We start from the raw sequence: 144179 nt of genomic DNA on the forward strand, positions 1-144179 counted from the left end.
TCTCTCTATCGATATATATAATATATATATTTATTATTAGTTTAGTTTTATATTAGATTAGTTTGGGTAATGTAACAGTTATTTTACGGGTTTTAAAGTCGAAATTCTGTCCGTGTAAAGCTACGCGATAAATAATCATTGTAAGTTAAATTATCCTTTTTAAATTTATGTATCGTAACTAAGTTGTTATTATGCTTATTTAACCCAAGTAGTTATTATGTTTGACTAAAAATAGAAAATGGGTCGATTTAATTTGTACAACGATTAATATTTAGATTAAGAACGAACTTAAGGGAGATTGAGGTTTTAACTATTAATGGGTATGGTAAAATAATTAAGTGGCAACTTGTTAAATTACCACTATTTATAATTTAATATATGTATAAATAATCACATACGTTGACCGGACACGGAAGACGGGTTATTTATATATATGGTAAATTATTCATTGAAACGGACACGTGAATGGATTAATGGTTAAAAGATTAGTTAAAATTAAGGTGGGTTACATTCAGTGACAACTGGTGCAATTATTGACATACGTGACAACCGCGTCAAACCATCTAAATAGTAATTAGTTAGAATATTTAACTGTGGTTACAAGATAGAATGACGAGGACACTCGCATTTAATGCTTGTAATTATAGGACTGCGCTGGACAACTCCAGGTAGACATCTTAAATATTCTACGGGTGCAAGGAAAATTAACCCAGGGTAAAAAAGTAAAAGTCAAACATCGTAACTACGGAAGTTAAATAAGTATAATACTCTTTTATTGTATCTTCATCTCGTTTAGTTAAAGTAATATTTATTTACCGCAGTAATTTTTATTTACTTCATTGCTATAATCTGGTTTAAATTTATTATCTTGTTGTTTAAATTAAAAAGAAAAAGCTAAAAAGACAAACCGGTCATTAAATAGTAAAACCCCCTTTTTATAATAATAATAATACTACGATATTGTAAAAATATATATAATAAATAAATATTTTAAAATAAATAACCGCTTAGCAGTCTCCGTGGAACGAACCGAACTTACTAAAAACTACACTACTCTACGATTAGGTACACTGCCTATAGTGTTGTAGCAAGGTTTAGGTATATCCCACTCTATAAATAAATAAATAACTTGTGTAAAATTGTATCGTATTTAATAGTATTTCGCAATAAAAATATAACTATTTCATATAGACCGCTGCACACATCAACTGGAAATCAAAGAATCCCACCAAATCATAGCTCTACCTTTCAACATTCGACTAACATATGTTACTTTCAGTTCAGGTTCACACTGACACGCTTCAAATACCCTTTCAATTTCTCGCAATCAATTAAGAGTTACAGTCGGATCAGTACTTTCAGAAAACTCGGAGGGTTTGCAATTACGGAAGTTCTTATACGTATATCTTTTGGGTGGTTGCGTGTAAAGTTGTTGGAACATTTGCATTTGGTATGGGTTCAACATCATGGGATTTTGGTAAGTAAAAGTGTTTTGCGGTGGCATATAGTATTGGTTAGGTATTTGATTCTGAAACTGGTTCTGGTGCACATTAGGTATCGTTTGAGATTGCGCGGTTGGGAATCCAGGTGGTGTATCATCATTTCCAGAATGCCTCGCCAATTCAAGCTCATTAATTTTGTCTTCAGCCTCTTTTAGCTTACTTTCTAACTGAAGGATGTAACTATTCTGATCATCATCAGACTCAACACCCTCTTCTGGTGCTCTGAATGTTCCGGGGTTGGATGTGCCAGTTGCGTTTCTATCAGCCATACCTGTGCTACAAAACCGCTCACACAAAAGCTTAGTGGATAACAGTTAGTTCAATCACAACTAACACATGTATATCCTATTTGCACTTAGCCCCCACTCCCACAGACATGTTTGACTTGCCTCAAGGTTTGGGAACAAAGTACGCGCACACACTTGCTGCCAAACCTTGCTCTGATACCAACTTGTAACACCGGCCATTTTTTTATATATACACAGCGGAAGACTTTATTAACAAACACAATATAAGTCACGTCATTACATTACATTAATCCGTGTAATTATGTTTAAGTTTACACAATGGTGTTACGTTATTACAAAACATTATTTATACAAAAGTCCACATCAGAGTTGGGTTGTCAAACATGTCTTCTGCAACAGCACCCATTGATAATGCTAAAAACGAACATATAATTCATAGCATTATTCCTCAAGAAAGACAAGCTTTTAGTTGCAATTGTTCTATTTACAAGTGATATTCGTTTAAATAATAAAAGGTGAAGACAAAAGACAGATTCGACGAATTGAAGACGCAAACGACCAAAAAGCTCAAAAGTACAAAAGACAATCAAAAAGGTTCCAATTATTGATAAGAAACGTCTCGAAATTACAAGAGTACAAGATTCAAAACGCAAAGTACAAGATATTAAATTGTACGGAAGGACGTTCGAAAATCCGGAACCGGGACATGAGTCAACTCTCAACGCTCGACGCAACGGACTAAAAATTACAAATCAACTATGCACATAAATATAATATAATATTTAAATAATTCTTATAATTATTTAATATATTATATATATTTATAAATCCGTCGGCAAGAAAGACTCCAAAGTATCTGAGCTGTAATTTCAAACTCCGCGACTCGCTGAGTTTGAAGGCAAAATTGGCCGCGAGTCGCGGAGCCCCAAGTTTTGAAACTCCCTATAAAGCCAACTGAATTCTGAGCATTTATCATCCATCTATCTATCTTTCTCTTCTCTCATATATACGTAAAATATATATATATATAATTTATATTTTAATTTTAATTTTAATTTTAATCCTAATAATAAGGGTATGTTAGCGAATGTTGTAAGGGTGTAAGTCGAAATTCTATCCGTGTAACGCTACGCTATTTTTAATCATTGTAAGTTATGTTCAACCTTTTTATATTAATGTCTCGTAGCTAAGTTATTATTATGCTTATTTAATCCGAAGTAATCATGATGTTGGGCTAATTACTAAAATTGGGTAATTGGGCTTTGTACCATAATTGGGGTTTGGACAAAAGAACGACACTTGTGGAAATTAGACTATGGGCTATTAATGGGTTTTATATTAACTAAACAATACCTTGTTAATTTAATATACAAACTTATAATTTGACGTATTTATATATAACCACATACGCTTGACTGGGTACGGTGGGCGGGATATCTATAAATACCAATAATTATTCATTTTACCGGATATGGAACTGGATTAATAGTTAATAAACTTGTTGAAACAGGGGTGAATTACATTCAAGGGTAATTGGTGTAATTGTTAACAAAGTAGTAAAACCTTGGTTTACACGCAGTCGATAACCTGGTGTATTCATTAAACAAAGTATTAAAACCTTGTTACAATTCGAATCCCCAATTAGTTGGAATATCTGACTTCGGGAATAAGAATAATTTGACGAAGGCTTTCGCTCTTTATATTTATGACTGATGGACTATTATGGACAAATCCGTATGGACATATTAAATAATCCAGGACAAAGGACAATTAACCCATGGGCATAAAACTAAAATCAACACGTCAAACATCATGATTACGGAAGTTTAAATAAGCATAATTCTTTTAATTCATATTTAATTTCCTTTATTTTATATTTAATTGCACTTCTAATTATCGTATTTTTATTGTTATTGTATTTAATTGCACTTTTAATTATCGTACTTTTTAATTATCGCAAGTTTATTTTATCGCATTTTTATTATTCGCAATTTCATTATCGCTATTTACTTGCCGCTTTAATTTAAGTCTTGTATTTATTTTTAATATTTTACATTTGGTTTTAACTGCGACTAAAGTTTTAAAATCGACAAACCGGTCATTAAACGGTAAAAAACCCCCCTTTATAATAATAATATTACTTATATATATATTTGTATTTTTATAAAAGTAAACTAATATAGCGTTAAGCTTTGTTTAAAAAGATTCCCTGTAGAACGAACCGGACTTACTAAAAACTACACTACTGTACGATTAGGTACACTGCCTATAAGTGTTGTAGCAAGGTTTAAGTATATCCATTCTCTAAATAAATAAATATCTTGTGTAAAATTGTATCGTATTTAATAGTATTTCCTGCTAAAATTTAATAATATTTTATACCCCTTAGCTTTGACATCAAGTATTTTTGGCGCCGCTGCCGGGGAGTCTCTTAAAAGCCGGAAGCGCAACGCTAATATAAAAAAAAAAGATTTTTATTTTACTTTTATTAAACTTCTTTTTTATAAAAATACGTTTTAAATATTCGAAAATATAAAAAGAAAAACAAAAATTTATATATTTTTAAGAGTTTGTTAAAAGTTTTATAAGTCTCTTTATTTTTATTTTAGTTTATAAAAATATAAGTTTTATTTAAATATCTTTTAAAAATATAAAACAGAAAATAAACTAAAAAAAAAAAAACGCGTCAAATTCAAACTGTACCAGAGTTGAATTTTTGAACCCCGCGACTCGCGGGGTTTTCTGCCTGATATACCGTAACTCGCGGAGCTTTGTCTGACACGCCTGCCAGAAACCCTAACTGCAATTAATACGGAGTAATAATTATTATTATTAATTAATTAAGATTTAGGTTTTAATTAAATTAATATTTAATTTTAATTATTTAGTTATATTAAGTTTTAATTAGTTTTGTTTATATATTTAAATTAATACTTTTATAAAATAATATAAAAATAATATTTTTATAAAAATTGTACTTTTTACAACTTTTTGTATATTTTTATATTTTGTCCCTTTTTAATCGTTTTAACGTAATATTTGTATTTTTCGCTCATATTTAGTTTTAAACTTAGTTTTTGCCATAGTTATTTTTTTACTTCTAGATTTTTAGGCTTTGCCGTAGAATTCCTTAAGTGCTTTTTCTTTAGACTAAGATTTAGGTGCTTTAGAATTTTGCGACGCCTTTTTAAGTTTTAGTTTCTTTTTAAGTTATTTCCATTTGGGATTTAGTTTTTCCTGTAAGCTTTAATATTTTTAGACACCTTTTACTATGTACCAATTATCATTCCAATTAGTAATCTCAATTTGCGATTATAATTTTAAGTTAGTTGTAGTAATAAGGTTAGGTTAGTCAAGTATTTTTAATTTTTATAAGTTTCTTTTATTTTTCCGTCACCTTTTATTTTTCAACCATTTTTTTCTTTTTCGACCTTTTTTGACGAACTCTTTTTCTTTCTTATTTCTCGCTATTCTAGTTTTAGGACATAGATTTTTATTCTACTTCTTATCTAAATTTCTTAAAATTACGAAAATTTATTTTAAGTGGTTAAATTGATAGACATAAAAATTTTCTGGTTCGTAATAATAGTTGGATTCGTACGTGGACCGGGTTATTGGAGCCAAACAGTCCTCAATTATATTGAGACCAAACGAATCTTGCCCCTCTGCTGCATCTTTTGGCTATTCGAAACGTGGGCAAAATCAGAAAAGTCTATTGATTGGATAACTTATTATAATTTTTTTTCCTTTTAAAAACTAATAGGATATTCAGTGAATGCACCGAGCAAGACGTTTACCACCTTTTGTACGTTCACCACCTGTAACTAGATCAAGACATTTAGCAAATATAACCACCGTTGATTTTTCTTTAGAATCGTCATCCAGTCGACCAAGTACTCCAGTTCAAATTTCCGATAATCCATTTTTTGAACCCGACCTCACAATTGAGAATCCGGAGAATATTCAGGAACGATTCGTAGATCCTGAACCACTAAACTTTCCTCCGGAACCACCAATCATTCAAACAGAGATTGTTGAGGAACGAACCATTAAATCAGAATCCTCTAGTGATTCGGATTCAACAAATTCAATCATGGAAAATCTGGAACCTTTAAGTATGGAAGACCGAATGAGAGCTAAACGCACTGGCCAAGGTCACGCAATTACTCATCCAGACATTAATGCGCCAGATTATGAAATCAAAGGACAAATTCTACATATGGTGACTAATCAATGCCAATTTAGTGGTGCGCCGAAGGAAGATCCAAATGAACATCTTCGTACCTTTAATAGGATCTACACACTATTTAAAATAAGAGAAGTTGAGGATGAACATATATATCTCATGTTATTTCCCTGGACTTTAAAGGGAGAAGCCAAAGATTGGTTGGAATTGTTACCTGAAGGGGCGATCGATACATGGGACGTTTTAGTTGAAAAATTTCTTAAACAATTCTTTCCGGCATCTAAAGCCGTAAGACTTCAAGGAGAAATTGTTACGTTCACACAGAAGCCAAATGAAACTCTATATGAGGCGTGGACAAGATTTGGAAAATTATTAAGAGGATGTCCGCAACATGGTTTAGATACCTGTCAAATAGTACAAATATTCTACCAAGGATGCGACATCACTACAAGGAAAGACATAGATATTGCAGCTGGTGGTTCCATTATGAAGAAAACCAAAACTGATGCTTACAAAATTATTGATAACACTGCTTCCCACTCAAATGAGTGGTACCAAGAAAAAGATATCGTTAGATCATCTAAAGCAGCTAGAGCCGATTCTAGCCATGACTTAGATTCCATTTCTGCAAAGATAGATGCTGTCGAGAGACGAATGGAAAAGATGACTAAAGATATCCACTCAATACGAATTAGTTGTGAGCAGTGTGGAGGACCACATTTGACAAAAGATTGTCTTAGTATTGAATTAACAATGGAACAAAGAGAGAATATTTCATACATAAACCAAAGGACTGGAAATAATTATCAGAATAATTTTCAACCGCCAAGACCGATTTACAATCAAAATCAGAATTATAACCGAAATATTCCATACAACAACCAACAAGGTCCTAGCAATCAACAAGTATTCAATAATACTTACAACCAGCAAAGACCTAATTTTCAAAACAAACCACCATAAACCGATGATAAAAAGCCGAATTTAGAAGATATGATGACGAAGCTAGTTGAAAATCAAACGCAGTTTTTCACATCTCAGAAACAAACTAATGAACAAAATGCTCAAGCATTTAGAAATCAACAAGCTTCTATTCAAAATTTGGAACAAGAAGTAAGTAACCTAGCAAGGTTAATAGGTGAAAGAAAATCGGGAAGTTTACCTAGTGATACAAATGCTAACCCCCGGAATGAAACAGCTAAAGCCATTACCACAAGAAGTGGTACAACACTTAAACCACCGGAAATACCTGTAACTTCTGATGAAACTATTCCTACTCCACAAGAACCACAACCTGATCAAGATAAGGAAAAAGAACCGGTAGTTGAAAAGGTTAATGAAGATAACACAGTTAAGGATAAACCTTATGTTAAACCATACCAACCACCACTTCCTTACCCGAGTAAAATGAAGAAAGAGAAACTTGAAGTCGAGCAATCCAAATTCTTGGATATGTTTAAACAGATAAATGTAAATCTTCCTTTCATTGATGTGATTTCAGGAATGCCTAGATATGCTAAATTCTTGAAAGATCTAATCTCAAATAGAAAGAAAATGGAAGAACTCTCGGCTGTTACTATGAATGCTAATTGTTCAGCAGTGCTGTTGAATAAGATACCAGAAAAACTATCAGATCCAGGAAGTTTCACAATTCCATGTTTTCTGGGTAGTCTTAGTTCAATAGAAGCATTGGCAGACTTAGGTGCTAGTATAAATCTAATGCCGTATTCACTATACGCTAAACTAGACCTTGGAGAATTGAAACCAACCAGAATAAGCATACAACTAGCCGATCGATCAATAAAATATCCTAGAGGGATAATGGAGAACATGCTAGTTAAAGTTGGTACTTTAGTATTTCCAGTAGATTTTGTTGTTCTGGACATGGAAGAAGATTCTCAAGTTCCTCTCATATTAAGAAGACCATTCTTAAACACGGCTAAAGCAATGATAGACGTGTTCGGTAAGAAATTGACCCTAAGTATAGAGGACGAGAGTGTTACCTTTTCAGTTGATAGAGCAATGCAACAACCGCAATCTGCAGATGATACATGTTATTATATTCAAACTATAGATTCACATGCAGAATTGTTAGAAGAATTTCCAGAATTACAAGGAACAGGAGAATGTTCTTTAGGAGAAGGAACTGAACAAATTGATGAAGCTGAAATGTTAGCTACACTTATAGCTAATGGATATGAACCAACAACAGAAGAAATTCAAATGATAAAAGAAGAAGACAGATATCGATATAAATCATCGCTAGAAGAACCTCCGAAATTAGAGTTAAAGCCACTTCCAAACCATTTGGAATACGCTTATTTACATGGTGAATCTGAATTACCTGTAATAATATCGTCTTCTCTTACTGAAAATGAGAAATCACAACTCATTTCTGTGTTGAAAGCTCATAAACCAGCCATTGCATGGAAGATTCATGATATTAAAGGAATAAGTCCTTCGTATTGCACACATAAAATCCTTATGGAAGAAGGTCATAAAACATATGTGCAATGCCAACGAAGACTAAATCCTAATATGCAAGATGTAGTTAAGAAAGAGATTATTAAACTGCTAGATGCAGGTCTAATTTATCCAATCTCTGATAGTCCATGGGTAAGCCCAGTTCAATGCGTTCCTAAGAAGGGTGGCATGACTGTCATTACAAATGAGAAAAATGAGCTTATTCCTACTAGGACTGTAACAGGATAGCGTGTATGTATTGATTATAGAAAATTAAATGACGCCACCAGAAAAGATCACTTTCCCTTACCTTTCATTGATCAAATGTTGGAAAGATTAGCCGGAAATAGTTACTATTGTTTTCTAGATGGATTTTCTGGATATTTTCAAATTCCAATAGCACCCGAGGACCAAGAGAAAACCACATTCACGTGCCCTTATGGTACTTTTGCTTACAAACGCATGCCATTTGGACTTTGCAACGCCCCTGCAACCTTTCAAAGGTGTATGATGGCGATTTTTCATGACATGATAGAAGAATGCATGGAAGTATTCATGGATGACTTTTCAGTCTTCGGTGATACATTTGAATCATGTCTAGTTAATCTGGAACGAATGCTTATTAGATGCGAACAATCAAATCTAGTACTTAATTGGGAGAAATGCCATTTCATGGTTAAAGAAGGCATCGTTCTTGGTCATAAAATTTCAAAAGAAGGAATTGAAGTGGATAGAGCTAAAGTAGATGTAATTGCTAAACTTCCACATCCCACCAATGTTAGAGGAGTTAGGAGTTTTCTAGGGCATGCCGGTTTTTACCGACGTTTCATAAAAGATTTTTCTAAAATTGCCACTCCTATGAATAAACTCCTAGAAAAGGATGCTCCATTCATCTTTTCAGATGAGTGTATCAAATATTTTAATATTCTTAAAGAAAAACTCACTAATGCGCCGATCATGATAACACCAAATTGGAATCTACCATTTGAACTAATGTGCGATGCAAGTGATTTTACAATGGGAGCCGTTTTAGGACAAAGGATTGAAAAACGATTTCAACCTATATATTATGCTAGTAAGACGTTACAAGGAGCACAAACAAACTATACAACTACTGAAAAAGAACTCCTTGCTATTGTCTTTGCTTTTGACAAATTTCGATCATATCTCGTTCTAGCAAAAACGGTGGTCTATACCGACCATTCTGCTCTTAGATACCTATTTTCAAAACAAGATGCTAAACCAAGATTAATCCGTTGGATCTTACTCTTATAAGAGTTTGATATTGAAATCCGAGATAAAAGAGGAGCAGAAAATCTCGCCGCTGATCATCTTTCTCGTCTTGAAAATCCTGAATTAGAAGTTCTAAATGAATCGGCCATACAAGACAACTTTCCTGATGAATATCTATTGAAAATAGATTATAATGAAATCCCATGGTTTGCAGACTATGCAAACTACTTAGTTTGTGGATTCCTTGAGAAAGGATTATCGTACCAAAAACGAAAGAAATTCTTCAGTGATATAAAACACTATTTCTGGGAAGATCCACATCTGTTTAAAAGTTGTCCCGATGGAATAATACGCCGATGTGTATTTGGAGATGAAGCTAGTAAAATTTTAAACCATTGTCACACAGGACCAACAGGAGGGCATTATGGGCCTCAACTAACAGCAAGAAAAGTTTATGATGCTGGATTCTATTGGCCTACAAATTACAAAGACGCACACCTTCTTTGCAAATCCTGTGATGCTTGTCAAAGGGCCGAAAAAATAAGTCAACGTGATGAAATGCCACAAAATGTCATCCAAGTATGTGAAGTATTTGACATTTGGGGTATTGACTTTATGGGTCCATTTCCAAAATCTCATAATAATCTATATATACTCGTAGCCATTGATTATGTATCTAAATGGGCGGAAGCACAAGCTCTACCAACTAACGATGCACGAGTTGTAGTCAACTTTTTAAAACGTCTTTTTGCAAGGTTTGGAACACCGAAAGCTTTAATAAGTGATCGGGGTACTCATTTCTGTAATAATCAACTTGAGAAAGTTCTTAAAAGATATGGAGTAACTCATAAAATCTCCACCACATATCATCCACAAACAAGTGGACAAGTTGAAAATACCAACCGAGCTTTAAAACGTATTCTAGAGAAAACCGTAGGATCAAATCCAAAGGAATGGTCCATTAAATTGGAGGATGCACTCTGGGCTTTTAGAACAGCCTACAAAACTCCAATTGGAACCACACCTTTTAGACTTGTTTATGGAAAAGCATGTCATCTTCCAGTCGAAATTGAACACAAAGCATTTTGGGCTTTGAAGACATGTAATCTTGATTTACATGAAGCCGGACGTCTACGGTTAAGTCAACTAAACGAATTAGAAGAATTAAGACATGAAGCATACGAAAATTCGTTAATCTATAAAGAAAGAACGAAGAAATGGCATGATAAAAGAATCAGAAGTTCAAAAGAATTTAAGGAAGGAGACAGAGTTCTTCTTTTCAATTCACGATTCAATCTATTTCCTGGAAAATTGAAATCAAGATGGTCTGGGCCATTCATAGTCAAAAGAGTTTTCCCATACGGAACGATAGAATTAATAAATTCAAATGGGATTGAATTTAAAGTTAATGGTCACAGAGTTAAACATTACATACATGGTTCGATGGAAGTCGACAACGAAGTTAATCACAATTTCGACACCACAGCTAACTAAGTGTGGGGAGAATCAAGTCTTTAAAGGATAATATGTATTTCTGTTAGAGTTAGATTGTCTGTTTTCGTGTAGTTCTCGAAAATGGAACCCGAATGGTCTTTCCCTAGAAGACCCTAAAGAACTAGTCTTCTCCCCCCATTCTGAATTTTTATTTTTTAGGTTTTTACGAAATGAAGACTGCCTGTGAACTAAACCACGGTCTAATGCTACACGCTTTGATCACTAAACGAAATAATAACATACTACCGAGTGAATTAGTATCAGTAATCAGAGAAAGAATGGACGGAGTTAGAAAAGAATCCAGATGCGAAGATAATAAGTTACAATTTGGTAAAGGAAAATCAAAATTCGCAGCAAAAAGAAGAGCACGACACCTAGAAAGATGTCACAAATGCGGAAAATGGTCACATGGAGGTAAATGTTCAAATAATCAAACCTATTCAAACACCGAATTTGTTACTTTATGCAGAGATGGACCATTCATATGTTTAGAAGAAAAGACACTAAATGCTCGAGGTTACGCCTATGTAGCCATGGAAAACCAATTAAACCGACTATCTTATGAATGGGATAGATCATATAACTAAGAAATCTATTTCACAGGTATGTCTGTACAGTTTTTATTTTATTTTTTTTTATTTTTAACCTTTTGATAATAAACGCTAATTTGTTCGCTATAAAGTATTAAATTGGTATTGAATAAAATTAGGTTTGGCGACCGAAATTATTGATATCATTCAAAAATTTATTACATCACTGCGAAATTTAACGTTTATTCTTAAGGTATAAATATCTTTAATCAATCAACCCAAAATATTTCAAAAATTCGTCATGAGTTAAATTAGGTTTTGGAACCGAAATTACTTTACCGAAAAGAGGGGCGCATATTTTTGATAATATTTGATTGATTAAAGTCTGATAAAAAGCCAAAAAGATTTTTAATTTTATTTTTACCATGTTTTTAAAAATTAATATTTAAATCTTAAATTAATATTGTAAACTTTGTAAAAACAATATATTTAAAATTATAAATATTTGAAAAAAATTAATATAAGTTTGGTGTGAATTTATAATATGAATTTTTAAATTAAGTTTGGTGTAATTTTTTAATTTTTAAAAATATGACTTTTTAATTTTATGCATTTCAAGTTGTAAGTTTGGTGTGAATTTTTAATATTAATTTTGAATTTATATTTAAGGTGTGTGAATTTAAAAACAAAAATTTACTTTATCTCATTAAGTTAAAAATATGATTTTTAAAATTCGTCGTAAGTTGAAGACTAGGTCTTTGAACCGAAATTGCTTTACCCGAGGGAGGGACGAGAACTTTTATTATCATTATTTTTAATCTTATTGAATTAAAGTATGCCAAAAACATTAAAAAAAAAACCAAAAATCTTAGCTTTTAAAACAATCGCTACAAAAAGACAAATTTTAAAATTTTGTCGAGGGACGGACTAGGACATCGATCCGAAACGACCTCGTCCTAAATAACAAGGGAAACAAAATTTTAAAATTAATTACTTAATTGTTTTAATTAGTATAAGATTATAAAAAAAAAAAAATTACCAAACTCCGCGACTCGCGGAGTTTGAAGGGGATATCTCCGCGAGTCGCGGAGGGACCAAAATACAGAAAAAAATATAAACGCATAACAGATCAGTCCCAACCCAAAACAAAAACATACTGCGAAAAACTGCACGAAAAAACTCGAGAAAAAACCCCCAAAATCACAATTTTTAACCGTTAATCACCAAATCTTTTACTAAAATCATGTTGAGAAGGATGCTATCTAGGAATTACTCAAGAAAAACGGTAAATTTCTACACCTAAACACCATTTAATCCGAAATTAGTGTTCTTGAGCAATTTTTTCCCCAATTTGATTTTGATGCTTTTTAGTGTAATTAGGCTTAAATTGTTTATGTATTATGCTTGTATAACCTAGATTGATGCTGTTTAACATGATTAGAAGCCTTAAACTTCAAATTTTGAGTAATCTAGGGTTTGTGTTCTTGAGCAAATTTGGGGCTTTTTGATATAAACAGGTTATGACCGATTTTTGTCATGAATTGTTGCTAAATTAAGTATTGTAACATGTTTAGGTAGTTAAATGATCCAAACTTTGAGCCTAAACATGATTTTGAGAATTAAAGTGGACTTTTTCAAGTCTAAAAATTCATGAACTTGATTTTTGAAAGATAATGCCATTTGAGACTTGTTTAATTGCCAGTAATGATTATTTTGACATGTTATTTGAGTTGAATGCTTATGAACTTGGCGAACATTCTCGTATATGCTTATTTGAAAAAGTGTAGATTTAATAAAAATGTGAAAAGCTTAAGTTTGATATAAATTGATCATGTCATTGTAATTATTTTGATTGATGATTTTGCTGACACTAATGCATATTTGGATGCACAAAAATCGTGTTTGATGTGTTTTGCAGACTGAAAGGGGTGAATCTTCATCCCAAGCCCGCAATGCTCCTGCTGAGAATGCGGAACAACAGGAGGTGGATAACTACTACAAGCAGGATATACCTCATCCAGTCATGACCTTTTCTGATATGCACTTGGAAGAGTTGCACCCGAACCTGAGATTTGACAGACTTTGGATAGATTATCCAAAATATCAAAGGGGTTTGCATACTCTTCATTCTAAGGTTGTTGAGGTACCAAGGGTCATAGAATGGGGACCCTTAGAAGCTGTAGAATTGGCCAGGCCAATTAGGGAATTACTTGTACAGAGGTATGGTAATTCTACTTTTAATGACTGTGTACGTTTATTCACCATGCGTAGACCTGTATATAAAGTATGGTGTGAAGAATTGTTGTGTAGTATAGAGTTAAATGATCGGGTAGCTAGTTTAACCGATCGTTCTTTTATTAGATTTTTGTTAGGCGGTTCGATGCGCCACATGTCTTTACTGGACATGGCTCAGGCTTTACGTATATATACGCCTGAGGAGTTAGCATCTGCCGATTGTAGAGGGTTGATACTAAACGGTAGAAAGATAGATGAAAATTTTGATACACACGGTGTGTGGAGTCAAATGACAAGCCATCACCGTTTCAAAGGGGGAAATTACTCTTATTTGGATATAGATAGAGCCGAATTAAGAGTGATTCATAGGTTTTTAGCTAATTTGATTACACAAAGGGGTAAGAACAAGGAAAAAGTAAATGAACAGGATTTGTTTTACCATATGTGTATTCGAGACCCACAAAGCGCTGTAAGTATACCGTATTGTGTGGGTTATTATTTATCAGCTATGGTTCGGGGGATGAGACCGCATAGCATAATAGGAGGTGGTATTTTTATTACTTTGATTGGTGAATATCTCGGTATGGATATAAGTCGGGGGGGATTATTAGTGGAAGAACCAGAACCCCGTGATACTATAGGTTTAAATGTATACCATGGTGCGAAAGTTTTGAAGAGGCGAAATAACGCCGCAGTACCATACCATGGTAGACATCCACAGGTTGAGAGAAACCAACAGCAAGGTAATGTAGGAGGGGGGGAATGAGATGCAAGAAATGCAAAGGTTTATAGCTTCTCAGGAGTACGAAAATGCTAGACAGAGAGCATTTGAAGATTGGCAAGTTCATCAGAACCAAATCATAGCTCATTGCCAACATATAGGTAGAAACTATATTCCTACACCGAAACCCATATTCCCTCCCTGGTCTATAGAGATGCAGCCACCGTATCCTACATATAACCCTGCCGAAGCATTCTATAGCACCTATGGTTATGCTTGGAACCCCTATTGGTATCAATATCATCCCTAGTCTACTTATTTTTTTTTTTATTTTGTAATTTGTAATGATTGATACGTTTAATACTTTTGTTAATATTGTAATCATTTTTATAATTTTCTAACTTTTATTCTTAGATTTTAATAATTTTTGAATGTGGGGTAATATACCAAACTTTAAAAATATGTATATATGTTTGCAGTTTATCTTATGTACACAACAGGGTAAAACAACGCATTTTCAAAGACTGGCATTAAGTTCAGCAAAAGCAACTAATTTTGACGACAAGATGCAAAATATATGTGAAATAACAACAAGACGGAATGAACAAATGATGTGCACCATTTATCATTCAGCAAACAAACGCCAATATATTTGGAAACTTTGGTAAAAATTTAATCATTTTCACACAAATCACCCTCAATAATTTAAATTGTTACTGATTTCTTGCAAATGAGGGCATTGCAAGATCTTAAGTGTGGGAAGGGGTTAAATTCTTTCGGATTTTAAAATTTTTATCTTAAACACTTGGTTACCATTAAAAATACTAGTAAAGCAGTAGTTGTATTAGAATCTAGTGCTCTCTGATAATAAAGAACAGCCCTAGTCTTATATACTGACTACCCAATTCTAGTAAAATTTTTCAAGTTATCCTAGGTTTTATGAACGATAAAACTAGGTTTTAACACCGAAATTATTGTTACCTCAAAAAGGACATAAATTGAGAAACAAACTAAAATGTTAAAATTCATTTAAAATGGAATAGAGGACGATAAAAAGGAAAATAAAAGCCAAGTGTGGGAATATTTACCAAGTTATCCTAAACATATGTCACATATATCTGTAACAAATAACTGAAAATACTTTTGCTTTGGACTAAACTAAACTGTTTTACCCGATGAAAGAAAAGAAAGATGGATCTACACGATGAATCAATTCCATCATTAAAAGGAAGTAAAGTCTTCCGAAAAAGACACGCACTTCTTGATTTAGGTCATGAAGTTGTCGTCCAGACCAGCTGTAGGTTGACGAAAAATCCAGAAAAGTCATCACTAAAATCTGCAGGAAATCCACGGACCTCAGCATTAAACAGGGTCGCCAAGTGGTCAGATTTATCCTAACTATGAGAAGGATTTATCTTGTACAATGGGGGGGCACCATGCAAATTAGCTGGATAAGACTAATGAATCAGATCCCCAGAAAGGATAATCTCCTTAAAGATTAAAAATCAGCTTTTAAGACTGATATTACTCAATCCTTGAGATTAACCTTAAAGATTGAGAATTACAAACTCATGGAATTCAATGATATCTAAACTCGAGCCTAAACGAGAAAATATTTTGATCAAAATTACAAACTGATTTGTTTTCTGAAAACCCTATTTTCAATGCGTTCATTACCATTGAACGTAAAATCCTAAGAATTCACCTGGAATTCATTACGTCACCTGAACCAAATCGGGTGTCAACCGTAAGAACGGTGGTTGCATAGTGGTCAAAGACAGGACCTTGTGCCATACCGAAAAATTATAAGGGTGAGCTTTACTATTGCTCCTACCAAGGATAGTAATTGCATCCGACACGTTATAGACCATAATTAAAAGCATGTCAGGGGACATTGCCTTAACAGTTGCTTGTTCAACGCTTTCCTTTACAACCGGACGGTAGTTTACCAAAAGGTAATATACGGGACAAGTAAACTGGACGTGTTGCTTTCCAAATACAAGGTTAGCAAGTGGGTGACACAAAACCATAAATTTTGAGCTAAAATTTTCAAATCTGAAACCCACCAAACCCACAAAAATATTTTGCAAACACCGGTAAAGGGTTATCCCGGAAAACTTATCTAGGGTAAAAACTAGATTTAATTTTTAAAAGATCAAATGTTTTCATAAAGATCCAATTTCCTTAATGGATCTAAATTTTTATAGTCATGTGGGACTATAAACCATATCGTTACTACCATTGTTTATACCGCCGTATAGAAAATCACTGATGTACAAAGTGTGAAGAATAAAGAAGTGATTCTAGTATTTCAAGACGATATTGCTTGAGGACAAGCAACGCTCAAGTGTGGGAATATTTGATAATGCTAAAAACGAACATATAATTCATAGCATTATTCCTCAAGAAAGACAAGCTTTTAGTTGCAATTGTTCTATTTACAAGTGATATTCGTTTAAATAATAAAAGGTGAAGACAAAAGACAGATTCGACGAATTGAAGACGCAAACGACCAAAAAGCTCAAAAGTACAAAAGACAATAAAAAAGGTTCCAATTATTGATAAGAAACGTCTCGAAATTACAAGAGTACAAGATTCAAAATGCAAAGTACAAGATATTAAATTGTACGCAAGGACGTTCGAAAATCCGGAACCGGGACATGAGTCAACTCTCAACGCTCGACGCAACGGACTAAAAATTACAAATCAACTATGCACATAAATATAATATAATATTAAAATAATTCTTATAATTATTTAATATATTATATATATTTATAAATCCGTCGGCAAGAAAGACTCCAAAGTATCTGAGCTGTAATTTCAAACTCCGCGACTCGCGGAGTTTGAAGGCAAAATTGGCCGCGAGTCGCGGAGCCCCAAGTTTTGAAACTCCCTATAAAGCCAACCGAATTCTGAGCATTTATCATCCATCTATCTATCTTTCTCTTCTCTCATATATACGTAAAATATATATATATATATATATATATATAATTTATATTTTAATTTTAATTTTAATTTTAATCCTAATAATAAGGGTATGTTAGCGAATGTTGTAAGGGTGTAAGTCGAAATTCTGTCCGTGTAACGCTACGCCATTTTTAATCATTGTAAGTTATGTTCAACCTTTTTATATTAATGTCTCGTAGCTAAGTTATTATTATGCTTATTTAATCCGAAGTAATCATGATGTTGGGCTAATTACTAAAATTGGGTAATTGGGCTTTGTACCATAATTGGGGTTTGGACAAAAGAACGACACTTGTGGAAATTAGACTATGGGCTATTAATGGGTTTTATATTAACTAAACAATACCTTGTTAATTTAATATACAAACTTATAATTTGACGTATTTATATATAACCACATACGCTTGACTGGGTACGGTGGGCGGGATATCTATAAATACCAATAATTATTCATTTTACCGGATATGGAACTGGATTAATAGTTAATAAACTTGTTGAAACAGGGGTGAATTACATTCAAGGGTAATTAGTGTAATTGTTAAAAAAGTAGTAAAACCTTGGTTTACACGCAGTCGATAACCTGGTGTATTCATTAAACAAAGTATTAAAACCTTGTTACAATTCGAATCCCCAATTAGTTGGAATATTTGACTTCGGGAATAAGAATAATTTGACGAAGGCTTTCGCTCTTTATATTTATGACTGATGGACTATTATGGACAAATCCGTATGGACATATTAAATAATCCAGGACAAAGGACAATTAACCCATGGGCATAAAACTAAAATCAACACGTCAAACATCATGATTACGGAAGTTTAAATAAGCATAATTCTTTTAATTCATATTTAATTTCCTTTATTTTATATTTAATTGCACTTCTAATTATCACATTTTTATTGTTATTGTATTTAATTGCACTTTTAATTATCGTACTTTTTAATTATCGCAAGTTTATTTTATCGCATTTTTATTATTCGCAATTTCATTATCGTTATTTACTTGCCGCTTTAATTTAAGTCTTGTATTTATTTTTAATATTTTACATTTGGTTTTAACTGCGACTAAAGTTTTAAAATCGACAAACCGGTCATTAAACGGTAAAAAACCCCCCTTTATAATAATAATATTACTTATATATATATTTGTATTTTTATAAAAGTAAACTAATATAGCGTTAAGCTTTGTTTAAAAAGATTCCCTGTGGAACGAACCGGACTTACTAAAAACTACACTACTGTACGATTAGGTACACTGCCTATAAGTGTTGTAGCAAGGTTTAAGTATATCCATTCTCTAAATAAATAAATATCTTGTGTAAAATTGTATCGTATTTAATAGTATTTCCTGCTAAAATTTAATAGTATTTTATACCCCTTAGCTTTGACATCACCCATTGATAATGCTAAAAACGAACATATATTTCATAGCATTATTCCTCAAGAAAGACAAGCTTTTAGTTGCAATTGTTCTATTTACAAGTAATATTCGTTTAAATAATAAAAGGTGAAGACAAAAGACAGATTCGACGAATTGAAGATGCAAACGACCAAAAAGCTCAAAAGTACAAAAGACAATTAAAAAGGTTCCAATTATTGATAAGAAACGTCTCGAAATTACAAAAGTACAAGATTCAAAACGCAAAGTACAAAATATAAAATTGTACGCAAGGACGTTCGAAAATCCGGAACCGGGACCAGAGTCAACTCTTAACGCTCGACGCAACGGACTAAAAATTACAAGTTAACTATGTATATAAATATAATATAATATATAATTAATTATATTAATTATATATATATATTATATTTATAAATAAAAATCGTCGGCAGAGAAAGACTCCAAGGGACTGAGCTGTAATTTCATTCTCCGCGACTCGCGGAGTTTGAAGGCCAAAATGGCCGCGAGTCGCGGAGCCCCCAGTTTTGAAACTCCCTATAAAGCAAACCGAAATCTGATCATTTTCATCCATCTTTTTCTTCTTCTTCTTCATATACGTAAAATATATATATATAATTTATATTTTAATTTTAATTTTAATTATAATTCTAATAATAAGGGTATGTTAGCGAATGTTGTAAGGGTGTAAGTCGAAATTCTGTTCGTGTAACGCTACGCTATTTTTAATCATTGTAAGTTATGTTCAACCTTTTTACATTAATGTCTCGTAGCTAAGTTATTATTATGCTTATTTAAAACGAAGTAATCATGATGTTGGGCTAATTACTAAAATTGGGTAATTGGGCTTTGTACCATAATTGGGGTTTGGACAAAAGAACGACACTTGTGGAAATTAGACTATGAGCTATTAATGGGCTTTATATTTGTTTAACTAAATGATAGTTTGTTAATGTTAATATAAAGATTTACAATTGGGCGTCCCTATAAATTACCATATACACTCGATCGGACACGATGGGCGGGGTATTTATATGTACGAATAATCGTTCATTTAACCGGACACGGAAATGGATTAATAGTTAATAAACTTGTTGAAACAGGGGTGAATTACATTCAAGGGTAATTGGTGTAATTGTTAACAAAGTAGTAAAACCTTGGTTTACACGCAGTCGATAACCTGGTGTATTCATTAAACAAAGTATTAAAACCTTGTTACAATTCGAATCCCCAATTAGTTGGAATATTTAACTTCGGGTATAAGAATAATTTGACGAGGACACTCGCACTTTATATTTACGACTGATGGACTGTTATGGACAAAAACCAGACGGGCATATTAAATAATCCAGGACAAAGGACAATTAACCCATGGGCATAAAACTAAAATCAACACGTCAAACATCATGATTACGGAAGTTTAAATAAGCATAATTCTTTTATTTCATATTTAATTTCCTTTATTTTATATTTAATTGCACTTCTAATTATCGTACTTTTATTTATTGTTATTTAATTGCACTTTTAATTATCGTCCTTTTTAATTATCGCAAGTTTATTTTATCGCACTTTTATTATTCGCAATTTCATTATCGTTATTTACTTTACGCTTTAATTTAAGTCTTGTATTTATTTTATATTTTACATTAGGTTTTAACTGCGACTAAAGTCTTAAAATCGACAAACCGGTCATTAAACGGTAAAAACCCCCTTTATAATAATAATGTTACTTATATATATGTTTGTATTTTTATAAAAGTAAATTAATATAGCGTTGAGCTTTGTTTAAAAAAGATTCCCTGTGGAACGAACCGGACTTACTAAAAACTACACTACTGTACGATTAGGTACACTGCCTATAAGTGTTGTAGCAAGGTTTAAGTATATCCATTCTATAAATAAATAAATATCTTGTATAAAATTGTATCGTATTTAATAGTATTTCCTGCAAAAATTTAATAGTATTTTATACCCCTTAGCTTTGACATCAAGTATTTTTTGGCGCCGCTGCCGGGGAACTCTCTTAAACGCCGGAAGCGCAACGCTAATAATAAAAAAAAAAAAAAAAATTTTTAGTTTACTTCTATTAAAAATCGCTTTTGTAAAAATACGTTTTAAATATTCGAAAATATAAAAAGAAAAAACAAAAAAATAAGTATTTTTAAGATTTTGTTAAATATTTAAGTTTTATAAGTTTCTTTATTTTTATTTTAGTTTATAAAAATATAAGTTTTATTTAAATATCTTTTATTTATATAAAAACAGAAAACAGAAAAAAAAATAAATAAAGAAAAAACGCGTCGAATTTAATAAGCTGTCATCTGAATTTCTGAACCCCGCGACTCGCGGGGTTTTCTGCATTAATTACCGCGACTCGCGGAGTGACTCTGACACGCGACAGAACCCTAATTCAGCATTAATTACAGGTTATTTAATAATTATTATTATTATTAACCCTAATTATTATTATTATTATAATTAATTTTATTTTAACTTTTACTTTTTATTTAATTTATGTATTTAGTATTAATTAGTTTTATTAAATTGTAAAATTAGTAGTTTTATTAAATAAATAATATAAAAATAATATTTTTATAAAAAATTGTACTTTTTACAACTTTTTGTATATTTTTATATTTTGTCCCTTTTTAATCGTTTTAGCGTAATATTTGTATTTTTAGCTCATATTTAATTTTAAACTTAGTTTTTGCTATAGTTATTTTTACTCCTAGATTTTTAGGGTTTTGCCGTAGAATTCCTTAAGTGCTTTTTCTTTAGACTAAGATTTAGGTGCTTTAGAATTTTGCGACGCCTTTTTAAGTTTAAGTTTCTTTTTAAGTTATTTCCATTTGGGATTTAGTTTTTCCTGTAAGCTTTAATATTTTTAGACACCTTTTACTATGTATCAATTATCATTCCAATTAGTAATTTCAATTTACGATTATAATTTTAAGTTAGTTGTAGTAATAAGATTAGGTTAGTCAAGTATTTTTAAGTTTTATAAGTTTCTTTTATTTTTTTTCGTCACCTTTTATTTTTCAACCATTTTTCTTTTTCGACCTTTTGCGACGAACTCTTTTTCTCTCTTATTTCTCGCCATTCTAGTTTTGAGGACTTAGAATTTTTTCTACTTCTTATCTAAATTTTTTTAAAATTACGAAAATTTATTTTAAGTGGTTAAATTGATAGACATCAAAATTTTCTGGTTCGTAGTAATAGTTGGATTTGTACGTGGACCGGGTTATTGGAGCCAAACAGTCCTCAATTATATTGAGACTAAACGAATCCTGCCCCTCTGCTGCATCTTTTGGCTATTCGAAACGTGGGCAAAATCAGAAAAGTCTATTGATTGGATAACTTATATAATTTTTCTTTCCTTTTTAAAAACTAATAGGATATTCAGTGAATGCACCGAGCAAGACGTTCATCACCTTTTGTACGTTCACCACCTGTAACTAGATCAAGACATTTAGCAAATATAACCGCCGTTGATTTTTCTTTAGAATCGTCATCCAGTCGACCAAGTACTTCAGTTCAAATTTCTGATAATCCATTTTTTGAACCCGACCTCACAATTGAGAATCCGGAGAATATTCAGGAACGGTTCGTAGATCCTGAACCACTAAACTTTCCTCCGGAACCACCAATCATTCAAACAGAGATTGTTGAGGAACGAACCATTAAATCAGAATCATCTAGTGATACCGATTCAACAAATTCAATTATGGAGAATCTGGAACCTTTAAGTATGGAAGACCGAATGAGAGCTAAACGCACTGGCCAAGGTCACGCAATTACTCATCCAGACATTAATGCGCCAGATTATGAAATCAAAGGACAAATTCTACACATGGTGACTAATCAATGCCAATTTAGTGGTACGCCGAAGGAAGATCCAAATGAACATCTACGTACCTTTAATAGGATCTGCACACTATTTAAAATCCGAGAAGTGGAGGATGAACAGATATATCTCATGTTATTTCCCTGGACTTTAAAGGGAGAAGCCAAAGATTGGTTGGAATCGTTACCTGAAGGGGCGATTGATACATGGGATGTTTTAGTTGACAAATTTCTTAAACAATTCTTTCCTGCATCTAAAGCCGTAAGACTTCAAGCAAAAATTGTTACGTTTACACAGAAGCCAAATGAAACTCTATATGAGGCGTGGACAAGATATGGAAAGTTATTAAGAGGATGTCCGCAACATGGTTTAGACACCTGTCAAATAGTACAAATATTCTACCAAGGATGCGACATCACTACAAGGAAAGACATAGATATAGCAGCTGGTGGTTCTATTATGAAGAAAACCGAAACTGATGCTTACAAAATTATTGATAACACTGCTTCCCACTCACATGAGTGGCACCAAGAAAAAGATATCATTAGATCATCTAAAGCAGCTAGAGCCGATTCTAGCCATGACTTAGATTCCATTTCCGCAAAGATAGATGCTGTGGAGAGACGAATGGAAAAGATGACTAAAGATATTCACTCAATACGAATTAGTTGTGAGCAGTGTGGAGGACCACATTTGACAAAAGATTGTCTCAGTATTGTATTAACAATGGAACAAAGAGAGAATATTTCATACATAAACCAAAGGCCTGGAAATAATTATCAGAATAATTATCAACCGCCAAGACCGATTTACAATCAAAACCAAAATTATAACCGAAATATTCCATACAACAACCAACAAGGTCCTAGCAATCAACAAGTATCCAATAATAATTACAATCAGCAAAGACCAAATTTTCAAAACAAACCACCACAACAAACCGATGATAAAAAGCCAAATTTAGAAGATATGATGACGAAGCTAGTTGAAACTCAAACGCAATTTTTCACATCTCAAAAACAAACCAATGAACAAAATGCTCAAGCATTTAGAAATCAACAAGCTTCTATTCAAAATCTGAAACAAGAAGTAAGTAACCTAGCAAGGTTAATAGGTGAAAGAAAACCGAGAAGTCTACCTAGTGATACAAATGCTAACCCCCGGAATGAAACAGCTAAAGCTATTACCACAAGAAGTGGCACAACACTTAAACCACCTGAAATACCTGTAACTTCTGATAAAACTATTCCTACTCCACAAGAACCACAACCTGATCAAGATAAGGAAAAAGAACCGGTAGTTGAAAAGGTTAATGAAGATAACACAGTTAAGGATTAACCTTATGTTAAGCCATACCAACCACCACTTCCTTACCCGAGTAAAATGAAGAAAGAAAAACTTGAAGCCGAGCAATCCAAATTCTTGGATATGTTTAAACAGATAAATGTAAATCTTCCTTTCATTGATGTGATTTCAGGAATGCCTAGATATGCTAAATTCTTGAAAGATCTAATCTCAAATAGAAAGAAAATGGAAGAACTCTCGGCTGTTACTATGAATGCTAATTGTTCAGCAGTGCTGTTGAATAAGATACCAGAAAAACTATCTGATCCAGGAAGTTTCACAATTCCATGTTTTCTGGGTAGTCTTAGTTCAATAGAAGCATTGGCAGACTTAGGTGCTAGTATAAATCTAATGCCGTATTCACTATACGCTAAACTAGACCTTGGAGAATTAAAACCAACCAGAATAAGCATACAACTAGCCGATAGATCAATAAAATATCCTAGAGGGATAATGGAGAACATGCTAGTTAAAGTTGGTACTTTAGTATTTCCAGTAGATTTTGTTGTTCTGGACATGGAAGAAGATTCTCAAGTTTCTCTCATATTAGGATGACCATTCTTAAACACGGCTAAAGCAATGATAGACGTGTTCGGTAAGAAACTGACCCTAAGTATAGAGGATGAGAGTGTTACCTTTTCAGTTGATAGAGCAATGCAACAACCACAATCTGCAGATGATACATGTTATTATATTCAAACTATAGATGCACATGCAGAATTATTAAAAGAATTTCCAGAATTACAAGGAACAGGAGAATGTTCTTTAGGAGAAGGTAATGAACCAATTGATGAAGCTGAAATGTTAGCTACACTTATAGCTAATGGATATGAACCAACAACAGAAGAAATTCAAATGCTAAAAGAAGAAGACAGATATCGATACAAATCATCGATAGAAGAACCTCCGAAATTAGTGTTAAAGCCACTTCCAAACCATTTGAAATACGCTTATTTACATGGTGAATCTAAATTACCTGTAATAATATCGTCTTCTCTTACTGAAAATGAGAAATCACAACTCATTTCTGTGTGGAAAGCTCATAAACCAGCCATTGCATGGAAGATTCATGATATTAAAGGAATAAGTCCTTCGTATTGCACACATAAAATCCTTATGGAAGAAGGTCATAAAACGTATGTGCAACGCCAACGAAGACTAAATCCTAATATGCAAGATGTAGTTAAGAAAGAGATTATTAAACTGCTAGACGCAGGTCTAATTTATCCAATCTCTGATAGTCCATGGGTAAGCCCAGTTCAATGCGTACCTAAGAAGGGTGGCATGACTGTAATCACAAATGAGAAAAATGAGCTTATTCCTACTAGAACTGTAACAGGATGGCGTGTGTGTATTGATTATAGAAAATTAAATGACGCCACCAGAAAAGATCACTTTCCCTTACCTTTCATAGATCAAATGTTGGAAAGATTAGCCGGAAATAGTTACTATTGTTTTCTAGATGGATTTTCCGGATATTTTCAAATTCCAATAGCACCCGAGGACCAAGAGAAAACCACATTCACGTGCCCTTATGGTACTTTTGCTTACAAACGCATGCCATTTGGACTTTGCAACGCCCCTGCAACCTTTCAAAGGTGTATGATGGCGATTTTTCACGACATGATAGAAGAATGCATGGAAGTATTCATGGATGACTTTTCAGTCTTCGGTGATACATTTAAATCATGTCTAGTTAATCTGGAACGAATGCTAATTAGATGCGAAAAATCAAATCTAGTACTTAATTGGGAGAAATGCCATTTCATGGTTAAAAAGGCATCGTTCTTGGACATAAAATTTCAAAAGAAGGAATTGAAGTGGATAGAGCTAAAGTAGATGTAATTTCTAAACTTCCACATCCCACCAATGTTAGAGGAGTTAGGAGTTTTCTAGGGCATGCCGGTTTTTACCGACGTTTCATAAAAGATTTTTCTAAAATTGCCACTCCTATGAATAAACTCCTAGAAAAGGATGCTCCATTAATCTTTTCAGATGAGTGTATCAAATCTTTTAATATTCTTAAAGAGAAACTCACTAATGCGCCGATCATGATAACACCAAATTGGAATCTACCATTTGAACTAATGTGCGATGCAAGTGATTTTGCAATGGGAGCCGTTTTAGGACAAAGGATTGAAAAACGATTTCAACCTATTTATTACGCTAGTAAGACATTACAAGGAGCACAGACGAATTACACAACTACTGAAAAAGAACTCCTTGCTATTGTCTTTGCTTTTGACAAATTTCGTTCATATCTCGTTCTATCCAAAACGATAGTCTATACCGACCATTCTGCTCTTAGATACCTATTTTCAAAACAAGATGCTAAACCAAGATTAATCCGTTGGATCTTACTCTTACAAGAGTTTGATATTGAAATCCAAGATAAAAGAGGAGCAGAAAATCTCGCCGCTGATCATCTTTCTCGTCTTGAAAATCCCGAATTAGAAGTTCTAAATGAATCGGCCATACAAGACAACTTTCCTGATGAATATCTATTGAAGATAGATTATAAAGAAATTCCATGGTTTGCAGACTATGCAAACTATTTAGTATGTGGATTCCTTGAAAAAGGATTATCGTACCAAAGACGAAAGAAATTCTTCAGTGATATAAAACACTATTTCTGGGAAGATCCACACCTGTTTAAAAGTTGTCCCGATGGAATAATACGCCGATGTGTATTTGGAGATGAAGCTAGTAAAATTTTAAACCATTGTCACACAGGACCAACAGGAGGGCATTATGGGCCTCAACTAACAGCAAGAAAAGTTTATGATGCTGGATTCTATTGGCCTACAATTTACAAAGACGCACACCTTCTTTGCAAATCCTGTGATGCATGTCAAAGGGCCGGAAAAATAAGTCAACGTGATGAAATGCCACAAAATGTCATCCAAGTATGTTAAGTATTTGACATTTGGGGTATTGACTTTATGGTTCCATTTCCAAAATCTCATAATAATCTATATATACTCGTAGCCATTGATTATGTATCTAAATGGGCGGAAGCACAAGCTCTACCAACTAACGATGCACGAGTTGTAGTCAACTTTTTAAAACGTCTTTTTGCAAGGTTTGGAACACCGAAAGCTTTAATAAGTGATCGGGGTACTCATTTCTGTAATAATCAACTTGAGAAAGTTCTTAAAAGATATGGAGTAACTCATAAAATCTCCACCGCATATCATCCACAAACAAGTGGACAAGTTGAAAATACCAACCGAGCTTTAAAACGTATTCTAGAGAAAACCGTAGGATCAAATCTGAAGGAATGATCCATTAAATTGGAAGATGCACTCTGGGCTTTTAGAACAGCCTACAAAACTCCAATTGGAACCACACCTTTTAGACTTGTTTATGGAAAAGCATGTCATCTTCCAGTAGAAATTGAACACAAAGCATTTTGGGCTTTGAAGACATGTAATCTTGATTTACATGAAGCCGGACGTCTACGATTAAGTCAACTAAACGAATTAGAAGAATTAAGACATGAAGCATACGAAAATTCGTTAATCTATAAAGAAAGAACGAAGAAATGGCATGATAAAAGAATCAGAAGTTCAAAAGAATTTAAAGAAGGAGACAGAGTTCTTCTTTTCAATTCATGATTCAAGCTATTTCCTGGAAAATTGAAATCAAGATGGTCTGGACCATTCATAGTCAAAAGAGTTTTCCCATACGGAACGATAGAATTAATAAATTCAAATGGGATTGAATTTAAAGTTAATGGTCACAGAGTTAAACATTACATACATGGTCCGATGGAAGTCGACAACGAAGTTAATCACAATTTCGACACCACAGCTAACTAAGTGTGGGGAGAATTAAGTCTTTAAAGGATAATATGTATTTCTGTTAGAGTTAGATTGTCTGTTTTTGTATAGTTCTCAAAAATGGAACCCGAATGGTCTTTCCCTAGCAGACCCTAAAGAACTAGTCTTCTCCCCCCATTCTGAATTTTTATTTTTTTTAGGTTGTTACAAAATGAAGACTGCCTGTGAACTAAACCATGGTCTAATGCTACACGCTTTGATCACTAAAAGAAATAATGACATACTACCGAGTGAAATAGTATCAGTAATCAGAGAAAGAATGGACGGAGTTAGAAAAGAATCCAGATGCGAAGATAATAAGTTACAATTTGGTAAAGGAAAATCAAAATCCGCAGCGAAAAGAAGAGCACGACACCTAGAAAGATGTCACAAATGCGGAAAATGGTCACATGGAGGTAAATGTTCAAATAATCAAACCTATTCAAATACCGAATTTGTTACTTTATGCAGAGACGGACCGTTCATATGTTTAGAAGAAAAGACACTGAATGCTCGAGGTTATGCCTATGTAGCCATGGAAAACCAATTAAACCGACTATCTTATGAATGGGATAGATCATATAACTAAGAAATCTATTTCACAGGTATGTCTGTACAGTTTTTATTTTTATTTTTATTTTTAACCTTTTGATAATAAACGCTAATTTGTTCGCTAAAAAGTATTAAATTGGTATTGAATAAAATTAGGTTTGGCGACCGAAATTATTGATATCATTCAAAAATTTATTACATCACTGCGAAATTTAACGTTTATTCTTAAGGTATAAATATCTTTAATCAATCAACACAAAATATTTCAAAAATTCGTCATGAGTTAAATTAGGTCTTGGAACCGAAATTACTTTACCAAAAAGAGGGGCGCATATTTTTGATAATATTTGATTGATTAAAGTGGGATAAAAAGACAAAAAGATTTTTAATTTTATTTTTACCATGTTTTTAAAATTAATATTTAAATCTTAAATTAATATTGTAAACTTTGTAAAAACAATATTTTTAAAATTGTAAATATTTGAAAAATTAATATAAGTTTGGTATGAATTTATAATATGAATTTTTAATTTAAGTTTGGTGTGAACTTTTAATTTTTAAAATATGAATTTTTAATTTTATGCATTTCAAATTTTAAGTTTGGTGTGAATTTTTAATATAAATTTTGAATTTTATATTTAAGTTGTGTGAATTTAAAAACAAAAATTTACTCTATCTCATTAAGTTAAAAATATGATTTTTAAAATTCGTCGTAAGTTGAAGACTAGGTCTTTGAACCGAAATTGCTTTACCCGAGGGAGGGACGAGAACTTTTATTATCATTATTTTTAATCTTATTGAATTAAAGTATGCCAAAAACATTGAAAAAACTCAAAAATCTTAGCTTTTAAAACAATCGCTACAAAAAGACAAATTTTAAAATTTTGTCGAAGGACGGACTAGGACATCGATCCGAAACGACCTCGTCCTAAATAACAAGGGAAACAAAATTTTAAAAATTAAGTACTTAATTGTTTTATAAGTTAATGATTATAAAAAAAAAATATATATATATATATATCAAACTCCGCGACTCGCGGAGTTTGAAGGGTTATTCACCGCGAGTCGCGGAGGGACTAAAAATCAGAAAAAAAATATACCCGCAGAACAGATCAGTCCCCAACCCAAAACAAAAACATACTGCGAATTCTGCACGAAAAAACCCGAGAAAAAACCCCCAAAATCACAATTTTTAACCGTTAATCACCAAATCTTTTGCTAAAATCATGTTGAGAAGGATGCTATCTAAGAATTACTCAAGAAAAACGGTAAATTTCTACACCTAAACAACATTTAATCCGAAATTTGGTGTTCTTGAGTCATTTTTTTCCCAATTTGATTTTGATGCTTGTTAGTGTAATTAGGCTTAAATTGTTTATGTATTATGCTTGTATAACCTAGATTGATGCTGTTTAACATGATTAGAAGCCTTAAACTTCAAATTTTGAATAATCTAGGGTTTGTGTTCTTGAGCAAATTTGGGGCTTTTTGATATAAACAGGTTATGGCCGATTTTTGTCATGAATTGTTGCTAAATTGAGTAGTGTAACATGTCTAGGTAGTTAAATGATCCAAACTTTGAGCCTAAACATGATTTTGAGAATTAAAGTGGACTTTTTCAAGTCTAAAAATTCATGAACTTGATTTTTGAAAGATAATGCCATTTGAGACTTGTTTAATTGCTAGTAATGATTATTTTGACATGTTATTTAAGTTGAATGCTTATGAACTTGGCGAACATTTTCGTATATGCTTATTTGAAAAAGTGTAGATTTGATGAAAATATGAAAATGAGCTTAAGTTTGATATAAATTGATAATGTCATTGTAATTATTTTGATTGATGATTTTGCTGACACTAATGCATATTTGGATGCACAAAAATTGTGTTTGATGTGTTTTGCAGAATGAAAGGGGTGAATCTTCATCCCAAGCCCGCAATGTGTCATAACCCGTCCTTAACCATAAGAACGCGTTAGATAACGTATGATTTCATTGCGAGGTATTGACCTCTATATGAGACATTTTTAAAAGAAAAACTGCATATATTATACATTACAAACCACAACCATTATTTTTGTTACAAGCTTAAGACAATAAAAAGAAGATTAACGTTTAGCGATAATCTTCGACTTACAAACTTTACAAATGATGACAACAACACGGTTTCTAGCATATTTTACAATACAACATCTCGGATATGCAGTTTTATTTTTGACACAAACATGCGTACGCAAGATCCTGGTTAGATCCAACATGATGCAGCGGAAGCTTTAGAAATCACCTGAGAATAGACATGTTTTAAAAGGTCAACATAAAGTTGGTGAGATATAGGTTTAATGCCGGCAGCAATATATATATAGACCACAAGATTTCGTATATAAACAGTTTAATAAAAGTATTCTAAGTGGGTTGAGCACTTGGTAACCATACTTAACATTTTCACGTCGCATATTCCCTTTAATATGAAATCTTACTACACCGTACCAAGTGTAGTCACAAAACGAAGTACTGTGCAACCGTTGAATACTGGTCGTCCAGTCCGGTTGGGGTTGTCAGGCCCGATAGATCTATCAACAGGATTCGCGTTTACAATACCGCTGTAAATATTAGTTACCAAGCTACAGGGAAGTATGCCAGTGGTACAACTCAACGTAGAACATATTTTTCAGTTACTTGTGTCCATATCGTAAAACATAAAATACATGTATTCTCATCCCGAAATATTTAGAGTTTAAAAGTGGGACTATATACTCACTCTTGTCTTGATGATATATATAATTTGACTCGGTCTTCCGGTTGATATCACGAACCTATCCATATATAATATATCAATATGTTTTCATTTTAAAACAAACGTTATATATATATATACTTGTTATACTTTTAATATTTTGAATATTTCCTTAGTCCGTAGTTAGCATTTCGATGTTAGTAATTCAATTTTAATGGTTCATTTTTAGATGTTTAATATACCCGCAATAAACAAAACCCCCAACGAAATAAATAAAACCCCATCGTATATGTATTGGTTGAGATTAATCTTGACCCACGGTACCGGTGTTGTCAAATGACGTGTTGCGTACATAAAGTACCGGTGTTGTCAAATGACGTGTTGCGTACAAACATGGGATCTTATGATTAATCTTCTCGTGTTGCTTACGGGTGATCCTGAACCATATGAAATTGAATTATGAGTACATATATATAAAATATCATGTTATCTTATAAAGATGTGATTTTATGTAAATTTTTCCAATGAATCCCGAAGTCAATTAAGTCTTGGATAACCAATTTTGTTTCGGTCATAGTTTCTTCGTTACAAGTCCGTTTTCGTTGATTCAAATTGCCATCTTCTTGGATCGAGTTCTTCTATAAGACTATGAACTGTAAATACCTTGGTTTGTATTCAAAATCATACGGCATAGATGAAAGTTTAGTGAAACATATGAAGTTAAACATTTTTGTTACAACAAAATCATTTAATGACCATTTTTCCAAAAATACTTATACTTTGAAAAACCAAGTTTTACCTTGTTAAATTAACATATAAATAAGTTATGTTACATGTCTTGAAGTATTTTAAAAGTTAAGTTAGAAGGATCTATTTAGTTTGCAAACAAGTTTGAAAACATTCAAACTATGTTCTTGTTGTTAAACTTTTGTACCACAAAATAAGATAGCTATATATATGAATTGAATAAGGTTATGAACATAGATTCTACCTCAAGTTCCTTGGATAAGTTTGCTGTAAAAGAGGAGTAAGAAGCTAGAATCAAAAGGGTGATAGAAGTGGATGAAAGATTGGAAGTAAGTTGGTGTTCTTGGAAGGTTTTCTTGAAGTGTTTTTGTAAGAGTTTTCTTATGGTGTTTTAGTATGGTTTTTATGGCTAGATCTTCTTGGTTATTTGCTGGATTGTTATGGAGTTTAGAGAGTAAGAAAGAGTGTGTGTTTTTGATAAGAAAATGGTAGTAAAAATGGATCAAAATGAGCATGTATATATACACCAAAAAAAACGTGTAACATGGTGTATATGGACAAAATTTCAAGTGATAATTTTATGTATCTAGTCCTAATTGCTTCCAAGTTCAATTACCTAGCCCTCATGGCATGAATAATGGCTGGTTAGGTGGTGATTTTGATGTGTATTTACTATTAGTAAATACGTATAGGAGCTTGGTATGATACGAGTACAAATACTCTAGGTATACGTATAGAAATTTTGTGAAAAATGGAATGAGGATTCAAATATAGCTATCTTTTGTGAATACACTTATATGGTTTTATGTATTTAAGTCTTTAAAAGTGATTAAATACATTACTTATACAATATATGTATAAACATTATATGTCTTAAGTATTTATGTCAAATAACGTTACGTATAGTTATCGTTTTGAAAACTTAAGTTAGTAGTTTCAAAATACACATATAACTTGTTGTTATTAATACAAAATGAGATATTAAAACATTTATTAATCATGTTAAATATGTATATATACATTTATATACACAAACGTATAATTATCATATATTGTATAGTTCGTGATATCATCGGTCAAACTAAACGGTCAAACGTTGTGTAAAACTCTTTTCGGAAACATAAGTCTCAACAATTTGGATTGCTTATCAAGTTGGTAATGTTTAATTTATGTAAATATCAATCTTATAAGTATAGAACGATCGAAAAAGTGCGGGTCGTTACATTACCTCCCCGTTAAATAAATTTCGTCCCGAAATTTTAAAATTGTACCTATTTTGCGTCATCGAGAAACAAGTGTGGATACTTTTGCTTCATCTGATCCTCTCGTTCCCAAGTAAACTCGGGACCTCTTCTAGCATTCCAACGAACCTTAACAATCGGTATATTGCTCTGTTTGAGCTGTTTAACTTCACGGTCCATGATTTCAATTGGTTCTTCGACGAATTGTAGTTTCTCGTCGACATGGATTTCTTCAAGAGGAATGGTGAGGTCTTCCTTTGCAAGACACTTCTTAAGGTTTGAGACGTGGAAGGTATTATGTACTCCGGCGAGTTGTTGCGGTAACTCGAGTCGATAAGCTACCGGTCCAATGCGTTCGATGATCTTAAACGGGCCTACGTACCTTGGGTTCAGTTTACCCCTTTTTCCAAAACGTATCACACCTTTCCAAGGTGACACCTTTAGCATAACCATGTCCCCGACCTGAAACTCTAATGGTTTCCTTCGGACATCGGCGTAGCTCTTTTGGCGACTGCGGGCTGTTTTTAATCTCTCCTTGATTTGCACTATCTTCTCAGTCGTTTCATGTATGATCTCGGGACCAGTTAATTGTCGATCTCCTACTTCATTCCAACAGATAGGAGATCTACACTTCCTTCCATACAATGCTTCGAATGGCGCAGCTCCAATGCTCGCATGATAACTATTATTATACGAGAATTCTGCTAACGGTAGATATTTATCCCATCCGTTTCCAAAATCGATCACACATGCCCTGAGCATGTCTTCAAGAGTCTGAATTGTTCTTTCACTCTGCCCGTCGGTCTGCGGATGATATGCGATACTCATATCCAAACGAGTTCCTAGTGCCTCCTGTAGTGATTGCCAAAACTTTGAGGTAAATCTACTATCACGATCGGATATAATGGAAATAGGTATTCCATGCCTTGAAACAACTTCCTTTATATACAATCGTAATAGTTTCTCCATTCTATCTGTTTCCTTTATAGGCAAGAAATGTGCAGACTTGGTGAGACGATCAACAATCACCCAAATGGTGTCGTATCCCCAGGCAGTCTTTGGTAACTTTGTGATGAAATCCATGGTAATACCATCCCATTTCCATTCTGGGATTTCTGGTTGTTGAAGTAACCCTGACGGCTTTTGATGTTCTGCTTTGACTTTAGAACAAGTTAAACACTCCCCAACATATGTTGCAACGTCGGTCTTTAAATTAGGCCACCAATAACGTGTCTTAAGATCTTGATACATCTTTCCAACTCCAGGATGTATCGAGTATCTTGTCTTATGTGCCTCGTTCAATATCAACTTCCTTAATCCACCCAACTTCGGTACCCAAATACGATTTGCAAAATACCGAATTCCATCTTCCCGTACAACAAGTTGTTTCTCGTACTTTTTCATTATTTCATTCTTTATGTTTTCTTCATTGAGTGCTTCTCGTTGAACTTCTTTGATTTGTGAGTTGAGATTCATACGAATTTTTATGTTCATTGCTCGAACTCGAATTGGTTCTCGTTCTTTTCTGCTTAAAGCATCAGCCACCACATTCGCCTTCCCGGGATGATAACGAATTTCACAATCATAGTCGTTTATTAACTCGACCCACCTACGTTGCCTCATGTTCAATTGTTTCTGATCAAAAATATGTTGAAGGCTTTTATGATCAGTAAACACAGTGAATTTAACCCCATACAAGTAGTGTCTCCACATCTTCAATGCAAACACGACTGCTCCCAATTCTAGATCATGCGTCGTATAATTTCGCTCGTGAATCTTCAATTGTCGGGATGCAAATGCAATAACTTTCTTCCGTTGCATAAGAACACAACCAAAACCTTGTCGCGAAGCGTCACAATATATTTCAAAATCATCGTTCCCTTCTGGTAACGATAAAATAGGCGCCGTAGTTAACTTCTTCTTCAGTATTTGAAATGCGTTCTCCTGCTCCGAGGTCCATTCGTATTTCTTCCCTTTTTGCGTTAATGCTGTCAACGGCTTAGCTATTCGGGAAAAATCTTGAATAAACCTTCTATAATAACCGGCTAAACCCAAAAATTGGCGTATCTGTGTTGGTGTCTTAGGAGTCTCCCATTTTTCAATAGCTTCAGTTTTTGCTGGATCAACCTGAATTCCTTCGCTATTAACAACGTGACCAAGAAATTGCACTTCTTTCAACCAGAAAGCACACTTAGAAAATTTAGCATAAAGTTGTTCTTTTCTCAACAACTCCAGTATCAACCTTAAATGCTCTTCATGCTCTTGCTCACTCTTGGAATAGATAAGAATATCATCAATGAAAACGATAACAAACTTATCTAAATACGGACTACAAACTCGATTCATGAGGTCCATGAATACAGCTGGCGCATTCGTCAATCCAAACGGCATAACCAAAAATTCGTAATGACCATAATGTGTCCGAAAAGCAGTTTTCGGAATATCCTCTTCTTTGACGCGTAGTTGATGATAGCCCGATCTTAAGTCGATTTTCGAATAAACACATGATCCTTGAAATTGATCAAATAAGTCATCAATTCTCGGTAGTGGATACCGATTCTTGATAGTTAACTTATTTAATTCACGATAGTCTATACACATCCTAAAAGATCCATCTTTCTTCTTAACAAACAAAATTGGAGCTCCCCACGGTGAAGTACTCGGTCGTATGAATCCACGGTCCAGTAATTCTTTTAACTGACTTTGAAGTTCTTTTAACTCGGACGGTGCAAGTCTATATGGAGCACGAGCCACTGGTGCAGCTCCTGGTACTAAATCTATTTGAAATTCTACCGATCTAAATGGAGGTAATCCCGGCAATTCTTCCGGAAAAACTTCAGGAAAATCTCTTGCCACAGGCACGTCGTTGATGCACTTTTCTTTCTTTTCGACTTTATTAACATGTGCTAAAATAGCGTAACATCCCTTTTCTAAACACTTCTTGGCTTTCAAACAGCTAATGAGTTTTAGCTTTGAATTACCCTTCTCTCCATAAATCATCACCGGTATTTTATCCTTACCAGGAATACGAATTGCCTTCTTAGCACAAACAACTTCCGCTCCTATTTTGGACATCCAGTCCATGCCGACTATTACATCAAAACCTCCTAATTCTACGGGTATTAAGTCGATTTTAAACGTTTCTCCGGCTAGATTTATTTCACAACCACGACAAATTTTATCGGCTTTAATTAGTTTACCATTAGCTAACTCAATCAAGTACTTAGCATCTAGAGGTAATGATGAACAATTCAATTTAGTGTAAAAATTTCTACACACATAACTTCTATCGGCGCCAGTATCAAATAAAATAGATGCTGATAAGTTATTAATGGTAAACGTACCCGTAACAAGCTCCGGGTCTTCTCGTGCCTCTCTAGCATTAATAACAAACGCTCTTCCACGTGCAGGTCCGCCATTCTGATTCGGGCACTGGCTCTTATAATGACCTTGTTTTCCACACCCAAAACAAGTAATGTTAGCCAAAGCAGTTCTATTTGCGTTGGTGGCAGGAGTCTTGTTACCATTTGCATTTGTAACGAGAGCCTTACAATCTTCAGCAAGATGTCCCTGTCGATTGCATTTGGTGCACAACACACTACAGTAACCAAAGTGATGTTTGTGACAACGGTTGCATAAAGGACTTTGTCCTTTGTAACCAAAGCCTGAACCGCTACCCGCACCTTTCGGGGTTTCTGGTTTCTTAAAAGATTGCTGTTGGTAACCTCGATCATAATTTCCGTTCCACTTCCTTTTGTTACTTGATACCTTCACCTCAGTAGTGAATGCTTTCTTATCCAGAATGACCTGATCCATTAACTCGTTCGCCATGGTTATAGCTTCATGAATTGTCTTAGGTTTCGACGCCGTAACGTTTGCCTTGACCTTCTTGGGCAAACCACCTTTGTACATTTCAATCTTCCGTGCTTCGGTTGGAACCAATTCAGGACATAGTAAAACCAATTCCATGAATCGCTGATTGTAGTTGGTGATTTCAGTACCAACCACCTTCAAACTTCGTAACTCATCTTCTAACTTAATAACCTCATTCCTTGGACAATACTCGGTGATTATCATCGCTTTGAATTCTTCCCATGGAGTATCATAAGCTACATCTCCTCCTACCGCCTTCACATAATTCTTCCACCATGTGAGTGCACTATCTTGTAAAGTGCACGATGCAAACTTGGTCATGTCTTTTTCATCACAACCACTGATTTTGAACACCGTCTCCATCTTTTCTATCCATCGGGTTAAACCGATCGGTCCTTCCGTTCCACTGAATGATGAGGGCTTGCAAGCTTGAAACGTCTTGTAGGAGCATCCTACACGAGGATTTGGGTTAACTGCAGCAGCTCTTGCAGCCTCAACCCATAACATTCTGTCGTTCACTCGCTGGTTGATGAGTTCCTCGAGTTCTTGTTCCGTCATTCGATTCAATCGCGCCATTTCCTAATGAAAGAAAATAATTATTCACATGGAATATTATAGATGTAGTGTGTATTTATAGTACATTTATAGCTTGTTAATAATATGAACCAGGTATTATTATAAAAGCCTTTTCTTCTTATTAGCGTTTTATAATTATATCTAGGGTAGTACCTACCCGTTAATGTTCATACTTAATAGCTTAGTACAGAACCAATTACTACAATCTAAATAATACTTAACCATGGAAAATTATTGCATTTCATACTTCGCTATTTTACATATGCTTACATCAAACTTTAAACAAACCACACTAATAATATTATACAAAACATTATGTGATTCCATGGTTTAATACGGCAGCGCTTCATTTGGTCTATTTCCCAAAACATTTATGTCCAGGGAATCCCCCAACGCGAATCCTAGCTGTCTCCCTACGTTTTGGCTGAGGTGCCGAAGAACTAGATGCGGGGATAGCACTAATAGGAATAGCGGGGATAGGGGTGGTAGTGTTGAGTGGAATTGGTGCCACTTCATTCTCATTAAACTCGGGATTTGGATTTTCTAATTCATTAGCCTTTCGTTTCTTTCCTAGTTCGAACTCGTCTTTTGTAATTTCCTGTATTTCTTCCTCGGGTTCACTTTCCTCCTCGGGTTCACTTTCCTCCTCGGGTTCACTTTCCTCCTCGGGTTCACTTTCCGATATTTCTATAGTTGGTTCATCCGGAAATTGTGAGTCTTCCCCAAAAATACCACTTTCGTCATCGGATATGTTAATGACTGAAACACAATCTGAAGGTTCTGATTCGGAGTCGCTGAATGTGATAATAAGTTTCGAGCCCGACATCTATCACACAACAACTAACCCATTAGTACTTACATAATATTTACACATAAATTTTAACCAACAGTGATAAGCAATGGTTTTTTTTTTTTTTTTTTTTTTAAAATCAGACCCGGTCAAAGTCCAGACTTTACTAATGTATCCTAACGACTTCTCGGTTAGACACACTAATGCAAACCTGGTTCGCTAAGACCAACGCTCTGATACCACATGTCATAACCCGTCCTTAACCATAAGAACGCGTTAGATAACGTATGATTTCATTGCGAGGTATTGACCTCTATATGAGACATTTTTAAAAGAAAAACTGCATATATTATACATTACAAACCACAACCATTATTTTTGTTACAAGCTTAAGACAATAAAAAGAAGATTAACGTTTAGCGATAATCTTCGACTTACAAACTTTACAAATGATGACAACAACACGGTTTCTAGCATATTTTACAATACAACATCTCGGATATGCAGTTTTATTTTTGACACAAACATGCGTACGCAAGATCCTGGTTAGATCCAACATGATGCAGCGGAAGCTTTAGAAATCACCTGAGAATAGACATGTTTTAAAAGGTTAACATAAAGTTGGTGAGATATAGGTTTAATGCCGGCAGCAATATATATATAGACCACAAGATTTCGTATATAAACAGTTTAATAAAAGTATTCTAAGTGGGTTGAGCACTTGGTAACCATACTTAACATTTTCACGTCGCATATTCCCTTTAATATGAAATCTTACTACACCGTACCAAGTGTAGTCACAAAACGAAGTACTGTGCAACCGTTGAATACTGGTCGTCCAGTCCGGTTGGGGTTGTCAGGCCCGATAGATCTATCAACAGGATTCGCGTTTACAATACCGCTGTAAATATTAGTTACCAAGCTACAGGGAAGTATGCCAGTGGTACAACTCAACGTAGAACATATTTTTCAGTTACTTGTGTCCATATCGTAAAACATAAAATACATGTATTCTCATCCCGAAATATTTAGAGTTTAAAAGTGGGACTATATACTCACTCTTGTCTTGATGATATATATAATTTGACTCGGTCTTCCGGTTGATATCACGAACCTATCCATATATAATATATCAATATGTTTTCATTTTAAAACAAACGTTATATATATATATATACTTGTTATACTTTTAATATTTTGAATATTTCCTTAGTCCGTAGTTAGCATTTCGATGTTAGTAATTCAATTTTAATGGTTCATTTTTAGATGTTTAATATACCCGCAATAAACAAAACCCCCAACGAAATAAATAAAACCCCATCGTATATGTATTGGTTGAGATTAATCTTGACCCACGGTACCGGTGTTGTCAAATGACGTGTTGCGTACATAAAGTACCGGTGTTGTCAAATGACGTGTTGCGTACAAACATGGGATCTTATGATTAATCTTCTCGTGTTGCTTACGGGTGATCCTGAACCATATGAAATTGAATTATGAGTACATATATATAAAATATCATGTTATCTTATAAAGATGTGATTTTATGTAAATTTTTCCAATGAATCCCGAAGTCAATTAAGTCTTGGATAACCAATTTTGTTTCGGTCATAGTTTCTTCGTTACAAGTCCGTTTTCGTTGATTCAAATTGCCATCTTCTTGGATCGAGTTCTTCTATAAGACTATGAACTGTAAATACCTTGGTTTGTATTCAAAATCATACGGCATAGATGAAAGTTTAGTGAAACATATGAAGTTAAACATTTTTGTTACAACAAAATCATTTAATGACCATTTTTCCAAAAATACTTATACTTTGAAAAACCAAGTTTTACCTTGTTAAATTAACATATAAATAAGTTATGTTACATGTCTTGAAGTATTTTAAAAGTTAAGTTAGAAGGATCTATTTAGTTTGCAAACAAGTTTGAAAACATTCAAACTATGTTCTTGTTGTTAAACTTTTGTACCACAAAATAAGATAGCTATATATATGAATTGAATAAGGTTATGAACATAGATTCTACCTCAAGTTCCTTGGATAAGTTTGCTGTAAAAGAGGAGTAAGAAGCTAGAATCAAAAGGGTGATAGAAGTGGATGAAAGATTGGAAGTAAGTTGGTGTTCTTGGAAGGTTTTCTTGAAGTGTTTTTGTAAGAGTTTTCTTATGGTGTTTTAGTATGGTTTTTATGGCTAGATCTTCTTGGTTATTTGCTGGATTGTTATGGAGTTTAGAGAGTAAGAAAGAGTGTGTGTTTTTGATAAGAAAATGGTAGTAAAAATGGATCAAAATGAGCATGTATATATACACCAAAAAAAACGTGTAACATGGTGTATATGGACAAAATTTCAAGTGATAATTTTATGTATCTAGTCCTAATTGCTTCCAAGTTCAATTACCTAGCCCTCATGGCATGAATAATGGCTGGTTAGGTGGTGATTTTGATGTGTATTTACTATTAGTAAATACGTATAGGAGCTTGGTATGATACGAGTACAAATACTCTAGGTATACGTATAGAAATTTTGTGAAAAATGGAATGAGGATTCAAATATAGCTATCTTTTGTGAATACACTTATATGGTTTTATGTATTTAAGTCTTTAAAAGTGATTAAATACATTACTTATACAATATATGTATAAACATTATATGTCTTAAGTATTTATGTCAAATAACGTTACGTATAGTTATCGTTTTGAAAACTTAAGTTAGTAGTTTCAAAATACACATATAACTTGTTGTTATTAATACAAAATGAGATATTAAAACATTTATTAATCATGTTAAATATGTATATATACATTTATATACACAAACGTATAATTATCATATATTGTATAGTTCGTGATATCATCGGTCAAACTAGACGGTCAAACGTTGTGTAAAACTCTTTTCGGAAACATAAGTCTCAACAATTTGGATTGCTTATCAAGTTGGTAATGTTTAATTTATGTAAATATCAATCTTATAAGTATAGAACGATCGAAAAAGTGCGGGTCGTTACACAATGCTCCTGCTGAGAATTTGAAACAACAGGAGGTGGATAACTACTACAAGCAGGATATACCTCATCCAGTCATGACCTTTTCTGATATGCACTTGGAAGAGTTGCACCCGAACCTGAGATTTGACAGACTTTGGATAGATTATCTAAAATATCAAAGGAGTTTGCATACTCTTCATTCTAAGGTTGTTGAGGTACCGAGGGTCATAGAATGGGGACCCTTAGAAGCTGTAGAATTGGCCGGGCCAATTAGGGAATTACTTGTACAGAGGTATGGTAATTCTTCTTTTAATGACTGGGTACGTTTATTCACCATGCGTAGACCTGTATATAAAGTATGGTGTGAAGAATTGTTATGTAGTATAAAATTGAATGATCGGGTAGCTAGTTTAACTGATCGTTCTTTTATTAGATTTTTGTTAGGCGGTTCGATGCGCCACATGTCTTTACTGGACATGGCTCAGGCTTTACGTATATATACGCCTGAGGAGTTAGCGTCTGCCGATTGTAGAGGATTGATACTAAACGGTAGAAAGATAGATGAAAATTTTGATACACACGGTGTGTGGAGTCAAATGACAAGCCATCACCATTTCAAAGGGGGAAATTACTCTTATTTGGATATAGATAGAGCCGAATTAAGAGTGATACATAGGTTTTTAGCTAATTCGATTACACAAAGGGGTAAGAACAAGGAAAAAGTAAATGAACAGGATTTGTTTTACCATATGTGTATTCGAGACCCACAAAGCGCTGTAAGTATACCGTATTGTGTGGGTTATTATTTATCAGCTATGGTTCGGGGGATGCGACCGCATAGCATAATAGGAGGTGGTATTTTTATTACTTTGATTGGTGAATATCTCGGTGTGGATATAAGTTGGGGGGGATTATTAGTAGAAGAACCAGAACCCCGAGATACTATAGGTTTAAATGTATACCATGGTGCGAAAGTTTTGAAGAGGCGAAATAACGCCGCAGTACGATACCATGGTAGACATCCACAGGTGGAGAGAAACCAACAGCAAGGTAATGTAGGAGGGGGGAATGAGATGCAAGAAATGCAAAGGTTTATAGCTTCTCAGGAATACGAAAATGCTAGACAGAGAGCATTTGAAGATTGGCAAGTTCATCAGAACCAAATCATAGCTCATTGCCAACATATAGGTAGAAACTATATTCCTACACCGAAACCCATCTTCCCTCCCTGGTCTATAGAGATGCAGCCACCGTATCCTACGTATGACCCTGCCGAAGCATTCTATAGCACCTATGGTTATGCCTGGAACCCCTATTGGTACCAGTATCATCCCTAGTATACTTAGTTTTATTTATTTTGTAATTTGTAATTATTGATACGTTTAATACTTTTGTTAATATTGTAATCATTTTTATAATTATCTAACTTTTATTCTTAGATTTTAATAATTTTTGAATGTGGGGTAATATACCAAACTTCAAAAATATGTATATATGTTTGCAGTTTATCTTATGTACACAACAGGGTAAAACAACGCATTTTCAAAGACTGGCATTAAGTTCAGCAAAAGCAACTAATTTTGACGACAAGATGCAAAATATATGTGAAATAACAACAAGACGGAATGAACAAATGATGTGCACCATTTATCATTCAGCAAACAAACGCCAATATATTTGGAAACTTTGGTAAAAATTTAATCATTTTCACACTAATCACCCTCAATAATTTAAATTGTTACTGATTTCTTGCAAATGAGGGCATTGCAAGATCTTAAGTGTGGGAAGGGGTTAAATTCTTTCGGATTTTAAAATTTTTATCTTAAACACTTAGTTACCATTAAAAATACTAGTAAAGCAGTAGTTGTATTAGAATCTAGTGCTCTCTGATAAAAAAAGAACAGCCCTAGTCTTATATACTAACTACCCAATTCTAGTAAAATTTTTCAAAATTTTCAATTAAATGAACTCGAAATCATGTTTATACATATTTATGAACGATAAAACTAGGTTTTAACACCGAAATTATTGTTACCTCGGAAAGGACATAAATTGAGAAACAAACCAAAATGCTAAAATTCATTTAAAATGGAATAGAGGACGATAAAAAGGAAAATAAAAGCCAAGTGTGGGAAAATTTACCAAGTTATCTTAAATATATGTCACATATTTCTGTAACAAATAACTGAAAATACTTTTGCTTTGGGCTAAACTAAACTGTTTTACCCGATGAAAGAAAAGAAGAGATGGATCTACACGATGAATCAATTCCATCATTAAAAGGAAGTAAAGTCTTCCAAAAAAGACACGCGCTTCTTGATTTAGGTCATGAAGTTGTCGTCCAGACCAGCTGTAGGTTGACGAAAAATCTAGAAAAGTCATCACTAAAATCAGCAGGAAATCCACGGACCTCAGCATTAAACAGGGTCGCCAAGTGGTCAGATTTATCCTAACCATGAGAAGGATTTATCTTGTACAATGGGAGGGCACCATGCAAATTAGCTGGATAAGACTAATGAATCAGATCCCCAGAAAGGATAATCTCCTTAAAGATTAAAAATCAGCTTTTAAGACTGATATTACTCAATCCTTGAGATTGACCTTAAAGATTGAGAATTCAAACTCATGGAATTCAATGATATCTAAACTCGAGCTTGAACGAGAAAATATTTTGATCAAAATTACAAACCGATTTGTTTTATGAAAACCCTATTTTCAATGCGTTCATTACCATTGAACGTAAAATCCTAGGAATTCACCTGGAATTCATTAGGTCACCTGAACTAAATCGGGTGTCAACCGTAAGAACGGTGGTTGCATAGTGGTCAAAGACAGGACCTTGTGCCATACCGAAAAATTATAAGGGTGAGCTTTACTATTGCTCCTACCAAGGATAGTAATTGCGTCCGACACGTTATAGACCATAATTAAAAGCATGTCAGGGGACATTGCCTTAACAGTTGCTTGTTCAACGCTTTCCTTTACAACTGGACGGTAGTTTACCGAAAGGTAATATACGGGACAAGTAAACTGGACGTGTTGCTTTCCAAATACAAGGTTAGCAAGTGGGTGACACAAAACCATAAGTTTTGAGCTAAAATTTTCAAATCTGAAACCCACCAAACCCACAAAAATATTTTGCAAACACCGGTAAAGGGTTATCCCGGAAAACTTATCTAGGGTAAAAACTAGATTTAATTTTCAAAAGATCAAATGTTTTCATAAAGATCCAATTTCCTTAATGGATCTAAATTTTTATAGTCATGTGGGACTGTAAACCATATCGTTACTACCATTGTTTATACCGTCGTATAGAAATCACTGATGTACAAAGTGTGAAGAATAAAGAAGTGATTCTGGTATTTCAAGACGATATTGCTTGAGGACAAGCAACGCTCAAGTGTGGGAATATTTGATAATGCTAAAAACGAACATATATTTCATAGCATTATTCCTCAAGAAAGACAAGCTTTTAGTTGCAATTGTTCTATTTACAAGTAATATTCGTTTAAATAATAAAAGGTGAAGACAAATGACAGATTCGACGAATTGAAGACGCAAACGACCAAAAAGCTCAAAAGTACAAAAGACAATCAAAAAGGTTCCAATTATTGATAAGAAACGTCTCGAAATTACAAAAGTACAAGATTCAAAACGCAAAGTACAAAATATAAAATTGTACGCAAGGACGTTCGAAAATCCGGAACCGGGACCAGAGTCAACTCTTAACGCTCGACGCAACGGACTAAAAATTACAAGTTAACTATGTATATAAATATAATATAATATATAATTAATTATATTAATTATATATATATATATATATATATTATATTTATAAATAAAAACCGTCGGCAGAGAAAGACTCCAAGGGACTGAGCTGTAATTTCATTCTCCGCGACTCGCGGAGTTTGAAGGCCAAAATGGCCGCGAGTCGCGGAGCCCCCAGTTTTGAAACTCCCTATAAAGCAAACCGAAATCTGATCATTTTCATCCATCTTTTTCTTCTTCTTCATATACGTAAAATATATATATATAATTTATATTTTAATTTTAATTTTAATTATAATTCTAATAATAAGGGTATGTTAGCGAATGTTGTAAGGGTGTAAGTCGAAATTCTGTCCGTGTAACGCTACGCTATTTTTAATCATTGTAAGTTATGTTCAACCTTTTTACATTAATGTCTCGTAGCTAAGTTATTATTATGCTTATTTAAAACGAAGTAATCATGATGGTGGGCTAATTACTAAAATTGGGTAATTGGGCTTTGTACCATAATTGGGGTTTGGACAAAAGAACGACACTTGTGGAAATTAGACTATGAGCTATTAATGGGCTTTATATTTGTTTAACTAAATGATAGTTTGTTAATGTTAATATAAAGATTTACAATTGGGCGTCCCTATAAATTACCATATACACTCGATCGGACACGATGGGCGGGGTATTTATATGTACGAATAATCGTTCATTTAACCGGACACGGAAATGGATTAATAGTTAATAAACTTGTTGAAACAGGGGTGAATTACATTCAAGGGTAATTGGTGTAATTGTTAACAAAGTAGTAAAACCTTGGTTTACACGCAGTCGATAACCTGGTGTATTCATTAAACAAAGTATTAAAACCTTGTTACAATTCGAATCCCCAATTAGTTGGAATATTTAACTTCGGGTATAAGAATAATTTGACGAGGACACTCGCACTTTATATTTACGACTGATGGACTGTTATGGACAAAAACCAGACGGACATATTAAATAATCCAGGACAAAGGACAATTAACCCATGGGCATAAAACTAAAATCAACACGTCAAACATCATGATTACGGAAGTTTAAATAAGCATAATTCTTTTATTTCATATTTAATTTCCTTTATTTTATATTTAATTGCACTTCTAATTATCGCACTTTTATTTATTGTTATTTAATTGCACTTTTAATTATCGTCCTTTTTAATTATCGCAAGTTTATTTTATCGCACTTTTATTATTCGGAATTTCATTATCGTTATTTACTTTACGCTTTAATTTAAGTCTTGTATTTATTTTATATTTTACATTAGGTTTTAACTGCGACTAAAGTCTTAAAATCGACAAACCGGTCATTAAACGGTAAAAACCCCCCTTTATAATAATAATATTACTTATATATATGTTTGTATTTTTATAAAAGTAAATTAATATAGCGTTGAGCTTTGTTTAAAAAAGATTCCCTGTAGAACGAACCGGACTTACTAAAAACTACACTACTGTACGATTTGGTACACTGCCTATAAGTGTTGTAGCAAGGTTTAAGTATATCCATTCTATAAATAAATAAATATCTTGTGTAAAATTGTATCGTATTTAATAGTATTTCCTGCAAAAATTTAATAGTATTTTATACCCCTTAGCTTTGACATCACCCATCCCGACTAGCAGTACCTAAACCTGCAAGGGGAGAATATGTGGGGGATTAGCGCACCGCTAAGTGAATGAAATTTATCTAGCAGATATAGCTTAAGCCACACACAAGCTATATACATCAACAATACTTGCTAACTACCAACTATCATACAATAAGACAATACGAGGATTGGCGGCTTGTACGAGCACACGACTCCCAGCTGATCGGGCCTGAGTCTACCGATAGTCCCTGCTACTCAATTCACAGTATAGTTATCCAGATGCAGGGGGTGCATCGTTCACACTATACTCCACAATCAGTAGCCTATGGACCCAACCTCCCCTAGGCACGGTTGACCTCATATGGACTCTAACCTCTCCTAAGCACGGTCTCGAGTCCCCAGTCTCCTTAGGCCCGACTGGTACCATTCACACAGTGTACACATAATTCACACACAACATCAAGCATACTATATTATTCTAACATGGCAATTTCTACACTATGCATGGTAAAAGAGTCAACCACAGTAGCATGATATGCTACTTAAACTCTATCCGAATATAGACCCAGTCACCGAATACCAGCAACTAGCTCAGATAATCTATCACTGAGCGGCTTCCTTATCCTTATCACCTGAACATAAGGCAAATCAAGTTAGTTTATGTCCGTTAACACAAAACTATACAGTACACGCGAAGGTAGTTCATCAGCTGCAACAGCAGCAAAGTGACGGGTTTCAACCAAAAATCACCAAATCTCGACTTTGGACACGCTTTTTGACCTTAAAACTGAACACAACTCGTACACTAAACTTTTTGGAACATAAACCCACAACATTCAAACACAAACAACATCAATTTTTACCAATTTGACACAAAACCCCATTTTAACAAAAACTAACTTAAAAACCCATTTAATCAAAGATTTGATCAGGAAATCTTACAAACCTTACCTTGTTAGAATCACAATGACACAAGGAACGTTTTGACACCAAAATCAAGCTTCAATTCGAGATTAAATGATTTAGGGTTGAGATGAAGATGGTGAAGTTTAGGTTAGGTGAATGTGTGAGTGAGAGGAAAGTTCAGGAAACCTCAAGAAAAGAGCTGGTCACTAGCTTATATTTGTGTTAAAACACAATACCCCATCACACACGGGTATTTACCAGTTATCTGAAATCTTTCGCACACGATTAGGTAACCCAAACGAAGTCCAATTAAAATAAACAAACATGTTCTGGGACCCTTGTCAGAAACTGTTCACAACACAAATATAATAAAATAATAATTAAATAATTAAAATAAAAGCACTTAAGACTAAGCACAAACCCTAAGGGCAAAATAGACAACTAAAGGTTTAAAATATATAGCGTAGATTACCAAATAATGGTAATCTAAAGTACAACGTTTACATACGACCATTACATAATGGATTACGATAATATATTACAACAAATTATTTTTCGAATGCAGTTTTTTTTAAACATTATCATACAAGCATGCTGACTCCGAATCTTGTCCTTAATTTAGCATGTAACAGCGGAAGCTCTTAATAATTACCCGAGAATAAACATGCTTAAAATGTCAACAAAAATGTTGGTGAGTTATAGGTTTAGCCTATATGTATATCAATTTGTAATAATAGACCACAAGATTTCACTTTTCATAAACATCCATCTCATATCAGCCATTTCGCAAACTGCATAGAGATAAAAATCATTCATATGGTGAACACCTAGTAACCGACCTTAACAAGATGTATATAGAATATCCCCATCATTCTGGGACTCCCTTCGGACATGATAAATTCGAAGTACTAAAGCATCCGGTACTTTGGATGGGGCTTGTTGGGCCCAATAGATCTATTTTTAGAATTCGCGTCAATTAGGGTGTCTGTTCCCTAATTCTTAGATTACCAGACTAAAAAGGGGCATATTCGGTTTAATAATTCAACCATAGTATGTAGTTTCACGTACTTGTGTCTATTTTGTAAAACATTTATAAAACTGCATGTATTCTCATCCCAAAAATATTAGATTTTAAAAGTGGGACTATAACTCACTTTCACAGATTATCAATTCGTCGAGAATTAGACTTGGCCACGGGTCGATTCACGAACCTATAACAAATATATACATATATATTAAAGTATGATCGAAATATATTCATACCATATTTTATTACGTTTTAACGATTTAAGTTTGTTAAGTTGACAGTCCAACGTTAGTAGTCCATAATTAATTGTCCACAGTTAGTAGTACAGAAATAAATCAATATATATATATTATCTCGAATCAATCCACGACCCAGTGTATACAAATCTCAGACTCGATCACAACTCAAAGTATATATATTATTTTAGAATCAACCTCAACCCTGTATAGCTAACTCGATGATTACCACATATAGAGTATCTATGGTTATTCCAAATAATATATATAGATGACGTCGATATGATATGTCAAAACATTGTATACGTGTCTATGGTCTATCAAGATTACATAATATATGTTAGAATACATGTATAATACAATATAAGTTAGTTAAGTTATGGTTAGTATAGATTTGTTACAAAGTTTCACGTAGCTAAAACAAGCAAAAGTATCCAATTTTATTTTACCCATAACTTCTTCGTTTTAAATCCGTTTTGAGTGAATTCAATTGCTATGGTTTCATATTGAACCAAATATTAATAATATAAACAGAAAAATTATAGGTTTATAGTTGGAAATATAAGTTACAAGTCGTTTTTGAAAGAGATAGTCATTTCCGTCGAAAGAACGACATCTTGATGACCATTTTAAAAAACATACTTCCACTTTGAGTTTAACCATGATTTTTGGATATAGTTTCATGTTCATATGAAATATCATTTTCTCAAAAGAACAACTTTTAAATTAAAGTTTATCATAGTTTTTAATTATCTAACCCAAAACAGCCCCCGGTTTTACTACAACGGCGTATGTCCGGTTTTACGGTGTTCTTCGTGTTTCTAGGTTTTAAATCATTAAGTTAGCATATCATATAGATATAGAACATGTGTTTAGTTGATTTTAAAAGTTAATTTAGAAGGATTTACTTTGTTTGCGAACAAGTTTAGAATTAACTAAATAATGTTCTAATGATTACAAGTTTAAATCTTCGAATAAGATAGTTATATATATGAATCGAATGATGTTATGAATATCATTACTACCTCAAGTATAGTAGGTAAACCTACTAGAAATGATAAGAAATGATCTAGAGCTTCAAAGGATCTTGGATGGCCTGAAAGTTTTTGAAGTAGAATCATGACACGAAAACAAGTTCAAGTGAGTTTACTACTCGAATTATGATTGTTATAGTTATAGAAATTGAATCAAAGTTTGAATATGAGTATTACCTTGAATTAGAAAGATAACCTACTATAAATAAAAAAGATTTCTTGAGATTAGATAATCACTTGAAATGGATTTGCAAGGTTGGAAGTAAGCTAGTAAACTTGAAAGTGTTCTTGATGTGTTCTTGAGTTGTTGTTTTGTAAGTTGATTTATGTATGGATTTATGAGCTAGATTGATGTAGATTCTGATGAAGATGATGAAGAATACTTAGAACATCAAGAGAGAATTTGAGAGAGATGTGTTTGATGCAGAAAAGTTGGAATGAAAATGTGTTTGTGGTGGGTGAAAGAAAACGTGAATATGGAGTCAAGATATAGGCTCCATTAGTTTGATTTTTAGTGTAATCATTCATGCTAGTTGCCAAATGATGGTTCCCACATGTTTGATGACTCATTAAGGATGCTAAGGAGCTGATCATTGAGTGTATATACCAATAATATATACGTCTAGAGGCTGGGTATTGTACGAGTACGAATACGGATTGATTACGAGTAAATAGGGTTTACTATAGTAAATAGTTTTTACTGTAGCAAATAGTATTTTACTATAGCAAATAGTGTTTTACTATAGAAAATAATGTTTTACTATAGCAAATAATGTTTTACTTGTACATCTTTGATTTAATTGTATTTCTTCTTATATATATATATATATATATATATATATATATATATATATATATATATATATATATATATATATATATATATATATAAAATAAAAACTTATGTCATAAAAAATAAAATGAGTATATAATCATCACAAGTTATGACGTTCGTGAATCATCAGGCAAACGGGGTGATCAATTATCTACATAAACTCATTTCAATTAATTAAGTCTTAACAAGTTTGATTGCTTAACATGTTGGAAACATTTAATCATGTAAATATAGTTTTCATTTAATATATAAACATGGAAAAGTTCGGGTCACTACAGTACCTACCCGTTAAATAAATTTCGTCCCGAAATTTTAAGCTGTTGAAGGTGTTGACGCATCTTCTGGAAATAAGTGTGGGTATTTCTTCTTCATCTGATCTTCACGTTCCCAGGTGAACTCGAGTCCTCTACGAGCGTTCCATCGAACCCTAACGATTGGTATTTTATTTTTCTTAAGTCTTTTAACCTCACGATCCATTATTTCGACGGGTTCTTCAATGAATTGAAGTTTTTCATTGATTTGGATTTCGTCTAAAGGAATAGTGAGATCTTCTTTGGCTAAGCATTTCTTCAGATTCGATACGTGAAAAGTATCATGTACGCCGGTGAGTTGTTGAGGTAATTCAAGTCGGTAAGCTACTGGTCCGACACGATCTATAATTTTAAATGGTCCAATGTACCTTGGATTCAGTTTCCCCCGTTTACCAAATCGAACAACGCCTTTCCAAGTTGAAACCTTAAGCATGACCATCTCTTCAATTTCAAATTCTATATCTTTTCTTTTACTATCTGCGTAGCTCTTTTGTCGACTCTGGGCGGTTTTCAACCATTGTTGAATTTGAATAATTTTCTTGGTCGTTTCTTGGATTATCTCCGGACCCGTAATTTGTCTATCCCCCACCTCGTTCCAACTAATCGGAGACCTGCACTTTCTACCATAAAGTTCCTCAAACGGTGTCATCTCAATACTCGAGTGGTAACTGTTGTTGTAGGAAAATTCTACTAACGGTAGATGTCAATCCCAACTGTTTTCAAAATCAATAACACATGCTCGTAGCATGTCTTTAAGAGTCTGTATTGTCCTTTCACTCTGCCCATCAGTTTGTGGATGATAGGCAGTACTCATATCTAGATGAGTTCCCAATGCTTGTTGTAACGTTTGCCAAAACCTTGAAACAAATCTACTGTCCCTATCAGATATAATAGAGATTGGTATTCCGTGTCTGGAGATGACTTCCTTCAAGTATAGCCGTGCTAACTTTTCCATTTTTTCATCTTCTCGCATTGGTAGAATGTGCGCTGATTTGGTGAGACGATCGACTATTACCCAAATAGTATCATAACCACTTACAGTCCTTGGCAATTTAGTAATGAAATCCATGCTAATGTTTTTCCATTTCCATTCCGGGATTTCAGGTTGTTGAAGTAGACCTGATGGTTTCTGATGTTCAGCTTTTACCTTAGAACACATGATAATGCTAAAAACAAACATATATTTCATAGCATTATTCCTCAAGAAATACAAGCTTTTAGTTCCAATTATCCTATTTACAAGTGATATTCGTTTAAATAATAAAAGGTGAAGACAAAAGACAGATTCGACGAATTGAAGACGCAAATGACCAAAAAGCTCAAAAGTACAAAATACAATCAATGAGGTTCCAATTATTGATAAGAAACGTCTCAAAATTACAAGAGTACAAGATTCAAAACGAAAAGTACAAGATATTAAATTGTACGCAAGGACGTTAGAAAATCCGGAACCGGGACCAGAGTCAACTCTCAACGCTCGACGCAACGGACTAAAAATTACAAGTCAACTATGCATATGAATATAATATAATATATAATTAATTCTTAAAATTAATATATATTATATTATATTTAAATAAACGTCGGCAGAAGAAAACAACCAAAAGTGGCTCTCCCCAGCTGGCCATGCGATCGCATGGCCTGGAAGGCATAAATCCATGCGATCGTATGAGCCCCTTTTCCAGATCACAGGCCTATAAAAATCGAGCTTTGGTGCACCATTTTTCAATCCATAATATCAATCTCTCTATCTATATACGTAGTATATATTTATATTTATATTTTAATTTTAATTTTAATTTTAATTCTAATAATAAGGGTATGTTAGCGAATGTTGTAAGAGTGTAAGTCGAAATTCTGTCCGTGTAACGCTACGCTATTTTTAATCATTGTAAGTTATGTTCAACCTTTTTAATTTAATGTCTCGTTGCTAAGTTATTATTATGCTTATTTAATCCGAAGTAATCATGATGTTGGGCTAAAAATATTAAAATTGGGTAATTGGGCTTTGTACCATAATTGGGGTTTGAACAAAAGAACGACACTTGTGGAAATTAGACTATGGGCTATTAATGGGCTTTATATTTGTTTAACTAAATGATAGTTTGTTAATGTTAATATAAAGATTTACAATTGGACGTCCCTATAAATAACCATATACACTCGATCGGACACGATGGGTGGGGTATTTATATGTACGAATAATCGTTCATTTAACCGGACACGGGAATGGATTAATAGCCACTAGAAATATTAAAACAGGGGTGAAATTATGTACAAGGACACTTGGCATAATTGATAACAAAGTATTAAAACTTTGGGTTACACTCAGTCGACATCCTGGTGTAATTATTAAACAAAGTATTAAAATCTTGTTACAGTTTAAGTCCCCAATTAGTTGGAATATTTAAACTTCGGGTATAAGGATAATTTGACGAGGACACTCTCACTTTATATTTATGACTGATGGACTATTATGGACAAAAACCAGACGGACATATTAAATAATCCAGGACAAAGGACAATTAACCCATGGGCATAAAACTAAAATCAACACGTCAAACATCATGATTACGGAAAGTTTAAATAAGCATAATTCTTTTATTTCATATTTAATTTCCTTTATTTTATATTTAATTGCACTTCTAATTATCGCACTTTTATTTATTGTTATTATATTTAATTGCAATTTTAATTATCGTACTTTTTAATTATCGCAAGTTTATTTTATCGCACTTTTATTTATCGCAATTTCATTATCGTTATTTACTTTACGCTTTAAATTAAGTCTTTTATTTATTTAATATTTTACATTTTGTTTTAACTGCGACTAAAGTTTTAAAATCGACAAACCGGTCATTAAACGGTAAAAACCCCCCTTTAAAATAATAATATTACTTATATATATATATTCGTATTTTTATAAATTAAACTAATATAGCGTTAAGCTTTGATTAAAAGATTTTCCCTGTGGAACGAACCGGACTTACTAAAAACTACACTACTGTACGATTAGGTACACTGCCTATAAGTGTTGTAGCAAGGTTTAAGTATAATCATTCTATAAATAAATAAATATCTTGTGTAAAATTGTATCGTATTTAATAATATTTCCTGCTAAAATTTAAGCTATTTTATATACACCTCGCATAACATCAACACATCAAACATTCTCCTACGTATGTAGCAATATTGGCTTTCATACCCAGCCACCAAAAATGTTTCTTGAGATCTCGGTACATCTTTCCCGCTCCGGGATGTATTGAGTATCTGGTTTTATGTGCTTCACTAAGTACCATTTCTCTCACACCTCCAAACTTTGGTACCCAAATTCTTTCAGCCCTATATCGAGTTCCGTCTTCCCGAATATTAATATGTTTCTCTGATCCTTTGGGTATTTCATTCTTCAATTTTCTCTCATTTAAAACTCCCTGAGTACTGCATTAATTATGGTTTATAATTATTATTATTATATGTAAACCCTAATTAGGTTAGATTAGTTAAATATTTAATTTAGTTATTTATTTAATTTGTATTTTTAAGTTTAATTAGTTTTATAAAGTATAAAATTAATAGTTTTATAAAATAAATAATATAAAAATAATATTTTTTATAAAAATTGTACTTTTTACAACTTTTAGTATATTTTTATATTTTATCTCTTTTTAATTGTTTTAGCGTAACTTTTGTAATTTTTGCTCGTATTTATTTTTAATTCATAGTTTTTGCCATAGTTATTTTTATTTCTAGATTTTTAGGCTTTGCCGTAAAATCCCTTAAGTGCTTTTTCTTTAGACTAAAATTTAAGTGCTTTAGAATTCTGCGATGTTTTTTTTAAGTTTTAATACCTTTTTGAGATATTGCCATTTGGGATATAGTTTTTCCTGTAAGCTTTAATATTTTTAGACACCTTTTACCTATGTATCAATTATCATTCCAATTAGTAATCTCAATTTGCGATTATAATTTTAAGTTAGTGATAGTAATAAGGTTGAGTTAGTCGAGTTTTTTTTTTTTTAAGTTTTATAGTCATTTTCTTTTCTTATTTTTCGATGCCTTTTATTTTTCGATCTTTTCTTTTTCGACCTTTTTCGACGCGCTCTTTTTCTTTCTTATTTCTCGTCATTCTAGTTTTTAGGACTTAGAATTTTTTCTACTTCTTATCTATACTTCTTAAAATTACGAAAATTTATTTTAAGTGGTTAAATTGATAGACATCAAAATTTTCTGGTTCGTAGTAATAGTTGGATTTGTACGTGGACAAGGTTATTGGAGCCAAACAGTCCTCAATTATATTGAGACCAAATTAATCCTGCCCCTCTGCTGCATCTTTTGGCTATTCGAAACGTGGGCAAAATCAGAAAAGTCTATTAATTGGATAACTTATATAATTTTTTTTCTTTCCTTTTAAAAACCAATAGGATATTCAGTGAATGCACCAAGCAAGACGTTCACCACCTTTTGTACGTTCACCTCCTGTAACTAGATCAAGACATCTAGCAAATATTATCGCCGTTGATTTTCCTTTAGAATCATCATCCAGTCAACCAAGTACTCCAATTCAAATTTCCGATAATCCATTTTTTGAACCCGACCTCACAATTGAGAATTCGGATAATATTCAGGGACAATTCATAGATCCTGAACCATTAAATTTTCCTCCGGAACCACCAATCATTCAAACAGAGATTGTTGAGGAACGAACCATTAAATCAGAATCCTCTAGTGATTCGGATTCAACAAATTCAATCATGGAAAATCTGGAACCTTTAAGTATGGAAGACCGAATGAGAGCTAAACGCACTGGCCAAGGTCACGCAATTACTCATCCAGACATTAATGCGCCAGATTATGAAATCAAAGGACAAATTCTACATATGGTGACTAATCAATGCCAATTTAGTGGTGCGCCGAAGGAAGATCCAAATGAACATCTTCGTACCTTTAATAGGATCTACACACTATTTAAAATAAGAGAAGTTGAGGATGAACATATATATCTCATGTTATTTCCCTGGACTTTAAAGGGAGAAGCCAAAGATTGGTTGGAATCGTTACCTGAAGGGGCGATCGATACATGGGACGTTTTAGTTGAAAAATTTCTTAAACAATTCTTTCCGGCATCTAAAGCCGTAAGACTTCAAGGAGAAATTGTTACGTTCACACAGAAGCCAAATGAAACTCTATATGAGGCGTGGACAAGATTTGGAAAATTATTAAGAGGATGTCCGCAACATGGTTTAGATACCTGTCAAATAGTACAAATATTCTACCAAGGATGCGACATCACTACAAGGAAAGACATAGATATTGCAGCTGGTGGTTCCATTATGAAGAAAACCGAAACTGATGCTTACAAAATTATTGATAACACTGCTTCCCACTCACATGAGTGGTACCAAGAAAAAGATATCGTTAGATCATCTAAAGCAGCTAGAGCCGATTCTAGCCATGACTTAGATTCCATTTCTGCAAAGATAGATGCTGTCGAGAGACGAATGGAAAAGATGACTAAAGATATCCACTCAATACGAATTAGTTGTGAGCAGTGTGGAGGACCACATTTGACAAAAGATTGTCTTAGTATTGAATTAACAATGGAACAAAGAGAGAATATTTCATACATAAACCAAAGGACTGGAAATAATTATCAGAATAATTTTCAACCACCAAGACCGATTTACAATCAAAATCAGAATTATAACCGATATATTCCATACAACAACCAACAAGGTCCTAGCAATCAACAAGTATTCAATAATACTTACAACCAGCAAAGACCTAATTTTCAAAACAAACCACCATAAACCGATGATAAAAAGCCGAACTTAGAAGATATGATGACGAAGCTAGTTGAAACTCAAACGCAGTTTTTCACATCTCAGAAACAAACTAATGAACAAAATGCTCAAGCATTTAGAAATCAACAAGCTTCTATTCAAAATTTGGAACAAGAAGTAAGTAACCTAGCAAGGTTAATAGGTGAAAGAAAACCGGGAAGTTTACCTAGTGATACAAATGCTAACCCCCGGAATGAAACAGCTAAAGCCATTACCACAAGAAGTGGTACAACACTTAAACCACCTGAAAAACCTGTAACTTCTGATGAAGCTATTCCTACTCCACAAGAACCACAACCTGAACAAGATAAGGAAAAAGAACCGGTAGTTGAAAAGGTTAATGAAGATAACACAGTTAAGGATAAACCTTATGTTAAACCATACCAACCACCACTTCCTTACCCGAGTAAAATGAAGAAAGAGAAACTTGAAGCCGAGCAATCCAAATTCTTGGATATGTTTAAACAGATAAATGTAAATCTTCCTTTCATTGATGTGATTTCAGGAATGCCTAGATATGCTAAATTCTTGAAAGATCTAATCTCAAATAGAAAGAAAATGGAAGAACTCTCGGCTGTTACTATGAATGCTAATTGTTCAGCAGTGCTGTTGAATAAGATACCAGAAAAACTATCTGATCCAGGAAGTTTTACAATTCCATGTTTTCTGGGTAGTCTTAGTTCAATAGAAGCATTGGAAGACTTAGGTGCTAGTATAAATTTAATGCCGTATTCACTATACACTAAACTAGACCTTGGAGAATTGAAACCAACATGAATAAGCATACAACTAGCCGATCGATCAATAAAATATCCTAGAGGGATAATGGAGAATATGCTAGTTAAAGTTGGTACTTTAGTATTTCCAGTAGATTTTGTTGTTCTGGACATGGAAGAAGATTCTCAAGTTCCTCTCATATTAGGAAGACCATTCTTAAACACGGCTAAAGCAATGATAGACGTGTTCGGTAAGAAATTGACCCTAAGTATAGAGGACGAGAGTGTTACCTTTTCAGTTGATAGAGCAATGCAACAACCGCAATCTGCAGATGATACATGTTATTATATTCAAACTATAGATTCACATGCAGAATTGTTAGAAGAATTTCCAGAATTACAAGGAACAGGAGAATGTTCTTTAGGAGAAGGAACTGAATAAATTGATGAAGCTGAAATGTTAGCTACACTTATAGCTAATGGATATGAACCAACAACAGAAGAAATTTAAATGCTAAAAGAAGAAGACAGACATCGATATAAATCATCGATAGAAGAACCTCCGAAATTAGAGTTAAAGCCACTTCCAAACCATTTGGAATACGCTTATTTACATGGTGAATCTGAATTACCTGTAATAATATCGTCTTCTCTTACTGAAAATGAGAAATCACAACTCATTTCTGTGTTGAAAGCTCATAAACCAGCCATTGCATGGAAAATTCATGATATTAAAGGAATAAGTCCTTCGTATTGCACACATAAAATCCTTATGGAAGAAGGTCATAAAACGTATGTGCAACGCCAACGAAGACTAAATTCGAATATGCAAGATGTAGTTAAAAAAGAAATTATTAAACTGCTAGATGCATGTTTAATTTATCCAATCTCTGATAGTCCATGGGTAAGCCCAGTTCAATGCGTGCCTAAGAAGGGTGGCATGACTGTCATTACAAATGAAAAAAATGAGCTTATTCCTACAAGGACTGTAACAGGATGGCATGTATGTATTGATTATAGAAAATTAAATGACGCCACCAGAAAAGATCACTTTCCCTTACCTTTCATTGATCAAATGTTGGAAAGATTAGCCGGAAATAGTTATTATTGTTTTCTTGATGGATTTTCCGGATACTTTCAAATTCCAATAGCACCCGAAGATCAAGAGAAAACCACATTCACGTGCCCTTATGGTACTTTTGCTTACAAACGCATGCCATTTGGACTTTGCAACGCCCCTGCAACCTTTCAAAGGTGCATGATGGCGATTTTTCACGACATGATAGAAGAATGCATGGAAGTTTTCATGGATGACTTTTCAGTCTTCGGTGATACATTTGAATCATGTCTAGTTAATCTGGAACGAATGCTTATTAGATGCGAACAATCAAATCTAGTACTTAATTGGGAGAAATGCCATTTCAAGGTTAAAGAAGGCATCGTTCTTGGACATAAAATTTCAAAAGAAGGAATTGAAGTGGATAGAGCTAAAGTAGATGTAATTGCTAAACTTCCACATCCCACCAATGTTAGAGGAGTTAGGAGTTTTCTAGGGCATGCCGATTTTTACCGACGTTTCATAAAAGATTTTTCTAAAATTGCCACTCCTATGAATAAACTCCTAGAAAAGGATGCTCCATTCATCTTTTCAGATGAATGTATCAAATCTTTTAATATTCTTAAAGAGAAACTCACTAATGCGCCGATCATGATAACACCAAATTGGAATCTACCGTTTGAACTAATGTGCGATGCAAGTGATTTTGCAATGGGAGCCGTTTTAGGACAAAGGATTGAAAAACGATTTCAACCTATATATTATGCTAGTAAGACGTTACAAGGAGCACAAACAAATTATATAACTACTGAAAAAGAACTCCTTGCTATTGTCTTTGCTTTTGACAAATTTCGTTTATATCTCGTTCTAGCAAAAACGGTGGTCTATACCGACCATTCTGCTCTTAGATACCTATTTTCGAAACAAGATGCCAAACCAAGATTAATCCGTTGGATCTTACTCTTACAAGAATTCGATATTGAAATCCGAGATAAAAGAGGAGCAGAAAATCTCGCCGCTGATCATCTTTCTCGTCTTGAAAATCCTGAATTAGAAGTTCTAAATGAATCGGCCATACAAGACAACTTTTCTGATAAATATCTATTGAAGATAGATTATAATGAAATACCATGGTTTGCAGACTATGCAAACTACTTAGTATGTGGATTCCTTGAAAAAGGATTATCGTACCAAAAACGAAAGAAATTCTTCAGTGATATAAAACACTATTTTTTAGAAGATCCACATCTGTTTAAAAGCTGTCCCGATGGAATAATACGCCGATGTGTATTCGGAGATGAAGCTAGTAAAATTTTAAACCATTGTCACACAGGACCAACAGGAGGGCACTATGGGCCTCAACTAACAGCAAGAAAAGTTTATGATGCTGGATTCTATTGGCCTACTATTTACAAAGACGCACACCTTCTTTGTAAATCCTGTGATGCTTGTCAAAGGGCCGGAAAAATAAGTCAACGTGATGAAATGCCACAAAATGTCATCCAAGTATGTGAAGTATTTGACATTTGGGGTATTGATTTTATGGGTCCATTTTCAAAATCTCATAATAATCTCTATATTCTCGTAGCCATTGATTATGTATCTAAACGGGCGGAAGCACAAGCTCTCCCAACTAACGATGCACGAGTTGTAGTCAACTTTTTAAAACATCTTTTTGCAAGGTTTGGAACACCGAAAGCTTTAATAAGTGATCAGGGAACTCATTTATGTAATAATCAACTTGAGAAAGTTCTTAAAAGATATGGAGTAACTCATAAAATCTCCACTGCTTATCATCCACAAACAAGTGGACAAGTTGAAAATACCAACCGAGCTTTAAAACGTATTCTAGAGAAAACCGTAGGATCAAATCCGAAGGAATGGTCCATTAAGGTGGAGAATGCACTCTGGGATTTTAGAACAGCCTACAAAACTCCAATTGGAACCACACCTTTTAGACTCGTTTACGGAAAAGTATGTCATCTTCCAGTAGAAATTGAACACAAAGCATTTTGGGCTTTGAAGACATGTAATCTTGATTTACATGAAGCTGGACGTCTACGATTAAGTCAACTAAACGAATTAGAAGAATTAAGATATGAAGCATACGAAAATTCGTTAATCTATAAAGAAAGAATGAAGAAATGGCATGATAAAAGAATCAGAAGTTCAAAAGAATTTAAAGAAGGAGACAGAGTTCTTCTTTTCAATTCATGATTCAAGCTATTTTCTGGAAAATTGAAATCAAGATGGTGTGGACCATTCATAGTCAAAAGAGTTTTCCCATATGGAACGACAGAATTAATAAATTCAAATGGAATTGAATTTAAAGTTAATGGTTACAGAGTTAAACATTACATAGATAGTCCGATGGAAGTCGACAACGAAGTTAATCACAATTTCTATACCACAGCTAACTAAGTGTGAGGAGAATCAAGTCTTTTAAGGATTTTATGTATTTCTGTTAGAGTTAGATTGTCTGTTTTCGTGTAGTTCTCGAAAATGGAACCCGAATGGTCTTTCCCTAGCAGACCCTAACGAACTAGTCTTCTCCCCCCATTCTGAATTTTTATTTTTTTTTAGGAAATGAAGACTTCCTGTGAACTAAACCATGGTCTAATGCTACACGCTTTGATCACTAAATTTAATAATGACACACTTTCGAATGAAATAGTATCAGTAATCAGAGAAAGATTGGACGGAGTAAGAAAAGAATCCAGATGCGAAGATAATAAGTTACAATTTGGTAAAGGAAAATCAAAATCCGCAGCGAAAAGAAGAGCACGACACCTTGAAAGATGTCACAAAGGTGGAAAATGGTCACATGGGGGTAAATGTTCAAATAATCAAACCTATTCAAATACCGAATTTGTTACTTTATGCAGAGACGGACCGTTCATATGTTTAGAAGAAAAAACACTGAATGCTCGAGGTTACGCCTATGTAGCTATGGAAAACTAATTAAATCGACTATCTTATGAATGGGATAGATCATATAACTAAGAATACTATCTCACAGGTAAGTCTGTACAGTTTTTATTTTTTTATTTTTATTTTTAACCTTTTGATAATAAACGCTAATTTGTTCGCTATAAAGTATTAAATTGGTATTGAATAAAATTAGGTTTGGCGATCGAAATTATTGATATCATAAAAAAATTTATTACATCACTGCGAAATTTAACGTTTATTCTTAAGGTATAAATATCTTTAATCAATCAACCCAAAATATTTCAAAAATTCGTCATGAGTTAAATTAGGTCATGGAACCGAAATTACTTTACCGAAAAGAGGGGCGCATATTTTTGATAATATTTGATTGATTAAAATGGGATAAAAGACCAAAAAGATTTTTAATTTTATTTTTACCATGTTTTTAAAATTAATATATAAATCTTAAATTAATATTGTAAACTTTTTAAATTAATATATGTAAAATTGTAAATATTTGAACAATTGATATTTTTAAGTTTGTATGTATAAAAACAAAAATATAATATAAGTTTGGTGTGAATTTTTAATTTTTAAAAAATGTGAATTTTTAATTTTATGCATATTTTAAATTTAAGTTGTGTGAATTTAAAAACAAAAATTTACTTTATTTCGCTAAGTTAAAAATATGATTTTTAAAATTCGTCGTGAGTTGAAGACTAGGTCGTTGAACCGAAATTGCTTTACCCGAGGGAGGGACGAGAACTTTTATTATCATTATTTTTAATCTTATTGAATTAAAGTATGCCAAAAATATTAAAAAATCCAAAAATCTTTACTTTTAAAACCGCGCTTTGATTTGACAAATTTTAAAAATTTTGTCGAGGGACAGACTAGGACATCGATCTGAAACGCCCTCATCCTAAAAAGAAACAAATTTTTAAAATTTTATTAATTTTATGTTTTATTAAGAATAAGGTTTTATATAAAAAAAAACAAAAAAAAAAAAACCTGAAAGTACTGTACCCGAAACCCCATGCGATCGCATGGGGTTTACTCTTCAACCTCATGTGATCGCATGAGGCTGGATTCCAGGCCAGTTTGATAAAAAGAACAGCTCGCTGTTCTGCACAAAAAACACACACACAAACACGAACCAACCCCAAAATCACCTCTAAAATTCGCAATTTTCCACCGTAATTCGTCATTTTTCTTGCTCTAATCATGCCTAGATTCTCATTCTTCAGCAAAATGGTAAAAATTACACTCCTAAACTCATAAATTTGCTAGTTTTTGTGATAAATTCCAATTTTTTACCTAATGCAATTTTGTTAATTTCTAGTGTAATTAGTGTTAAATTGTTAGTATTTTATTCATGTATAACCTAGATTGATGCTATTTAACATGATTTGAAGCCAAAAACTTCAGAATTTTTAGAAATCTAGGGTTTGTGTTCTTGAGTAATTTGAGGCTTTTTGATATAAACAGGTTATGGCCAATTTTTGTTATGAATTATTGCTAAATTGAGTAGTGTAACATGTTTAGATAGTTAAATGATCCAAACATTGATCCTAAACATGATTTTTGGAGATTAAAGTGGACTTTTTAAGTCTAAAATTCATGAACTTGATTAATTTGATATATTTGCCATTTGAGACTTGTTTAATTATTAGTAATGAATATTTTGACATGTTATTTGAGTTAAAAGCTTATGAACTTTGTATACATTCTCATATTTGTTTATTTGAAAAGTGTAGAATTGTGAAAAATTGTGAAAATGTGTATAAGTTTAATTTTGATTTAACATGTTATAGTGATTGTTTTAAGTTGTTATTTTGCTAACACTAATGCATATTTAGATGCACAAATTTTGTGTTTAATGTGTTTTGCAGAAAGCCGATACTGGAGGTTCAGGAGCATCATCATCTAGACGACCAGCACCAGAACCAGAAATGCAACACGAACAAGAACCACAACAGGAACAACAACAACAGCCTGATCAGCACGTACCTTATTATGATCCGGTACAGTTTTTTTGATGAATTCATAGTATTCCCAATGAGGCCGCCAGTAGAATTCCCAACGATTCCTGAGCACACTCTGCATCCTAATCTGAGATTTGATAGGAGATGGAGAGATTACGAGACATATCAAAGGAACAAATTCAAATTGGTAACAAAAAATGTAGAGGTGCCAAGGGTAATTGATTGGGCCCCTTTGGAAACGGTCCATCTAGCTGACCGTGTTAGACAGCTTTTAGTTCAAAGGTATGGCAGTTCTTCTTTTACAGATTGGGAACGTCTTTTCACCATTCGTAGACCTGTATATAAAGAATGGTGTGTTGAGTTGATGAGTACTGTATCACTTGATACAAATATAGTTAGAATAGATGATAGAAGATTTCTTAGGTTTATCCTTAGCGGTAGGATGTACAGAATGTCCATGCTGGACATGGCTAGGGCCTTACAGATATATACTCCTGGTGAGTTGCTATTACCCGATTGTACAAATTTGATTCATTATGGTGAAAGGGTAGATAGTGACTTTGACGCTGACGCCATTTGGAGGCGTATGTCACATTTTGATGTTTTTACACGAGCAGGAGGACACTCCTATACACATATTGACAGAGCCGAGCTTCGTATTATTCATAGATTTTTGGCTAACTCGATTACACAGAGAGGTCATAATAAAGAAAAAATTACCTTACATGATTTATTCTACCTAAAGTGTATTCGGGATCCTAGAAGCTTTGTCAATATCCCTTACTGTGTTGCTTTTTATTTATCTAAAATGGTAGAGGGAATGCAGGACGGGAGTATAATAGGAGGAGGTATTTTTGTTACTCTCATTGGAGAGTATTTAGGTGTTGATAGGAAACAAGGGGATCCATTACAGCTTTGTAGAGAACAGGTTGAGCCCTTAGGATTGAAAGTTTATGTGGGTGCTAAGGTATTGAAAAGTAGACGTAACCAGGCAGTACCCTATGAGGGATCTCATCCTCAGGTAGAGAGAGGCTCAGACGAGGAAATGGAGGAGGCGGAAGACATTAGGGATGTCTTTCGAGATGCTATTCTTAACGTCTACGTTCGTATAGATGAGGAAGCAATGACGAATGCGGCCAGACATAGTATGTATGAGCAGTGGAACTCCGAGCGAGTATACGAGGATTATAGGTGACGCCAACACGATAGCTGGTTAGTTCATCAGCACCAAATCATGAGCCAGCTATCATATCAGGTACCAAATAACTATGTACCTACTCGACCTGCTCATTTTCCGCCACACAGCCCCGATATCCGACCACCCTTTAACCGGTATGACTATAACCAAGTCTATCAGAACACCTATAACCAACAATGGAACACACCTAATGAGATGAACTGGAACCCCTATTCAGACTGATTTGGTTCCAATTGGTTATTTATATGATTTTTATATTTTTATCTTTTTACTTATTCATGTTTAAACTTATGTTATTGAATATACTTATGTAATCTTTATCATTTTTATTATTATTGTGTACTAATATTTCACATTTAGGATTTGAAAGTAGGATATTAAGTCCCATTTCAAATTGCCATGCATGTTTATATTTGTATGTATGGATTTTGTAAATTGTACAAAACAAGGGTAAAACAGCGCATTTTCAAAGACTGGCATTAAGTTCAGCAAAAGCTACTAATTTTGACGACAAGATAAATGTGATGTAACAACAGACGGAATGGACAAATGATATGTACCATTTATCATTCAGCAAACAAACGCCAATATGTTTGGAAACTTTGGTAAAATTTAATCATTTCTACGCTAATCACCCTCAATAATTTAAATTGTTACTGATTTCTTGCAAATGAGGGCATTGCAAGATCTTAAGTGTGGGAAGGGATTAAATTCTTTCGGATTTTTAAATTTTTTTTTACTTTAAACACTTGGTTACCATTAGAAATACTAGTAAAGTAGTAGTTGTATTAGAATCTAGTGCTCTCTGATAATAAAGAACATCCCTAGTCTTATATACTGACTACCCAATTCTAGTAAAATTTTTCAAAATTTTCAATTAAATGAACTCAAAATCATGTTTATACATATTTATGAACGATAAAACTAGGTGTTAACACCGAAATTATTGTTACCTCAGAAAGGACATAAATTGAGAAACAAACCAAAATATTAGAATTCATTTAAAATGGAATAGAGGACAATAAAAAGGAAAATAAAAGCCAAGTGTGGGAAAAATTACCAAGTTATCTTAAACATATGTCACATACTTCTGTAACAAATAATTGAAGATACTTTTGCTTTGGACGATAATTAACGGTTTTACCCGATGAAAGAAAAGAAGAGATGGATCTACACGATGAATCAATTCCATCATAAAAAGGAAGTAAAGTCTTCCGAAAAAGAAACGAGCTTCTTGATTTAGGTCAAGAAGTTGTCGTCCAGACCAGCTGTAGGTTGATGAAAAATCTAGAAAAGTCATCTCTAAAATCAGCAGGAAATCCACGGACCTCAGCATAAAACAGGGTCGCCAAGTGGTCAGATTTATCCTAACCATGAGAAGGATTTATATCGTACAATGGGGGGCACCGTGCAAATTAGCTTGATAAGACTAATAAATCAAATCCCTAGAAAGGATAATCTCCTTAAAAGATCAAAAATCATCTTTTAAGCCTGATATTACTCAATCCTAGAGATTGACCTTAAAGATTGAGAATTTAAACTCATGGAATTCAATGATATCTAAACTCGAGCTTGAACGAGAAAATATTTTGATCAAATTATAAACCGATTTGTTTTCTGAAAACCCATTTTCAATGCGTTCATTACCATTGAACGTAAAATCCTAGGAATTCACCTGGAATTCATTAGGTCATCTGAACCAAATCGGGTGTCAACCGTAAGAACGGTGGTTGCATAGCATGGTCGAAGACAGGACCTTGTGCCAGACCGAAAAATCATAAGGGTGAGCTTTACTATTGCTCCTACAAAGGATAGTAATTGCGTCCGACACGTTATAGACCATAATTAAAAGCATGTCAGGGGACATTGCCTTAACAGTTGCTTGTTCAACGCTTTCCTTTATAACCGGACGGTAGTTTACCGAAAGGTAATATACGGAGCAAGTATACTGGATGTGTTGCTTTCCTAATACAAGGTTAGCAAGTGGGTGACACAAAACCACAAGTTTTGAGCTAAAATTTTCAAATCTGAAACCCACCAAGCCCACAAAAATATTTTGCAAACACCGGTGAAGGGTTATTCCGGAAAACTTATCTAGGGTAAAAACTAGATTTAATTTTCAAAAGATCAAATGTTTTCATAAAGATCCAATTTCCTTAATGGATCTAAATTTTATAGTCATGTGGGACTGTAAACCACATCGTTACTACCATTGTTTATACCGCCGTAAAGAAATCATTGATGTACAAAGTGTGAAGAATAAAGAAGTGATTCTAGTATTTCAAGACTATATTGCTTGAGGACAAGCAACGCTCAAGTGTGGGAATATTTGATAATGCTAAAAACGAACATATATTTCATAGCATTATTCCTCAAGAAAGACAAGCTTTTAGTTGCAATTGTCCTATTTACAAGTGATATTCGTTTAAATAATAAAAGGTGGAGACAAAAGACAGATTCGACGAATTGAAGATGCAAATGACCAAAAAGCTCAAAAGTACAAAATACAATCAATGATGTTCCAATTATTGATAAGAAACGTCTCAAAGTTACAAGAGTACAAGATTCAAAACGAAAAGTACAAGATATTAAATTGTATGCAAGGACGTTCGAAAATCCGGAACCGGGACCAGAGTCAACTCTCAACGCTCGACGCAACGGACTAAAAATTACAAGTCAACTATGCATATGAATATAATATAATATATAATTAATTCTTAAAATTAATATATATATTATATTATATTTAAATAAACGTCGGCAGAAGAAAACAACCAAAAGTGGCTCTCCCCAGCTGGCCATGCGATCGCATGGCCTGGAAGGCATAAATCCATGCGATCGCATGAGCCCCTTTTCCAGATCACAGGCCTATAAAAATCGAGCTTTGGTGCACCATTTTTCAATCCATAATATCAATCTCTCTATCTATATACGTAGTATATATTTATATTTTAATTTTAATTTTAATTCTAATAATAAGGGTATGTTAGCGAATGTTGTAAGGGTGTAAGTCGAAATTCTGTCCGTGTAACGCTACGCTATTTTTAATCATTGTAAGTTATGTTCAACCTTTTTAATTTAATGTCTCGTAGCTAAGTTATTATTATGCTTATTTAATCCGAAGTAATCATGATGTTGGGCTAAAAATATTAAAATTGGGTAATTGGGCTTTGTACCATAATTGGGGTTTGAACAAAAGAATGACACTTGTGGAAATTAGACTATGGGCTATTAATGGGCTTTATATTTGTTTAACTAAATGATAGTTTGTTAATGTTAATATAAAGATTTACAATTGGACGTCCCTATAAATAACCATATACATTCGATCGGACACGATGGGCGGGGTATTTATATGTACGAATAATCGTTCATTTAACCGGACACGGGAATGGATTAATAGCCACTAGAAATATTAAAACAGGGGTGAAATTATGTACAAGGACACTTGGCATAATTGATAACAAAGTATTAAAACCTTGGGTTACACTCAGTCGACATCCTGGTGTAATTATTAAACAAAGTATTAAAATCTTGTTACAGTTTAAGTCCCCAATTAGTTGGAATATTTAAACTTCGGGTATAAGGATAATTTGACGAGGACACTCGCACTTTATATTTATGACTGATGGACTGTTATGGACAAAAACCAGAGGGACATATTAAATAATCCAGGACAAAGGACAATTAACCCATGGGCATAAAACGAAAATCAACACGTCAAACATCATGATTACGGAAAGTTTAAATAAGCATAATTCTTTTATTTCATATTTAATTTCCTTTATTTTATATTTAATTGCACTTCTAATTATCGCACTTTTATTTATTGTTATTATATTTAATTGCAATTTTAATTATCGTACTTTTTAATTATCACAAATTTATTTTATCGCACTTTTATTTATCGCAATTTCATTATCGTTATTTACTTTACGCTTTAAATTAAGTCTTTTATTTATTTAATATTTTACATTTTGTTTTAACTGCGACTAAAGTTTTAAAATCGACAAACCGGTCATTAAACGGTAAAAACCCCCCTTTAAAATAATAATATTACTTATATATATATTCGTATTTTTTCTAAATTAAACTAATATAGCGTTAAGCTTTGATTAAAAGATTTTCCCTGTGGAACGAACCGGACTTACTAAAAACTACACTACTGTACGATTAGGTACACTGCCTATAAGTGTTGTAGCAAGGTTTAAGTATATCCATTCTATAAATAAATAAATATCTTGTGTAAAATTGTATCGTATTTAATAATATTTCCTGCTAAAATTTAAGCTATTTTATATACACCTCGCATAACATCAACATATCAAACATTCTTCTACGTATGTAGCAATATTGGCTTTCATACCCAGCCACCAAAAATGTTTCTTGAGATCTCGGTACATCTTTCCCGCTCCGGGATGTATTGAGTATCTGGTTTTATGTGCTTCACTAAGTACCATTTCTCTCACACCTCCAAACTTTGGTACCCAAATTCTTTCAGCCCTATATCGAGTTCCGTCTTCCCGAATATTAATATGTTTCTCTGATCCTTTGGGTATTTCATTCTTCAATTTTCCCTCATTTAAAACTCCCTGTTGCGCCTCCTTTATTTGAGTAGTAAGGTTAGTACGAATAATTATATTCATAGCTTTTACCCACATAGGTTCTCTGTCCTTTCTACTCAAAGCGTCGGCTACCACATTCGCCTTTCCCGGGTGGTAACGAATCTCAAAATCATAATCATTCAATAATTCAATCCACCTACGCTGCCTCATGTTCAGCTGTTTCTGATCAAATATATGTTGAAGACTTTTATGGTCGGTATATATAATACTTTTGACCCCATATAAGTAGTGCCTCCAAGTCTTTAATGCAAAAATAACAGCGCCCAATTCCAAATCGTGAGTCGTATAATTTTGCTCTTGAATCTTCAATTGTCTGGACGCATCGGCAATTACCTTCGTTCGTTGCATTAATACACAACCGATGCCTTGCTTTGAGGCGTCACAATATATCACAAAATCATCATTCCCTTCATGCAATGACAATATAGGTGCTGTATTAGCTTTTTCTTCAATAACCGAAACGCTTTCTCTTGTTCATCCTTCCATTCAAATTTTTTCCCTTTATGCGTCAATGCAGTTAAGGGTTTTGCTATTTTGGAAAAATCTTGGATGAATCTTCTGTAGTAACCAGCCAATCCTAAAAATTGGCATATATGCTTCGGAGTTTTAGGGGTTTCCCACTTTTCAACGGTTTCAATTTTTGCCGGATCAACCTGAATACCTTCTTTGTTTACTATATGACCAAGGAATTGAACTTCTTCCAACCAAAATGCACACTTTGAAAACTTAGCGTACAGTTTTTCTTTCCTCAACAACTCTAGCACTTTTCTCAAATGTTCTTCGTGCTCTTGATCATTCTTTGAGTAAATAAGTATGTCATCGATGAAGACAATGACAAACTTGTCAAGATATGGTCCACACAATCGGTTCATGAGGTCCATGAACACAGCTGGTGCGTTAGTCAGTCCAAACGGCATAACCATAAACACATAATGACCGTAACGCGTCCTAAAAGCAGTCTTTGGAATATCATCCTCCTTCACCCGCATTTGATGATATCCAAAATGTAAATCGATCTTCGAATAAACAGATGAGCCTTGTAGTTGATCAAATAAGTCATCGATTCTCGGTAGTGGGTAGCGGTTCTTGATGGTAAGTTTGTTCAACTCTCGGTAGTCGATACACAACCTGAATGTACCATCTTTCTTCTTGATAAACAAAACAGGAGATCCCCACGGTGATGTGCTTGGTCGAATGAAACCACGCTCTAAAAGTTCCTGTAACTGACTTTGTAATTCTTTCATTTCGCTGGGTGCGAGTCTGTATGGAGCACGAGCTATTGGTGCAGCTCCTGGTACAAGGTCTATTTGAAATTCAACTGATCGATGTGGGGGTAATCCCGGTAATTCTTTCGGAAATACATCGGGAAATTCTTTTGCGACGGGAACATCACTGATGTTCTTCTCTTCGGTTTGTACTTTCTCGACATGTGCTAGAACAACATAGCAACCTTCTCTTATTAGCTTTTGCGCTTTCAAATTACTAATAAGATTTAGCTTCGCGTTGCTCTTTTCTCCGTACACCATTAAGAGTTTTCCTTTTTCTCGTACAATGCGAATTGCATTTTTGTAACATACGATCTCTGCTCTCTCCTTTTTCAACCAGTCCATGCCAATTATCACATCAAAACTCCCTAACTCTACTGGTATCAAATCAATCTTAAACGTTTCGCTAACCAGTTTAATTTCTCGATTCTGACATATTTTATCTGCTGAAATTAATTTACCGTTTGCTAATTCGAGTAAAACTTTATTATTCATAGGCATCAATAGACCACTTAATTTAGCACAAAAATCTCTACTCATATAGCTTCTATCCGCACCCGAATCAAATAAAACATAAGCAGATTTATTGTCAATAAGAAACATACCCGTAATAAGCTCTGGGTCTTCCTGCGCTTCTGTCGCATTAATATTGAAAACTCTTCCGCGGCCTTGCCCATTAGTATTCCCTTGGTTTGGGCAATTTCTAATAATGTGGCCCGGTTTTCCACATCCATAACAAACTAAGGCGGCATTATTTGTTCCGACATTATTTGTTCCTTTAATTTTGTTATTCTTCGGTCCGTAGACCTCACACTTCACCACGCCATGACCATTTCTTTTACACTTGGTGCAAAATGTCGTGCAGAACTCATTCGGATGGTACTCTTCACACCTTTGGCATGGCTGTTTCTGATTCTTGTCGTTATAGGGATTGTTGTTGTTACGGTTGTTATTGTTGTTGGGACGATTGTTATAGTTGTTATTGTTGGGATGGTTTTTGTTGCGTTTGTTGTTGCGAAAAATGGTGCGATTGTGGTTATGATTTTGGTGTTGATTGTTGATACGATAGTTACTATTGTTGTGTTGGTGACTCTTGTCACTATTTTCTTCCCATTCCTCTTGACTTGCTTCATTTTGGCCTCCTCGGCCGCCTGCTCTTTAATCCTTCCCTCGATCTGGTTTATAAGTTTGTGAGCCATTCGGCTTGCCTTTTGCATTGAAGTGGGCGCGCTCGCACTCATATCCTCCTGAATTCTCTCTGGTAGCCCCTTTACAAATGCATCAATCTGCTCTTCTTCATCTTCGAACACTTTTGAACACAATAAACACAACTCAGTGAATCGGCGTTCATATGTGGTGATATCGAATCCTTGCGCTCATAATTCTCTAAGCTCTGTTTTGAGCTTATTGACTTCGTTTTTGGGACGGTACTGCTCATTCATCAAGTGTTTGAATGCTGACCACGGTAGTGCGTAAACAGCATCTTGTCCCACCTGTTCGAGGTAGGTGTTCCACCATGTTAACGCAGAACCTGTGAAGGTATGCGTGGCGTACTTTACCTTGTCTTCTTTAGCACATTTGCTTATAGTAAACACAGATTCGACCTTCTCGGTCCAACGTTTCAGTCCGACTAGTCCTTCAGTCCCATCGAATTCCAGAGGCTTACATGCAGTGAAAGCCTTGTAGGAGCATCCTACACGATTTACTGTGGAGTTAACTCCACTGCTAGACCCTGAATTATTGTTGTTATTTTACATTGCAGCTTGTACTGAGGCTATGTTTGCAGCAAGGAATGCACGGAAATCTTCTTCGTTTATATTCAAGTTCTGTCGAGTAGTCGGTGCCATTTCCTTCAAAAATAGCCAAATATATATATATATATATATATATAAGTTAATCATATAGAATATTAGGAGTAGTTAATAGTATTTCGTAGCATAATATGAACTTATTTATAAAAGCCTTTTCTTCATATTAGTGTTTTATAATTTTTAGTTCGGATAGTACCTACTCGTTAAGTTCATACTTAGTAGCTAATATACAATTCAACTACTACAATTCTATATGAAAAACCGATTACAATAATATTACGTTCAAACTTTTATACAATATTTTACAAACGTACAGTATCGCTATTTTACATATAGCATGAAATATAGTACACAATAACTTCGATACAAGGCACTAGTGAAGACCATTCTAGTTTAACGCAAGTCGTTCAGCAAAGGCAATCAAGACACGTAATTCGTAGGTCCAGAAATAAGTCATGCATTCAGGTTTTACTAATACTATTTCCCATCCTTGGTCTTGTGGAAAATAACCGTGGTGACCGTTGGCTGGACAGCATGTTGTAACGTCGTCAAAAGGACGGGGGTTACGTAATGCCCAACAGTCCCGTAACAATCTAAAAATCTTGTTTCTCACCCCAACTACTGAATCCGTCACTTGTGGGAATGTTTTATTTAACAGTTGTAATCCAATGTTCTTTTTCTCAATTTGGTGAGAAGCGAACATCACTAACCCATAAACATAACATGCTTCTTTAAGTTGCATGTTGGAAGCTCTTTCTAAAGAATGAAGTCCTATGTTGGGATATGTGGAGTCAAAATAGGCTCTCAACCCATAGCGTAAAATTGCATTTGGGTTTCCCGCACTTAATGCTTTAAAGAAAACATGGCGTAACTTAAGGTCTCCCCAATGTGATATACCCCATCTTTCAAAGGAAAGCCTTTTATAAACTAAGGCATGCCTGGAACGTCTTTCAAATATTCGACAAACTAATTTCACCATAAACAATTGATCGATGAATCATGACCGACTCTAGACAAAATTTCATCAATCATATCCCCTGGTAGGTCTTCTAAAATATTCGGTTGTCTATCCTTAACATCCATTTTGTGTTTTTATACTGTAAAATAGACTAGGATTAGATTCATAAAAGATAATTAATAAACAATACAAGCAATTTTTACATATATCATAAAAGTACAAGCACGCTATAATACATATATTACACAGCATGATTACAACTCTTTATTCCGACTCACTTGTTTCTTCCTCCTCGGACTTAGTTCATTTAGCTAATTTCTTAGGGATACATGGTGCTCCTCTAATACGAGCCGTCATTTTCACAAATGGTCTAGAAAAACCTGGTGGTTTAGATGTTCCCGGGTTATAGTTAAAATTTAAGAAGTACGGGTGGGGGTATTTCATGTTAACATAAAGTTCATCAGTTTTGGACTCGGGTTTTTCTATTTTGATAGCTTTTCCCTTATTATTTTTTATACCTTATTAAATTGAGCCGAGATAATTTCTATAACATCATCGGAATCCTCATCGGGATCCGATTCATCGGAATATTGGTAATTTTCCCAATATTTTTCCTCTTCAGCGAAGACACCACAAACCATTTTTAACTTTGGTCCATTAATTGATGATTTTCTTTTATTTATCTGTTTTTCTGTGGTTCATAATATTTCCTCCTGAACCTCTTCTTCCGGTTCCTCTTCTTCCGGTTCTTCTTCTTCTTCCGGATTTTGTGAATCTTCCCACAATTCATTCGACTCTTTATTATTATTAGGTGAGTCGATGGGATTTGTACTAGAGGTAGATATCTATCACACAATATCAAACACATTAAGAGATTAATATATCACATAATATTTACATGTTAACAATATATGGTTTCCAAAAAGTGTTAAGCAATCGTTCTTCAAGTAAACACGGTCGAAGTCCAGACCCACTAATGCATCCTAACAAACTCGGTTAGACACACTAATGTAAATTTTTGGTTCTCTAAGATCAACGCTCGAATACCAACTGAAATGTCCCGTTCATATCGATTATAAGCGTTTCATATTAATTGGTTTCGTTGCGAGGTTTTGACCTCTTTATGAGGCATTTTTCAAAGACTGCATTCGATTTTTAAAACAAACCATAACCTTTACTTTATCGATAAAGGTTTAAAAGATATAGCGTAGATTACCAAATAATGGTAATCTAAACTACAATGTTTACATACGACCATTACATAATGGGTTACGATAATATATTACAACAATTTATTTTTCGAATGCAGTTTTTCTTTAAACATTATCATACAAGCATGCTGACTCTGAATCTTGTCCTTAATTTAGCATGCAACAGTTGAAGCTCTTAATAATTACATGAGAATAAACATGCTTAAAACGTAAACAAAAATGTTGGTGAATTATAGGTTTAGCCTATATGTATATCAATTTGTAATAATAGACCACAAGATTTCACTTTTCATAAACATCCATCTCATATCAGACATTTCGCAAACTGCATAGAGATAAAAAATCATTCATATGGTGAACACCTGGTAACCGACCTTAACAAGATGCATATAGAATATCCCAATCATTCCGGGACTCCCTTCGGACATGATAAATTCGGAGTACTAAAGCATCTGGTACTTTGAATGGGGCTTGTTGGGCCCAATAGATCTATTTTTAGGATTCGCGTGAATTAGGGTGTCTGTTCCCTAATTCTTAGATTACCAGACTAAAAAGGGGCATATTCAGTTTAATAATTCAACCATAGAATGTAGTTTCACGTACTTGTGTCTATTTTGTAAAACATTTATAAAACTGCATGTATTCTCATCCCAAAAATATTAGATTTTAAAAGTGGGACTATAACTCACTTTCACAGATTATCAATTCATCGAGAATTAGACTTGGCCACGAGTCGATTCATGAACCTATAACAAATATATACATATATATCATATTATGATCAAAATATATTCATACCATATTTTATTATGTTTTAACGATTTAAGTTTGTTAAGTTGACAGTCCAACGTTAGTAGTCCATAATTAATTGTCCATAGTTAGTAGTACAGAAATAAATCAATATATATATTATCTCAAATCAATCCACGACCCAGTGTATATAAGTCTCAGACTTGGTCACAACTCAAAGTATATATATTATTTTAGAATCAACCTCAACCCTGTATAGGCTAACTCGATCATTACCGCATATAGAGTGTCTATGGTTATTCCAAATAATATATATAGATGACGTCGATATGATATGTCAAAACATTGTATACGTGTCTATAGTCTATCAAGATTACATAATATATGTTAGATTACATGTATAATACAATATAAATTATTTAAGTTATGGTTAGTATAGATTTGTTACAAAGTTTCACGTAGCTAAAACAAGCAAAAGTATCCAATTTTATTTTACCCATAACTTCTTCGTTTTAAATCCGTTTTGAGTGAATCCAATTGCTATGGTTTCATATTGAACCAAATATTAATAATATAAACAGAAAAATTATAGGTTTATAGTCGGAAATATAAGTTACAAGTCGTTTTTGAAAGAGATAGTCATTTCCGTTGAAAGAACGACATCTTGATGACCATTTTGAAAAACATACTTCCACTTTGAGTTTAACCATGATTTTTGGATATAGTTTCATGTTCATATAAAATATCATTTTGTCAGAAGAACAACTTTTAAATCAAAGTTTATCATAGTTTTTAATTATCTAACCCAAAACAGCCCCCGGTTTTACTACAACGGCGTATGTCCGGTTTTACGGTGTTCTTCGTGTTTCCAGGTTTTAAATCATTAAGTTAGCATATAATATAGATATAGAACATGTTTTTATTTGATTTTAAAAGTTAAGTTAAAGGATTTACTTTGTTTGCGAACAAGTTTAGAATTAACAAAACTATGTTCTAGTGATTACAAGTTTAAATCTTCGAATAAGATAGTTATATATATGAATCGAATGATGTTATGAACATCATTACTACCTAAAGTATAGTAGGTAAACCTACTAGAAATGACAAGAAATGATCTAGAGCTTTAAAGGATCTTGGATGGCTTGAAAGTTCTTGAAGTAGAATCATGACACGAAAACAAGTTCAAGTGAGTTTACTACTCGAATTAAGATTGTTATAGTTATAGAAATTGAATCAAAGTTTGAATATGAGTATTACCTTGAATTAGAAAGATAACCTACTGTAAATAACAAAGATTTCTTGAGATTGAATAATCACTTGAAATGGATTTGCAAGGTTGGAAGTAAGCTAGTAAACTTGAAAGTGTTGTTGATGTGTTCTTGAGTTGTTGTTTTGTAAGTTAGTTTATGTATGGATTTATGAGCTAGATTGATGTAGATTCTGATGAAGATGATGAAGAACACTTAGAACATCAAGAGAGAATTTGAGAGAGATGTGTTTGATGCAGAAAAGTTGGAATGAAAATGTGTTTGTGGTGGGTGAAAGAAAACGTGAATATGGAGTCAAGATATAGGCTCCATTAGTTTGATTTTTAGTGTAATCATTCATGCTAGTTGCCAAATGATGGTTCCCACATATTTGATGACTCATTAAGGCTGCTAAGAAGCTGATCATTGAGTGTATATACCAATAGTATATACGTCTAGAGGCTGGGTATTGTACGAGTATGAATACGGATTGAATACGAGTAAATAGGGTTTACTATAGTAAATAGTGTTTACTGTAGCAAAAAGTTTTTTACTGTAGCAAATAGTGTTTTACTGTAGCAAATAGTGTTTTACTGTAGCAAATAGTGTTTTACTGTAGCAAATAGTGTTTTACTTGTACATCTTTGATTTAATTGTATTTCTTCTTATATATATATATATATATATATATATATATATATATATATAATAAAAAATTACATCATAAAAAATAAAATGATTATATAATCATCACAAGTTATGACGTTCGTGAATCATCAGGCAAACGGGGTGGTTAATTGTCTACATAAACTCATTTCAATTAATCAAGTCTTAACAAGTTTGATTGCTTAACATGTTGGAAACATTTAATCATGTAAATATAGTTTTCATTTAATATATAAACATGGAAAAGTTCGCGTCTCTACATAATTACATTCAAAATTGTCCTTTAACGCTTAACACAAGTGTTTAAACATCCATTTAACCAAAACTAGTGTCATCATCAAATTTGACCCAATTCAATTTACCCATTTTAACAAAAGTCACCAAAAATGCCCATAATCACTAACGGCTAGTAATTATATTTCCAAAACACAAATTTACACCTAAACTAAGTATTTACATACTTGATTCACCAAAACTTGATTCAAATCTTAGTTTGACACTAAATCAAAGTCAACACCCATTTTGACTAGCAAACTTGTTCTCAAGAACATCAAAATCACCAATACACTTACAAATTAGTGACTAACACCCTAATCCATGAAAAATACTTCCAAATTCGTCATCTAACCGTAAACCCACCATAATTAGGTCTACACACACTAACCATACTCAATACCCTAAAATTTACAATAAATGGGGCCTATAACCCTAAGTAGCACAAACCCTAAACTCAAACAAGAATCTTAAACAATGAAATTCGGATTCGAGACTTACCACTACAACCAGAACGTAGCTAGGAACGAGGTGAACAACTTTAACACTAGCACCCTTGACGAGAATCAACTCCTTCTTCTCCAAATCATGCTTTCTTTCTCTAGAATCTTGTTTCTCTCTCTATAAAGATGGGAGTGAAGAGGATGATGAAAATGAGATGAAATGAAGATAATGATAGGGTTTGGCCAGATTTGTTGCCTCAAAATCGTCCACAAGTGAAATTACCACATTCCCCCTCGTTAAACCCTTTTTAAAATGAAAAATAGAAGTCTAGCCAGGGCATGAGGTGCGGCGCGCCTATATTGGCCGGCGGCGCGGCCTGGAGACCAAATCGAAGACATCAATTTTCAAAACTCAAAACATTTGAACGAACATTAGCCGCGGCGTGCCACTATACCATGCGGCGCAGCTAAACTAGCCAACATATATATTATTTTGAAGTTCAGGGACTGAGGTTGTCTTATTCTGACTTTGATGTAAATTTTGAAAATGCATAAGTATATGGTGGACTTTTAGTGGCAGTTTCTGATGCATACATTTACTGACACTTTCTGATGCATAAAATTCAGGGTCTTACATATAGCCAGTTTTTCAGTTAATGGAAATGAATACCCCGTCAGAATCAACTAACGGCGAATTAACTCTGATCCCACAGTTAACGGTCATGCCCTCTATATGAGACGTTTCCGAAAAGCAATTGCATTAAAATTTAATAAACATTGTCATTAAATAAAATGTACTTCAAAATAGTTTAACAGAAATAACCAATGTAAATGATTTCCAAACATTGTTTAAATAAACGAAAAGATTTCATAATGCGAATATATTTTATTCTTGAGAAAAGTAGTAAATGATGTTGGACTCCACTCGAGTGTATGCAATAAGCAATCATAAAGACATCAGCTAGCGGAAGTAAACCTCTAAGGACCTGAGATAAAACATGCATACGGTCAACAAAAATTGTTGAGTGAATCTACAGGTTTAGTAAAACATTTATCGTAAGTTAGGCCACGAGATTTCGTTTAAAGCTTCGTAAAAGTTATACATTTGTCATGAGCACTTGAATATAAGACTTTAACCTGCGCATAGTGAAATGTCCCGTTCTTATTGATTAAAAACGTTCCATATTAATTGACTTCGTTGCGAGGTTTTGACCTCTATATGAGACGTTTTTCAAAGACTGCATTCATTTTAAAACAAACCATAACCTTTATTTCATAGATAAAGGTTTTAAAAAACTTTACGTAGATTATCAAATAATGATAATCTAAAATATCCTGTTTACACACGACCATTACATAATGGTTTACAATACAAATATGTTACAACAAAATAAGTTTCTTGAATGCAGTTTTTACACAATATCATACAAGCATGGACTCCAAATCTCGTCCTTATTTAAGTATGCGACAGCGGAAGCTCTTAATAATCACCTGAGAATAAACATGCTTAAAACGTCAACAAAAATGTTGGTGAGTTATAGGTTTAACCTATATATATCAAATCATAATAATAGACCACAAGATTTCATATTTCAATACACATCCCATACATAGAGATAAAAATCATTCATATGGTGAACACCTGGTAACCGACATTAACAAGATGCATATATAAGAATATCCCCATCATTCCGGGACACCCTTCGGATATGATATAAATTTCGAAGTACTAAATCATCCGGTACTTTGGATGGGGTTTGTTAGGCCCAATAGATCTATCTTTAGGATTCGCGTCAATTAGGGTGTCTGTTCCCTAATTCTTAGATTATCAGACTTAATAAAAAGGGGCATATTCGATTTCGATAATTCAACCATAGAATGTAGTTTCACGTACTTGTGTCTATTTTGTAAATCATTTATAAAACTTGCATGTATTCTCATCCCAAAAATATTAGATTTTAAAAGTGGGGCTATAACTCACTTTCACAGATTTTTACTTCGTCGGGAAGTAAGACTTGGCCACTGGTTGATTCACGAACCTATAATAATATATACATATATATCAAAGTATGTTCAAAATATATTTACAACACTTTTAATATATTTTGATGTTTTAAGTTTATTAAGTCAGCTGTCCTCGTTAGTAACCTACAACTAGTTGTCCACAGTTAGATGTACAGAAATAAATCGATAAATATTATCTTGAATCAATCCACGACCCAGTGTATACGTATCTCAGTATTGATCACAACTCAAACTATATATATTTTGGAATCAACCTCAACCCTGTATAGCTAACTCCAACATTCACATATAGAGTGTCTATGGTTGTTCCGAAATATATATAGATGTGTCGACATGATAGGTCGAAACATTGTATACGTGTCTATGGTATCTCAAGATTACATAATATACAATACAAGTTGATTAAGTTATGGTTGGAATAGATTTGTTACCAATTTTCACGTAGCTAAAATGAGAAAAATTATCCAATCTTGTTTTACCCATAACTTCTTCATTTTAAAGCCGTTTTGAGTGAATCAAATTGCTATGGTTTCATATTGAACTCTATTTTATGAATCTAAACATAAAAAGTATAGGTTTATAGTCAGAAAAATAAGTTACAAGTCGTTTTTGTAAAGGTAGTCATTTCAGTCGAAAGAACGACGTCTAGATAACCATTTTAGAAAACATACTTCCACTTTGAGTTTAACCATAATTTTTGGATATAGTTTCATGTTCATAATAAAAATCATTTTCTCAGAATAACAACTTTTAAATCAAAGTTTATCATAGTTTTTAATTAGCTAACCCAAAACAGCCCGCGGTGTTACTACGACGGCGTAAATCCGGTTTTACGGTGTTTTTCGTGTTTCCAGGTTTTAAATCATTAAGTTAGCATATCATATAGATATATAACATGTGTTTAGTTGATTTTAAAAGTCAAGTTAGAAGGATTAACTTTTGTTTGCGAACAAGTTTAGAATTAACTAAACTATGTTCTAGTGATTACAAGTTTAAACCTTCGAATAAGATAGCTTTATATGTATGAATCGAATGATGTTATGAACATCATTACTACCTTAAGTTCCTTGGATAAACCTACTGGAAAAGAGAAAAATGGATCTAGCTTCAACGGATCCTTGGATGGCTCGAAGTTCTTGAAGCAGAATCATGACACGAAAACAAGTTCAAGTAAGATCATCACTTGAAATAAGATTGTTATAGTTATAGAAATTGAACCAAAGTTTGAATATGATTATTACCTTGTATTAGAATGATAACCTACTGTAATAAACAAAGATTTCTTGAGGTTGGATGATCACCTTACAAGATTAGAAGTGAGCTAGCAAACTTGAAAGTATTCTTGATTTTATGTAACTAGAACTTGTAGAATATATGAAGAACACTTAGAACTTGAAGATAGAACTTGAGAGAGATCAATTAGATGAAGAAAATTGAAGAATGAAAGTGTTTGTAGGTGTTTTTGGTCGTTGGTGTATGGATTAGATATAAAGGATATGTAATTTTGTTTTCATGTAAATAAGTCATGAATGATTACTCATATTTTTGTAATTTTATGAGATATTTCATGCTAGTTGCCAAATGATGGTTCTCACATGTGTTAGGTGACTCACATGGGCTGCTAAGAGCTGATCATTGGAGTATATATACCAATAGTACATACATCTAAAATCTGTGTATTGTACGAGTACGAATACGGGTGCATACGAGTAGAATTGTTGATGAAACTGAACGAGGATGTAATTGTAAGAATTTTTGTTAAGTAGAAGTATTTTGATAAGTGTATTGAAGTCTTTCAAAAGTGTATAAATACATATTAAAACACTACATGTATATACATTTTAACTGAGTCGTTAAGTCATCGTTAGTCGTTACATGTAAGTGTTGTTTTGAAACCTTTAGGTTAACGATCTTGTTAAATGTTGTTAACCCAATGTTTATAATATCAAATGAGATTTTAAATTATTATATTATCATGATATTATCATGTATGAATATCTCTTAATATGATATATATATACATTAAATATCTTTACAACGATAATCGTTACATATATGTCTCGTTTAAAAATCATTAAGTTAGTAGTCTTGTTTTTACATATGTAGTTCATTGTTAATATACTTAATGATATGTTTACTTATCATAGTATCATGTTAACTATATATATATATATATATATATATATATATATATATATATATATATATATATATATATATATATATATATATATATATATATATATATATATATCCATATATATGTCATCATATAGTTTTTACAAGTTTTAACGTTCGTGAATCACCGGTCAACTTGGGTGGTCAATTGTCTATATGAAACATATTTCAATTAATCAAGTCTTAACAAGTTTGATTGCTTAACATGTTGGAAACATTTAATCATGTAAATATCAATCTCAATTAATATATATAAACATGGAAAAGTTCGGGTCACTACACATAGCTCATGCGCTATGCATCTTCCTTTTACTCTATCTAGCATACACCGATCAAGTGTACAAGTTACAATAGAATAAGCACCCCCGCTTGTTGGAGCGAGGTTTGTCAAACCTAACGGTACTGTCCCTATAAGTTGAACTTAAGTAAAGTAATTAATATATTCAAGCTAAGGGATTTTTGATCGAACTCATATGTATATTTGTTTAAGTTACTCTAATTCGTAAAACAATTTGAAATAACATGTTATCTCATCCCAACGGAAAAGTAAATGGGACTGTAGACTCACCTTGAGCGCACTTGAGTAAAACACGAAATGAATAGTCGGATTAGTTTGACCGAGTAATGTAACCTATATATAATAAGGTATAGTTACATAAGTCTATCTTAAAAGCATGATCCATAGTTCAGTTGTCCTATTGCTTAGACCGACACGATTTGTAAAGTAAAAGTTAACACATAGTCAACTAGTCATGCAAGTCAAATGAAAGTCAAACTTGGTCAAGTTGGTCAACCAAAGTCAACCATATCAGTGGGTCATGTAATCTTAGTCAACAAGTCAACCCTAGGTCAACTATCAAGTTTTAGATCATGGTTCATTAAGTACACGTTTACCGGTTATCATATCACTTAAATTCTCACGCGCGTCGCGCAAGCAACGAATATAATTCATAACATATAAAGCATGGTAAAGTGGAAAAATCCAGACTACAAAAGCATTCATTAAGATTTCTAAAAAGTCTATCCACGCATTCATACGATGTCTATAAGTCACGTTACACGTACGGTTTTATCAATACAAATTCAGCACGCGCACCAGTTTTAGAAAAAGTATCATTTAATTTAGAAAAATGAAAAAGACAAACGGCCAATTGGAGTTAGTCAAAAACTTCTCAAATTATCAGTGGTTAAGATATCTAAGAAAACCATGTAGCCAATTTTAAAAAATTCATGTTTTGTTGCTGCTGTAACGACTTTCATAGCAAGCAGGATACACGTTAACAAATCGAGCATAAAACGACTTTCACAAATCCAATAGCTATGATATCCTAGTCCATCATATGTGTTTTTCTATTATATATCCATCTAACCTCAGTTCATGAGCCAATTCCAAACATACTAATTGCAGTTTTTGAAATCAAGCATAAACATACACCGAAACTTCAAGTAAGCATAACTTAAGCTATATATAACGAAATCATGCGAATAAAAATCCTAAAATTGATAGTTTTTTTATAGGAATCTATCTATACACTTTATATTTACAGAAAACAAACTCATCATTTCTGTAGTATAGCAATTCAATTCGTGATTTAACCCTAACATACAAATCGAGCATTATAACGACCAATAACGCATACAATCACAGTCAATTGAGCAATAAAACATCTAGACTATGTAATCATTATAAAAATCAGATTTATTAAGAGTTAGGGTTCATGAGTTCTTCCCCTAAAACAAGCAATAAGTGGTATAGATGTGTAGAGAAGAACGAGAGGAGCAAGAATTCGTGAACGGGCAAGCAAACAAGCAACTAATCGATGTGTTCTTGGACTTGGAAGTAATCAATGGAGATAAGAGAATTTGGTAGGTCATGGTTTTAGGAGGGAGGAAGAGTGTGTATGTATTTTTTTTTTTGTTTAATGATAGATTAGGGCTAGGTTTAAAGCTTAATGGATCACTTAATAGTCAATCGGGCCACAAATACTCAAACGGACTATGAAGATAGAAGGAAAATGACCAAGAGGGCCCAAAAGGGAGCATTTGGTCAGATATTAAATAGTTGGTGCATTTATAGTGTAGCCCGTTAGGTGTCGTTAACTTCTGTTAACCGAAAACGCGACCTGAATCATTATACGTTAATTTTTTGGATTCTTGAATTAAATTAATTTCTCTTAATCATAAAAGGAATTATAATTTTCATAAAACATATAGAATAATTATTTTACTTAATAATTATTTATTTCGTTGTTAAGCGTCATTACCCGAAACCAAAAACCGGAACATTAACCGAGCGTCTTAGCAAATTCTTCGCGGTTTTAATTTATAAAATCTCTAATAAATCAAAATTAGCTTAAAACTTAATAATTATATAAATTAATTATTAAAAATATATTGCCATACGTTTTGTTGTCTTAAAAGACGTTTTTCAAGTTTTTAGTAACCGTACATTTTCTTGCGTTTTCTGAGTTTCTCGCATACTTCTAAACCAAAATATGAAATCATGTAATATGTAGCACATATTAAATCAGTATATTGTAAAGAAAATATTTGGCATAGAATTGTATAGAATTTAACTAACGGTCGTTAAGTATTTAACAGAAAGTTAACGAAAGTTAACAGAAAAAGTCGGGTTGTTACATTACCTACCCGTTATTGAAAATTTCGTGCCGAAATTTTGGTTAGTGCCATTTGTTGGTGTTGCGTTGGGGGAAAATAGACGCGGGTACTTTCGTTCCATTTGATATTCATGCTCACACGTGAGCTCGAGTTCTCTATGAGTGTTACAACGAATCCTGACAATGAGAATTATGTTTTGTTTATGTCATTTAGGCTCACAGTCCAAATATATATAGACCCTTCGATTAAAGGAAGTTTAGCTTCTATGCGTCTCTCAAAGAAATGAACGATAAGGTTTCACTCTGCCAAGTGTTCCTCCGATTTTCAAACGTGAAAGGTATCATGACTGTTCTGCTTAGGTCTTTCAAATTTATCGTCTATGGAAAGTTTGTTAAGATACACTCCCATGGTGAATACTAGTATAGTGTATAGAATTCCTCACTATTGATGAACATGAAAAGGGAGATTCCATTACGCGTATAGTATGAGAGAAGACACCTCAAATGAGTGTAATGATGGATGAGTTTTCATCTTGGTGTATCCACATCGAGCATTTTGTAGTTGTATGTTAACTGGGCGAAAACGAGATAGTATATATATATAGTTATATATATATTATGAAGTTGATTAATTGCTTTCCATTTATCAAAAGCATAAAGATGATATATATATAACGAAATAAAATGTGGTCTCGGATCGTGTGGTATCTAGGGTCCCAGTGTTTTCAAATGGCAACAAGGAAATTGAAAGAGTCATGTAACATGGTGCATGGTGGTGATAAGGTTGATCAGACATCATCACCATCACGAGCCATTAAAACTTCCGTATGACTTACCGCAATATAACTATGTTGATCAGGCGTCTTTATATTACACTAACTCATACTTCCATTCCAACATTACTCCATAACTTAAGGTAATGTAATCATTAAGAGTTTAAAATGAACAAGGTGTAATGGCATCTCGAATAAAACTCGTATTTAGTCGATAAGTACAACCCCTGAAGGTGTTTCCCGTGGTAATGAATAACTCGCGGTTCACATCAGTGTGTTCTTCTGTCGGTAGTGACTTAAGTAAGGAGAGTAGTGGAGCATGGTAACGAGTAGTAAGCAATAGTAGTGAATCCTTAGTAGTGATAGTAGTAGAGACATAATAGTGTTAGGTAACAATTGTGTAGTAGTAATAGTGAATTAATAGTATTGGAGTACTAGTAGTGAAAGTGATATGTAGTGGCGGCAGAGATAGTAGCAGTGAGTGGTGGCAGTAGTAACAATTGTGATGAGTATTAAGAGTAGTGACAACAGTGGTATTAAGGTGTAACTCGTATAGTACTAACGGTGTACAATAATAATAAATATTAGTAATAGTACTTATCGAAGTAGCATAAGAGATAAATTATCATAGCATCATGTGATAGTAATAATAATAAGCACTTTATTCCACGCATTATTTTAATACACAAAACTAGAAATCCAAGTGTGAGGAACTATGCGAGTGGCTTGGCATAAGTCATACCGAATAATAATAATAATTAAAATGATAATATGGAGTATCAGAATGGGAATTGTAGTAATCTGGAAGGAAATCCTACATTGTCTTTCTTCTTGAGGGTATAATATACGTTATCAGTAAAAGCGTTGGGGGCGTCAGCTTGAGAAGTAGATGCAACAAATGGTTTAAAAAGGACGGGCATCTCCCCATAAAGTTTACGGGATCGGTAGGGGTCAACATAGTAAGGATGGGTGCTGGTTGCACGCTTGCGGGCGGACTCTCTCATGTCGATAAACCTCTTACCTAAAAAGTAGGGTTCTTCTAGGATAAATTTAGCGGGCATAACATCACCCTTAGCAACTCTTTTTGGATCCTCTTCCGGATCCTCTTCAGGTCCTCCTCGGAAGGCTCAGACTCCTCCAAGGGCTCAGACATGACCTCGTCATCAGTGTCAGGTGCTGGACCACCTTGTGCCTGAACATTCTCCTCAGACTCAGTGTCGAAATCGATAAGAATGTTCAGATTGGAAGCAGACATCTAACACTCAAGAAAACACACCAAATTAGATCATAAGCAAAAGATATCATCAAAATCAGATATCAAATAAAGTAAGTCAGCAAGTAGCATAACTATAGCCTATGTAGTTCAAGCTAGCCTACGATTACAGTTTAGACCCACGAATGTGCCCTATAGTCTGACACATTAATGTAGCCTAATCCTAGGTAACCGTTAAGCTCTGATACCATATGTAATACCCCGTCAAAATCGACTAACGGCGAATTAACTCTGGTCCCACAGTTAACGATCATGCCCTCTATATGAGACGTTTTCGAAAAGCATTCGCATTAAAATTTAATAAACATTGTCATTAAATAAAATGTACTTCAATTCAAAATAGTTTGACAGAAATAACCAATGTAAATGATTACCGAACATCGTTTAAATAAACTAAAATATTTCATAATGCGAATGTATTTTATTCTTGAGAAAAGTAGTAAATGATGTTGGACTCCACTCGAGTGTATGGAATAAGCAATCATAAAGACATCAGCTAGCGGAAGCAAACATCTAAGGACCTGAGATAAAACATGCAAAAGGTCAACAAAAATTGTTGAGTGAATCTACAGGTTTAGTAAAACATTTATCGTAAGTTAGGCCACGAGATTTCGTTCAAAGCTTCGTAAAAGTTATAATTTTTCATGAGCACAGCTCATGCGCTACGCGTCTTCCTTTTACCCTATCTAGCATACACCGATCAAGTGTACAAGTTACAACAGAATAAGCACCCCCGCTTGTTGGGGCGAGGTTAGTCAAACCTAATGGTACCGTCCCTATAAGTCGAGCTTACGTAAAGTAATTAATATATTCAAGCTAAGGGATTTTTGATAGAACTCATATGTATATTTGTTTAAGTTACTCGTGCCTAATTCGTAAAACAATTTGAAATAGCATGTTATCTCATCCCAACGAAAAAGTAAATGGGACTGTAGACTCACCTTGAGTGCACTTGAGTAAAACACGAAATGAATAGTCAGATTAGTTTGACCGAGTAATATAACTTAGATATAACAAGTTATAGTTACATAAGACTATCTTAAAAGCATGATCCATAGTTCAGTTGTCCTATTGCACAGACCGACACGATTTGTAAAGTAAAAGTCAACACATAGTCAACTAGTCATGCAAGTCAAACGAAAGTCAAACTTGGTCAACCAAAGTCAACCATATCAGTAGGTCATGTAATCTTAGTCAACTATTCAACCCTAGGTCAACTATCAAGTTTTAGATCATGGTTCATCAATTACACATTTATCGGTTATCATATCACTTAAATTCTCACGCGTGTCGTGCAAACAACGAATATAAGTCATAACATATAAAGCATGGTAACATGGAAAACTCCAATAGCATACGTCAGCTTTATAGTAAAATACACGCAAACTAACGTGTACTAAACTCAAATAGCATACATCAGCTTTATAGTTCAGGCTAGGGTCTCTATACCTGGAACGGACGGGGATGTCAAGCCCTATGGATCCATATACAACTATTCGCGCCCACCATTTCTTATAACCGGCAGTTACTAGTTACCAAAGCTAAGGGAATTTCGGTTCAAACTCAGTGTAGAATTAAGTATGTTCTTGTATCCATTGCATTTAAAATAAAGTGCATGTATTCTCAGCTCAAAAATATAGATTGCAAAAGCAATTAAAAAGGGAGCATATGAAACTCACCTTAGCAGCACATAAATTCATTCACCAAAATGTGACCGAAACTCGGAATGCAAAGTAACCATAGATCTCAACCTAGAGAACATATGTTGGTCAATAAATGTCTAACAAGCTAGGTCGGGTCATAGTGTATCACAATCCTAATGCTCGAGACCGACATACAAAAGTTAACAAAAGTCATCTCAAAAGTCAATATGACCCAATATGATCTTTAAATCTATACATGTTTATTATATTAACATAGTATAAGCCTTGATAATTGAACGAATTTATAATTTATCAAACTCAAAATATTATTTATTTCAGGAGCTATATTATATTTGAATTATCATGGCAATCGAAAATATTTTATTATTTCACATAGTTTTCCAATACTTGTAAAATCATATTATAGTGTTTATAAAGTTTTAAAACATGATAAGACAATCAACTTTGACAATTGTTCAACAAAATGAGACGTGCCTTATATAGAAATTCATTTACTCGATTAGTAATATCTAAAATTCCAATTTATCAATCTCATAGATAAGTTGTTTAAATATTAATTTACAGTTTCAAACACAATTTCAATTAACGTCAAACATAATTCAGTTGACCATATCTTTTAATTCGTTCATCGAAATCACGAGATTTCTAAATGAAAAGTTATTAATTTTTCGATAGCTTTCCAACGACATGCATATCATATACTTTATATCAGTAGCATATGTATCAAATTCGTGATTCATCATAAACTATCTAACGAAAAAATTAAAGCATACAAGCATGCATAAACATATATACTCGAGCACTAGACATGGATACACTATTAATATATAAAAGATAATATATGAATTCTCACATATCAATATTGTGATTCAATATTGCAGGAAAGTACGTAGACACAACGGAGATGATAAACACTAGGTTTGACTTGCGAACAATACCCACGAACATTACTCATAACCTCCAAAGGTATAACCCATAATTTCCTAAGCTTTGACTTATTTGAAAACTTGGTTTGAAATCATTTGAGCAGAACTTCGTCGTAGTATTTTATGTATAATACTACTAATAATAATACTCCTAACTATAAGATTAATAATAATATTAATCTTAATAATAATAATAATAATAATAATAATAATAATAATAATAATAATAATATAAATAAAAATAAATATACTATGGAGTATGTGAATTAGATAGAGAGATAGATTGAATTGTGAAATGGTTCGGTGGGATTGATCGTATATATATATATATATATATATATATATATATATATATATATATATATATATATATATATATATATATATATATATATATATATATATATATATATATATATATATAATATAGTAATATAGAAAATAAAAACGTGACAATTAACATTCAATAATATCTGCCGACAGTTTTCGCGGACCGGTATTTCGTACTCTGTTGCTAATAATTAACGGGCAAAAGTATAAATAAAAAATATTTCACTTTTTATAATTGAATACATATATTTATTTTGGTCTTAAGCTTTATAAAACTATTTGTAAAAAGGTTCATTTATTTATAAAATTACTATATACGTTCGACGTAGAGTGTACGTACTAGTCTGCTGATCATTATGTGCCACCGTAAATTACTAAATTCGTTTAATTCAATCGAATTAACGAATTTTAATATTTTAAAAAGTCGTATTTATTAAATACTTCAGGGGTATTTTATGTAACTTATAATTAATAATTTCGTTTTATTTACTATTCATATGAATAGTAAATGAATTAATTTTGATTTAACTATTTAAGTTACGTTATTGTACGTTGTGCTTTACAACTTGTACATCTTTGATTTAACTTCGTGTCTTCTTAAAAACTAAAAAAAAAATACCTCATAAAAATAAAACGATTATATACGTAAACTTTTTAATTCGAAACTGCATCATTCAATAGTAAATTTTTATCATTTCTTATATAAATATTATTCGCATGTTTCCGTATATATATATATATATATATATATATATATATATATACACACACACACACAGAAAATTATATAATTATCATAAGTTACGACGTTCGTGAATCATCGGACAAACATGGTGGTCAACCGTTATATAAAAACTCATTTTCAAAAGTTTTAAAACTTGTCATAATTCATTACTTATCATGTCGGAAACATTTATAGTTTTGGTTAAAAATAAGTCGAAATTTTCTGGGTCGTCACACTACCCACCCGTTAAAGAAATTTCGTCCTGAAATTTGATAGAGATCGTCATGGTTAACAATAAAAATATTTTCATGATGAATAGGAGTTGATAGATAGAGTGTTATTACCATAGAGTAATATGGATAATATAATTCGATTACTCGAAGAGTACGAGTGAAGCTATCATAAAAAAAAATATGAAATGAGGAAATTAAAGATTCGTATTAACTTTTGACGTAGTCACGTTTGATTTTCGGAATTCAAGGGATTTAGAGAAAATCTTCCTAATAAGATTAGATTCTTCAGTAATTAAGGAAATTAGAATCCTCTTTGGTTAAATGCATATTTCACTATAAATCCACCCCATTTGTTTCCTTATTTCCACAACTCCCACCTTTTATACTTTCTTCCTTAATTCATATTTCTAAAACATTCGTCAACATGCTCCATCCAGTTCTGATTCTTGATATATTCTTGACTATCACATCTGTCATTCTTCTTTTTCATCTACCGCCGGAGGAATCTATTTACTTCTATTATGCTCTTGGGTTTATAGTGTTTTTAGTTCTCCCGTGTCTTTATATTGCTATACGCATCGATATACACGGTGTGTAATTTCTGAGTTGTTGTTGGGCTTTATATCTTCCCTTATATTTCGGAGTCTCTGCTTCTGTCTTTCTATAATCATTGACATCCTCAGTTAATGCTCTCTCCTATTTGCTGCTATTTACACTCCCATTTCTATTTCAAAGCCTCATGCTTTTGTTTTCTCTTCTTGCCATTAAGCACAGCAAGTAATGGTCCAGAATTCGTAGGTATGAAATTTAGAATGAACATAACTAATCTTCTGAGAGATAAATTGTAATAGCACGATCTTGATTTGTTAAATTACCAGAACTCACGGGAAAAGATAGAACTATCAAGAAGATATGTTCTTGATATGTTCGAAGGTTAGATAGAATATAAGAGTTGTGTAACATGGCACATGATGACATTATGGTCTGTGAATCATCACGTTCCATTAGAAACTCAGCATGACTTACTATAATATAATCATATTGATCAAGTGTCATTATATTATACTAACTCATGCTTCAATTCCCTACACTACTTCAAAAACATTCATATTTTAAATTCGAATTTTTCAGAATTTAGAAACTAAAACAGTTTCCTTTATGATATAACACAGATAGCGCGAAGAGATAAATGATTTCTGATAAGAATAGTTATGAAGATATCTCCAGAAATATCGAGGATATTTATAATGAAAGATACGATGATATCTTAGAATTTCTAATATCGAAAGATGATAAAGAAGATTTTTCCGTAAAGGTTTAGAGTCAGGAGCAAGGTATTCGTTAATGACGTCAGCAGATACTGAATCATTTGGATTCTTTGAAGGCAGGTTTAGTCTTTGTGATTTGTCCACAGCCTCATTCAAGGTTTGCTCAATCCGTTTTCTAGTTCCAACTTTTCTGAGCTTTGTCAACACACTATTCTTTATCATCAAACTTTCGACTGTTAAAGTCATTTACAGTTTTTGCTGCTTCATCAGCTTTTTCAACATTCAGAGTATTGATTCGTAGACTGGTTGCTTTTCCGAATTTCAGAATGAAAACTCATAATTCTAAGAGATGAATATTATATGTATACATATGATGTTCTTGTACAGTTTTGAATTCAAAGTATGGCATTTGAAAGATGTAATAATCTAAGAGTGATGTTTTCTGTTAAATCTTGGCTTGGATTCTGATTTTTTAAAATCAGAATATGTAATCAAATTTGGATGCGAATAGTTGTTTTGATTTCTATGAAAGAATGTATATCGTTGTGAAAGTAGTGAGTATAGTTGATGATTTACTGAATCAGAATTGAAGAATGTAACATATTAATTGTGAATTTATATATCTTTTGGGTATTACCTACCCGTTAAAATTTTCACAAGTAATATTTTATACCAGAGAATTTTATTACAGTCTTTATGAAAATATATGTATGTATATTTTCTTCAGATGTAATACTGATTTAATGAGTTAATATCATATTAAGCTCATTTGATTTTCGACTGGATTAGAAATGAATAATCTTTAAAACATTAAAGATTTCATAATCTTCGTGGAGTATTTCACTAATGTAATCAATACTTCATTATTCAGTTTTATTGATATTTCCTTAGTGAATCATGTTGGTGCTCATGGAACTCTTGCTAACTTCGCAAGGTATGAATGATGTTTTCTGGAAAGTTTCAAGTACATCGAAAATGAAAGTGTAAAATCAAACATGAATTTGAATAATACACTTAATTTATTATGAAATAGAATCTATTAAGTCGAAGCAGAGATTATAGTTAACGATTGTTAAGTCATTAACAAAGAATGTACATCATATCATATTAGTAACATGAACTAACCGAGTAATACCTATCAGTTAAGATTCACACGTAATAGCTTAGTACGAAAAGATTTATTTTTATTTTAAAATTCATATATATACACCGGGATGATTGTCAGTTCGGATGAGCGGATGAATAAGATTCTGAATTTGAGATAGTATATAATCGTGACGAGATACTCTGGAAATGAGAGAGAAAATGGTGTTTCGGACTGGTTCGCCGATAAGTGCTTCAGGTTCTTCGCCCAGAGGGAAATGTGGTGGATGGAAGGGATCACCTTCTTCTTGTCTCCAATGATTAAGTATACTACGAACCCATCCCTAATTCATCCAGAATAGGTGATGGCTGATTGGTTGATCCATTCCTGTCACATTGCTTTTGGAGCTCAGGTAGAATTCCATATCGAAAGAGCTATCGGGATCTAGGGAATTTGAACTTGATGCTGGATCCATCTTGTATAATCAGGGAAATGATTTTTGATGTGAAATAGATTATAGGACTTAGATTTGGTATTCTTCAATACATAATTTACATATGTATATATAATACCAAAATCCCATAAATTACGGAGGAATCTTCAAAAGATGTCAGGCAAAGTTTACAGTAACAGATATGCTAAGATATGAATTCGTCTGTACATTATCTATGCAATAAATGCAGGAAAATGTGTCTAGACTTAAGAATGATAAGCAAGTAATTTCTGACAAGAAATGATAAGCAAAACTCGGTAAAAACAGATACGGTCATAATCCAGACTCACAAATGCATCTTAACAATTACCGGTTAAACACACTAATGCAAATTCTGGTTCCCTATGACCTCAAGCTCTGATACCAAATGTGATGACCCGTCCAAATCCATTTGGACGAATACATCATTCATCGATTTCACAGTGAGGTACTGACCTCTACATGATACGTTTTGTAAATATTGCATTCTTTTGAAAAGGCACACCATAAATGATTATCTAATTCCAAGGTTTTTGACATCTGATGATTTCTACATATAGACAATCACCGTAAATAATAGTTTACAATACTACATCCGTTGACAATACAGTCAAAATAAGATACATGGTGATGATTTTGTGAATGCAAAGTTTTCTCGAATAAAGCATGTATGACTCCATGCACATAGCTTGTATAACGTATAAGCAAACAGCGGAAGACTTCTAGGAACCTGAGAATAAACATGCTTAAAAGTGTCAACACAAAGGTTGGTGAGTTCATAGTTTTAATGTTGCGCATAATCTCTATATAAAGGTGGATCACAAGATTTCAGTTGTTTCATCCAGAAACGTTTATCAAAATATTCTACGAAATTGAGCACCCTGGTAACTAAACTTAACGTATATATAATAAGTACCCCGTTTTAACATACATGCAACCAACATGTTTAATACACGTAAACCAACGTGTACTAAACTTAAATAGTATATGTCCGCTTTATACTTCAGGCTAGGGTCTCTATACCTGGAACGGACGAGGATGTCAAGCCCTATGGATCCATATACAACTATTTGCGCCCACCAGTTCTTATAACCGGCAGTTACTAGTTACCAAAGCTAAGGGATTTTTGGTTCAAACTCAGTGTAGAATTAAGTATGTACTTGTGTCCATTGCGTTTAAAATAAAGTGCATGTATTCTCAGCCCAAAAATATAGATTGCAAAAGCAATTAAAAAGGGAGCATATGAAACTCACCTTAGCAGCACATAAATTCATTCACCGAAATGTGACCGAAACTCGGAATGCAAAGTAACAATAGATCTTAACCTAGAGAACAATAAATGTCTAACAAGCTAGGTCGGGTCGTAGTGTATCACAATCCTAATGCTCGAGACCGACATTCAAAAGTTAACAAAAGTCATCTCAAAAGTCAATCTGACCCAATATGATCTTTAAATCTATACATGTTTATTATATTAACATAGTATAAGTCTTGATAATTGAACGAATTTATAATTTATCAAACTCAAAATATTATTTATTTCAGGAGCTATATTATATATGAATTATCATGGCAATCGAAAATATTATATTATTTCGCATAGTTTTCCAATACTTGTAAAATCAGATTATAGTATTTATAAAGTTTTAAAACATGATAAGACAATCAACTTTGACAATTGTTCAACAAAATGAGACGTGCCTTATATAGAAATTCATTTACTCGATTAGTAATATCTAAAAATCCAATTTATCAATCTCATAGACAAGCTGTTTAAATATTAATTTACAGTTTCAAACACAATTTCAATTAATGTCAAACATAATTCAGTTGACCATATCTTTTAATCCGTTCATCGAAATCACGCGATTTCTAAATGAAAAGTTATTAATTTTTCGATAGCTTTCCAATGACATGCATATCATATACTTTATATCAGTAGCATATGTATCAAATTTGTGATTCTTCATAAACTATCTAACGAAAAAATTAAAGTATACAAGCATGCATAAACATATATACTCTAGCACTAGACATGGATTCACTATTAATATATAAAAGATAAGATATGAATGCTCACATATCAATATTGTGATTCAATATTGCAAGAAAGTACGTAGACACAACGGAGATGATAAATACTAGGTTTGACTTGCGAACAATACCCACGAACATTACCCATAACCTCCATAGCTATAACCCATAATTTTCTTAGCTTTGACTTATTTGAAAACTCGGTTTGAAATCATTTGAATAGAACTTCGTCGTAGTATTTTATGTATATTACTACTAATAATAATACTCCTAACTATAAGATTAATAATAATATTAATCTTAATTATAATAATAATAATAATAATATAAATAAAAATAAATATACTATGGAGTATGTGAATTAGATAGAGAGATAGATTGAATTCAAATCTTGAAAGACATTCTACGAGCTTGCGTTATCGATTTCGGAAAAGCTTGGGACAAGCACTTGCCTCTCGCCGAATTCTCCTACAACAATAGTTATCACGCGAGTATTAACACCGCACCATTCGATGTGTTTTATGGCCAAAAATGTCATTCACCTCTTTGTTGGGCTGAGGTAGGCGACAAGCAAATCACCGGACCCGAACTCATTCATGAAACAACCGAGAAGATCGTTCAAATCTGAGATATGCTCAGGACGGCCCGTAGTCGTCAAAAGAGCTATACCGACATTAGACGCAACGACCTCGAATTCCAAGCCGGTGACCAAGTAATGTTAAAAGTCGCACCTTGGAAAGGTGTAATCCGTTTCGGGAAACGCGTGAAGCTAAATTCGCGGTATATTGGTCCTTTTGAAATCTTGGAGCGTATTGGAACCGTTGCATATCGTTTAGATCTTCCGCCTCAACTGAGCTCCGTTCATCCTACTTTCCATGTATTAAATTTAAAGAAGTGTTTTACCGAACCTGAACTCGTCATCCCTCTCGAGGAGCTTACTATTGATGATAAACTTCATATTGTGGAAGAACCGGTTGAAATTGTGGACCACTCCGTCAAAACGCTAAAACAAAGCAAAATCCTGATTGTCAAAGTTCGTTGGAATGCCAAAAGGGGACCCGAGTTTACTTGGGAAAGACAAGATCAAATGCAAAGAAAGTATCCTCACTTATTCGTAGATTTGGCAACGCAAGATCCCCAGGAAGAAACAACGACCACTACATCTACTTAAATTTCGGGACGAAATTTCTTTTAAGGAGTAAGTAATGTAATGACCTGCCTTTTTCCGTTTACTTTCCGTCTACTTAATTTAAAGTCCGTTATTTAATTATAACATCACCCGTTAATATGCGTTTTTGAAATATTTCGTTTAGGTAATTCACGCACCCGCTTTTAACTTGAGGGACTAAACTTGCCAAGAGACCAAAGAGATGACTAGGTCAACTAGTCAAACTCCTCCCTCCTCCATTCATTTCATCCACCACTTTTCACTACTTCCACCTTTATGCTCTCAAACCCTCAAACACAAATTCATCATCCAAATCCGATCTAGCAAGCGTTCTGCAAAACAAATTACATATTTGGAATCCTTGCAACTTCCTCTTCGATTCCATACCAACTTCATCTCGTTTGGGTAACTTTCTAAAAATACTAAATTTCTTATTCTTGATCTTTAAAATTTAAAGTGTGTTAATTAGTGTCTATGGCTCAAGTCTAACATGAATATATGATTTGCATGCTCGATCTTGTTGTTTTAGTGTAACTAGCTTGAACTTGAAAAGTGTGTGTTTAATCTTGAGATTTGGATGATTAAATGTTGTTGTTATGTTAAAGTTCATGTATTAAATGTGTTACTAGCATCATTAGCTTCAATTTGAAGTGTAGGTTGATTAAGAAAACTTCACTAACATGATTATTGATTTTGTGATTCTTGGTTAGGGTTTGATAGATTTAATATAAACTTTTGATACATTGAATGCTTTGCAATGTTGTTTGTAAGTGTTTAGTAGTGTTGTATGCATAATTACCTACAAAACGGCGTATTATATGTGTGTATTAAGTTCCCGAATCATCACTTGCATTTATGAGCTTGAAACATTGAATGGTGAGCGTTAAATGATCATTCGTCGGGAATTTGGTTATTGTAAATGATGTTTTTATTTGATTAAATGTGTTTAGTTGTATTCTTTGTTAAATTACCTTCCAACGATATAAGATACGTGTTCTAAATGTTTACGGTTCATGATTTATGGTTATTTGAAGTTTGGTTCGTGCATATCACAATTTGCAGCCACCAACTGCTGAAAAAGGGCACTTTGCGATCGTGAAGTTTGGGCTCGTGGTCACTAGATACTGAAAAAGGCCACTTCGCGGTCGTGAGGTATGGGCTCGCAGTCGCGAGATTCTCCCTGACCAAAGTCAATTTTTGATTTTTGCAATTTCGTTCCCGCTTACTCGCAACTCCGTTTAACATGAAATTTTGCCAACATACTTATATATGACTACGTTTTTATGTGTAATGGTCGGAAACCCGATCCAACCCCATTGACTTTGACTTTGACCAAGTTTGACTTTTAGTCAAACTTAACCAAACTCTTATGCAATCGTTCTAACTTGCGTTTATACGTATATCTTGCATGAAACTTGACAATTTGACTCACATGCTATATTAATCGAGTCGTAACGAGCCATAGGACTAATTGAACAACTTTGACCGACCGTGTTTACCGATATTAATGCAACCTATTTGTTTAGGTCAAGACTAGCATTTGTTCTTGCACACGTTTACTTTGTGAAGTACCTATTTACCAGTGCACTCAAGGTGAGATCATAGTCCCACTTTTACTCTTTTATACTTACATTTGGTCTACGAAAACAAACATTCTACGTACGAGTTAGAACAAAAATGCCTCAATTCGATTATCATTAGTTACACTTGCCGGGTGTAAGCGAGAACTTATGTTGTATGGCCATATGGGTTTGACACACCCTCATTCGGACGGTTCGCTACCGTTATGCGGATGAAATATATTTTCGAGAATAAGTGTAGGTTCTAACACTACTTGTATGGGGTAACGTTAGTTAAGCCTTGATAATTGGGTACTCGTGATAACAAATTTTAGAATGGTTTACTATTATTTCAACGTTATAAATCTTGTGGTTCAACTTACATACTCACTTACTAAACCTATGATTTCACCAATGTTTTCGTTGACAGTTTTCTATATGTTTTCTCAGGACCTTGAACGCTATGTGCTACATGCTTCCGCACTCTTTTTGATACTTGCTTGGATGTCGAGTATACATGCATACATGGAGCGTCTTTTGGCTTTACTTAGAAATTGTGTCGCATAGGTTTCATTTGTACTTAAAACGTTGTAACGTCACTAGTTGTTGAACTACTTTTGTAAACTTGAAACATCTTTACATTTGAATGAATTTTACATATTTTGGTCAAACGTCATTTTAAAGACTTATGACCACGTAACAGGACCTAAGTAGACGGCGCCGTCAATGACGATTTTGTCGGGTCGCTTCAAATGGTATCAGAGTGTTGGTTGTAGGGATTTAGAGTTCATTGGTGTCAACCCTGAGTCATAGGGTACATTAGTGAGTTTAGACTACAACCGGCATATACACTTGAAGTAGGAATTACTTGACTACTTGTGCATTTATACTCGTACTCTTCTATTCATATCTAACTCTTACTTCATCTTAATCTCACGTTGTTTAATTTGATTGACACGCCATCTTGACCTTATGAGGTAAGGTCAAATGCACATATGAATTAGGGTAATATAATTTCCAGGATTATATTACGGTGACTCATATGGACGTTCCGACATTATAACATAAAGAATTTAGGGCGAGTCAAGGAAAATTTCTATCTATCTTTATTCCATATCACGATTAGTATTATTGAGAATACTAATCAACGATATTCTTGTGTCTTGAAGGAACAATGCCTCCTCGCTGAGTCCCATGCAATGAAACTCCCGAACAAGCTCTTCAACGAATGATAGCCACCGTCGTAGATGCGACCATGGTCGGTCACTCTTCCAACAACAATAACAATAACAACCACAACAACAACAACAACAACAACAACAATGGAGCCAGTAATTCAAACGAGGGATGCTCCTACAAAGCTTTCATGGGGTGCAAACCTCATACTTTCGATAGAACCAGGGGACCGGTTACTCTCACCCGATGGTTCGAATAAACGGAAGCCGTTTTTAGCATAAGCGGTTGCCGGGACCAAGATAAGGTCAAGTTTTCCACTCACACGTTCGCCGGTATCGCTCTCACATGGTGGAATACGTATGTACAATCGGTGGGTACTGATGAAGCTCACGCTCTCTCTTGGTCCGATTAAAAGAAAAGATGATCACCGAATACTTTCCATGCGAAGAGACCCGAAGGCTCGAAAGCGAGCTAAGAAGTTTGAAAGCGGTCGGAAACGACCTCAACGCTTATAATCAACGGTTTGCCGAGCTAGCTCTAATGTGTCCAAACTTTGTAAATCCCGAGCCTCTACGAGTTAAACTTTACATGGATGGCCTTCCTAAGAGCATCAAACACGGGGTAATGTCATCCAAACCCGCCAACCTACAAGAAGCTTTAAAGATGGCCCGTCAATTGATAGAAACGGTGGACGAAATTGAAGTGCCGGCACCTAAAGCCGAGGATAAGTCAGGTGGAAACAAAAGAAAATGGGAAGCCACTCAATCAAGCAACTACAACAACAACAACAACAACAACTTTACCAAAAAGCCTTTCACCTCCGATGGTAAGAAAAGTTATGCTGGAGCCAAACCTTTTTGCAACAAATGCCACAAGCATCACTTTGGTGAATGTGGCAAGCTAATTTGCCACCGGTTCCAAGGAAGTGGTCATATGGCCAACGATTGTAGAAGCGCCGCCCCCGTCGCTCGAAAGGGGCCCGATGCACCAAAGACGGTCACTTATTACGGTTTTGGCCAACAAGGTCATTTTAGAAATGCATGCCCAAAGAAGAAAGCTAACCCCAATGCACTAGGCCGAGCTTTCAACATTAACACTGAGGAAGCCCGAGATGACAATGAACTAGTCAAGGGTACGTTTCTTCTCAACAATTCTTACGCCTCTTGCTTATTCGATTCGGGTGCCGATAAGAGTTTTGTATCCAAGAATTTGACTCATTCTTTTAGCACTCCACCACTCCCACTAGATACTACTTATACCATTGAAGTGGGCAACGGGAAAATATTGAGTGCCGACAATTTTTATCGGGGGTGTACGTTAAACTTAACGGGTAAAGAGTTTGAAATTGACTTGATACCTACAGAACTAGGGAGCTTCGATGTAATAATTGGTATGGATTGGTTAGCTAAAATGAAATCTCACATCGTTTGTGATCTCAAAGCAATTCAAATTCCTATCGAGAATGGTGAACCCTTGATTGTCTATGGCGATAAGAGTTGCACCGGACTCAACCTCGTCTCGTGCCTTAAAGTTGAAAAATACCTCCGTAAAGGTTGTTTCGTGATCCTAGCCCACCTTAAGAAAGTCGAGACCGATGAGAATTATATCGATGATGTGCCAATTGTTAGTGACTTTTTCGATGTATTTCCCGACGAATTGCCGGGTCTTCCACCTCATCGACCGGTTGAATTCCAAATCGATCTTATTCCAGGAGCTGCACCCGTAGCACGTGTACCGTATAGACTTGCTCCCTCCAAAATGCAAGAATTGCAAAGTCAAATTCAAGAACTACTTGACCGTAGTTTTATCCAACCTAGCCATTCACCATGGGGCGCACCGATTTTATTCGTTAAAAAGAAAGATGGATCCCTACGGATGTGCATCGACTATCGTGAATTAAATAAATTGACGGTTAAGAACCGATATCCTCTTCCACGCATCGACGACCTCTTTGATCAACTACAAGGATCTTGTGTATATTCAAAAATCGATCTCCGCTCGGGTTATCATCAACTAAGGGTTAAGGGGGAAGATGTCTCCAAAACCGCTTTAAGGACTCGCTATGGTAGTTACGAATTCCTTGTCATGCCATTTGGTCTAACTAATACACCGGCGGTGTTCATAGATCTTATAAACCGCGTGTGCAAATCGTATCTCGACAAGTTCGGTATTGTATTCATCGATGATATCTTGGTCTACTCTAAAAGCGAAGAAGATCACGAACAACACCTTCGACTCGTGCTCGAACTCTTGAGACAAAAACGACTCTATGCCAAATTCTCCAAGTTTGAATTTTGGTTGAAGGAAGTTTAATTTCTTGGTCATGTTGTAAGCGATCAAGATATTAAGGTCGATCCCGCAAAAATTGAAGCCATTAGCAAATGGGAAACCCCTACTGCTCCTACTCACATTCGTCAATTCTTGGGTCTCGCCGGATACTATCGTAGATTCATCAAGGATTTCTCTTTGGTTGCTGATAATGCTAAAAACGAACATATATTTCATAGCATTATCTCTCAAGAAAGACAAGCTTTTAGTTGCAATTGTTCTATTTACAAGTAATATTCGTTTAAATAATAAAAGGTGAAGACAAAAGACAGATTCGACGATATGAAGACGCAAACGACCAACAAGCTAAAAAGTACAAAGTACAATCAAAGTGGTTCAAATTATTGATGAGAAACGTCTCAAAATTGCAAGAGTACAAGACGCAATATGCAAAGTACAAGATATTAAATAGTACGCAAGGACGTTCGAAAATCCAGAACCGAGACATGAACCAACTTTCAGTGCGCGACACAACGGGCCGAAAATTACAAGTCAACTATGCAAATAAATATAATATAATATATAAATAATTCTTAAAATTATATATATATTATATTTATATTTTAAAAACCGTCGGCAAAGCTAGGATCCAAAGTGCGAGCTGGAATCCACAGTTCCGCACTCGCGGAGCTTCGAAGGCAAGAAAAACCGCACTCGCAGAGTGCACAGTATCCAGATGGGGCCTATAAAAGGCAACGCATTTTGATGAATTCGACACATCTTTTTCTTCTTCATTCACTCGTATAATATATATATATATATATATATATATATATATATATATATATATATATATATATATATATATATATATATATATATATATATATACACATATATATATATACATATATATATATATTATAATTTTAATTTTAATTTTAATTTTAATTTTAATTTTAAATTCTAATAATAAGGGTATGTTAGCGAATGTTGTAAGGGTGTAAGTCGAAATTCTGTCCGTGTAACGCTACGCTATTTTTAATCATTGTAAGTTATGTTCAACCTTTTTAAATTAATGTCTAGTAGCTAAGTTATTATTTTGCTTATTTAAGCCGAAGTAATCGTGATGTTGGGCTAAAATATTAAGATGGGGTAATTGGGGTTTGGACAAAAGAACGACACTTGTGGAAATTAGACTATGGGCTATTAATGGGATTTATATTTGTTTAATTAAATGATAGTTTGTTAATTTAATATAAATATTTATAATTGGACGTACCTATAAATAACCATATACACTCGATCGGACACGATGGGCGGGATATTTATAAGTACTAATAATCGTTCATTTAACCAGATACGGGAATGAATTAATAGTTAATGGACTTATTAAAACAGGGGTAAATTATATACAAGGACACTTGGTGTAATTATAGTTTAAGTCCCCAATTAGTTGGAATATTTGACTTCGGATATAAGGATAATTTGACGAGGACACTCGCACTTTATATTTATGACTGATGGACTGTTATGGACAAAAACCAGACGGACATATTGAATAATCCAGGACAAAGGACAATTAACTCATGGTAATAAACTAAAATCAACACGTCAAACATCATGATTACGAAAGTTTAAATAAGCATAATTTATATATTTCATATTTAATTGCACTTTTAATTATCGCACTTTAATTTATTGTCATTTTATTTATCGTACCTTTTAATTATCATACTTTTTAATTATCGCACTTTATTATCGTTATTTAATTTCCGCTTTAAATTAAGTTATTTTTATTTTTTTAATATTTTACATTAGGTTTTAACTGCGACTAAAGTTTTAAAATCGACAAACCGGTCATTAAACGGTAAAAACCCCCTTTTATAATAATAATATTACTTATATTTATATTTATATTTATATATAGTTTTTAAAAAAATATAGCGTTAAAGTTGGCGAGTTCCCTGTGGACGAACCGGACTTACTAAAAACTACACTACTGTACGATTAGGTACACTGCCTATAAGTGTTGTAGCAAGATTTAGGCATATCCACTCTATAAATAAATAAATAGCTTGTGTAAAATTGTATCGTATTTAATAGTATTTTATTGTAAAAATATAACTATTTTATACACCACCTCGCACACATCAAGTATTTTTGGCGCCGCTGCCGGGGAATAACACTTAACGCCAAAGCGAGACCCTATTAAAAAAATTAGTTTTTACGTTATTTTTGTAAAAGTATATTTACATAAGTTTTAAATATCAAAAATATAAAAACATAAAAACTATATATCTTTAAGTCTCTAAAAAAGTATTTTTATTTAAAATATAAGTTTTAGATATATTATAAAACATTTTCTATAAAATAAAAACAGAAAATTAAAAAAACAAAACATAAAAAGTAAAAAAAAAAATATAGAAACTGAGCCTAAAAAAATTCGACCTGCATCTCATCTGAATCTGTTGCATCCACACTCGTGGTACTTTTTGCCAGTTGGCATCCGCACTCACGGAGGTATCTGACAGGTCACACATTGCAGCATTAATTACGAAATTAGGGTTATTTAATTAATTATTATTATTAATTAGGGTTTATTTAAAATATTAATTAGTTTTAGTTAATTAAATTTGTATTTTTAGGTTTTAATTAGTTTTATTACTTATAAAATTAATACTTTTATAAAATATTAATTTAAAAATAATATTTTTATAAAAATTGTATTTTTACAACTTTAAGTTTTATTTTTAAAATTTCGTACCTTTTTAATCGTTTATTCATAATATTTGTATTTTTCGCTCGTAATTAGTTTTAAGACATAGTTTTTGCCATAGTTATTTTTATTTCTAGATTTTTATGCTTTGCCGTAAAATCCCTTAAGTGCTTTTTCTTTAGAATAAGATTTAGGTGTTTTCGATTTTTGCGACGCCGTTTTAAGATTTTAGTAGTTTTTAAGTTATTGCCGTTTTGGATATAGAATTTCTTTTAAGCTTTAATACCTTTAGACGCAACCTTTAATTCTTAGTTTTAGACTTTTAAGTTTTGACGTTTTTCTTTCTTATTTTTATTTTTCGACCTTTTATTTTTCGACGTTTTTCGACGCGCTCTTTTTCTTTCTTATTTTTCGCCACTCTAGTTTTTAGGACATAGAATTTTCTATTTCTTCTCTAAAATTTCTTTAAATTTCAACGAAAAATTATTTTAAGTGGTTAAATTGATAGACATCCAAAATTTTCTGGTTTGTAGTAATAGTTGGATTTGTTAGTGGCTGAGTTGTGAGCTTTCGATTTAAAGGGTTCTGGCTCCCTGCTACATCTATTGGCTATTCGAAACGTGGGCAAAAGCAGAAAAGTCTATTAATTGGATAACTTATATAATTTTTCTTTCTTTTTAAAAAACTAATAGGATATTCAGTGAATGCACCGAGCAAAACGTTCACCACCTTTTATACGTTCACCACATGTAACCAGATCAAGACATCTAGCAAATATTGTCGCCGTTGATTTTTCTTTAGAATCGTCATCCAGTCGACCAAGTACTCCAATTCAAATTTTCGATAATCCATTTTTTGAACCTGACCTCACAATTGAGAATCCGGAGGATATTCAGGGACAATTCAGAGATCCTGAACCATTAATCTTTCCTCCGGAACCACCAATCATTCAAACAGAGATTGTCGAGGAACAACCCATTAAATCAGAATCCTCTAGTGATTCAGATTCAACAAATTCAATCATGGAGAATCTGGAACCTCTAAGTATGGAAGACCGAATGCGAGCAAAACACACTGGCCAAGGTCACGCAATTACTCAACCTGACATTAATGCGCTAGATTATGAAATCAAAGGACAAATTCTACACATGGTAACTAATCAATGCCAATTTAGTGGTGCACCGAAGGAAGATCCGAATGAACATCTTCGTACATTTAATAGGATCTGTACTTTATTTAAAATCAGAGAAGTGGAGGATGAACAGATATATCTCATGTTATTTCCCTGGACTTTAAAGGGAGAAGCCAAAGATTGGTTAGAATCGTTACCTGAAGGGGCGATTGATACATGAGACGTTTTAGTTGAAAATTTTCTTAAACAATTCTTTCCGGCATCTAAAGCCGTGAGACTTCAAGGAGAAATTGTTACCTTCACACAAAAGCCAAATGATACTCTATATGAAGCGTGGACAAGATTTGGAAAGTTATTGAGAGGATGTCCGCAACATGGTTTAGACACCTGTCAAATAGTACAAATATTCTACCAAGGATGCGACATCACTACAAGGAAAGATATAGATATAGCAGCTGGTGGTTCTATTATGAAGAAAACCGCAACTGACGCTTACAAAATTATTGATAACACTGCTTCCCACTCACATGAGTGGCACCAAGAAAAAGATATCATTAGATCATCTAAAGCAGCTAGAGCCGATTCTAGCCATGACTTCGATTCCATTTCCGCAAAGATAGATGCTGTCGAGAGGCGAATGAAAAAGATGACTAAAGATATTCACTCAATAAGAATTAGTTGTGAGCAGTGTGGAGGACCACATTTGACAAAAGATTGTCTCAGTATTGAACTAACAATGGAACAAAGAGAGAATGTTTCATACATAAACTAAAGGCCTGGAAATAATAATCAGAATAATTATCAACCGCCAAGACCAATCTACAATCAAAATCAGAATTATAACCGAAATGTTCCATACAACAACCAACAAGGTCCTAGCAATCAACAAGTATCCAATAATACTTACAATTAGCAAAGACCTATTTTTCAAACAAAACCACCACAAACCGATGATAAAAAGCCAAATTTGGAAGATATGATGTCGAAGCTAGTTGAATCTCAAACGCAATTTTTTACATCTCAGAAACAAACCAATGAACAAAATGCTCAAGCATTTAGAAATCAACAAGCTTTTATTCAAAATTTGGAACAAGAAGTAAGCAACCTAGCAAGGTTAATAGGTGAAAGAAAACCGGGAAGTCTACCTAGTGATACAAATGCTAACCCCCGGAATGAAACAGCTAAAGCTATTACCACAAGAAGTGGTATTACACTTAAACCACCTGAAATACCTGTAAATTCTGATGATTCTATTCCTACTTCACAAGAACCACAGCCTGAGCAAGATAAGGAAATAGAACCGGTAGTTGAAAAGGTTAATGAAGATAACACAGTTAAGGCTAAACCTTATGTTAAACCATACCAACCACCACTTCCTTACCCTAGTAAAATGAGAAAAGAGAGACTTGAAGCCGAGCAATCTAAATTTTTGGATATGTTTAAACAGATAAATATAAATCTTCCTTTCATTGATGTGATTTCAGGAATGCCAAGATATGCTAAATTCTCGAAAGATCTAATCACAAATAAAAAGAAAATGGAAGAACTCTCGGCTGTTACTATGAATGCAAATTGTTCTGCAGTGATGTTGAATAAGATACCCGAAAAATTATCAGATTCAGGAAGTTTCACGATTCCATGTTTTCTGGGTAGTCTTAGTTCAATAGAAGAATTAGCAGACTTAGGTGCTAGTATAAATTTAATGCCATATTCACTATACGCTAAACTAGACCTTAGAGAATTGAAACCAACACGAATAAGCATACAACTAGCCGATCGATCAGTAAAATATCCTAGAGGGATAATGGAGAACATGCTAGTTAAAGTTGGTACTTTAGTATTTCCAGTAGATTTTTTTATTCTGGATATGGAAGTAGATTCTCGAGTTCCTCTCATATTAGGAAGACCATTCTTAAACACGGCTCAAGCAATAATAGACGTGTTTGGTAAGAAACTGACCCTAAGTATAGAGGACGAGAGTGTTACCTTTTCTGTTGATAGAGCCATGCAACAACCGCAATCTGCAGATGATACATGTTATTATATTCAAACTATAGATTCACATGCAGAATTGTTAGAAGAATTTCCAGAATTACAAGGAACAGGAGAATATTCTTTAGGAGAAGGAACTGAACCAATTGATGAAACTGAAATGTTAGCTACACTTATGGCTAATGGATATGAACCAACAACAGAAGAAATTCAAATGCTAAAAGAAGAAGACAGATATCAATATAAATCATCGATAGAAGAACCACCGACATTAGAATTAAAGCCACTTCCAAACCATTTGGAATATGCTTATTTACATGGTGAATCTGAATTACCTGTAATAATATCGTCTTCTCTTACTGAAAATGAAAAATCTCAACTCGTTTCTGTGTTAAAAGCTCATAAACCAGCTATTGCATGGAAGATTCATGACATTAAAGGTATAAGTCCTTCGTATTGCACACATAAAATCCTTATGGAAGAAGGTCATAAAACGTATGTGCAACGTCAACGAAGACTAAATCCTAATATGTAAGATGTTGTTAAGAAAGAAATTATTAAACTGCTATATGCAGGTTTAATTTATCCAATCTCTGATAGTCCATGGGTAAGCCCAGTTCAATGCGTACCTAAGAAGGGTAGCATGACTGTCATCACAAATGAGAAAAATGAGCTTATTCCTACTAGGACTGTAACAGGATGGCGTGTTTGTATTGATTATATAAAATTAAATGACGCCACCAGAAAAGATCACTTTACCTTACCTTTCATTGATCAAATGTTGGAAAGATTAGCCGGAAATAGTTACTATTGTTTTCTTGATGGTTTTTCCGAATATTTTCAAATTCTAATAGCACCCGAGGACCAAGAGAAAATCACGTTCACATGCCCTTATGGTACTTTTGCTTATAAACGCATGACATTTGGACTTTGCAACGCCCCTGCAACCTTTCAAAGGTGCATGATGGCGATTTTTCACGAAATGATAGAGGAATGCATGGAAGTTTTCATGGATGACTTTTCAGTCTTCGGTGATACATTTGAATCATGTCTAGTTAATCTTGAACGAATGCTTATTAGATGCGAACAATCAAATCTAGTTCTTAATTGGGGAAAATGCCATTTCATGGTTAAAGAAGGCATTGTTCTTGGACATAAAATTTCAAAGGAAGGAATTGAAGTGGATAGAGCTAAAGTAGATGTAATTGCTAAACTTCCACATCCCACCAATGTTAGAGGAGTTAGAAGTTTTCTAGGGCATGCCGGTTTTTACTGACGTTTCATAAAAGATTTTTCTAAAATTGCCACTCTTATGAATAAACTCCTAGAAAATGATGCTCCATTCATCTTTTCAGATGAATGCATCAAATCTTTTAATATTCTTAAAGAAAAACTCACTAATGCACCGATCATGATAACTCCAAATTGGAATCTACCGTTTGAACTAATGTGCGATGCAAGTGATTTTGCAATGGGAGCCGTTTTAGGACAAAGGATTGAAAAATGATTTCAACCTATTTATTATGCTAGTAAGACGTTACAAGGAGCACAAATGAATTATACAACTACTGAAAAAGAACTCCTTGCTATTGTCTTTGCTTTTGACAAATTTCGTTCATATCTCGTTCTAGCAAAAACGGTGGTCTATACCGACCATTCTGCTCTTAGATACCTATTTTCGAAACAAGATGCCAAACCACGATTAATCTGTTGGATCTTACTCTTACAAGAGTTCGATATTGAAATCCGAGATAAAAAAGGAGCAGAAAATCTTGCCGCTGATAATCTTTCTCGTCTTGAAAATCCCGAATTAGAAGTTCTAAATGAATCGGCCCTACAAGACAACTTTCCTGATGAATATCTATTGAAGATAGATTATAATGAAATTCTATGATTTGCAGACTATGCAAACTACTTAGTATGTGGATTCCTTGAAAAAGGGTTGTCGTACCAAAAACGAAAGAAATTCTTTAGTGATATAAAACACTATTTCTGGGAAGATCCACATTTGTTTAAAAGTTGTCCCGATGGAATAATACGCCGATGTGTATTTGGAGATGAAGCTAGTCAAATCTTAAACCATTGTCACACAGGACCAACAGGAGGGCATTATGGGCCTCAACTCACAGCAAGAAAAGTTTACGATGCTGGATTCTATTGGCCTACAATTTTCAAAGACGCACACCTTCTTTGCAAATCCTGTGATGCATGTCAAAGGGCCGGAAAAATAAGTCAACGTGATGAAATGCCACAAAATGTCATTCAAGTATGTGAAGTATTTGACATTTGAGGTATTGACTTTATGGGTCCATTTCTAAAATCTCATAATAATCTCTACATTCTCGTTGCCATTGATTATGTATCTAAATGGGCAGAAGCACAAGCTCTCCCGACTAATGATGCACGAGTTGTAGTCAACTTTTTAAAACGTCTTTTTGCCAGGTTTGAAACACCGAAAGCTTTAATAAATGATCGGGGTACTCATTTTTGTAATAATCAACTTGAGAAAGTTCTCAAAAGATATAGAGTAACTCATAAAATCTCCACCGCTTATCATCCACAAACAAGTGGACAAGTTGAAAATACTAACCGAGCATTAAAACGTATTCTAGAGAAAAAACCGTAGGATCAAATCCAAAGGAATGGTCCATGAAAATGGAGGATGCACTCTGGGCTTTTAGAACAGCCTACAAAACTCCAATTAGAACCACACCTTTTAAACTCATTTACGGAAAAGCATGTCATCTTCCAGTAGAAATTGAACACAAAGCATTTTGGGCTTTAAAGACATGTAATCTTGATTTACATGAAGCCAGACGTCTACGATTAAGTCAACTAAACGAATTAGAAGAATTAAGACTTGAGGCATATGAAAATTCCTTAATCTATAAGGAAAGAACGAAGAAATGGCATGATAAAAGAATCAGAAGTTTAAAAGAATTTAAAGAAGGAGACAGAGTTCTTCTTTTCAATTCACGATTCAAGCTATTTCCTGGAAAATTGAAATCAAGATGGTCTGGACCATTCATAGTCAAAAGAGTTTTCTCGTACGGAATAGTAGAATTAATAAATTCAAATGGAATTGAATTTAAGGTTAATGGTCACAGAGTTAAACATTACATAGATAATCCAATGGAAGTTGAAGATGAAGTTAATCACAATTTCGATACCACAGCTAACTAAGTGTGGGGAGAATCAAGTCTTTTAAGTAAAATATATATTTCTGTTAGAGTTAGATATTCTATTTTCATGTAGTTTTCGAGAATGGAATCCAAATGGTCTTTCCCTAGCAGACCCTAAAGAACAAGTCTTCTTCCCCCATTCTGAATTTTTATTTTTTTTAGGCTTTACGAAATGGAGAATTCCTTTGATCTGAACCATGGTCTAATGCTACACGCTATGATTACTAAACGTAATAATGACACACTTCCGACTGACCTGGTTTCATTCATAAGAGGCAAAATGGACGGAGTAAGAAAAGAACTCAGAAACAATAATAATAAGTTACATTTTGGTAAAGGAAAATCAAAATTCGCAGCGAAAAGAAGAGCACGACACCTTGAAATATGTCACAAATGCGGAAAATGGTCACACGAAGGAAAATGCTCGACGAATCAGACATATTCCAATACCGAATTCGTTACTTTATGCAGAGAAGGACCGTTCATATGTTTCAAATAAAAATCGTTGAATGCTCGAGGTTATGCCTATGTAGCTATGGAAAACCAATTAGTCCGACTATCTTACGAGTGGGCTAAAGCAGGTCATTGAGAATTCTATCTCACAGGTAAGTATGTACAGTTTTTATTTTTATTTTTATTTTTATTGCTTTTAACCTTTTGATAATAAACGCTGAATCGTTCGCTATAAAGTATTAAATTGGTATTCAATAAAATTAGGTATGCGTAACCGAAATTATTGATATCATACAAAAATTTATTACATCACTGCGAAATTTACCGTTTATTCTTAAGGTATAAATATCTTTAATCAATCAACCCAAAATATTTCAAAAAATCGTCAGGAGTAAAACTAGGTAATATAGTTGAAATTACTTTACCGAAAAGAGGGGCGTATATTTTTGACAATATTTGATTGATTAAAGTGGGATAAAAGAACAAAAAGATTTTTAATTTTATTTTTACTTTGTTTTTAAAATTAATATTAAATTATTATTGTAAACTTTTTAAAATCAATATATTTAAGTTTGTAAATATTTGAAAAATTAATATTTTTAATAAGTTTGTATGTATAAAAATATTAATAATATGAATTTTTAATTTTATGCATTTTAACTTTAAGTTTGGTGTGAATTTAAAAACAAAAATTTACTTTATTTCGTTAAGTTAAAAATTTGATATTTAAAATTCATCGTGAGTTGAAAACTAGGTCATGGAACCGAAATTGCTTTACCCGAGGGCGGGGCGAAAAATTTTGTTATCATTATTTTTAATATTATTGATCTAAAGTATACCAAAAAAATTAAAAAATCCAAAAATCTTTGCTTTTAAAACAATCGCTTTAAAAACGACAAATTTTAAATTTTGTCGAGGGACGGACTAGGTAAACATGCCAAAACTACCTAAAGTAAAAGGAAACAAAATTTTAAAAAAATTATTCATTCAAATTGTTTTAATAAATAAAGGTTTTACAAAAAAAATATATTTATATATATTATATATATGTTTGTAGTTTATCTTATGTACAAAACAGGGTAAAACAACGCATTTTCAAAGATTGACATTAAAGTTCAGCAAAAGCTTCTAATTTTAACGACAAGACGTAAAATATCAAATGTGATATAAAACAATATGTTTGCAAACTCGGTATTTTTAATCATTTTTCTACACTAATCACCCTCATGAATTTAAATTTTTACTGATTTCTTGCGAATGAGGGCATTGCATGATCTCAAGTGTGGGGAAGGGTTATAAATTCTCTCGTGTTTACACTTAGTTTAATTGCCAAATTTTGTGAAAATTTGAAAATTTTTTAACTAAATGAATTCAAAATCATGTTTATACATATTTATAAACGATAAAACTAGGTTATAATACCGAAATTATTGTTACCTCGGAGAGAACATAAATGGAGAAACAACCCAAAACGCTTTAATTCATTCAAAATGGAATAAAGGAGAATAAAAAGGCAAAGAAAAGAATAAATAAAAGCTAAGTGTGGGAAGAATGCACCATGTTCTTTAAAACAGATATCACATATTTTTGTACAAGATTATTGCAGGTACTTTTGTTTTGGACAAAATTAACCATTTTACCTGATTTATTGTAATACTTTTGAAAGAATAGATGGATTTACACGATGAATCAATTCCATCATTAAAAGGAAGTAAAGTCTTCCGAAAAAGACACGCGCTTCTTGATTTAGGTCAAGAAGTTGTCGTCCAGACCAGTTGTAGAGTCTACGAAAAACCTTGAAAAGTTTTCTCGAAAATCAGCTGAAAATCCACGGACCTCAGCATCAAACAGGGTCGCCAAGTGGTCAGACTTATCCTAACCATGAGAGGATCTGTCTCGTAAAATGGGGAGGGTGCCGTGCAAATTAGCTTGATAAGACTAATGAATCAGATCCCTAGAAGGGATAATCTCCTTAAAGATCAAAAATCAGCTTTTAAGACTGATATTACTCAATCCTAGAGATTGTCCTTAAAGATTGAGAATTCAAACTCATGGAATTCGATGATATCTAAACTCGAGCTTGAACGAGAAAATATTTTGATCAAAATTACAAACCGATTTGTTTTCTGAAAACCCATTTTTAATGCGTTCATTACCATTGAACGTAAAATCCTAGGAATTCACCTGGAATTCATTAGGTCACCTGAACCAAATCGGGTGTCAACCGTAAGAACGGTGGTTGCATAGCATGGTCAAAGACAGGACCTTGTGCCAGACCGAAAAACCATAAGGGTGAGCTTTACTATTGCTCCTACAAAGGATAGTAATTGCATCTGACACGATATAGACCATAAATAAAAGCATGTCAGGGGACATTGCCTTAACAGTTGCTTTTTCAACGCTTTCCTTTACAACCGGACGGTAGTTTACCGAAAGGTAATATACGGAGCAAGTATACTGGACGTGTTGCTTTCCCAATATAAGGTTAGCTAGTGGGTGACACAAAACCATAAGTTTTGAGCTAAAATTTTCAAATCTGAAACCCACCAAACCCACAAAAACATTTTGCAAACACCGGTGAAGGGTTATTCCGGAAAACTTATCTAGGGTAAAAACTAGATTGAATTTTCAAAAGATCAAATGTTTTCATAAAGATCCAATTTCCTAAAGGATCTAAATTTTCATAGTCATGTGGGACTATAAACCACATCGTTACTACCATTGTTCATACCGCCGTATAGAAATCACTGATGTACAAAGTGTGAAGAATAAAGAAGTGATTCTAGTATTTTTATTTCAAGACTATATTGCTTGAGGACAAACAACGCTCAAGTGTGGGAATATTTAATAATGCTAAAAACGAACATATATTTCATAGCATTATCCCTCAAGAAATATAAGCTTTTAGTTGCAATTGTTCTATTTACAAGTAATATTAGTTTAAATAATAAAAGGTAAAGACAAAAGACAGATTCGACAATTTGAAGACGCAAACGACCAAAAAGCTAAAAAGTACGAAGTACAATCAAAGTGGTTCAAATTATTGATGAGAAACGTCTCAAAATTGCAAGAGTACAAGACGCAAAATGCAAAGTACAAGATATTAAATAGTACGCAAGGACGTTCGAAAATCCGGAACCGAGACATGAACCAACTTTCAGTGCGCGACGCAACGGGCCGAAAATTACAAGTCAACTATGCAAATAAATATAATATAATATATAAATAATTCTTAAAATTATATATATATATTATATTTATATTTTAAAAACCCTCGGCAAAGCTAGGATCCAAAGTATGAGCTGGAATCCTCAGCTCCGCACTCGCGGAGCTTCGAAGGTAAGAAAAATCGCACTCGCGGAGTGCACAGTATCTAGATAGGGCCTATAAAAGGCAACGCATTTTGCTGAATTCGACACATCTTTTTCTTCTTCATTCACTCGTATAAAATATATATATATTATAATTTTAATTTTAATTTTAATTTTAATTTTAATTTTAAATTCTAATAATAAGGGTATGTTAGCGAATGTTGTAAGGGTGTAAGTCGAAATTCTGTCCGTGTAACGCTACGCTATTTTTAATCATTGTAAGTTATGTTCAACCTTTTTAAATTAATGTCTAGTAGCTAATCTATTATTATGCTTATTTAAGCCGAAGTAATCGTGATGTTGGGCTAAAATATTAAGACGGGGTAATTGGGCTTTGTACCATAATTGGGGTTTGGACAAAAGAAAGACACTTGTGGAAATTAGACTATGGGCTATTAATGGGCTTTATATTTGTTTAATTAAATGATAGTTTGTTAATTTAATATAAAGATTTACAATTGGACGTACCTATAAATAACCATATACACTCGATCGGACACGATGGACGGGATATTTATAAGTACTAATAATCGTTCATTTAACCGGATACGGGAATGAATTAATAGTTAATGGACTTATTAAAACAGGGGTGAATTATATACAAGGACACTTGGTGTAATTATAGTTTAAGTCCCCAATTAGTTGGAATATTTGACTTCGGATATAAGGATAATTTGACGAGGACACTCGCACTTTATATCTATGACTGATGGACTGTTATGGACAAAAACCAGACGGACATATTGAATAATACAGGACAAAGGACAATTAACCCATGGTAATAAACTAAAATCAACACGTCAAACATCATGATTACGAAAGTTTAAATAAGCATAATTTATATATTTCATATTTAATTGCACTTTTAATTATCGCACTTTAATTTATTGTCATTTTATTTATCGTACCTTTTAATTATCATACTTTTTAATTATCGCACTTTATTATCGTTATTTAATTTCCGCTTTAAATTAAGTTATTTTTATTTATTTAATATTTTACATTAGGTTTTAACTGCGACTAAAGTTTTAAAATCGACAAACCGGTCATTAAAAGGTAAAAACCCCCTTTTATAATAATAATACTACTTATATTTATATTTATATATAGTTTTTAAAAAATATAGCGTTAAACTTAGTGAGTTCCCTGTGAACGAACCGGACTTACTAAAAACTACACTGCTGTACGATTAGGTACACTGCCTATAAGTGTTGTAGCAAGGTTTAGGTATATCCACTCTATAAATAAATAAATAACTTATGTAAAACTGTATCGTATATAATAGTTTTTTGTTGTAAAAATATAACTATTTTATACACCACCTCGCACACATCAGTTGCTCGTCCTCTAACCGCATTAACTCACAAGGGAAAGAAATTCATTTGGGCAACCGAACAAGAGTCCGCGTTTCAAATCTTGAAGACAAAGCTAACCACTGCTCCTATCTTGTCACTTCCCGAAGGCAATGATGATTTTGTTGTATATTACGATGCCTCGAAACATGGTTTTGGGTGCGTATTGATGCAACGAAAGAAGGTTATTGCTTATGCCTAACGACAATTGAAAATCCACTAACGGAACTACACGACACATTATCTCGAACTCGAAGCCGTTGTCTTTGCACTCAAAATGTGGAGACACTATCTTTATGGGACCAAAAGTACTATTTTCACCGATCACAAAAGCCTCCAACACATCTTCGATCAAAAGCAACTAAACATGAGACAACGACGGTGGATTGAAACTTTGAACGATTACGATTATGAGCTTCATTACCATCCGAGAAAGGCAAATGTAGTAGCCGATGCCTTAAGTCGAAAATAAAGAGCGGTGCCTCTTCGTGTCCGAGATTTAAACATCACCATCCACACCAATCTCAATAACCAAATTCGGGTAGCCCAAGATGAAGCTCTTAAAGATGAAAACATTTCTCTCGAACGCTTGAACGTCCTCGCCTCTCGATTTGAAGTTAAGGAGACCGGACTCCGATATTTCACTGAGAGAATTTGGGTGCCTAGTTATGGGGACTTGCGAAGCCTTATTCTAGACAAAGTCCATAAGTCAAGGTATTCGACTCAGCCCGATGCTAATAAGATGTACCACGACCTCAAGGAACAATATTGGTGGTCGAACATTAAAAGGGACGTTGCTACTTATGTTGAAAAGTGCCTAACTTGCTCCAAAGTCAAAGCCGAACACCAAAGACCGTCCGGACTACTTCAACAACCCGAAATCCCACAATAGAAGTGGGAGAGAATAACGATGGATTTTATCACAAAACTACTAAGAACGGCGAGCGGTTATGATACTATTTGGGTTATCGTAGACCATCTCACCAAATCTGCCCATTTCCTTGCCATGAAGGAAACCGACAAAATGGAGAAACTTGCACAACTTTACATTAAAGAGATCGTACCCCGTCACGGTGTACCATTATCGATTATTTCCGACTGAGATGGCCGTTTCATTTCTGGATTTTGGCGTACTTTACAAGAAGCGTTGGGAACACGATTAGACATGAGTACCGCATACCATCCGCAAACCGACGGACAAAGCAAACGCACAATTCAAACCTTGGAAGACATTCTACGAGCTTGCGTTATTGATTTCGGAAAATCTTGGGACAAGCACTTGCCTCTCGCCGAATTCTCCTACAACAATAGTTATCACGCGAGTATTAACGCCGCACCATTCGAAGCGTTATATGGCCGAAAATGTCGTTCACCACTTTGTTGGGCCGAGGTAGGTGACAAGAAAATCACCGGACCCGAACTCATTCATGAAACAACCGAGAAGATCGTTCAAATCAGAGATATGCTCAAGACGGCCCGTAGTCGTCAAAAGAGCGATACCGACATTAGACGCAACGACCTCGAATTCCAAGTCGATGACTGCGTAATGTTAAAAGTCGCACCTTGGAAAGGTGTAATCCATTTCGAGAAACGCAGGAAGCTAAATCCGCGGTATATTGGTCCTTTCGAAATCTTGGAGCGTGTTGGAACCGTTGCTTATCGTTTAGATCTTCCGCCTCAACTGAGCTCCGTTCATCCTACTTTCCATGTATCAAATTTGAAGAAGTGTTTTGCCAAACCCTAACTACTCGTCCCTCTCGAGGAGCTTACTATTGATGACAAACTTCATTTTGTGGAAGAACCGGTTGAAATTGTGGACCACTCCGTTAAAATACTAAAACAAAGCAAAATCCCGATTGTCAAAGTTTGTTGGAATGCCAAAAGGGGACCCGAGTTTACTTGGGAAAGACAAGATCAAATTCAAAGAAAGTATCCTCACTTATTCGTAGATTTGGCAACACAAGATCTCGAGGAAGAAACAACGACCACTACATCTACTTAAATTTCGGGACGAAATTTCTTTTAAGGAGTAAGTAATGTAATGACCCGCCTTTTTCCATTTACTTTCCGTCTACTTAATTTAAAGTCCTTTATTTAATTATAACATCACCCGTTAAGACGCGTTTTTAAAATATTTAGTTTAGGTAATTCACGCACCCGCTTTTAAACTTGAGGGACTAAACTTGCCAAGAGACCAAAGAGATGACTAGGTCAACTAGTCAAAATCCTCCCTCCTCCATTCATTTCATCCACCACTTTTCACTACTTCCACCTTTATGCTCTTAAACCCTCAAACACAAATTCATCATCCAAATCCGATCTAGCAAGCGTTCTTCAAAACAAATTACATATTTGGAATCCTTGCAACTTCCTCTTCGGTTCCATATCAACTTCATCTCGTTTGGATAACTTTCTAAAAATACTAAATTTCTTGTTCTTGATCTTTAAAATTTAAAGTGTGTTAATTAGTGTCTATGGCTCAAGTCTAACATGAATATATGATTTACATGCTCGAACTTGTTGTTTTAGTGTAACTAGCTTGAACTTGAAAAGTGTGTGTTTAATCTTGAGTTTTAGATGTTTAAATGTTGTTGTTATGTTAAAGTTCATGTATTAAATGTGTTACTAGCATCATTAGCTTCAATTTAAAGTGTAGGTTGATTAAGAAAACTTCATTAATATGATTATTGATTTTGTGATTCTTGGTTAGGGTTTGATAGATTTAATATGAACTTTTGATACATTGAATGCTTTGCAATATTGTTTGTAAGTATTTAGTATTGTTTTATGCATAATTACCTACAAAACGGCGTATTATATGTGTGTATTAAGTTCCCGAATCATCACTTGCATTTATGAGCTTGAAATATTGAATGGTGAGCGTTAAATGATCATTCGTCGGGAATTCAGTTATTTTAAATGATGTTTTTGGTTGATTAAATGTGTTTAGTTGTATTCCTCGTTAAATTACCTTTCCAACGATATAAGATACGTGTTCTAAATGTTTACGGTTCATGATTTATGGTTATTTGAAGTTTGGTTCGTGCATATCACAATTTGCAGCCACCAGCTGCTGAAAAAGGGCACTTCACGATTGAGAAGTTTGGGCTCGCGGTCACCAGATGCTGAAAAAGGCCACTTCATGGTGGCGAGGTTTGGGCTCGCGGTCGCGAGATTCTCCCTGACCAAAGTCAATTTTTGATTTTTGCAATTTCGTTCCCGCTTACTCGCAACTCCGTTTAACATGAAATTTTACCAACATGCTTATATATGACTACATTTTTATGTGTAATGGTCGGAAACCTGACCCGACCCCCGTTGACTTTGACTTTGACCAAGTTTGACTTTTCGTCAAACTTAACCAAACTCTTATGCAATCGTTCTAACTTGCGTTTATACTTATATCTTGCATGAAACTTGACAATTTGACTCACATGCTATATTAATCGAGTCGTAACGAGCCATAGGACTAATTGAACAACTTTGACCGACCGTGTTTACCGATATTGATACAACCTATTTGTTTAGGTCAAGACTAGCATTTGTTCTTGCACACATTTACTTTGTGAAGTACCTATTTACCCGTGTACTCAAGGTGAGATCATAGTCCCACTTTTACTCTTTTATACTTACATTTGGGATGAGAAAACATAAACGTTTCGTTTTACAAGTGAACACAAGTACAAAAACAAACATTCTACGTACGAGTTAGAACAAAAATGCTTCAATTCGATTATCATTAGTTACACTTGTCGGGTGTAAGCGAGAAATTATGTTGTATGGCCATATGGGTTTGATAAACCCTCATTCGGACGGTTAGCTACCGTTATGCGGATGAAATATATTTTCGAGAATAAGTGTAGGTTCTAACACTATGTGTATGGGGTAACGTTAATTAAGCCTTGATAATTGGGTGCTCGTGATAACAAATTTTAGAATGGTTTACTATTATTTCAACGTTATAAATCTTATGGTTCAACTTACATACTCACTTACTAAACCTATGATTTCACCAACGTTTTCGTTGACAGTTTTCTATATGTTTTCTCAGGACCTTGAACTCTATGTGCTACATGCTTCCGCACTCTTTTTGATACTTGCTTGGATGTCGAGTATACATGCATACATGGAGCGTCTTTTGACTTTACTTAGAAATTGTGTCGCATAGGTTTCATTTGTACTAAAAACGTTGTAACGTCACTAGTTGTTGAACTACTTTTGTAAACTTGAAACATCTTTACATTTGAATGAATGCGACATATTTTGGTCAAACGTCATTTTAAAGACTTATGACCACGTAACGGGACCTAAGTAGACGGCGCCGTCAATGACGATTTTGTCGGGTCGCTACAAATAGTAAATGAATTAATTTCGATTAAACTATTTAAGTTACGTTGTTGTACCTTGTGCTTTACAACTTGTACATCTTTGATTTAACTTCGTGTCTTCTTAAAAACTAAAAAAAAATACATCATAAAAATAAAACGATTATATACGTAAACTTTTTAATTCGAAACTGCATCATTCAATAGTAAATTTTTATCATTTCGTATATAAATATTATTCGCATGTTTTCGTATATATATATATATATATATATATATATATATATATATATATATATATATATATATATATATATATATATACACAATTATATAATTATCATAAGTTACGACGTTCGTGAATCGTCGGACAAACATGGTGGTCAACCGTTATATAAAAACTCATTTTCAAAAGTTTTAAAACTTGTCATAATTCATTACTTATCATGTCGGAAACATTCATAGTTTTGGTTCAAAATAAGTCGAAATTTTCACACAATTTTAAACAATTCACATTTTGTTGCTGCTGTAACGACTTTACAGCAAGCAGGATACACGTTAACAAATCGAGCATAAAACGACTTTCACAAATCCAATAGCTATGATATCATAGTCCATTATATGCTTTTTTCAATTATATATCCATCTAACATCGTTTCATGAGCCAATTCCAAAAACACTAATTGCAGTTTTCGAAATCAAGCATAAACGTACACCGAAACTTCAAGTAAGCATTACTTAAGCTATACATAACGAAATCAAGCGAATCAAAAGCCTAAAATTGATAGTTTTTCGATAGGAATCTATCTATACAATTTATATTTACATAAAACAAAATCATCATATCAGTAGCATAGCAATTCAATTCGTGATTTAACCTTAACATACAAATCGAGCATTATAACGACCAATAACGCATACAATCGCAATCAATTGAGCAATAAAACATCTAGACTATGTAATCATTATAAAAATAAGGTTTATTAAGATTTAGGGTTCATGAGTTCTTACCCTAAAACAAGCAATAAGTGGTATAGATGTGTAGAGGAGAACGAGAGGAGCAAGAATTCATGAACGAGCAAGCTAACAAGCAACTAATCAATGTGTTCTTGGCCTTGGAAGTAATCAATGGAGATAAGAGAGTTTGGGGGCTGATTTAGGTCGTGGTTTCGGGAGGGAGAGTGTGTATGTATTTTTTTGTTTAATGATAGATTAGGGCTAGGTTTAATGCTTAATGGATCACTTAATAGTCAATCGGGCCACAAATACTCAAATGGACTATGAAGATAGATGGAAAATGACCAAGAGGGCCCAAAAGAGAGCATTTGGTCTGATATTAAATAGGTGGTGCATTTATAGTGTAGCCCGTTAGGTGTCGTTAACTTCCGTTAACCGAAAACGCGGCCTGAATCGTTAAACGTTAATTTTTTGGATTCTTGAATTAAAACTTAATAATTATATAATTTAATTATTAAAAATAAATTACCATCCGTTTTGTTATCTTAAAAGATGTTTTTCCGGTTTTCACTAACCATACGTTTTCTTGCGTTTTTTGAGTTTCCCGCATACTTCTAAACCAAAATACGAAATCATGTAATATGTAGCACATATTCAATCAATATATTCTAAAGAAAATATTTGGCGTACAATTTTATAGAATTTAACTAACGGTCATTAAGTATTTAAAAGAAAGTTAACGGAAAAAGTCAGGTTGTTACGTTACCTACCCGTTTTTGAAATTTTGTCCCGAAATTTTGGTTAGTGCCACATTATCCGCTTTTAATAAGCATGGGGATGGAGTTGGGCAGGCAAAATGAAATAGTGTTCAATAAATTCATAAAAGAATTCGGTACGCGGCAAGCAAATATTGCCAATACAAATCAAATAACCATAAATGGCGAGCGAAAGATTGACATACAAACCGTCTATGAGAGAACTGGATAAACAAATAACGAAAGAAAGAATGCAATGTAAGCCGTCTAGAAGCTAACCGGATGGAAAGTGCCAATAACTCTAACATGCAATCCGTTTAGAAGACCATATGGGTGAAGGGTGCCATGAAGGAACACTTAACGATTGTAAGGTTATGTTTACATGTAAGCCCTTCTACTTGATCAACTGTGTTGAATACCATGTAGCCTGCACACGGATACCAAAAATATATGGACCTTAACACACGAATTGAGCGTTTGTGCCACGTCAGCCCGTATTTTCAGAAACATTTGCTACAATAATTTGTTACAACTATGAAAGGAACATATGTCATGTTATCATTCCTTCTAACAAACTATTTACATATATAAATACACCCCTTGCCCCCTTGATCCATTTATAAAAAGAATTCGCAAAAAACAAAGGATTTAACAAAGAACGAATATGCTCTGTTCTACACAACGTAGTCCTTCAAAGGTTTAAAAAAAAAGATAAAAGCTAGAGAGCTTTCGGAGGTGGTATGATCTAGTTCAGCAGATCACGACCTTGATGAACATGATGAGATTAGGAAGAACAATCAATGGGTTTCGCTAAAAACCCAATCAAGGTTAATGGTAAGATTTTAAACCCTAAGAAAAATCTTAAAGAAATTGAGGTGTTCGGGAGATTTCTTGAGGGTATGTTCGATAGTAGTGAATGCCCGAGTAAATCTAAATAATGAAGATTTCCATGTGGAACCCTGGGTATCTTTCAAAAGATTGTGTAGGACCCGAAATCATCCCGTTAAGGCTAAAAATTTAACGTTATTGGCCAAAGGGTGGCTAAAATTTAATGATGATAAAGACTCAATATGGAAAGGTTTGGTGCAAAAGTCGCTGCTTACATGCAGCATGGGCAACTTACTTTCCGTTTAGTCACAAGTCAACAGAACCAAGATGTCTTATGTATGGTGAGAGCTTTTAAAACTTCAAAATGTGGACCAGTTATTTGACATTCTTAGTCCTCAAAGTTGGAAGTGGAAGATCGGTAAAGATACGTGTATCTCTTTGTGGAATGATATATATGTGGGTGTATCAAAACCAATTTTGCAAAAGACGTGATACAGGGTCGAGACGGTCGGGTCTTAAAAAGGTCGAGACGTTCGAGACGGACGTTGACCAAAGTTAACTTTTAAATCTATAAGTATATAAATGTATATATCTTTACATTATTTAAGCCAAAAACTTTAATTCACTAATTTGTACCCATAATCGCTATCACCGTTAATTTAATACAAAAAATTTAAACTAAAATACGACAAATTTGACCGATTTTACCGACTTATTGGCTTTTCCGAATTTTGACAGACTTTGACCAGATTGTTTTCAACTTTGACTCGAATTTTGACCGTTGACTGTCATATTAGACAGTTTTCTTCGAGACGGGACGAGGTAGTCACTAAACCGTTGCAACGGCCCGAGACGGGGTCTTTTGCAACAGTGATCAAAACTGAAGGATCAATTCCCGGCTCTTTTTCGTTTATCTTCTAAAAGAAACGGGTGGGTAGCGGATATGGGTAGTGCTAACGATAATGGGTCATTTGTTTGGGTTGTGGGGTTTACAAGCTCTCTGAACGATTATGAACGCGAAGATTTGCGAGAGTCATCAATTCTATATATGTAGTAATCATCCTTGCATGCTTTTGTAGAATGTGGTTTCATTTTAGTTTGTACAAGTATGCTACTGTGAGGATTTGTTTTTGTATTTTGATCAATCCTAGATTAAGATGTTACTTTAATCCAGGATTGAGTGCAATAAAGGGGTTGAATGGGTGGTTGGTAATGTTTATGAGACCTAATGATCGTTTTTCATTTAGAAAAGCAATGATCAATCACCTCGTCCCAGTTTTGAGGAAATTACCTTAACACAATGTGAATTTACACTTGGGCGTTGATGTTATGCGAGGTGTATACGAAATAGTTATATTTTTACTATGAAATACTATTAAATACGATACAATTTTACACAAGTTATTTATTTATTATTAGAGTGGATATACCTAAACATTGCTACAACACTATAGGCAGTGTACCCAATCGTACAGTAGTGTAGTTTTTAGTAAGTCCGGTTCGTTCCGCAGGGAGCTAGCCAAGTTTAACGCTATATTTTTAAAACTATATTTGTATAAATATATATATATATATATATATATATATATATATATATATATATATATATATATATATATATATATATATATATATATATAAATATAAGTAGTATTATTATTATTATAAAAAGGGGGTTTTTACTTTTTAGTGACCGGTTTGTCGATTTTATGTCTTAAGTCGCAATTAAAACCTAATGTAAAATATTAAATATAAATACAACTTAATTTAAAGCGTAAAGTAAATGACGATAATAAAAGTGCGATAATTTAAAGTGTGATAAATAAAATGACGATAAATACAATTGCGATAACTTAAAGTACGATAATTAAAAATGCGATAAGATATAAAATAAAGGAATTATGCTTATTTAAACTTCCGTAATCATGATGTTCAACGTGTTGATTTTAATTTATTACCATGGGTTAATTGTCCTTTGTCCTGGATTATTCAATATGTCCATACGGTTTTTGTCCATAACAGTCCATCAGTAATAAATATAAAGTGCGAGTGTCCTCGTCAAATTATCCTTATACTCGAAGTCAAATATTCCAACTAATTGGGGACTTAAACTGTAACAAGGTCTTAATACTTTGTTTAATAATTACACCAGGTTATCGACTGTGTGCAATCCAAGGTTTTAATACTTTATTATCAATTACAACAAGTGTCCGTGTATGTAATCCACCCCTGTTTTAATGAGTCCATTGACTATTAATCCATTCCCGTGTCCGGTTAAATGAACGATTATTATTATTTATAAATATCCCGCCCATCGTGTTCGATTGAGTGTATGTGGTTATGTATAGATACGTCAAATTGTAAATCTCTATATTAAATTAACGAACTATCATTCAGTTAAACAAATATAAAGCCCATTAATAGTCCATAGTCTAATTTCCACAAGTGTCGGTCTTTTGTCCAAACCCCAATTATGGTACAAAGCCCAATAACCCCGTCTTTAATATTTAGCCCAACATCACGATTACTTCGATTTAAATAAGCATAATAATAACTTAGCTACGAGACATTAATTTAAAAATGTTGAACATAACTTACAATGAGTATTAATAGCGTAGCGTTACACGGACAGAATTTCGACTTACAAACTTAAAACATTCGCCACTATAACCTTATTATTATTAAACTTAAATTAAAATTAAAATTATAAAATATAAATATAAATATATCGTAGAGAGTGAGAGAGATTGAATATTGTGTATATAATTCGGCAGAAAACGTTGCAATTTATAGGACTTGGCCTGCTACAGGCTCTCATGCGATTGCATGACTTTAAGCCTTCCTGGCCATGCGATTGCATGGCCACCTTTTCCTGGTCACAAATGATTCCAAAACGTGGGATGCTCGTATTATTTAATATATATTATATATTATATATAATTTTATATAATTATATACATATATATATATATATATATATATATATATATATATATATATATATATATATATATATATATATATTATATTCTTGTGCATTGTTGACTTGTAATTTTAGCTCCGTTGCATCGCGCGTTGATAGTTGGTTCATGTCCCGGTTCCGGATTTTCGAACGTCCTTTGGTACTATTTAATATTTTGTACTTTGCGTTTCGCGGCTCGTACTCTTGTAACTTTTAGACGTTTCTCATCAATAATTTGAACCACTTTGATTGTACTTTGTACTTTTTAGCATTTTGGTCATTTGCGTCTTTAAATCGTCGAATCTGTCTTTTGTCTTCACCTTTTATTATTTAAACGAATATCACTTGTAAATAGAATAATTGCAACTAAAAGCTTGTCTTTCTTGAGGGATAATGCTATGAAATATATGTTCGTTTTTAGCATTATCAAATATTCCCACACTTGAGCGTTGCTTGTCCTCAAGCAATATAGAACTTGGATATAACTTTACTAGAATCACTTCTTTATTCTTCACACTTTGTACATCATTGATTTTAATATGGCGGTATGAATAATGGTAATAACGATGTGGTTTACAGTCCCACATGACTATTAAAAATTAGATCCTTTAGGAAATTGGATTATTATGAAAACATTTGATCTTTTTGAAAATTCAATCTAGCTTTTACCCTAGATAAGTTTTCCGAAATAACTCTTTACCGGTGTTTACAAAATGTTTTTGTGGATTTTGTGGGTTTCAGATTTGAAACTTTTAGCTTAAAACTTGCGGTTTTGTGTCACCCACTTGCTAACCTTGTATTAGGAAAGCAACACGTCCAGTTTACTTGCTTCGTATATTACCTTTCGGTAAACTACCGTCCGGTTGTAAAGAAAAGCTTTGAACAAGCAACTGTTAAGGCAATGTCTAATGACATGCAGATGTTCATGGTCCACAACGTGTCGGATGCAATTACTATCCTTTGTAGAAGCAATAGTAAAGATCACCCTATAGTTTTTCGGTCTGGCATAAGGTCCTGTCTTCGACCATGCTATGCAACCACCGTTCTTACGGTTGACACCCGATTTGGTTCAGGTGACCTAATGAATTTCAGGTGAATTTCTAGGATTTTACGTTCAATGGTAATGAACGCACTGAAAATAGGGTTTTAGAAAACAAATCAGTTTGTAATTTGATCGAAATATTTTCTTGTTTAAGCTCGAGTTTAGATATCATTGAATTCCATGAGTTTAAATTCTCAATCTTTAAGGTCAATCTCAAGGATCGAGTAATATCAGTCTTAAAAGCTGATTTTTGATCTTTAAGGAGATTATCCTTTCTGGGGATCTGATTTATTAGTCTTATAAGCTAATTTGCACGGTGCCCCCCCCCCATTGTACGAGACAGATCCTCTCATGGTTAGGATAAGTCTGACCACATGGCGACCCTGTTTGATGCTGAGGTCCGTGGATTTCCAGCTGATTTTCTAGAAAACTTTTCAAGGTTTTTCGTAGACTCTACAACTGGTCTGGACGACAACTTCCTGACCTAAATCAAGAAGCTCGTGTCTTTTTCTCGGAAGACTTTACTTCCTTTTAAATTCCATTTATATTACAATAAACTGGGTAAAACTGATTAATATCGTTCAAAACAAAAAGTATCTTCAATTATTTGTACAAAAATATGTGATATATGTTCTAAATAACTTGGTAATTTTTTCCACACTTGGCTTTTATTTTCCTTTCTTTGTCTTTTTATTTTCCTCTATTCCATTTTAAATGAATTCTAACATTTTGGGTTGTTTCTCAATTTATGTTCTTTCCGAGGTAACAATAATTTCGGTGTTAACACCTAGTTTTATCATTTATAAATATGTATAAACATGATTTTGAATTCATTTATTTGAAAATTTAAAAATTTTTACTAGAAGTGGGTAGTCAGTATATAAGACTATGGCTGTTCTTTATTATCAGAGAGCACTAGATTCTAATACAACTACTGCGTTACTAGTATTTTTAATGGTAACCAAGTGTTTAAATTAAAATTTTAAAAATCCGAAAGAATTTAACCCCTTCCCACACTTAAGATCTTGTAATGCCCTCATTTGCAAGAAATCAGTAGCAATTTAAATTATTGAGGGTGATTAGCGTAGAAAAATGATTAAATTTTACCAAAGTTTCCAAACATATTGTTGTTTATGTTGAATGATAAATGGTGCACATCATTTGTTCATTCCTGCAGTTGTTATTTCACATTTATTTTGCATCTTGTCGTCAAAATTAGTTGCTTTTGCTGAACTTAATGCCAGTCTTTGAAAATGCTCTGTTTTACCATGTTGTGTACATGAAATAAAATACATACAATACAAATATAAACATGTATGGTATTTTAAAATGGGACTTAATATCTCACTTTCAAATTACAAAAATGAAATATTAGTACAAAATAATAAAAATATTAAACATTACATTAAAGTATCAAAATGTTAAATGTTTAGCATAAATAGATAAAAATAATAAAAGATAAGACATCACCAATGGAACACTATTGATTTGGATAGGGGTTCCAGTTCATATCATCGTTTGGGTTCCATGGTTGGTGATAGGTATTCTGGTATGCTTGATTAGGGTCGTACAGGTCAAAGGGTGGTCGCATGTCGGGCTGATGCGGTGGATAGTAAGCAGGTCGAGTCGGGATGTAGTTATCTAGTACCTGATATGATAGCTGGCTCATGATTTGGTGTTGATGAACTTGCCAGCTATCGTGTTGGCATCGCCTGGATGTCTCATACTCATTCACGGCTTGCCACTACTCATACCGATGATGCCTATCCTCATTATTCATTTCTACCTCATCTATACGCTGGAAAACATAGTAGCACTATCCCTAATGACATACCTAATGTCATCTGCCTCCTCCATTTCCTCATCCGAACCCCTCTCTACCTGTGGATGGTGGCCCTGATATTGTACTGCCTGATTGCGTCTCCTAGTCAATACCTTTGCACCTTGATAGACTTGCAAACCTAAAGTCTCTTCCTGTTCCCTACATACCATCATCGGACCCCCTTGATCCCTATCTACACCTAAATACTCTCCAATGAGAGTAATAAAAATACCTCCTCCTATTATTCCCCCTTCCTGTATTCCTTCCACCATTTTGGACAGATAAAAACCAACACAGTAGGGGATATTAACAAAGCTTCTAGTGTTTCGAATGCACTTAAGGTAAAATAAATCGTGTAAGGTCATTTTCTCCTTGTTGTTACCTCTTTGTGTAATCGATTTTGCTAAGAATCTATGTATTATACGAAGCTCGGCTTTATTAATATCTAAATAGGAGTGTCTTCCTCCCCGCGTAAACATATTAAAATTTGACATACGCCTCCAGATGGCGTTGGCGTCAAAATTTCTATCTACCCGCTCACCATGATAAATCAAATTTGTACAATCAGGTGATAGTAATTCAGCGGGAGTGTAAATTTGTAAAGCCCTGGCCATGTCTAGCATGGACATCCTATACATCCTACGGCCAAGTAAGAATCTAAGAAAACTCTTATCGTCGAATCTATCTACATCCTTATTAAAAGCAATAGTACACATTAGCTCAACACACCACTCTTTATATATAGGCCTACGAGTGGTAAATAAATGTTCCCAATCAGTAAAAGAAGAGCTGACATACCTTTGGATTAGATGCTGCCTAACTGGGTTAGCTAGGTGGACCCTTTCCAAAGGCTCCTAATCTATTACCCTTGGTACTTCACATTTTTAGTCCAAAGCTTAAATTTGTTACTTTGGTACGTCGGGTAATCTCTCCAACTTCTATCAATCCTTAAATTGGGATGCAACTGTTCTTCATGAATTGTTGGGTGTTCTATTATATGATGACCAGGAAATACAACGTAGGCAATAAAAAATTGTGGGTCTGGTTCATGGTATTGCACGTGTTGATCATAATATTGTTGTTGTTCAGGTTGGTGTTCCAGTTCGTGATATTGCATCTCTAGCTGTGGTTCCGGAGCAGGTTGCCTAGATGATGATGATGCTCCATCAGTATCAGTATTTCTCTGCAAAACACATTAAACACAAAATTTATGCATCCAAATATGCATTAGTGTTAGCAAAATAACAAATTAAAATAATTACAATAACATGTTTAATCCATATTAAACTTATACTCATTTCCATATTTTTATCAATTCTACACTTTTTCAAATAAGCATATATGAAAAGGTATACAAAGTTTATAAGAATTCAACTCAAATAACATGTCAAAATAATCATTACTAGCAATTAAACAAGTTTCACATGGCATTTATATTAAATTAATCAAGTTCATGAATTTTAGACTTTAAAAATTCCACTTTAATTCTCAAAAATCATGTTTAGGATCAATGTTTGGATCATTTAGCTACCTAAACATGTTACACGACTTAATTTAGCAACAATTCATGACAAAAATCGGCCATAACCTGTTTATATCAAAAAGCCCCAAATTGCTCAAGAACACAAACCCTAGATTTCTAAAAAATTTAATGTTTTTGGCTTCAAATCATGTTAAATAGCATCAATCTAGGTTATACATTTATAATATACTATCAATTTAACTCTAATTACAATAGAAATTAACAAAATCAAATTAGATAAAAATTAGCTCAAGAACACTAAAATTCGAATTTAAAGAGTTTTAGGGGTGAAATCTTTACCTTCCTGCCTCCCCATCTGAATATAGGCATGATTATAGCTGATTATTGCAAGAAATTTGGTTGATTTTGGTGAAAAAATGAAGATTTTTAGGGTATTTTTGAGAGTGTTTTCGTGTTTGTGTGTGTGTGTGTTGTGTTAACAGAACTGCTCGCTGGGATTTTTGATCCTGACCAGTTTTTAAGGTCCATGCGACTGCATGGCTTTGGAGAGGAAACCCCATGCGATCGTATGGGGTGTATTATCTTTTTTTTTTATAAAATCTTTAACTTATAAAACAAATAATTAATTAAAAAATTGTTTCTTTCTAGAATGAGGGCATTTCGATACGTTGATCTAGTCCGTCCCTCGACAAAATTTTAAAATTTGTCATTTTAAAGCGATTGATTTAAAAGCAAAGATTTTTGGGTTTTTTAAATGTTCTTGGCATACTTTAATTCAATAAGATTAAGAATAATTATAATAAAATTTCTTGTCCCGCCCTCGGGTAAAGCAATTTCGGTTCCATAACCTAGTCTTCAACTCACGACGAATTTTAAATATCAAATTTTTAACTTAATGAAATAAAGTAAATTTTTGTTTTTAAATTCACACCAAACTTAAATTTAAAATGCATAAAATTTCATATAAATATTATTAATATTTATATACATTAATTTTACAAACTTTCATTTAAAATATTATAATTATATAATAGTTTTAAAATTTTACATTAATAATTTAATATTTATATATTAATTTTAAAAATAAGGTAAAAATGAAAAATCTTTTTCGTCTTTTATCCCACTTTAATTAATCAAATATTATCAAAAAATATACGCTCCTCTTTTGGGTAAAGTAATTTCGGCTATATTACCTAGTTTTACTCCTAACGAATTTCTGAAATATTTTAGATTGATTGATTAAATATATTTATACCTTAAGAATAAATGGTAAATTTCGCAATGATGTAATAAATTTTTGTATGATATCAATAATTTCGGTTTCGCATACCTAATTTTATTGAATATCAATCTAATACTTTATAGCGAACGATTCAACGTTTATTATCAAAAGGTTAAAAGCAATAAAATAAAAATAAAAACTGTACATACTTACCTGTGAGATAGAATTCTCAAAGACCTGCTTTAGCCGACTCATAGGAGCGTCGTGTGATTTGGTTTTCCATAGCTACATAAGCGTAACCTCGATTCTTCAATAACTTTTCTTCTAAACATATGAACGGTCCTTCTCTGCATAGAGTAACAAATTCGGTATTTGAATATGTTTGATTGTTCGAACATTTACCTTCATGTGACCATTTTTCGCATTTATGACATCTTTCAAGGTGTCGTGCTCTTCTTTTTGTTGCGGATTTTGATTTTTCTTTACCAAAATGTGTCTTATGATGATCTTTCCTGAGTTCTTTCCTCACTTCATCCATTTTGCCTTTTATGAATGATACTAGTTCACTCGGGAAAGTGTTATTATTACGTTTAGTAATCATAGCGTGTAGTAGTAGACCATGGTTCAGATCAAAGGAATTCTTCATCTCGTAAAACCTAAAAGAAATAAAAATTCAGAATGGAGGGAGAAGACTAGTTCTTTAGGGTCTGCTAGGGAAAGACCCTTCGGATTCCATTCTCTAGAACTACACGAAAACAAAAAATCTAACTCTAACAGAAATACATATTACCCTTAAAAGATTCGAATCTTCCCACACTTAGTTAGCTGTGGTGTCGAAATTGTGATTAACTTCATCTTCAACTTTCATTGAATTATCTATGTAATGTTTAACTCTGTGACCATTAACTTTAAATTCAATCCCATTTGAATTTATTAATTCTACTGTTCCATATGGGAAAACTCTTTTGACTATGAATGGTCCAGACCATCTTGATTTCAATTTTCCACGAAATACCTTGAATCGTGAATTAAAAAGAAGAACTCGGTCTCCTTCCTTAAATTCTTTTGAACTTCGGATTCTTTTATCATGCCATTTCTTCGTTCTTTCCTTATATATTAACGAATTTTCGTATGCTTCATGTCTTAATTCTTCTAATTCTTTTAGTTGACTTAACCGTAAACGTCCAGCTTCATGCAAATCAACATTACATGTCTTTAAAGCCCAAAATGCTTTATGCTCAATTTCTACTGGAAGATGACATGCTTTTTCGTAAACGAGTTTAAAAGGTGTGGTTCCAATTGGAGTTTTATAGGCGGTTCTAAAAGCCCAGAGTGCATCCTCCAATTTCATGGACCAATCCTTCGGATTTGATCCTACGGTTTTCTCTAGAATACATTTTAAAGCTCGGTTGGTATTTTCAACTTGTCCACTTGTTTGTGGATGATAAGCAGTTGAGATTTTATGGGTTACTCCATATCTTTTGAGAACTTTCTCAAGTTGATTATTACAAAAATGAGTACCCCGATCACTTATTAAAGCTTTCGGTGTTCCGAATCTAGCAAAAAGATGTTTTAGGAAGTTGACTACAACTCGTGCATCGTTAGTTGGGAGAGCTTGTGCTTCCGCCCATTTAGATACATAATCAATGGAAACGAGAATATAGAGATTATTATGAGATTTTAGAAATGGACCCATAAAGTCAATACCCCAAACGTCAAATACTTCACATACTTGAATGACATTTTGTGGCATTTCATCACGTTGACTTATTTTTCTGGCCCTTTGACAAGCATCAGAGGATTTACATAGAAGGTGTGTGTCATTGAAAATTGTAGGCCAATAGAATCCAGCGTCATAGACTTTTCTTGCTATTAGTTGAGGCCCATAATGCCCTCCTGTTGGTACTGTGTGACAATGGTTTAAGATTTGACTAGCTTCATCTCCGAATACACATCGGCGTATTATTCCATCGGGACAACTTTTAAACAAATGTAGATCTTCCCAAAAATAGTGTTTTATATCACTAAAGAATTTTTTTCGTTTTTGGTACGACAACCCTTTTTCAAGGAATCCACATACTAAATAGTTTGCATAGTCTACAAACTATGGAATTTCATTATAATCGATCTTCAAAAGAAATTCATCAGGAAAGTTATCTTGTATAGCCGATTCATTTAAAACTTCTAATTCGGGATTTTCAAGACGAGAAAGATGATCGGCTGCGAGATTTTCTACTGTCTTTTTGTCTCGGATTTCAATATCAAATTCTTGTAAGACTAAGATCCAACGGATTAATCGTGGTTTGGCATCTTGTTTTGAAAATAGGTATCTAAAAGCAGAATGGTTGGTATAGACCACCGTTTTAGCTAAAACGAGATATGAACGAAATTTGTCAAAAGCAAAGACAATAGTAAGGAGTTCTTTTTCAGTAGTTGTGTAATTCGTTTGTGCTCCTTGTAACGTCTTATTAGCGTAATAGATAGGTTGAAATTGTTTTTCAATCCTTTGTCCTAAAAAGGCTCCCATTGCAAAATCACTTGCATCGCACATAAGTTCAAATGGTAAATTCCAATTTGGAGTTATCATGATCGGTGCATTAGTGAGTTTTTCTTTAAGAATATTAAAAGATTTGATGCATTCATCTGAAAAGATGAATGGAGCATCTTTTTCTAGGAGTTTATTCATAGGAGTGGCAATTTTAGAAAAATCTTTTATGAAACGTCGGTAAAAACCGGCATGCCCTAGAAAACTCCTAACTCTTCTAACATTGGTGGAATGTGGAAGTTTAGCAATTACATCTACTTTAGCTCTATCCACTTCAATTCCTTCCTTTGAAATTTTATGACCAAGAACGATGCCTTCTTTAACCATGAAATGGCATTTCTCCCAATTAAGAACTAGATTTGATTGTTCGCATCTAATAAGCATTCGTTCAAGATTAACTAGACATGTTTCAAAAGTATCACCGAAGACTGAAAAGTTATCCATGAAAACTTCCATGCATTCTTCTATCATGTCGTGAAAAATCACCATCATACACCTTTGAAAGGTTACAGGGGCGTTGCAAAGTCCAAATGGCATGCGTTTGTAAGCAAAAGTACCATAAGGGCACGTGAACGTGGTTTTCTCTTGGTCCTCGGGTGCTATTATAATTTGAAAGTATCCGGAGAAACCGTCAAGAAAACAATAGTAACTATTTCTGGCTAATCTTTCCAACATTTGATCAATGAAAGGTAAGGGAAAGTGATCTTTTCTGGTGGCGTCATTTAATTTTCTATAATCAATACAAACACGCCATCCTGTTACAGTCCTAGTAGGAATAAGCTCATTTTTTTCATTTGTGATGACAGTCATTCCACCCTTCTTAGGTACACATTGAACTGGGCTTACCCATGGACTATCAGAAATTGGATAAATTAAACCTGCATCTAGAAGTTTAATAATTTCTTTCTTAACAACATCTTGCATATTAGGATTTAGTCTTCCTTGGCGTTGCACATAGGTTTTATGGCCTTCTTCCATAAGGATTTTATGTGTGCAATACGAAGGACTTATTCATTTAATATCATGAATCTTCCATGCAATAACTGGTTTATGAGCTTTTAGCACAGAAATGAGTTGAGATTTTTCATTTTTCGTAAGAGAAGACGATATTATTACAGGTAATTCAGATTCACCATGTAAATAAGCGTATTCCAAATGGTTTGAAAGTGGCTTTAACTCTAATGTCGGTGGTTCTTCTATCGATGATTTGTATCGATATATGTCTTCCACTTTTAGCATTTGAAGTTCTTCTGTTGTTGGTTCGTAATCATTAGCCATGAGTGCGGCTAACATTTCAGCTTCATCAATTGGTTCAGTTCCTTCTCATAAAGAACATTCTCCTATTCCTTGTAATTCTGGAAATTCTTCTAATAATTCTGCATGTGAATCTATAGTTTGAATATAATAACATGTATCATCTGCAGATTGCGGTTGTTGCATGGCTCTATCAACAGAAAAGGTAACACTCTCGTCCTCTATACTTAGAGTCAATTTCTTACCGAACAAGTCTATTATTGCTTTAGCTGTGTTTAAGAATGGTCTTCCTAATACGAGAGGAACTCGAGAATCTTCTTCCATGTCCAGAATAACAAAATCTACTGGAAATACTAAAGTACCAACTTTAACTAGCATGTTTTCCATTATCCCTCTAGGATATTTTACTGATCGATCGGCTAGTTGTATGCTTATTCGTGTTGGTTTCAATTCTCCAAGGTCTAGTTTAGCGTATAGTGAATACGGCATTAAATTTATACTAGCACCTAAATCTGCCAATGCTTCTATTGAACTAAGACTACCCAGAAAACATGGAATTGTGAAACTTCCTGGATCTGATAATTTTTCTGGTAGCTTATTCAACAGCACTGCGGAACAATTAGCATTCATAGTAACAGCCGAAAGTTCTTCCATTTTCTTTCTATTTGTGATTAGATCTTTCAGAAATTTAGCATATCTTGGCATTCCTGAAATCACATCAATGAAAGGAAGATTTACATTTATTTGTTTAAACATATCCAAGAATTTGGATTGCTCGACTTCAAGTCTTTCTTTTCTCATTTTACTCGGGTAAGGAAGTGGTGGTTGGTGTGGTTTAACATAAGGCTTTGCCTTAACTGTGTTATCTTCATTAACCTTTTCAACTACCGGTTCTGTTTCCTTATCTTGCTCAGGCTGTGGTGCCTGTGTAGTAGGAGTCAGAAATTACAGGTATTTTAGGTGGTTTAAGTGTAATACCACTTCTTGTGGTAATGGATTTAGCTGTTTCATTCCGGGGGTTATCATTTGTATCGCTAGGTAGACTTTCCGGTTTTCTTTCACCTATTAACCTTGCTAGGTTACTTACTTCTTGTTTCAGATTTTGGATTGAAGCTTGTTGATTTCTAAATGCTTGAGCATTTTGTTCATTGGTTTGTTTCTGAGATGTGAAAAATTGAGTTTGAGATTCAACTAGCTTCGACATCATGTCTTCTAAATTTGGCTTTTTATCATCGGTTTGTGGTGGTTTATTTGGAAAAATAGGTCTTTGCTGATTGTAAGTATTATTAGATACTTGTTGATTGCTAGGACCTTGTTGGTTGTTGTATGGAACATTTCGGTTATAATTCTGATTTTGATTATAGTTTGGTCTTGGCGGTTGATAATTATTCTGATAATTATTTCCAGGCCTTTGGTTCATGTATGAAACATTCTCTCTTTGTTCCATTATTTGTTCAATACTAAGACAATCTTTTGTCAAATGTGGTCCTCCACACTGCTCACAACTAATTCGTATTGCGTGAATATCTTTAGTCATCTTTTCCATTCGTCTTTCGAAAGCATCTATCTTTGCAGAAATGGAATCAAAGTCATGGCTGGAATCGGCTCTAGCCGCTTTAGATGAACTAACGATATCTTTTTCTTGATGCCACTCATGTGAGTGGGAAGCAGTGTTATCAATAATTTTGTAAGCTTCAGTTGCGGTTTTCTTCATAATGGAACCACCAGCCGCTATGTCGATGTCTTTGCGTGTAGTAATGTCGCATCCTTGGTAGAATATTTGTAAATCTTGTCCTCGCCTCATATAGAGTTTCATTTGGCTTTTGTGTGAACGTAACAATTTCTCCTTGAAGTCTCACGGCTTTAGATGCCGAAAAGAATTGTTTAAGAAATTTTTCAACTAAGACATCACATGTATCAATCGCCCTTCAGGTAACGATTCTAACCAGTCTTTGGCTTCTCCCTTTAAAGTCCACGGAAATAATATGAGATATATCTGTTCATCCTCAACTTCTCAGATCTTGAATAGAGTACAAATACTATTAAAGGTTCGAAGATGTTCGTTTGGATCTTCCTTCGGTACACCACTAAATTGGCATTGATTAGTTACCATATGTAGTATTTGTCCTTTGATTTCATAATCTGGTGCATTAATGTCTGGTTGAGTAATTGCGTGACCTAGGCCAGTGCGTTTAGCCCTTATTCGGTCTTCCATACTTAGAGGTTCCAGATTTTCCATGATTGAAATTGTTGAATCTGAATCACTAGAGGATTCTGATTTAATAGTTTCTTCCTCGACAATCTCTGGATGAGTGATTTGTGGTTTAGGAAGAATGATTAGTGGTTCGGGATCTCTGAATTGTCCCTGGATATCCTCCGGATTCTCAATTGTGAGGTCGGGTTCAAAAAATGGATTATCAGAAATTTGAATTGGAGTACTTGGTTGACTTGATGACGATTCTAAAGAAAAATCAACGGTGACAATATTGGCTAGATGTCTTGATCGAGTTACAGGTGGTGAACGTATGAAAGGTGGTGAACGTTTTGCTCGGTGCATTCACTGAATATCCTATTAGTTATAAAAGATAAAAATTATATAAGCTATCAAATTAATAGACTTTTCTGATTTTGCCCACGTTTCGAATAGCCAATAGATGCAGCAGGTAGCCAGGACCCTTTAAATCGGAAGCCCACAACTAGTCACTAACAAATCCAACTATTACTACGAGCCAGAAAATTTTTGATGTCTATCAATTTAACCGCTTAAAATAATTTTTCGTCAAAGTTTTGAATTAAAAAAAAATCTATGTCCTAAAAACTAGAGCGTCGAGAAATAAGAAAGAAAAATAGTGCGTCGAAAAACGTCGAAAAATAAAAGGTCGAAAAATAAGCGTCGAAAAACAAACAGTCGAGAAATAAAAAATAAGAAAATAAAGCGTCAAAATTTAAAAGTCTAAAGATTAAATATTAAAAGTTGCGTCTAAAGGTATTAAAGCTTAAAAGGAATTCTATATCCAAAACGACAATAACTTAATAGGCACTAAAATCTATTAAAACTAAAGCGATAAGCGACGTCGTAAAATTCTAAAGCGACTAAATCTTAATATAAAGAAAAAGCACTTAAGGGATTTTACGGAAAAGCCTAAAAATCTAGAAATAAAAATTAACTACGGCAAAATACTAGTCTTAAAACTAATTACGAACGAAAAAATATAAAAGTTACGAATTAAATGATTAAAAAGAAAAATACAAAATACAAAAATAAACTAAGTTGATAAAAATACAATTTTAAAAAAAAAAATATTTTTATATTATTATTTTATAAAAGTATTATTTTATATAGTTAATAAGAATATTAAAACTTAATAATACTAATTATAAATTAAAACTAAAATTTAAAAACTAATTAATTACCTAAACCCTAATTAGGGTTAACAATAATAATAATAATAATAATAATAATAATTAAACACTAACCCTAATCGTAGCAGACGAGGATTCAGGCCTGTCACCTCAGCTCATGCGATCGCATGAGTTGAGGGTTTAAAAGTCATGCGGTCGCATGACCATGCAGGCTCAGAAAGATGCAGACTCAAAATTTGCAGATTCAACGATTTTTTTTTTTTACTTTTTACTTTATAATATTTACCAAATTAATATAAGTAGTATTTATAAACTTATATTTTTAAGAACTAAAAAAAATACTTTTATACTTTATATAAAAAAATAATATATTTTTTTAAAACACTTAAATATATATATATATATATATATATATATATATATATATATATATATATATATATATATATATATATATATATATATATATATATATATATATATATATATACCTTTTTTTATGTTTTTATATTTTTGTATTTTTAACAAAATACTTTTACAAAATAAGAAATATTATATTTTTACAAAAATATAGTTTTACTAAAATATAGCGTAAAAATATAGCGTTTCGCCGATTCCCCGGCAGCGGCGCCAAAAATTACTTGATGTTATGCGAGGTGTATACGAAATAGTTATATTTTTACTATAAAATACTATTAAATACGATACAATTTTACACAAGTTATTTATTTATTATTAGAGTGGATATACCTAAACCTTGCTACAACACTATAAGCAGTTTACCTAATCGTACAGTAGTGTAGTTTTTAGTAAGTCCGGTTCGTTCCGCAGGGAGCTAGCCAAGTTTAACGCTATATTTTTAAAACTATATTTGTATAAATATATATATAAATATAAGTATTATTATTATTATTATAAAAAGGGGGTTTTTACCCTTTAGTGACCGGTTTGTCGATTTTATGTCTTAAGTCGCAATTAAAACCTAATGTAAAATATTAAATATAAATACAACTTAATTTAAAGCGTAAAGTAAATGACGATAATAAAAGTGCGATAATTTAAAGTGCGATAAATAAAATGACGATAAATACAATTGCGATAATTTAAAGTACGATAATTAAAAATGCGATAAGATATAAAGTAAAGGAATTATGCTTATTTAAACTTCCGTAATCATGATGTTCGAAGTGTTGATTTTAATTTATTACCATCGGTTAATTGTCCTTTGTCCTGAATTATTCAATATCTCCATACGGTTTTTGTCCATAACAGTCCATCAGTAATAAATATAAAGTGCGAGTGTCCTCGTCAAATTATCCTTATACCCGAAGTCAAATATTCCAACTAATTGGGAACTTAAACTGTAACAAGGTCTTAATACTTTGTTTAATAATTACACCAGATTATCGACTGTGTAATCCAAGGTTTTAATACTTTATTATCAATTACACAAAGTGTCCTTGTATGTAATCCACCCCTGTTTTAATGAGTCCATTGACTATTAATCCATTCCCGTGTCTGGTTAAATGAACGATTATTAGTATTTATAAATATCCCGCCAATCGTGTCCGATCTAGTGTATGTGGTTATTTATAGATACGTCAATTTGTAAATCTCTATATTAAATTAACGAACTATCATTCAGTTAAACAAATATAAAGCCCATTAATAGTCCATAGTCTAATTTCCACAAGTCTCGGTCTTTTGTTCAAACCCCAATTATGGTACAAAGCTCAATAACCCCGTCTTTAATATTTAGCCCAACATCAAGATTACTTCGATTTAAATAAACATAATAATAACTTAGCTACGAGTCATTAATTTAAAAAGGTTGAACATAACTTACAATGAGTATTAATAGCGTAGCGTTACACGGACAGAATTTCGACTTACAAACTTAAAACATTCGCCACTATAACCTTATTATTATTAAACTTAAATTAAAATTAAAATTATAAAATATAAATTTAAATATATCGTAGAGAGTGAGAGAGATTGAATATTGTGTATATAATTCGGCAGAAAACGTTGCAATTTATAGGACTTGGCCTGCTACAGGCTCTCATGCGATTGCATGACTTTAAGCCTTCCTGGCCATGCGATCGCATGGCTACCTTTTCCTGGTCACAAATGATTCCAAAACGTGGGCTGCTCATATTATTTAATATATATTATATAATATATATAATTTTATATAACTATATATATATTATATTATATTCTTGTACATTGTTGACTTGTAATTTTAGCTCCGTTGCATCGCGCGTTGACAGTTGGTTCATGTCCCGGTTCCGGATTTTCGAACGTCCTTTCGTACTATTTAATATCTTGTACTTTGCGTTTCGCGGCTCGTACTCTTGTAACTTTTAGACGTTTCTCATCAATAATTTGAACCACTTTAATTGTACTTTGTACTTTTTAGTGTTTTGGTCATTTGCGTGTTCAAATCGTCGAATCTGTCTTTTGTCTTCACCTTTTATTATTTAAACGAATATCACTTGTAAATAGAACAATTGCAACTAAAAGCTTGTCTTTCTTGAGGGATAATGCTATGAAATATATGTTCATTTTTAGCATTATCAGGCGTGATCACAAGTCACTCACAAAGGCTAGAGCAATTCCTTCGAATTAACGACCTAAAATGAGAGGCCAAGCTCCCTATTTATAGGTTTGGAATTCTTAGCAAATTCTTAACGAATTCTCTTTTTGCGTCCGCAGTTCACCATCCGCCATAACTCTGCGGATGTATTCTGCAACCTTGAGGCCTCACAAATATTTACCCCGCACTAGTTTGCTTTCGCGTGACCTTCGCGGTATTTCTATTTCTCTGAACTGCTCTCGCTTTTAGCCTTTTTATGCTTAGAATATACATACGCAAGGCTATGTATATAATCAAGTCCCCCTAGTTTATTATGTTGCATTTATGCATAAGAAATGCAACATGATAAACTCTATAAAAAATGCGCTTAAAAGTCCCTGTCATCTGCTAGTGCATTGTGCACTTCGAAAGAAGACAAAAAGCTATTTTACCAATCGGTATGCTACCGTAACTTTATTTAGGTGGACCAATTGGGATCCTTTAAATTGCCTATACATATGGACAATTCTTCATTGAAAGAATTACTTTGCTTCCTTTGCATTTCTCTCTTCTAAAACCCAAATTAATCATTTAACTCCTCTGCACAACTATTTTCTAGGATCAAGATCGAAGAAATTAACAGCAAGGAAAATCCCAAAAGCTTCATTACCAAGAGACTCGGAAGCCCAGAGGTTAAAGTTGTTCTTCCTTCTTCATCATCGGCAACCTCTCATATTGTTACCGGAATAAACGACTCCGGAAAAGTCTTGTTATTCCTCCTACTTTTACTCAAAAGAAGAGGAGCAAATCTACTCCTAAACTTGCTACCACTCCAGTCGTAGCAAATTTGGACCCGTCAAACCAGCCAAGTAATCATTTTTATTTTTCCATCATTATTATGAATGTATTTTTAAACGATCGTGATTATTAACGCTTGTGTATGTTTCTGTTTGTAGATACAACGGCTCCAACTAGCAATGCTCCTACCACATCACCTGGAGGTTCTTCAACAACTCCAGATCTTTCTCTCGTCAAAGTTGACAAAATGTTCCGGACTCCACTGAGTCCGTTTACCTCCATCAAGGTAGATGGTCTTCCTGCCTACCTCATGGCTTCTCATGCTGTTGCGCTTTCACAGCACTAACAAATGTCTTTGGCGATCCCTAACGAAGTGCGGAGTGAATTCTCCAAACTGGCGGCCCAAGACGCGTACAACTGCTTTGTGCAAATATTTTATATGGCCTTTAACTCAGCTTATGACATGATGTCCCGCCAAGAATATTTTTTCAAAGTCCTTGAAGACGAAGTGAATAAGTCAAAGGCTGAACACAATAAGTTTTTGCAGAGTGAAAAGCAATGCTCTGCATTGGCATCTGACCTACAATCTGCGAACTCTACCATTGCAGAGTTAAAGGAAAAACTCTCCGCCAAAGAAACGGCGAAAAATGATCTGAAGGATGCCAATGAGGCATTAAAGCAAGAAGTGGCGACCTTATTTCTGGTCGCGATAATGCCCTCGCGGCAAAAAGTACTGTTGAGCTTAACTTTGCCAAGCTTTACCAACATGTGCCCGCCTTTGGGCAAAAAATAATGGACTCCCGCCCCGTGTCTGAATCCTTTTCTGCCTATGATGGCGCTTTGCAACTTATGGAACGGGTAGAATTTTTGGCAGAGCTCTCCGACATTGGTAGCATACCAGACCCGCTACCATCAACCGTTGCGGATCATGTTTGTTCCCATGCTGAAGCGTATGAGATGCTTCAGAAGGCTAGAGCAGAAACTGCCTCCATCTCCATTCCCAAGCCTATCGCGATAAGCGAAAAAGAAGATGCAACGGTTGATGAAATAATCAACCTTGACTTAAATAAGTAGCTTAAAAATGTTGTTGAGTATTGGTTTTCAATGTAATGTCGCAGCTTTCTCTGCGAATTTTCTTATTAATAAAAATTTCCATTATCTCAATTGCAATTGTTCTTATTTATATAACGCTTTTTATTTTATTATGTATTCATAGTTGCTAGACTTGTCCTTTGCAATTTCCACGCTTGCTATTGTGCACATAACAATCATGTACTGTTGCGAAACAATCTTTAACATACTTATGAATCTTCTAAGTCCGCCAAAGTGATCCTTATGTTAATGTGCGTTTTAATACACTAATTGTTGTTTGCGGAACTTTACAATGATTAATCACTAAAACGGTCTTATCCCATCACTTTAGCAATTATTATGTTGTAATTCATATGTTCACACATTATGACCAGTATACCGTGATCACAAAACAAATAACAAGATTTGCACATATGAAAACGTACAATTGTTTTGATCATATTATAAATTTTGGACCACAAATGCACTGTTCAAAAATTGTACACACAACACTGCACTTATCATTTTACATATAATATCTCTTTAACAATGTAGCGTGCCACGCATTAGGAAGATTTTGCCCCTCAACATCCGCAAGTTTGTAAGAACCAACCACATCTATCGCTGTTATTTGATAAGGGCCTTCCCAAATGGGCAAAAGTTTCATCTTGAACTGGTTTTAATTCACTCCTTTCGTGATACTTCTAATTTGCCAGTCATTTCCGCGAGATAATCTGCGAGCACTTGACCTTTTACGGAAGTTCGCGGGAGATAGGTGATTTCATATGCCCCCAATTCTATTGCCCATTTGGAGACTCTGCCAGATATGTCTGGCTTACTTAAAACATGCTTAACTGGCACATCGGTTAACACATGGATTGGATGTCCCTTTAAATATCTTCGCAGCCTTCGCGACGTTAGGAGTAACGCATAAACAAATTTTTCAATTGGTGCATAGTTTATTTCGCTTCCTGCCAATGCCTTACTAA

This window comes from Rutidosis leptorrhynchoides, chromosome 5 (genome assembly GCF_046630445.1).
Source record: "Rutidosis leptorrhynchoides isolate AG116_Rl617_1_P2 chromosome 5, CSIRO_AGI_Rlap_v1, whole genome shotgun sequence".
In the NCBI taxonomy this organism is placed as follows: Eukaryota; Viridiplantae; Streptophyta; class Magnoliopsida; order Asterales; family Asteraceae; genus Rutidosis; species Rutidosis leptorrhynchoides.